This window comes from Amia ocellicauda, chromosome 2 (assembly GCF_036373705.1).
Source record: "Amia ocellicauda isolate fAmiCal2 chromosome 2, fAmiCal2.hap1, whole genome shotgun sequence".
NCBI classification, from domain to species: Eukaryota; Metazoa; Chordata; class Actinopteri; order Amiiformes; family Amiidae; genus Amia; species Amia ocellicauda.
In genome coordinates this window covers 10082760-10187320 of record NC_089851.1, presented here as the reverse complement: position 1 = coordinate 10187320, position 104561 = coordinate 10082760, and the positions used below count along the sequence as shown (strand labels likewise).

Here is a 104561-nt window from a genome sequence, read left to right as displayed (position 1 = left end):
AGCACAAGCATTACACTTATTTTAATAAGAGCCTGATTAATCTACCGGTTAATCAACTAATAGCCATTGATTAACTGATCATTGTTTTAATAGACTGACAGCCCTATATATATATATATAGTTTGTTTGTTTGCTTTATTGTATAATTATTTTTTTGAAACTTGACCAGTTGATTCCTGTACTAATCTAATTTCCCTTAATAAGAAATCAGCTGTGTTTGGTGCTCTTTTAATCCATGGTCATTCACAGACAGAGGTAAGAGGAGGAGGAGGTTTGAGCATTTGACAAGCAGTCCCCAGTCACTGAGTGCTTACACAAACACTTTCACAGAACATATCCTTCCCCTCAGACATTGTGTTCCTCTATCTTCCCTCCATACTTTCTGTCTTTCAAAACGTTAATTGCCCTCAACCACAAGTGGGGATAACATTAGAAAAGGAATTCAAATAATAAGTGAAACGGATTACAAAATAAACATTTCAAATGGAATATAGTTTCTCTAAACAAAGTGTCTTCAGAAAGTGTATACATACTGATATTCTAGCTTGTCTGATAACTTTAGTATTATTATGACCTCAAAACAATTCAAATGGTATTGAGAAATCTCCTTCCAGTCAAAATGTACTGCACTGTAAGTCACCTGTGAAAAAATACATGGATTACAAATGTTCCACGGTATTCAAAGTCAGTCGGAAAATAGAATAAAAGTGAAATATAATGTAATGCCAATATTTGGAACGATGCTACAGGACGTGGGCTTTGGAAATTGTTCTCCTTGTTACAAACTCAGATCTGTGCAGTGTGAATTTGAGTAACAGAAAGAGAATTGTCAGTATTAAATTCTATTGATCTCTCTCCATTGATATGAGTCACGAATCACAATAATTAATACACACTTCCCCATTACTTGCAAAAAGGAGGGGGGAGATTGTTCCCCCTGCAGATCCACCAGATCTGAACCTCCCATACTGACAGGGAGGCTAGCAGAGAAGGAGGGAAACACTGGACGCTCACTCGGGTTCAGTGTAAATACAACAGCGTTCCTTGAAAGCTTCCATTCGTACCAACAACACCAAAGCCATGGGGCTCGAGAGTTCACTGTACCTGTGTCATTTCCAGGTCCTGTTGATAGCGCCGGCATGGTTCCTGCCTGTGGAATATCACACAGGAATGTCAGAGTAACACTCTATAGCCAGAACGCAGGGATCAGATTCGGTTCAACCACACTCGGCCAAGTTGTCTTCAGGAAGATTTATGCCATTGGCAGACGCTCCCTAGAAAGAACAGAAATTGAATTAACAATACAGGACAACAGTGTTTCTACTGTATATTTTTAACAACAGCTACGATGTAGTCTTTAGAGAGAATATGCAATAATATATGCACTGGTTTGAAATTAGAAGATGACTTTGCAGAAAAATACTTGATAATCTGGGAACAATATTGGATGTAAAAGCTTACGTTCCTCCCTCTTCACAGTATTCACACTGGCATAGTGAAATTACCTACTTCTATGAATGGTCAAAGAAATCCTGGATGTGAAAATCCTTCTACATTGTTTTAAATAATTCCTTGATTAGATAAATAAATCTCAATTACAAAGCTTAAGAAAAAGGTCAGGATCTATTATTATTGTTATCATTAATAATAAATAAATGTCTTTCAGAACAACTTAAGCAGGGTGCTGAAACACTAGAAATAAAGGGTCTTCAAAGTTTGACCTTTGACCTCTGAATCTCAGCCAGCATCTGCAGGTGGTGCTACTGTATCATGGCTAATTTAGGACGTCTGTTCTACCACAGTCCAGAGAGGCCCAGCCCCGACTCCGAGTCACAGCACGGCCTTCACTCAAGCAGGCAGCTGTAACAGCAAACACTTTACTACTGTACTGAATCATCTTAATTTGAGGTAAACACCCTACAACACAATGTCATTCTGTTGTGAAATACTTCAGATGTTAAAGACAATCTTCATTACATTTCCTTTCATGAAAAGGACAACAGTTATGAGGTAAGTACAAATAGCTGCTTAATGAGCATAAATGATGCTTTAATTCAGCCAGAGCTGTAGAGTAAGAGGAAAGAATCGGAACATGAAAGAGGGACTAATTATATGCAATGGACTGTGCTCAATCTGCCAGTTCTAAACACATCTAAACACAAACTCACATCAGAATCCGAATCCCCTTAAACATATCCACTACTTTTTAAATCTAAATCACTTGACAACAGACATGCAATGTAGGGTTGAATGGACAGGAAAGGTATCAACATACAAAAACAATCCACAGCTGCAAAAAGGGTCAGTCGAAGCAGACGATGGGGAAGAAGCCTTTCAAAACTGCATCTCTCTGCTCTTCCTGCCGCTGACATGGCGAATTAGTTTCCACTTCAGACGTGCTTTTGTCAAAGTGTGAATCAAAGTGCTTCAGACAAGCTTGCACAGCCCCCCCACCGACGGCCCCCAGTGGCCTGCTGCTCATCACCGTCTCCACACAGCTGCTATGACTCGTACAGCGAGCGCTGCGTAGCCCCCCTCAGCCGCCACACTTCTCCCTCTGCCCCGCACGCCACTCCGCTCCCCGCACCGCCTCTCCCGCGGCTCCCCAGCACGCCGTCCATCACCCCCGTGCATCCGCCTGTCAGGACACATCGGCCCGTCCAAGACTCTCCTATCCATCAGCTGGAGCTACACTTCCAAGAATGCTTATCCATCTCAGCACATATATCGTGCGGCGCTCCGTGAGTGCCTGTCAAAATATAGCCCAGCTGTGGGATCCAAGAATAGCTATCAAGGAAAAGAGCTACTGTTCCAAACAGACCCACCTGTCAGACTGATCTCTCGCAAACCAGGGCTTTTTGAGGAAGAAAGTGTACGCACACGCACATGGACATACATACGCACATGCACGCACACACATGGTAACCTTTTTAAGAGACCTTTTGTAATTGACTTTCCTACAGTCTTATTAAAAATAGCTTATATGTTGAACTTGCATTCCTTTTCCCTTGAAAAGTGCAGTGCTTTTTAAATCCATACCAACAAAGAGTTTGGAGCCACAGGAAGTTGTTCAAGTCAGGCACAGTGCTGACATGTTCTCAGAAACCTCAATCTCATCTCAGATTCAAACCGATCCTCCAATTCAGTTCTAGGCTAGAGGTCTGGAAGGTGCCCAATTGTGTTGGATTTTAGACTAAATGTAAACTCAGTGAACCACAAGATGCCTTTTATTTGTCAGACCACAAGAAAGGTTCACGATTCCTGGTCTATTCTGTGATGGAGACTGGTTTTCTAAGGATTCCTTACCAATTGTCATTGTTAGAGTTCAATGTGTTGTCATCGTTAAGCCCTGTTACAATAAACAGCAATCGGAAAAAACAACTCAGCCTGGAAGAACCTGATAGACTTATTAATAACACAGCTTCTCATTACGGGCCTGTCATGGGATATTTCACACACTGAGCTCCAACGGCAGGCACTCCAGTGCAAACCAGGGACATCATGGGACCTTGTTATATAAGAGGAAACTGGTGTGCGGTCATCTGATTCAGTACGGCCCAAGGCAGTCTGCTTTTACTCAACCAGCCGATGGATTGCAGATGATGCGGTACACAATGTAAAACAATTGAAGACCCATAGTACAGGGAATCTAATTACATGTTGCATCTGGAAAGACAATACTACTAATAAAAAATAAAAAAAGTGCTGCTTGCCTAAATTAAATAAATATTTAACATCAAAACCAATCCCATAAAGCATAATCTGAACTCTACTAGAAACTGGCAGTTCAATACTTAAAAACATAATAAAAAAATGGAAGCACTAGCACTGGGAAATTAGCTGTTTAAGAGCAAATAATATATACATAAATACATATCTCTATCTTTCTGTATATTTATATCAGTTAACATTATTGCAGCAGTTGAGCTAGGCTGGACATGTGTCTGTCTTACCCATCATGCACCTGAGAATTCTCATAGAATGACAATTGAAAACTCTGCCTTCTCCATACAAAACTATTTAAAAAATACAAACTTATTAAAACCATTACAACTCAGCTCAGCAGTGTAAAGGGTGAGTAGAATATTTTCTTTCATCTGTTAGGATGTGGGGGGGGTCAGGTGTTTCTTATAAGGGAACGATAGCTATGGCAGAAGGTAGTATGGGATCAATTTGTTTTGAATGCAAGAATACCAGCTGCTACAACACATCCTGACAGGAATGACCAAATATTCTGAAACTGTATGCCAATCCATCTTTCCATAAAAAATCGAATATGAAGCCAGAAACCTCAGAGCAGTATCAAGTGCACCCAAGATGTCTACAATTCCCAATGGCCTCTAACAACTATCCTGAAAAAAATAAAAGTAAAAACCAGAATCTTTCTGAAATACTATTATTCCAGTTGTGCCTTACTTCTGTATATCACACACTATCATATTTTAGAGGAATTTGCCATGTGGAAAACTCGACAGCAATGAAAGGTATGTTTGAATTTCCACCAGGCCCTTAGTCACCTATTAGACTACCGTGGTACCAACGACATCTAGTGGATTCACACACAACTGCAGTGAAGGATTTCAAGCAGCTGTGTACAGACAAATAAAGATACATTAACATGTTGTGAAAAACACAGAAAATGTTTTGTCTGAATCAACGCAATACCATAGGAAAGTAATTATTTCAGAAAGAAAACAGACCGGCCAGACTAATATGAACCTTCTTTCCATTTTAAAAACAAGCCTGCCATGTGGGTGGAACTCACAGGATCCCAGCTGGTAGCCACCTATGGAGGAGCTATGGAAAATCAGGTCTTTCATCTGACATTGAAAGGAGCATACAGCTCCCTCGCATCCCTTAAAAGAAATGGGTCTCGTGAGCCTAATGAATTACAGCTAAAACGTTTAGCTCGGAGGCACCTAGATGCTCCCCATCCGGTGCAGTGAAGTGAACCTTACAGAGGACACCACACACTATAAAATTATAAGAAAAAGAAAAAGAAAAACATTAAACAGCCCTCTATCAACTTAATGTGCTTCACCGACAATAACTGTACTATAAAGCTGTAATTGATTGTGGACAAGGCTTCTCCTTCCATGAGATTTACTAATGATTTAGTGAGGATTTGATGTAGCGGACTACAGAATGAATACATTTCTCTGGAAAAGACAGGATTATTCTTGACATCCTGGCACTTCACCATTGTTCAGACATTTGAACAGGAAATATGTCACAGGACTGGCAGAGTTCAAAACTAGAGGGAGCCACTGATTTAATCCATCTCAACAACTGTGTAGTGTGTTCTGCACACAGGATATCGCCAAATGTAAATGCCCCATGCTTACAGTGGAGATGGCCGAAGCAATGCATGTCAAACTGCACTACTTGAAAGTCTCACATTGAACTTGATTTTTTTTTTATTTCATAATGAATTAATAATTAATGAATAGCTCTCTCTCAAACAAGAAATAGCAGCAACTGTAAAACACATGAGCACAATAAACATTATCATGTAAAAGTGCATTTTCCACCCTCCAAAATATTACATTCCCTTCTTTGAAAAAGGTAATAGAAACTGGTCTAAATATAGCAAGAAAGTAAAAACAAGTTATCACTGTTTTTCCACTAGGTGGCTCTATTACTGCACTGAAGTTATCAATTAGGTACAGAGTACATTTTGGTGTAAGTAGAAGACTAAAGGGGATGGGGACCAGGGCATTTATTTACCTATATCCATTAACTGTGTCTAAATAAGCCACCTGGGGTCTGTTCAGCATACACGGATAACTACGTTAGCCGACTAAGTTTCAGAGTAACTTGGCATAAAGACAGGAGTTGCACACTTCAGATTTGCTCAAATTTTCTACATCACCTACAGTGTAGAGGAACATACCACTGGCTCAGTAGTTAAGCCACACTGAGGGTCTGCAGGACAGTCTGTCAATGCATGATGTTAGGTCCTAATAAATCAACTAGATAAATCATCCCTTGCCGACTGAACCTGTACCGCTCAAATAAATAATCATCTGTAAGATTTAAAGAATATTTAATCTCTAAAAAAGCTTGCCTTATTAAGATTGCTGCAACATCTACTGGATCTGCTAGGAACGTGCATCATTGTTGGAGGTGTGTCAGCTGTCATTTCATTGAGCAGGATTAAATCCATTCAGACTCATAGGAAGCTAACTTCAAGTGAACGTGCCAGGGAGCAGGTTTGAGATGCTGGACATGTTACTCTGGTAACACAGCTGGTTGAACTTTAATCTCGCTCATTACAAGTTATGACATGTTTATGACAAGTTTTCCTGAAACTTAGCTGGCTAACACGGTTATCCACATACGAAGAACAGCCCCCTGATCTGTCTGTATGCAAAACCATATTTTTTTGTGTGTGTGTATGCACAGTATAGAAGGGAATGTGTATGCCTGGACTAATGTGCCATAAGCATGGGCTGTGTTTGTTAATAAATGTTTGTGACGATTCAAAATAGAAAATCAGTAATAAGAACTGCAAAACATTCATGTTTATGTTTGACATTTTCAGTATGATATAATATAAATAAATACATTTAAAACATTTTAAATTAAATGTCTATTAATAGTACGCAACTGTCTTTCAGGTAAATATTGTAGTGATCCTGGAACTGTACGGACTGCTGTATTGCTGTCCCTGCAGGGACTGTACATTATTGTCATTCCCTTTCAAATCAAAAGACAGCCATTACCTAATGGGAAGAGCCTTCTGACCTGGCAATCATTGAAAGCATGTACTAAAGCTGCCCAATAGGGGCCCTGCTGGCAGGAGGAAGACCCGCCCCCGGCGTCTGTGAAAAGTCTCCTCCTGACTGCAGCTGCCTGCCATTTAGTGTCATTCACATTAAAGTTTTGGGAAGTGTGCTCACCTGCTCTTCGGAGTTTGGAACAATTTTTTGGAGAACCTCTTCAGAGTGTCGTATTAAATTGTTTGCTTCTTTAGAGTTTTAGACTACAGGTCTTTAATGAATCATCCAACAGCTACCTGCAAAGCTGCAGGACCGTCCCTGAAGGGACACGGCCACCATCACCAACCCCACACCCCCAACAGACCGACCAGACTGCACCTGCACCCAGGACTCCTGGACCCACGGATATGGCCTCCAATTCCACTCTGCCCACCCCCCCTTTAAGGGGGTGCAGACCACTACTGTCGGATGTCCCAATAGGGCTCTGTCACAGGAGATCTCTGTGATGCGGTAAAAACAAGCGATACGACTAGTGGCCGACGAAGACTCTCGAGCAGGCTTCTACTCGGGGTACTTCCTGGTGCCAAAGAAGGACAGAGGCTTCAGGCCCATTCTCGATCTGAGGGGCCTCAACATGTTTCTGAAGAAAATACCTTTCTGCATGTTGACTGTGCAGTGTATCCTCCAGTCTGTCTGGCCAGGTTACTGGTTCACATCAATAGACCTCAGGGACGCCTACTTCCACATTCCCATCCTCCCAGCGCACAGGAAATACCTGTGCTTCACCTTCCAGGGCCGTTCGACCTTTCACTGGCTCCCCGCACATTCTCGAAGTACATGGACTACCTGGACGACTGGCTGGTGTGTGCAGACTCCAGGCTTCAGGCGGAGGAACATACAGCAGAGGTCATATGTCACGTGACTGCACTGGGTTTCACAGTTCACATAAAGAAAAGCTCAATCAAACCCGCTCAGAAGTTGGGCTTCTTGGGAATGAGGCTGGACTCTCTGAAAATGCTTGCCTACCTGTCCAGAGACAGAATCGAGTCGTTGAAGAAAGGCCTGGCGTCATTCAGAAGGGCATTGACACTCCAACTGGTCAAATTCCAAAATCTGTTGGGGCTGATAGCGGCCGCCTCGAATATTCTCCTTTCGCCATGGTCTGGCAGACAGACACATCCTGGTCCAGATGGACATGTCGGTGGTGGCCTACATCAACCACCAGGGAGGCCTATGCTCCCCCAGACTACATCGTGTGGCGTGCAGACTTCTCCTGTGGGCGCAAACAATCTCCGCTCCATACGGGCAATACACCTGCCAGGCGTGTCCAATACAGTGGCAGACATTCTCTCCAGGGGAGGTCCGGACAGCTTGGAGTGGAGATTGAAGCCTCATGTGGTGGAGCAGATCTGGAAAAGCTGTGACGAGCTCAGGTCAACCTCTTTGCTACACAGGAAACGACCTACTGTCCTCTCTGATTCTCCCTGGAGACGCGAGGTGGTCCCCTGGGCATGGACACCTTTGCTCACAAATGGCAGCAAGAACTGCTATATGCCTTCCCCCCACTGCCAACTTCTTTCACTGACACTGGAAAGGATTTGCCAGGAAGGAGCTCAAGTTTTCCTGATCGCCCGTTGGACAATTGTGGTTCGCGACACTGGCGCAGATGATCAGCACGGATCCATGGCAGCTTCCACTTCGACAGGACTTGCCGAGCCAAGCAGAGGGACTGCTGTAGCACCCCAACCCCGCACAACTGCAGTTGTGGATTTGGCACCTGAGAGGCACTGCCTGATGTCTCTGGGGCTGCGTGTGTGGGATGTGTGTCTGCCCGCACTATTAAAAAGGGGGGGGAGCTGTTAAAGTGTGTCTGCAGAGTGGGAAGGTCCTGTGAATCCCCCGGACGCCCTGTTCCTGAAGTGAGGCCAAGGGGACACAATGATTGGAGGGAGGGAATCATGTGGGAGGGGTTAAAAATAGCAATTTCGGGGTGAGAGGGGGGTTGGTGAAGGAGATGCTATACAAAGAGGATGATTTTCAAGTAGAAGCTATTACAAATAATTTGTGTTAGCAATGAGAGAAAGTTGGTTGGTTTCTGATATCAAGAGAAGTGTGAACGTGTAGTTCTAGGGGGTTTGTTGTTTTGGCATGGGCTTGGCTGACAAAGTCTGTGGTCTGTCAGAGAAAGGGAAATAAATCTAACCCTTTTATTTCAAGATCACTTTGTCACCTAGATTTATTTCTGTTATTGAAATTAAGGGGAAGGTAGATACTTAGCACACCCAAGTCGTTACGTTGGTGTTAGAAGTGTGTGAAACGTTCCCAACCACTACACATTCCTAAATAAGTGTCACGAACAGTGACAAATGCTCTTTACCACGTTTGAATTTATTATGTATTTTCTTTACTTTGGTTTTATTATCATAATTAATGTTATTTCCTTTTATTATTATTATTATTATTTTTGTTTTCAATCACTTGTGCACTGTTTGCTTTATTGTTCCGTTTCACTAATTATTATTTGATTGCTTAATCACATTCTTTTTTTACAGGAGCTGGAATGCCAATTAGGCGCACCTGTCGCAAATCTGTGAGAGTCGCTGAACCTGCAGCTCATGATCCGTCTTATCTGCACTCCCACTCTAACGAGACAGCTGGGGGGCTTAAAAATGCGAACACAGGAGATCCATAGTGGAGCAATAGCAGAGTAAAGAAGAAGCCACAAGCAGAATGAGCAGTCACATTAGTTATTCTCTGACAACTACCTAATTGTGATTTAGGCTACTATTTTTCTTTTATAACAGAAATCACTGTAGTTGAAACTATTTACAGCTATGCAGACATAGGAAGTATACACACTTGTTTTAAAATGGAAAACTCTTATTCTTAAAACATATAGATTTCTAATTTGTACTAGAAGATTGCATTGGTGGAGTAGTACTGAATAAAACCTTTCTTCATTCTGCCTACCATTGGCTTGCCAAAGTGACACCCTGTCTAATCCTATTATTCTGGTGATTTTGTACATAAGACAGATTAAAGTTTGTTTAACAAGGACATGCCAAAGGGCCAGAATTTGTATTTCAGTTTATACAGGATTGGTGTTCACAAATAAATCCACCAGGCAGATCTGTGTAATATTCAAATTTTGTGCTTATTGACATGAAATCAATGATCCTCAGACCACAAGTCCTGTATTGTGACTTTGCTATTAACTACATGTTAGTCTTACAGGTGCATTTATAAGACCACATCAAAATTACCTGTGTATTCTGTTTAGAATCCTAGAATCCTTAAATACCTGTCAATGATATCAAAGGAAGTTTCAGGTTTTATTTGTTTGTTTTAAATTGGAGAAAGGGGAAATCAAAAAAGTTTCCCAGTGATCTCTGTGTTGTAAGCATTTCATAGCACACATCCATCTACAGCTGGGACATCGGTCTCTCAACCAAGGCACACTCAACTTTTTAATCTTCATCTGAGTTGCAAATAAACCAAGCAAAACATATCCCAAGCCGGATTACAGAAGCTTGTCATACATTATGCCCTGTCAACTCTATATCCCATAAGCAATCGCTTCCCCTCCTTGCTTTGCCCCCCCTATGAAGACAGGTTTACTCAAAGGGACACTATTGTAGGAAGATTACAAGTTACAAGAAAAAATACATTGAGAATCTAAAAATATATTTATACAAGACCCATGCATACCACCAAAGTTCACTTGAAGCAATCAAAACAAAATGGTTATTAACTGGGTAGATGCAGAAAAGCACATTTTCAGTCAAGTTTATTATTTATTTATTTTTCACTGTCCAAGTTTCCACAGTTCCTCTAAGTGGCAGTATGGTACTGTTGTATTGTAAGGCTTTTTCATGTCATGATTTTTTGTTGATTTAATTAAACTGAGAAGAGTATTCCAGCTGCCACTGGGGTGGGAACCTGTTAGGAAAGCTAAGAGTGGAGGAAGCAACTTCAAAACATGCGAGGGAATCATTTGAAAAGCTCACTGACCATGTGCAGCAATAAGAGGCCTGTCCTGCTGTTATTGCTCAGGCTGCAGAAGTTAGAGAGGGCATGAACAACTCCTGCTAAATACTGATTTAGTCATTAAGGAATTTATTTTCAAATAGAGATGAAGGCAGGGCTAGAACTTAAGGATTGTTGGCACTAGCCAGCTGGCTAGTAGCCTGAAATTGTTGCTAGCCAAACAAAAAATGCACTAGCCCAAATTATTTTCACCACATTGTGACAAAAGCTTTGTAAAGTAGTACATTTGTCAAAGAAAGGTTTATTGAAAAATAGACCAATTTGAAACTGTGTGCTCTCCCATCATATCATAGCCAATCCTCCCTTTGTTTTTGCCAGGAAGCAAGGAAATTCCTGGTCCCTTTTTTGGATCACAATTGGGTTGACACACGTAGTGGTGGGCAAATACAAATTTTAACAAATAATTGCAAAATAATAGTCAGCAAATTCACAAATAAAAATGAGGGGTCTAGTCTCAATACTTTGCACTCTTCATTTGAAAAGTTACAATCCCTTACAAAGTTAATGATTCGCCTCAAACTAATTTGGTCACAAAAAAATATAGTAAATTTTTACCAAAAGTTATCAAATAGGCTCCAGTTTTTTTATTTTTTTTATTTTTGCAAGAAACACAGACATGTCCATGTTGTTTTATTTGTTTGTTTTGCTGGGTGTGTCTGGGACTTTAACATGATCTTAAAGTTTTCTTTATTTTAGGTTTTGGATAATTTAAAGACATTCATTTGCATTCCAGTTGTATAATCTTCAGGTATACTTAACCCAAATGCTAATAGTGCAGTGCTTCTGTTCTGCAACTATCGGTGCTATAACTGGACACTTCTTGTGCTGTGTGCTGCAGGTACATTAGTTGGTTTAATAACATGCAGAGAGTTAAACTACAGAAAACTAGTACAGTAGTTAGTGTTTAAATGTGTACGTATTTTCCTCACTGTTGCTGCTATTCTTTCAATAAAACGTGATGGTTTGCCTCACAAAATTCTTTGTTATTCCCAAATCAATGGAAATAATGTAAAGGAAAAAGATTAATACTTTTACAAACCCTGTTGTTTATCTTCAGCAAATCGGTCTTAATGTTGATCTGATAAATGTTTAAACAAAATAGATGTATTGCCTTCTTTTGCCTGAATTTCTTTTAGATATTTCTTCATTTTGGCTTTCCATTGTCAACAACTGTCACTGAACAAGAAACCAAAATAATCCCAAATCCCAAAGTAGCATTTTTTAAGAAGTTGAGGAACTCGGCCATGATGCTTCATGTTTTCAAGCTGCATGTGCAATGAATCATGGCAGGATCGTCTCGCAGCAGTACGGTGTTACCGGTGCTGGAAGTGCACAATATAATTTTAGGTATTGCGGTGCCCCACTGGTACCAGTACTACAACCGTCCACCACTGGAGTCACGTAATTTTTGGATTCTTTGTAGGTGGATTAGAGAGGCTTGGGGAAAAACAATGCATGTTTCATGATTTAGCTCATGTTAAATTTAACTTGGCTCACAAGCCGCACAAGAATACCTAGGAAGACTGGGTGAGTACTTCAGTCAAGGCACTGTGTAGAGTGAATGATGTACAAATAATTATCCGTGCCAAAAACCTTGGTGTGTGATAATATTATATACAGATCACACATTCTGTGCAGAATTTGCAATTCGACTTGTTTTAACAACTCACCTATTGATTTTGTGAGAACAGATGTGGGAAGCTTAAGGTGGACTCGCGTTAGTTTTGCATGAAACAAAAGATGCAACAGTCTAGCAAAACTCATGGTCATGGTTTTAAATTACCAGACATTGTTGCAATTACTTTCAAATTACAATGTATTACTGTTTTCAAGGTGAGTGAATTTGAATTGAAATGTCATATAGCCTTTTGTGATTTTATGCCTCATGAATCAATTGTATAAACACTAGACCTAGTCACTTGTTAATTCTGCTTTGAGATCCCGTTGAAACATATCTGAAGTGAAGTACCTGCTAAACAAAATTAATTTGTTGGACCTTTTATCTGACTGAACATGATCAAGAAATGTGGTGATTGGTCTGACGTCAGTACCCATGTTGACAGCCCACTGACTGGCAAGTTGGTGATCTTTTGGGAAAGGGAATAATTTGACTTACTCCTCGTTGTCTTGATTATCATCTTTGATAAAACTTGATCTAGAAATCAAAATGTTAAAGTTAAAAATGGCAAAATTAAAGGAGAATATTATTGTAATTATTAAGAGTTGTTGGTTGTTAATACATTTGTCATTCTTTATAATAGATACTAGATAATAGATGTTTTGCAATTTGTATTGAACTGCAATAGTTAATCTAGACATACATTTTGATTAATTTAATTAAACATTTCAGTATCAAATTAGTAACTACAGTTAGTCCTGTAGAGCCGTATTAATGTTTGATATAAACTGTATTATGTTTTATATTAGAAATAATAATATGCAGACTGAGCAAAGTAGATTTGTCAAGCTAGCAACAGGCAGTTGTCCAGGGGATATGCTCTGGACATTGTTCTCTCCACTTTGACTTCTGTTCATTATGATAAGACGAACACCCAAACAGATAAATAGCCCACAGATACCTCTGTTTAGTGTTTGTTGGGGGTTTCCTGTTCTTCTCTCAAGGCTGAAGATGCTACATTATAGTGACTGATTACCTCATTGTTCATTGTTAAAGAAAACTTTGAGATGCACTCTATCAGATTGGGAAGAGAGATATTCGTCTCTCCATTCACTGTTTCGACAATGAAGCCATGGGCTCTCCTTCCTGTAGCATCAACAGTGCCTGCATAGGTTGTCAAGATGTATGGAACTGCTATTGACGAAGATCTCAAAGAATTCTGTTCTGGCAAGTGAAACATTGCTTTGGTCATCCAAGATCACATACATCTTCTTGCTCATTTGGCGACAGCCAACAGGATAAACGTTTACAAGACATATTTTCGAACATGACTTCCTGCTGAGGCCATCCCCACAAATCTGGGAGCACATACAGTGAGGGAAAAAAGTATTTGATCCCCTGCTGATTTTGTACGTTTGCCCACTGACAAAGAAATTATCCAAAACACACGGCCAAGGCAACAAAGGAGTGGCTCAAGAAGAAGCACATTAAGGTCCTGGAGTGGCCTAGCCAGTCTCCAGACCTTAATCCCATAGAAAATCTGTGGAGGGAGCTGAAGGTTCGAGTTGCCAAACGTCAGCCTCAAAACCTTAATGACTTGGAGAGGATCTGCAAAGAGGAGTGGGACAAAATCCCTCCTGAGATGTGTGCAAACCTGGTGGCCAACTACAAGACACGTCTGACCTCTGTGATTGCCAACAAGGGTTTTGCCACCAAGTACTATGTTGAAGGGGTCAAATACTTATTTCCCTCATTAACATGCAAATCAATGTTTAACTTTTTTGAAATGCGTTTTTTCTGGACTTTTTTGTTGTTATTCTGTCTCTCACTGTTAAAATACACCTACCATTAAAATTATAGACTGATCATTTGTTTGTCAGTGGGCAAACATACAAAATCAGCAGGGGATCAAATACTTTTTTCCCTCACTGTAGGTGTGACATCTGAGCTGGGTGCCTTTTTGGGGGGCATGTTCTTCCTCCCCGCCATGCTCTTTGGTGGGAGCTGGGGGCCTAGTTTAATTTGATAGGTGTCACATTCCTGTACTCCTTATAGGGGTGGTTTCCCGGACCCCGATTAAGACTAATCTTAGACTAAATTGCACTTTTAAACTGGACTAACTGAAACAGCATTTCTCAGACATGGGGCAGGATTACATCAAAAATGTTCACAAGGTGCGAGCACGAAAAGTTGCAAAAGAGTCACAGGAGGGAATCTCGCAACTCAGCTCCTCGCTGAATTAAATAAAAAAATATGAGGACCTGCGAACAGGGAGCAGACGTGTTTTGCTGGCGTGGCTTCCGAGATGGGCGGGCAGAGCGAGAGGCACCGTGAACCAATCACAGTGTCTGAAATTGAAGAAAAACCGGAGGGTGGAAGAGCAGGTTGGTCCTGCGAGAAGCAGCAATGGGTCAATAAAGCATTTAAACACAGCGATCTGGCGTTCCGTGCTGTGAATCCATAGCTTTAATCTCCCCGCTGACACAAAACTACAAGACTATACTTCGTAGCAGTTACAATTATGAGTAGAAGAAAAAATAATAAAATAAAAATCGAAGCCGCCATTGGTGAAAGCTGTGTAGTTATTATTATTATTATTATTATTGGCTTACGTATTATTATTATTGGCTTACGTTGCTACAACATTGTGGCAACATTGTGTGTTAGCTGGGTTGTGTGTAGTGGTGCAGATTAAAAACAAACTGTGATGCACCGGCTACAAAACACATTTATCATTGGAAGAAACTAGCAACTAAAAATAAGCCACAACTGATCATTGGAAATCAGCTGTTACCGCCGCTGATGTAGGAATTTATATGTGAATGCAAGTCTATTGTTGTGATGCCCTTATCTCTCCAAAGACTATGTGAACTGTGGCCACACTGACAAAATATGTAATGAAGAAACTAGTGTTGAATGTGTAAATATACATGTTAAATATATGAAAGTGTTACACAGATATATTTACACTTTTACCATTGTCTAAATTGCATTTCCATACATAAATACTCTTTACACTACACCTTGTAATATGTCCGGCTGTGTGTATGTGTGTGTGTGTGTGTCTGTGAGTGTGCGATCTGACCGCCCACCAAGCCTGCTTCGTTTACTGTGTGTTTACTGTGTGTGTGCCAATGTAACATAGTTATCACTTCCACTTAGTATAATGTGCCTGGGATAAAGGCAAAACGTTGACCACCCCCTAGAAGATTATCTGTTCAGATAGTTATTATTTTTCAAAGATTATATTTGTTTCCAATCCTAAATGTATCCGCTACATTGTGCAAGCTTGCCTTTAAAGGATTATTTATGTATGTATTTATTTTTTTAATCCACCCATGTGGATGTGCAGTGCACAAACCTCATACACTGGTTGTGTACTGGCTTGCAAGTTATGCAACCATATATGCCTGTAACAATGTTCCATAAATATCATCCAGACGTCTTTATGCTTTATCTATTTGTGTAAATGTTAATAATTGCAATTAAACTGTATGTTTGCACTACAGCTGCTTTGACAGCAGTGTCACTCAATGAAGTGTTCATCACCTTCAATCCATACAGTGATGCATGAATTATTAAAAACCTGATATGTCCAAACATTGATTACAAAATGCTTACATTAGATACACATTCAATCGGCGGTGAGTGCGTTACTGCACGTAGTTCTACGGTACAGACACACTGTAAGAAAGGATACTTAAATGGATTTCTAGGCTGTATCTGGATGTGAGTGACCGTGAATGATCAACTTGTGAGCTGGCTGATATACTTTAACAATATGTATGCTAACCTAATATAAATGGATACTGGCGGTCATTACCTTTGCCCTTCTGTTGGATATACCCATCTGGAATAAGCTGTTTCTCACTGGTGAGTGCATTTTCTCATTTTAAAATTGAAAGGAACACAGCCCACCTTTCTGTTACGTGTAAAACTTTAAACTAATGCCAAATGTATTATGCATGGAAACACCCCCCTTATTTATGAAATTGGCTCAATTTACATAACTTGGTAGTGAGTATGAGTGAGGATTAATATTTACTCCATAGTAGGCACTACTTCCATGAAAGATGTGTTAAGAAGGAAACCATTTTGAATACATCAAAGTTTTTAGAACAACGAACAAAGCAACAGCAGAATAAACTAACAAGTGAATTAAACACATAAGTCATGAAGAAATATGTAAAAACATAACCCAAATGAACACTGACACATTGTTGAACAAAATATAATATAAAATTCAATTCATAACATAACATTCAATAGCAACATATTTTCTCTCTGTGCACGAACACTAGGCAACATTTCGGCACATTATCTAATTTGTTACAAACACTGTACACCTGTATTGTAGTTACTGTAGCAATAATCAGTTGTTTCCACTGGACACACAGAGCCACGGAGGCTGTGAATAAACCCATGAAGCAGCGCCTGTGCCATAACCGCGAGAGGCTTTAGACAACTTTGAAGTTGTCAAAAACTAGAGGAGCTGTGAGAGCATTTTCAGGCTGTTTTCTCACAGATATTTTCTTGATTTAATACAGCAAAAATGAGACCACTCCCACTGTATTGTTGGGTGGGATTAAATACAACTTTACAAATCGTGTTAGATTTAATACCATGATAGTTTAGCAGCATGATATCAATTCGCAGATATACAGCTAATTCTTCTGTGAGCAACTCGCAGCACGAACATTTTTTATTTAATCCAGCCCATGGTTTAAACTAATCTCAGACTTGCCCTAGTCTTGATTTAAAGAGTCTGGTGTCCAGAAGGAAGATTAGAGCTAATCTAGACCTAAGTAAAGGCTTACATTAAACCTGACCAGAGGCAGGTTTAACCTCAGATTAATTGATGTTTGCCTCCAGGTTGACCTTGGCAATAGAGGAAAATTGATTACCTGGACTATTTCAATGAAGATGAAAGAGCACCACCAAGACCAAACAGAAGGGTATTTATAGAGAGGAGCAACCCTGAAGAACACAATCTTGATGCACAGATGATAACATGTATTTATTTAACATGCCAGGCATGGAAGGGCCCAACATGGAAGCACTCTACCTCAGCAGAGATTTATCAAAAAAGTGGACAGCTTTTATACAATGCATGACATGTGGGTCTGTGGGCAGAGACAGTCACAGATTTCTCAGAGTGTTGTCTTGAGATCAGGTTTCTGAATGTTTGTGGTGGTCTTCCTGAGGAGGGGGTCATCATGGAAGCAGGTGTTCCTGTTGCGGCATACAAACTGCCCAATCTCACAGTTTTAACAATGGACAATGAGGTAATCAATCACTAAGCAAACTGGTATCTGTGGGGTATTGATCTGTTTGGGTCTTCCTCTTATCATAATGAACAGAAGTCAAAGTGGAGAGAACAATGTCCAGAGCATATCCTGTTGCTAGCTTGACAAATCTAATTTGCTCAGTCTGCACATTATTATTTCTAATATAAAACATAATACAGTTTATATAAAACATTAATATCGGCCCTTCAGTCCCACCTGTTGACAATAGAGCGAAGCGGAAAGAAGCCAAAAGAATCGTGTTTATCAGTTACAATAATTTCTTCCACCTGAGGGGCAGGTGGGATGGTGCTGCATTTTCAGCTCCCATCCATCCCAGTCTGCCACCTACGAGGTGTGTATATATGTACAGCGAGTTATTCAGATAATTAGGGGATAGGAATGTCTTTTTCTTTGCCTGGTCAGGCAGACAATGATGTCATAACTAGACCTTATTGAATATTGAGCTCTCTTATGGAAATTGCAGTGGCCACCTACAATTTCCTGGAGCTTTACAGTGCATCTCAAATTATGTTTCATCCTGCCCCCGGTCATAAAGGTCAATCCCTAGTTACTACCTACAGAATACATACATTTTGTTGCTTCTAAGAGAATACAAAAGTCAGAAAAATGTTATTTTTACAAATTCAGTTAACATATATTTCTGTTGGATTTTGATTTATAAACATCTCCACCAAAAGTACATTTATAAATTAAACTATCAATACAAGAATATATGCTACTGCGGACATCATTTCACAATGTTTTGTAGATTCCTATAATCTGGAAAGCCTTTAATTTCAGTATTTTAACTTATTTCTCCATTAAGTCAACCATCACTTCAGCGTTGTGGACCTCAACATCGGTCTGTTCAAGATGCCGTGTGGCTGTCTTTAAAGAACACAAGTGTCTTCTCCATATGCACCTTTGGCACTATGGGTCAAACATCGGTTCCATCAGGACATGATTCATAATGTGCATATCTGCCATGTGGAATAAATCTATGCATCTGAAGACACAATGTGTGGTTCGCACAACATCAGAGATCCTCCTTATAAAAGGCATCTCTATCCTACGTACATTTGCACAATCTATATAAGGTTTCCAGTATAGGGACAATTCAAAATAATAATAATATTGATCCAATTTATCACAAATTATTTCAGTATAGCACTCAGCTGTCGTCAGCAGCATCATATCTCCTGTGTTTTACTGAATCAACTTTACTTCCTAGTGTAAATACTATTTTGTGTGGACCTGTCAAACTTTCAAAACAATGTGCTTATCACTTTCCTTTTTTTTCTAACTTAAATATGTGAGACCATTGTAATAATTATTACAGCAGCTCCTTCAACAACATAGTTAATAGTCGCAGTTCTTTGTTTCTCAATTCATTTTTTTACCAATAAACCACCATTTAAAATTATTTCCATAGTTTAATTAGGAACAACTCCTATTATTCCTATTTTCATGATTATTAGTTATTTCTCTAATATTTCCTTCCAACATTGCCATTGTCTTGATTTGTAAGTTACACATTAATGGACATTCATTGTCTCTCTCTCTCTCTCTCTCTCTCTCTCTCTCCCTCTATATATATATATATATATATATATATATATATATATATATACAGTGAGGGAAAAAAGTATTTGATCCTCTGCTGATTTTGTACGTTTGCCCACTGACAAAGAAATGATCAGTCTATAATTTTAATGGTAGGTGTATTTTAACAGTGATTTGCATGTTAATGAGTGAAATATGTATTTGACCCCTTCGACTTAGTACTTGGTGGCAAAACCCTTGTTGGCAATCACAGAGGTCAGACGTTTCTTGTAGTTGGCCACCAGGTTTGCACACATCTCAGGAGGGATTTTGTCCCACTCCTCTTTGCAGATCTTCTCCAAGTCATTAAGGTTTCGAGGCTGACGTTTGGCAACTCGAACCTTCAGCTTCCTCCACAGATTTTCTATGGGATTAAGGTCTGGAGACTGGCTAGGCCACTCCAGGACCTTAATGTGCTTCTTCTTGAGCCACTCCTTTGTTGCCTTGGCTGTGTGTTTTGGGTCATTGTCATGCTGGAATACCCATCCATGACCTGGCCCTGGCTGCCCTGGCTGTAGACATATGGTCTACATCAGATCTTGATGAACGCAATATATTAAAGATCAAAATCTTTACTGTACATTGTGTAATTCGTTGAGAACAAAATGACATAACAACGGTCAATGGAAACCAAAATCACCAACCGATTGAGGGCTGGATTCAAACTCACACCGAAAATCAAAGTAAACAATTGAAATCACAGGCTGTTCCAACTAGTGTGAATTTCATCACGGCAATTCATAATGTGACTCAGTAGTGTGTATGGCCCCCACGTGCCTGTATGCACTCCCGACAACGTCTGGGCATGCTCCTGATGTGACAGAGAATGGTGTCCTGGGGGATCTCCTCCCAGACCTGATCAGGGCATCAGTGAGCTCCTGGACAGTTTGTGGCGCTACTTGGTGGCGATACATGCACCGATACATAACGTCCCAAAGGTTCTCAATTGGATTCAGGTCTGGGGAACGTGAGGGCCAGTCAATGGCATCAATGCCTTCGTCATCCAGGAACTGCCTACATCACTGCAGGCATTGTCCTGCACCAGGAGGAACCCAGGGCCCACTGCACCAGCGTAAGGTCTGATGATGGGTCTGAGGATTTCATCCCGGTACCTAACAGCAGTCAGGGTACCGTTGGCTAGCACGTGGAGGTCTCTGCGACCCTCCAAGGATATGCCTCCCCAGACCATCACTGACCCACCGCCAAACCGGTCTTGCTGGATGATGTTGCAATCAGCATAACGTTCACCATGGCGTCTCCATACTCTTTCACGTCTGTCACACGTGCTCAGTGTGTGAGCACAGGTCCCACTAGAGGACGTCGGGCCCTCATGCCACCCTCATGGAGTCTGTTTCTGAGTTTGGTTACAAACATGCACACCAGTAGCCTGCTGGAGGTCATTTTGTAGGGCTCTGGCAGTGCTCCTTCTGTTCCTCCTCGCACAAAGGAGCAGAGACCGGTCCTGCTGCTGGGTTGATGCCCTTCTACGGCCCTGTCCAGCTCTCCTCGTGTAACGGCCTGTCTCTTGGTATCTCCTCCATGCTCTTGAGACACTGGGAGACACTGTACTGGGAGACACAGCAAACCTTCTTGAGACGGCACATATGGGTGTGCCATCCTGGAGGAGCTGGACTACCTGTGCAACCTGAATGGGCTTGTCTGTGGCCACCATTTTCAAAACCATTCCCTTTTTGACCTGTTGTCACTTTCATTTGCACCAAAACAGGTGACATTGATTCACAATCCTTAGGCTTCCTAACTGGACAGATTGATATCCCTGAAGTTTAATTGACTTGGTGTGATGATTACGTGTTCCCTTAATTTTTTGAGCAGTGTATTTAGGTCCCACTGTGTTGTTACACAAGAAAATAAACATTTCAAAGTGACTTGTAAAAGTGATTTGTTAAAGTGGGCCAACAATAAATACAGTATCTTACCTGAAGTTGTTGGAGTGTCCTTTTGCTTACTTTTTCATTTGAGTTTAATTAATTACAAATGGTAGTCCAGAGATTCTTTTTCTTGTTTTCTGTGGATGAATCATACTGTTTGTCCTCAATAATTGGGTGGTTTGACACAATTTGTGTCAAGAGGTTTTTTCAAAGTCACTGAAATTCTTTGAACGTTTTCTTGTACCTTTGTCCATTGTTCGGTTGGGTGATTTACTCCAGTTCCACACAATGCTTATGTTTCTTAGGGCTCCATCCCTGGTATTTGAAACATCCTCATCAAGTGCACATCATTAATCTAATCAGGCTTCACAATGATTAGCTGGTTAGTCCTTATTTACCTTAGTCTGTGACTCCCTAGTCTGGAACTAATTAATCCCAAATTATGCAATGTCTCAGAAAGATAGGGGGTGAACAAGTCTAGTCCTGATTTAATTTAAACTCTGAGAATTTACTTTTATTATTTCCTTTTTATTCTCTATATATTATTAATGGTTTCATGTTGCTAATTCAGTCTGGTCTATAAAGCAATCATTAGTTTGTATTTACTGTGTTCTGGGGGCTACTTTAATTATTAGTTCTAAATGCATTTCTGTCAGAGGAGTTACTTCAATCAAGAATTGTCTTTTCATGATTTCATTCAGCCACTGTCATCTAGCATATTCAATCAGCTGAAACAGTTAAACAGTATAAAGGTTGTGTGTTTTGGGGCAAGACTTACAACAATGTCTTTGATAAACATCTGCTGCCTAAGATGCTGACCATCACCAATCAACACTTCAACAACAGTAACAAACTTAGGTCTGTATTATTATATATGTGGTAAACTATTTTGTACAACTGTATTTTAATGAGATGTGATCACGTCTGATAGAGAAGACTGTAACCCATTGTCTATCTGAAGATACAAAAAGGCTATCCTCAGTTCTTTTCTTCACTTCATGTGAGAGGAGAGCTCCGGGTTAACCTGTGTTTATGTTTTCTGTAATAAACTTGTTACTTCCTCATCGTTGTATCCTGGGATTTACTAAAATCACTGCAGTCTGGGAAACCGCTGTCCAACCAGGCGAAAATGAGTGTAAAGTGATATGGAACCTCTTGAATGGACATCAACTTGATGTTTCAGATTTTACATCACACTATATCAGTGGATCTACAGTAAAATCAAGAGATATAGGCAAAGATGGGAATCACCTGCCTCACCTTTCTTCGTCATCCATAGCAGTGTCGAGCTTTAGTCAGCTTTCCAAAGTCATACAGATAGCACAGGATAAGAAGGCGAAGGGGAGAAAAGGGTGTTCATGTCTGTTGAATACACATCAGACTATGAATTTTTAAATGACTGATGTACGCCAAGTGCATGGAGAAATGTGCTACCTTTTTATCAAACCATGTTACACAGAACCCTTGTACATTACGTGTAGTAGAATGGGAGTATTTCTTAATGGGGCAAGAAAAGGATGATGGGGAAACTGATTATGAAAGAAAAAGTGACGTATATCTTGTAACACTGCTGATAAACAAGTCCCAACATTTTGAAGAAAATATAAAGCAGGATTTAAACAAATTATAAAGAATCTGCATCGACTGAAAACACGGCACATGTGGAATTGGTTGATGCAGAGGAACAAGGCCAAAACCAGAGGTATTACGAGCATCGAGAGAAGAATGTGCATGAGAAGGCAAGACAACAGCCTGTTCAGAACAAGCCAAGCAACAAGAAGAAATTAGAAATTAAAATGGAGGAACTTTGGTTTAACATAAATTTGGAAATAAACTATAATATAAATAACTAAAAAGTGGGAAATCTGAAAAACCTAAGCAAACACAGGAAGACGTCTCTCCTCATAATAAAAAAAGAGCCAATTTATCCTCTTCTTCTCTAGCTGGGCGATACTCATCATACAAAACTAAGATTCCTGGAGGAGGACCTGGGGCTTCGGAGTTCAGTGAGAGCTCCACAGAAAGTGAGGAAGATGAGCAACACTGACCTGCCTTCTGGCAGATTCAAAAGCTGGTCAAGTACCTCAAGGGTGGCAACCAGACAGCAACTGTGATTGCTTTGTGCTTAATGAGGGACTTTAATTTGACACAGTAGACATGTCAATTGACGATCATGGACATATGTGGCTTTGCAGCTCTCATTAACTTGCCAGATACAGAAGAGATTAAATGCAATATTGGTTCCCTGAAAATCAGGAAATCAATCGAAATGCAAAGATCCCGTGAGCTATTGCTAACATTGGTGGTACAAACCATGGTGAAAATATTAGATTCCACTGATAAGGATGTGGAAGAAACTCAGTCTTCAATCAGGTTGGAATGTTCGTTGCAATGCCTTTAATACACGTGACGTGGAGAACAACAGTGAATCAAGTAGATTCCAAAGTTGCTCTGCTTCCATGTTAAAAGTCAGAGCTTTTTATAGACAGAAAACAAAGATCTGGTTACAATTAATAAGTCATTACTATGTTATCTAAAAACAATAGCTAAGCAGAATATATTATTAGAGGACAGAGTCCATGGGTCAATACAAGGATTAAGGAGCAGACACTCAAATCATTGTTTGTCATTGTCTCCAAGATGCTCATCGAAAATAACAAACAGGGTTCAAATGACCTTCTCGCCTGGCTGTTGACTTGACCTTATCTTTCTTAATTATAAAAGTATAATGTAGTAAAATATTTCTGAGAGGAATTTCTAACTTTACTTCCACAATCCCCCATTTTGTCCTGTGAAGGACAATCATTTATATACACACAGCCTCCATGAGACCCTGGAAACCTTAACCACAGAGAAATAGTGGACATCATTCAATGTAATTAGGTTATATTCATAAAATCCATTATATCACTGCGTTCTTGCAGCATTTTCTCATACATTACTTTAACAGACTCCTTTATTTCAAAAGGAGTAAAGCTTTTCTGCATTTATTTAGCCGTGCATGCACAGCAACACTTGATCAGTACAAAACAAATATAGAGAAGAATGAGTATCCCAAGGATAAAAAGCAGACTCTGGGCTATAGTAGCACCAATTCTTCCTAGTGAGCCACTTATCCAGCTCCCCAGAGACCACTCCGAGGTCTGGTGGATTTTAGTAACTTCTTTACGAAGTTCAGTGTTGTCAGAAATGTAGGTACAATATTCTTTACCAATGAGAGCACACACACCCCCCTTTTACTGCCAGAGAGAAATCTAGGGCTAAGCGATTCTGCAGAACTGTAGTACATATAGCAGCCATCTCTATTGTTATGTCATCTATAGATTCTGCAGTTTTATTACTAACCTCCTCTAAGATTGAGGCCAGTATCTGAACCTCCTGTACAGAGTACCCAACACCATATGGGGAGATCAATATGGAAAAGAAAAGCTCAGTTTCAGAGATATCTCTTAGATTACACCAATGGCCCTTAGGAGGTTTTGAAAGAGATCTCATGGCGGGGGTGATGAAGCCAATATAGCAGGAACCTGACGAATTGTCAGGGAGCCAAGGATAAGCACGATTTCCACAGATCAGATATGTACCTTCAAGTGTGGCAATTCCCGCATTTGAAACCCCCATCCCACCATATCCCACGAGCTATTGCAGGAGCTGTTTCCTACAAACATATTTCCTTTACCATGCTGACAGGCTGGTCCAGGGACAGCGTCTGCCAAGAGGATAGAAGGCGGCCTCTGGGAGGTACTATATGGGTGGAAATAGGGCATTTGTCCAGTCAACTTTGAGGCAGATGCATTAACAGTATGGCAAATACTCATATCTATTCTATAATGTTTCCATATAGCACATTTATCTTCCGCAGTCAAGGGAACTGAGATCATGGGAATGTCTCCCTCAGCGTTATGGGGCAGATGTGAACACACGCAGCACCTTGACAGATTCAAGTCTTTTGTAAACTGATAAGACAGTTGGAGGTAGGATTTTCCTCTGGTCAGGTGTCTGTCTCGTCACTGTCGAATCCTCAGTTGTATTTTATCAGTGTACATGTTAGTGTTTGTGGTGTCAATATGTGAAAGGGGAGAGGTTACTAGCACATCACCCAGTATTTGTGGACCCATGCGTCCTGTTGCTCCTTTTGGGCCACTGCTCCGGCCCTGTGCTGTTAGCTGGAGGGTGATGCCAATGTCAGCTTCTTCTGGACTGGTTTCCCCAGTCAGCGATGATCCTGTCAGCTTGGAGTCAAAAGTACTCTCTTCCCAGACTGCTATGGTGCAGACGATGGACCCGCAGGCGATGAGGAAGAGGATCCAAGCGAAGGTGGAACATCCCTTTGGTCTCCACCAGGGTTGTGCTGATCGCTTCGATTGGCAAGTTTGCAATGGGAGGAGTGGATCCATGTCGTCTTTCCTTGGCACTTCACAGCGGTGTGGGTGGTCAGTAGCACTTGGTAGGGCCCCATCCACCTGGGCTGTAGGGAGGATTTTCTTTTGTGTACTTTGATATATACGTAGTCACCTGGCTGGAAGGGGTGGCAATCCTGCTGGGCTGGTTCAGTCTGGGCTGCTTTCACCTGAAAATGAACCGCTTTGATTGCTCGTGTTAATTCCATACAAATAGACAACATAGTAGTGGATGTCCATCTCTCTTACTGACAAAGGAGGAGAGGCAGGAAGCCTCATGGGTCGTCCCATAATAATCTCATGCGGAGAAAGGCCAGTTTTCCGATTTGCTGACAATCTCATTGTCATTAGGGCTATAGGAAGGGCATCTGGCCATTTGAGCCCTGTTTGTTCGCATATTTTAGCCAGTTTATTCTTTAATATCCCCTTTTGTCTCTCCACTGCTCCTGCTGACTGAGGATGATAGGGGCAATGACAATGTCCTATACTATTTTCCCAGTGAAGTTAGTGCTCCTGTCACTTGAAATTTTCCCTGGAATGCCAAATCTACATATGACATCTCTTAACAGTATTTTTGCAACTGTTACTGCATCAACCTTTCTACAGGGATAGGTTTCAACCCATTTAGAAAACATTTCCTCTATTACATAACCACAACATTTAGGCATTTGAACGAAATCTATTTGCTATGTACAAAAGGACCCCATGATGGAGGATGTGCAACTAATGTGGTTTTATCTCCTTTTCCAGGATTGTAAGCTTGAAATATATGGCAATTTCTACAATATTGTTGAGCTATTATTGTAAAACCTGGGGCATACCAATTTACAAGAACTGCTGCACACATCCCCCCTTTGCCCGTGTGGCCAACACCATGTGCCAGACGGGCAAGCCAGGGTAGGAGTGCCTCTGGAGCAACCACGTGGCCGTCGTGAGATTTCCACAAAGCACTCTGCTGGTCAAATTTACAACCTGCTGATTCTTGCTCACTCTGATTAACAGCTGTTTGAAGGGCAGCTACATCATTAAGAGAAGGAGCGTTGGAGTCAGAAGTAGAAGAAGGATTTTGTGAGAACAAGAGAGATTTAAGGGAAGTGGCTGCTGCTTTAGCTGCTAGATCAGCCGAAGCATTTCCCTTAGAAACATCATCAGAGAGACCAGTATGGGCCTCGCATTTTATCACTGCAAGTTGGGCTGGAAGAACAGCTTTAAGCAAATTATCAATCAAATAGCCATTTTTTATAGGAGTATCTGAAGACATAATAAACCCTCTTTCATGCCAGAGGGCCCAAAAATCATGTACAACACCATAGGCATAGCGAGAGTCAGTGTTAATGCAATGCAGCATGCACGAGTCAGTGCAAAAAGCTCAGCCTGCTGGGTGAGCAATCTTGGGGCAATTTAGCACTTTCTAGTACGGCTGAGGATGAGCAGACCCCATAGCCAGCTAGCAGTGAATGGGCCCTGGAAGAAGAGCCATCTACAAACAAAACAAATTCTGCATTTGGTATAGGTGTATCAAGTAAATAAGGTTGAGGAGTTAGAATTTGACTAACTACTAATTCACAATCATGTGGATCTCCGTCGTCAGCTACTGGCGAAGCTGGATTGAGTGGAGGGCAGCACTGTATAGTGATATTGTTAGCTGCAAGGAGAACTTATTCATAAGTGGTTGCACGAGAAGCAGAAAGTGTGCTGTGTTTTAGATCGTAATAATAAAGTGGTAACTGCATGTGGTACAAGAAGGAAAAGAAGTGAGCCTAAAACTATAGGCTCAGTAGCTTGTACTGCATAAGAGGCTGCAGCTACCGCTCTGAGACAAGTTGGAAATCCAGCAGCAACTGGATCAAGTTTAGTGCTATGATAGGCTATAGGTCGCATTTGCCCTCCGTGTTTCTGAGTCAGGACAGCCTGAGCAAAACCTCTAATCTCATGGGAATAAAGATAAAAAGGTTTGTGGTAATCAGGGAGGCCCAAGGCTGGTGCATTCGCCAGACTCTGTTTCAATGCTACAAAGGCCGTCTCTGCTTCCCCCATCCATACCAAGGGCTCTGGGCTGGAAGGAAGGCTAATATCAAGGAGGGGGTGAGTAAGAAGAGCGTAATCTAAAATCCACTGCCTACAATACCCCGTAGATCCCAAAAAATATGTAATGTGTTTAATGGTGGTAGGTTCAGGCAAAGCTAAAATTGTTTGGACTCTGTCTGGAGATAACAGTCTTGTGTCATCCTCCAGGAGATGACCCAGATACTTCACCCGTGTCTGGCAAAATTCTAGCTTATCTTTAGAGGCCTTGTGACCTTTGTTTGCTAATGCAGTAAGTAAGGTTATATTATCCAGTTCACAAGCTGCTTTAGTGGGAGAGGCAATCAACAAATCATCCACATATTGAATGAGTGTGGAGCCACCAGGCAGGATGACATCACTAAGGTCCTCCTGCAGGGCACGAGAAATCAAAGTGGGGCTTTCTGTGTAGCCTTGAGGAAGAACAGTCCATGTGTACTGCTGACCCTGATAGGTAAAAGCAAAAAGATATTGAGAATCAGGGTGAATAGGAACAGATAAAAAAGCAGAACACAGATCAATGACAGAGTAGCACTGTGTACCGGTGGGAATACTAGAAAAAATAGTAGCAGGGTTGGGAACAACAGGGTAAGCAGGAATTAACATTTCTAATTGATTTCTCAAATGTCATGAATCATGAACTCCAAACTGTTAAACTTATCTGAACTTCGTCGCAGAGAGGCCTCTCTGGCTTCGGGCTCAGATAACCGCACACGGCACGAGGTCCGTGTGGTTTGGAACAAAGGCAGTCCGGTTCGGCTTTGTCCAAGAACTTCCACTCAGTCGATGCACCTGGAAGTTGGGGTTTCACGAATGTAGAGTCTTTTCCAAACAGATTTTCCACTGGTTTGAAGCCTCCAAGGTTGTGCACAAAATCTTCTTTGTAAGCAGGGTTCCACCGTAGTTACCTGAAGACAAAGTCTTTGAGGAAAGCAGGGCCCTGTTTGTTCCAAGGGTCAAGTTTCTTAAGACTCAATAGCTATTTAAATGACTGAACACTTTCATATACAGTCGACTTAGTCAATTGTCCAGCTGTAAAACTCCACTGATCAGGTGGGCACAGGCGGGCAGCGCAGTCTGTAAAGTTCTTTATTTAATAAAGTCCTTTAAAAGAATTCTTCGTATGGCTCAATCTCCTTTTCCCAGTTTAACTCTTCTGTTGCCGGCAAAGACTTGGTTGGTTTCTGATTCCGGTTCGGGCAACAGAGCTACAGGTTGAGCTGTAGCAGTGAGTTTCTGGTTCAGGTGTGAGAGAGAGAGAGAGAAAAAGGCCATGCGCTGTTCCTTATAGTCTGTCAGATCAATAGGTGATTGGTTCTTGAATTTTTGAGATTGGATTTCGGTTTCAGCCCCCAGTGTCCTATTGGAGGGGGGCTTGATTTATGACTGATGTCAATCCATGCCATCTTTTGGAAATGCCGGTTGGCCCGGGTTCGTAGCTCTATGTCGGGATTTCGGCTCTCGTACACTTCAAAGAGTTTTTATCACCTACAGGCCCCTTCCTCCAGACATCTCACAGCAGGACTCCAAACCATTCGGCCCATTCTCGGTGCCATCCTCCCCAAAACTGTCACTTTGATGCAAACCAGTTTCAAGCTGATGAGTTAAGGAAATCTGATAACTTTGGGGGGGAGAGGTCTTCTCTAGATCAGTGCTTCAGCTCAGAGCTAAAATGCTCTTATCAAAATACACCCAAAATAACGCTACAGGCATTTGGTTTAAACCAGATTGGATTTTGCCTTTTTCTCTTTTTCTCTCTGTTTTAAGCAACAAGTTTTGATTTCTCATTTCGTAATTTACATTCATCATTCCACATCATATATATTTTCCAGTTTACCTTTCCTGGCTTTGTATCCCTAGATTCCAAAACCGTTTTTAGATGCTCAAGTCTATCCGAATCAAAAGTCCCATCTTCTGGAAACCTTAACTTTCTGTCTCCTATTGTCCACTCAAACCACTTGTGCACATCACACACCGCTTCACTTCCATACTTATCATACATATAACTTACATGTGTACGTTTAGGTGGCGGGTTGCCCGCTTGACTGGAGCTGTTCCCACCCATGATCAAATTTATCGTATTTTACATAATAACCAAGGCGTGCTAGCCAACAACAAATAAGAACAATAATACGACAGGGGAGAAAAATAAATAAATAAAAATAAAATAAAATAAACATCTTGTTAAGGCCACGATACACTATGAGATTTCCATGAAATCCGATTGTATGCAATCTGAGTGCAGCCCACGATTTCCTCGAAATTTAATCTACATTTTACCATGAAATTTCATCAGATTTCAAGCAATAGAGCAGAGTACTATTTTCACGAAATCGTATGAACTCCCCCTAGACAAGTATCCAATCAGAGAGCAAGAAGGAGTCACATGATAATATCAGCAATGTCACTGGGAACTGTGAAAAAATAGACGGATCAGGCGACCAAAGATGGTGGAGAGCAGAGTTTATCACCAAAAAAAAATTCAAGTTTATTAATTCAAAGAGTCCACCTGAGCAATCTGGTCTGTGCAATAACATCAGGATGTGAAGTACAAAAACAGGAACTTTGCACATATAAACAGAAAACAAACAAAAAAACTTGCCAGTAAAACTAGGCTTTAAGTAAACAAAACAAAAAAAAAACAGACAAAGAATACAGCTAACTCCAGGCTTACGCCATTAAGACAGTCAAACAACTAACATAAGCTTGCTTTGCATATTCGATGCACTGGCTGTGAGCAGCCATTACCTTACACAGGCTTCAACAAAACAGAACTGACTACAGGTTGAGGTAAGCCTATTTTATCCCCTTCCTGTAGCTCCTCCCCTGATTGGACCGGTCCACTAAATGTTCTATAACCTTAATTCTTATGCATAAGCTTTTAGTTCCAGAGTAGTAAATTACAAAACAAACATTTCTGCATGACATGACAAGAAAAATAAACAAACTATTGTCATACATCTGCATATGAATGGCTGCAAGAAATTGCCATTACACTCGATGCCCCCTGCTTCTGCATGTATGGTCCAGAACACTGTCTGAAAGTAACCACTAGGTGTTGCTCCCGGGTCCTAGGAGCGAACACAGCAAAACTCAAACCGGGAAGCAATGAGCCAAGCTGTAACACTATAGCATTTACCTTTCCTAAACAGACAAGAAAATGAAAAGGCATTACAAAAAGACAGGGAGCTTAAAAGATTCATAAAGCGCAAGGTAAGGATCTTGAGTGGTTTATCTTATCATTAATCACAATTCTGCAGGAATGTCTTTAGCATTAAGTGATGGTGTGGGTTTAATATAATGTATTGCCATCGGTGTGCACTTGTGGTCATTCAAAACACTGTTCGTGATGAGGTCGGGACAAACGCATCATCACAGGAACCTTAAACGGCAGATTGGAAGGGGATAGGAGGGGAAGGGAGAGCCAGAGAAGCGCCAGTTTTCCCACTGTTTACAGCTACTGTCCCATACACATAAAACTGTGGTAAACTGGCAAAAGCCATTCATTAAATATTAAATAAACATTAAATACATATGTTCCTTTCAGTCTCATACTTCTTACTTCCCATTTCATTTTCCTCAAATCATAGTCGTGTATCTCATACATGGGGTTGGTCTTTTTCACAGATCTTTCTACTGTTTTGATGTTACTGTGTTAAATATTTGCCCAGTACTTACATGAAAAGTTATACATTTATATTTATAAAAAATATTTTGTATACTGGTAAGTTAGCCTTGATTAGTCTTTGTGCATGTTTTTTTTTTTTAAGATGGCAAAAACGAAATATTCAATATCTCCGTTTTGGATAGCATACAGTTGCTAATAATAGTAATACAAACCATACATTTCATTACAATAACACACACACAAATATACACCGATCAGCCATAATGACCACAGGTGAAGTGAATAACACTGATAATCTCGTTATCATGGCACCTGTCAGTGGGTGGGATATATTAGGCAGCAAGTGAACATTTTGTCCTCAAAGTTGATGTGTTAGAAGCAGGAAAAATGCACAAGCATAAGGATCTGAGCGACTTTGACAAGGGCCAAATTGTGATGGCTAGACGACTGGGTCAGAGCATCTCCAAAACTGCAGCTCTTGTGGGGTGTTCCCAGTCTGCAGTGGTCAGTACCTATCAAAAGTTGTCCAAGGAAGGGAAAGCGATGAACCAGTGACAAGGTCATGGGCGGCCAAGGCTCACTGATGCATGTGGGGAGCAAAGGCTGGTCCGTCTGGTCCGATCCAACAGACGAGCTACTGTAGCTCAAATTGCTGAAAAAGTGAATGCTGGTTCTGATAGAAAGGTGTCAGAACACAGTGCATCGCAGTTTGTTGCGTATGGGGCTGCGTAGCCGCAGACCAGTCAGGGTGCCCATGCTGACTCCTGTCCACTGCCGAAAGCGCCTACAATGGGCACATGAGCATCAGAACTGGACCACGGAGCAATGGAAGAAGGTTGCCTGGTCTGATGAATCATGAGTTCAAGGTGTTGACTTGGCCTCCAAATTCCCCAGATCTCAATCCAATCGAGCATCTGTGGGATGTGCTGGACAAACAAGTCCGATCCATGGAGGCCCCACCTCGCAACTTACAGGACTTAAAGGATCTGCTGCTAACGTCTTGGTGCCAGATACCACAGCACACCTTCAGAGGTCTAGTGGAGTCCATGCCTCGACGGGTCAGGGCTGTTTCGTACTGTAGTTCTTGTGATGTGATCTCTTGCATGATTCACCTTTATAATAGAACACAATAGCAGCAGGGCTGGTCAGTTTGACCGATTTAATTTGAATTACTCTGTGTTCCTGAATACATTGCGCATACCTGTTTGTGACATTTCCTAAATATATGTTGTTGAACCCTTTTTTAATGAAGCAGTCTCAGTATAGAGGATAATATATTTATTTAACATGCACGGCATGGAAGTCCCTGACATGGAAGCTCCCCAACCTCAGTTGAGTCTCTCTGAACAACAAAATGTAACAGCACTTATAGAAAGCATAACATGTGGTGCTGTGAGCAGGGTCCAGTCACGTGCAAGCAGTGGTCTGTTTGTGATCTGTCTTCCCGGCGGATCTGGAAACCAAATGGCTTCCTTTGATGTACCCCGAGAAGTCCGGTCCCACGGTCATCCTTAACAACTGTCAATCAATCACTATGATGTGACATCTTCAGCCTGTATGGAAAAACAATTAAGTCAACAAACAGATTCTAACAAACAAGCAACTGTGGGCTATCTATCCACTGTGTGGTCCTTTTATCATAATAAACATAAGTCAAAGTGGAGAGAGGAATTTCTAGAGGGTATGGCCTGAAAAACCACCTTGTTAGCTTTTGCTAGCTTGATAAATGTAATTTGCTTCATCTGTATACATGCTATTATTTATAATGCTAGTATTAATATAAAACATTACGCAGTTACATATGAAACAATTATACAGGTTCTTTACATGTATCATCATAAAATATGCCTAAAGCATTTTAGCTGTATAAACGCAAATCAAGTTTGCGATCTCTACTTCACCTGTCTACAGTCTTTCATGTGCTTGAAAAACACACACATTGTATAGCATTACAAATGTCTTCTTACAACTGTAGTCAGACTGAGTGGACAATGAGAGTGATTACCCCTTCATCTGTTTTGACTGTGCAGTGACGCGTTTAGGAAGAAAAAGCACACTGATGTCATTTATACCAATATTTTTTGTTTTATATTCAAATTTCCATTTAAATACCCTACTCCATTTGTGCTAGTTTTATTAGAGCATTTGACTATCATTATTATACTACAGTTTCATCTCTTGTAGGTGGTTCAAAATGTCGGCACTTCTAGTGTTAACTGTATAATCACCAGTCATTATTGATTGTTTCAATTTTTTTTATTAAATAGAGAAAACAATTATTGAGCAAACTTGCTCAAGATGTTAGTTGACAAAGTGACAAGATTTAAGGCTTGTCACTATATTATTTTTATACAAACTAATTGATAAATGATCTTTTAAGAAATATATTGTGACAACTTTGGTGTCATTTATATTGTTGTACCATACCTTTACATACTGTGTGCCTTCCAGATTTATGTATATCCCTGATTCAATGTAACAAAAACAGTTTTAGCAAAAAAAATTTACAATGTTGTTTTTTGTTTGTTTTAGTTTTGTATAAATACATGCACACATGAAACAATATAAGACTATCAGTGTTAGATATCACAAAAAGATTGAAGTCCATATTTCGAACAAATATGTTGGACAAATATATTTTTGCAAAATCCAGTACTGAAACTAGTATTGTTTTCATTAATTTCTGCAACAAACACTGAGTGTACACTTGCATAGACTTCAGTGAAGCTGTCTTCTTTTTGCCACAACTAAATATGCATATACAGATAGTATTTACACTCCCGATCTTCTTTCTTGCTTTTCTCTTTCAAAACTCCAAACTTCACCACATAGTTTTGCTCCCAAACTCCCTTTATATAGCGTGTGATTGCATGACAATTTAATCTGATTTCACCCAATGAACTCGTGTGATTTCAGGTATTTGGATTTCATGAAATCCAACAAAATCAAACACATTCGGATTGCATGCAATTGGATTTCATGGAAATGTATGGAATGTATCGTGGCCTTTATGATTCTTGCTGAAGAATCCAAATACAGATGTTTAAGACAGGGCCGCATGGGCACTCTCTCCGTGTATCGAAACACAAAGGATGCAGGAGAAATGGTGCATTCCTTTGTGGGTGGATTGGAATGTACTGAATATTGAACTTAATATTTCTTATAATAGAATATAGCAAACCTGATGTAAAATAGCACAAACATACACATATACATAGTTATTTTTGATTTCTTGGACTGTTTTGTTAATTTGGAAATAATTTGGACTATTGTATTGGATTTAAGTAAATAATGCATTTTTGTATCAAAATACATTTAGTTGGATTACTTTTCCTGGACATTGGCTGGGATTAAATCAAGACTTTGACCCACCTGCTAATAGAAAACTACAGAACTGTACTCTTCTAATCAGAAATGTAACCGCTATGATGTACAGGTTTGTAGTTTGCTATTAGCAGGTGGGTCAAAGTTTTGATTTAATCCGGCCCATTGTGCGCATCTCAAACAATGCTAGATACTACCTTACACAGTTTACGTGCTTGAATCTCATTCTTTTTCTTAGTTTCTTAGCCAATTCATTTGTACAACTTCTCAACCACACATGACACATCAGTGTCAATATCTGCCTTTTTCATTCTTAATTCGCAGATCCACACTTCAATTATTAAATTCCAACATTGCATTAGCAATAACACATCAATTCAGCAAACAATAATTCCAAGTGATTCCTTTAATCACTATATATATATATATATATATATATATATATATATATATATATATATAGTATACATGTCTGCACAGATTAAGTAATTATTTGTATTATTATTAGTAGTATTTATTTATTAGCAGATGCCCTTGTCCAAAATATTGTGTAGAAAAGGATGTTTCTAACAGCCATTTATTGACTGAATGGCAATACATACATACATACATACATACATACATACATAGGAATACAGTTAATAGCATGCAGTGTGTCTGTGGACATTTGGACAGTAATTCTGTACTGTACACCTGGCAACAGCAGCCCTGACAAAGATATGGTCTAATTGCCTCACATATACACATTTATTATTATATATTAGTAAGTATTATATTAAAACATTATTAAGTTACATTATATAATATATATTTTTTATAAAATGTAATATATCAAATTATATATTATACAATATGTAACATGTTTATATTTTATATAATGTATGAAATGTAACTTAATAATTGTATTATATAATACTTTTTAATATATATTATATAATACTATATATGACATATTGTAACATTATTGTTAAATTTTATACATTATATATATTAAAATGTATGAAATATTTGATAATACTTTTTAATATATATTAAATATATTATAAAATTAAGTTACATTTTATGAATATATATATATATATTTATGAATATATATTATAAATATAAAATACATGTTTTTAGATTGTATATATTTATAAAATGTAACTTAATAATTGTATAATATAATACTTGTATTTTAATAAGTATTAGACAATTAGTGTAAAATTGTATGCATATAGAATATATATATATATATTAATATTATAAACTAACTTAATATATTATATATTGAGCATTATATTATATTATATATCATAAAGTTATAAATAATACCATATTATAAACTTATTAAGTATTATATTATAAAATACTTAATACAAGTTTATATTATATATAACTTATGTAACTTAATAATTGTATTATATAATTATATATCAATTATTATACAATTATTAAGCTACTTATATTAATGAGAATTATGATACAATTATTAAGTTTCATTTTTAATAATATTATAATATTATATTGTATAGTATAATAGGTAACTTAATAATTGTATAATAGAATACTTAATATATTATATATTAATATGTATTATATGATAAACATATATACATATATAAATAAGTATATTATTAAATTTAACTAAATATTTATATAAATAATAAAAAGTATATCATAAATACATAATATGTATTTTTATATTATATATTTATAACATACTTTGTATTGTATTATATAATAATTAAGGTATTATATTAATATATTCATATTATCAAAGTTATATTTTATAAATATATATATATATATATATATATATATATTTATAAAATATAACTTAATTTGATAATATGAATATATTAATATAATACCTTAATTATTATATAATACAATTCTGTACCATCTGTATGACTTCTCACATGCAAACATTTTTTATTTAATCAGGCCCAATATATACAATATAACTTAATAAGTGCATATAATGCAATACGTATATATATATATATATATATATATATATATATATATATATATATATACACTTTAAAAACATATATGATGTAACTTATTGGGCCCAATTAAATGTTTGCATGTGAAAAGTTTAATCAGTTTTTCAAAGCCATACAGATGGTACAGAATAAGAAACTGAAGGAAGTCAGAGCGTGTCTTGAAGCTAACAGAGATCCTGTTGCAAAAATTCTTGGGCTGAGCTTTGCTACCATAGTAGAAGACACAGTGTTGAGACTCCTGAAGAAAGTGAAACAGGATGATAAGGACAAAGAGTCTGAAGTCAACATGTAAGTCTTCCTCCTTATCCAACAATTGGACATGCAGCTGCTAAATATCAAGAGGTCTGACTCTTTCCAGCTGCAGAAAAGAATTATGTGGAATTGCTGAAATGCTTCTGTGGTGAAGGGGGGAAAAGGGTTTTCAAGTCTGTTGAATACACATCAGACTATGAATTTTCAAATGATTGATGTACGTCAAGTGCATGGAGAAATAGGCTACCTTTTTATCAAACTATGTGACACAGAACCCTTGAGCAGGATTCAATGAAAATTGTTCACAAGGTGCGAACGCGAAAAGTTGTGGAAGAGTCACAAGAGGGAATCTCGCAGCTCAGCTCCTCACTGAATTATATCTAAAATATGAGGACCTGCGAGCGGGGAGATGTGTTTTGCTGGCGTGGCTTCCGGGATGGGCGGGCAGTGCGAGAGGCACCGTGAGCCAACCACAGTGTCTGATATTGAAGAGAAACCGAAGGGCGGAAGAGCATGGCAGTCCTGCGAGAAGCAGCGATAGGTCAATAAACCATTTAAACACAGCGATCTGGCACTCCCTGCTGCGAATCTCCCCACTGACACAAAACTACAAGCCTATACTTCGTAGCGGTTATAAATATGAGTAGAAGAAAAAACAATTAAATAACAACCGAAGCCGTCATTGGTGAAAGCTGTGTAGTTATTATTGTTATTATTATTTTTATTGGCAGATGCCCTTACCTAGGCGTTATCTATTAGCGGGTGGATCAGTGGTGTGTTGGGTGAATAACAGATCAATGTAACTCTTTTATTCAGTGTTCACTTCCCAGCTAACACACAACTTTGCCACATTGTTGTGAAAACGTGAATTACGTTGCTACAAAGGTGTGGCAACATTGTGTGTTATCTGGGTTATGTGTAGTGGTGCAGATTAAAAACAAACTGTGACGCACTGGCTACAAAACTCACAGTGGTTACATTTATCACTGGAAGAAAACTAGCAACTAAAAATAAGCCGCAACTGGTAATTGGAAATCAGCTGTTGGAAATCCACCACTATGTTGGAGTTTCTATGTGAATGCAAGTCTCCTGTTGTGATGCCCAAATTCAACAATAACATCAACAGTAGTTTGAGGTTATTATGTAAAGGTACGCAAGCCCATAAAGTCTTTCTTCTGTCATAGTGGAGCGTAAATATATTTTGAGTAGTTTTAGCACACCGAATATAACTTGTACCGTAAGCATGTTACAAGTGACATAACCCTCTGAATAAATAAGTATAGTTTTAAGCCACCTGCTTCAGCATATCTACCCGATTGTCCTAGTGAGTGTAACACAGTACTGAGGTTCTCTGAGGTGAGTAGTTTGAATCCCAAGCGGGGAGCTCTGTCCGTGTTTATCTTTTCAAAATTGCCCCCCCCCAAATCAGCCACTGATGGACACGGTGTTGTGATATAAATGCCTATAGTAAATTTTATTAACATCACTTTAAAATTAACAGTGATATGTACATTTATACAAAGTACACCATTTTAATATCACTCAATGCCTTCTACTGTAAGAGGCAATAAGTACAAACTTTATGCTTGGTGTCTCAAGCTGCAGTACTGACAGTAGACCCTGCACCATATCTCTCCAAAGACTGTGTGAACTATGGCCACACTGACAAAATATGTAATGAAGAAACCAGTGTTCAATGTTTAAACATACATGATAAATATATGATCGTGTTACATATTTACACTTGTACCATTTCCATTAGTGATGGGCAGTTCGATTCTTTTTAGACTCAATTCATTTGATTCAGTTCAGTTTGGTGAATGGATTCATTTCGTTCATTGTGTTCACTGATTCAGTGACTCGCACCAATGCAGCCCGAATCAGGATTGGTTAGATTGAATCGGAAAGAACAAGTCGTTCACTGCACACCACGGAAGCTAGTAAAAGTCTATATTTGACTGGGTTAAATTAAATACAGTTGTGACAAATATATATTTAAAATCCCGGAGATAACAACAGTTTGAAGCATTAACATTATTTAGCCAACACGATTAATCTAATTAAATGTAATATATTGTTTGGACAAGGGCGTCTGTTAAGAAATAATAATAATAATAATAATAATAATAATAATAATATTGTTACATAAATTACTTACACATAGGTGTATCTCAATTATTATTAATATTAATAATTATTGTTATAGGTCATTTTGTTGATTTACCTCAAGATGACTTGCAAGTATTAATAATTTGTGCAAAATGTTTTATGTGTATAAAACATTACAAAAACAGACCTCATAGCGATTTATTATATATTTTTGTTTTGTTTGGCAGATGTACCCATAGAATACGGACTGTAATACACACACATTATGTACAGTATATAATATTGCATAAACATCTAATTTCAGTTTCTGACAGTAGTCTATACTCTGTCTGGATTATGTAACTGACGCCATTTTGGCTCATACATATTTCTTTTTTATGCACTAAGCAAGAGGGAATTTAGACACGGCACATATGGTCTTCAGTTTCATAGCACTCAATGACTCATCAGGACGAACGAATCCGCCAGACTGAGAGTCAGCAAGTCATTGAACGAGAGTCGATAGGCGGATCACCGGCTCCTGAGCGCCGCTGTTGCTCACAGTGAATCAAAAGAGCTGATTCAATGCGTCATTGATCCGATTCACATCGGTCACCAAAATTATTTGTTGAAGAAGAACTAATCGTTCGCGAACTGCACATCACTAATTTCCATACATGTATACACTTTACAATACACCTTGTAATACGTCCAGTTGTGTGTGTGTGTCTCTGTGTGTACGATCCGACCACCTGAAGAGCCGGTATTAATGTTTTGTATAAACTTTATAATGTTTTATATTAATGTTAGAAATACTAATATGTCAACAGAGCCAATTGTATTAATTGTCAAGCAAGCAAATGTTAGCAAGACTGTTTTTACGAGTGCTGACGCTGCAGAAGTCCCTCCCAGCATTTGCTTCAAGGTTTTCTGTGGCTTATCTTATGGCTGGAGAGGTCACATCATGGTTATTGATTAACAGTTATTAAGGATGTCCATGGGACAGGACTTCTCCCAGTATATCAAAGGAAGACAACCACGAACATTAAGGGCCAGAGACCTGACCTCGAGGCAACACTTCTTGGAAACATGCGACTGACCCTGCCCACATAACCACATGTCATGCTTCTTATCAAAGCTGTTAACTTTTGCTGTTCAGAGAGACTCCACTCAGGTGGAGAGCTTCCATGTCAGGGCTTTCCAGGCTGGGCATGTTAAATAAATACATTATCCTCTGTGCTTTACCTGGGTTCTACACTGCCCACAGAGCCTGCTTCATTTACTGTGTGTGTGTGTCAATGTAACACTTCGTATACTGTGCCTGGGATAAAGGCAAAACGTTGACCACCCCTACAAGATTATCTGTTCAGATAGTTCTTATTTTTATATTTATATATAGTTATATTTTTTTCCAATCCTAAATGTATGTGCTATGGTGTGCAAATTTGCCTTTAATGGATTATGTATTTATGTGTTTTTTTATTTAATCCTCCCAATGTGCAGTGCACAAATCTCATACACTGGATGTGTTGGCTTGCAAGTTACGCATCCATACATGCCTGTAACAATATTCCACAAATAACATCCAGATGTCTCCATGCTTTAACTATTTGTGTAAATATGAATAATAGCAATTATACTGTGTGTTTACGCTATAGCCACTTTGACAGCAGTGTCTCTCAATGCAGTGTTCGTCTCTTAAAATTTGATTATTGAAAACCTGACCCGAACTTCAGTTACAAAATACATACATTTGAATACACATTCAATCTGTGGTGAGTGTGTTACTTTACATGGTTCTAGGGTAGGCCTACAGATATACTGTAAGAAAGTATACTTACACATGGATTTCTAGGCGGTATCTGAATGTGACAACAGTGAATGCGCAACTCGAGAACTGCTGTTATGCCGATATATTTTAAGGATATGACTGTTTACTTTGGAGCTAAAACTAATGCATAGAGCTTTTTTCAATACTACAACAGCAAGAGGTCAATAAAGGAGGAAGTAAAACAGATAAAGGGCAAAAATTGAAGTATCTTGCAAAACAAATAAGATGTGGCAAATGTTCTAAATGAGTATTTCACAGAGGTTTTTACAAAAGAAAAAACAGATGACATGCCACAGGTTAACAATCAGTCCAGTCAAACCCTAAGAGAGATTAGGATAAATGAGGAGGAGGTACAAAACGGACTAGCAGACTTAAAAACAAACAAATAACCTGGCCCAGATGGTACATTTCCAACAGTACTTAAAGAAATTAGGGAAATTATTTATAGGCCACTAACTCAAATATTCCAAAAGACCCTTAGAACGGGATGTACCAACTGACTGGAAGATGGTAAATGTCATACCAATCCACAAGAAAGGAGACAAAACAGCCTGGAAATTACAGACCGATCAGTCTCACCTGCATTACTTGTAAAATGTTGGAAAAAATTATTAGACAGAAAATAGAGGAGCAACTTAATGAAAACCATATTCTTGGAGATAGTCAACATGGGTTTAGACGAGGCAGATCATGTCTTACTAATTTATTGGAGTTTTTTGAACATGCAACTGCAGCTGTAGATCATGTGAAAGCATATGATATGATATACTTTTGATAAGGTTCCACACCAAAGATTGATCCTCAGATTGGAAGCTGTAGGCATTCAGGGTAATGTAAGTAGATGAATTATGAACTGGTTGATGTAAAGGAAACAGGGGGTGTCGATTAGAGGAGTTGTTTCTAACTGGATTGAGGTTGTTAGTGGAGTTCCACAGGGATCAGTACTAGGGCCTGTGCTTTTTCTAATCTATATTAATGATTTGGACTCTGGGATAGTTAGCAAACTTGTCAAATTTGGAGATTATATTAAAATAGGTGGCCCAGCAGATACAATCAGTTGTGGGCCGACATATGATACTGCATTTCTGAGCTTTCCATTGTATAGATCTCCACCGTGTTCCTGACCTTGCTTTGTTTACTCATTGCTGACTTTGGATTTTACCTTGTAGCCCAGTTCGCCTGATCAATTGACCTCTCGCTACCCTTTGACTACGATTTCTGGATTATCCCGTCAAACCTGTTTGCTTGTGTGTTGCCTTCCTCCTGTTCTATCTCTTCTCCTCTCACCCCTGCACCTGGATTTGCCTTTGAATATGACTGCCCCACACTTTGCATTGTTTCTTTCTATTTCCCTCTTTGCTTTCCTGATCTGTTTCTTAAGATCTCTTTGCAGTTCAACATATTCTTTGTATTTTGCTTAATCTCTATCCGTTTTGTATGCGCTATACAACATTTTCTTTCTTTTGATTATTTTTCCATACTTTAAGTAGCTTTTGTCTACCTGCCACCATTTCACACCTAACTGGCTCCACCTGGAACAGAATTCCTGCTAGTCCTTGACTAAATCACCTTTCTACAACATGTTGACTTTCACCAACTCAGCAGCTGAACTGAATTGACTTCAATTAACGCAAACTACCACCAGTGTTAACTTCAATTAAGGCAAAGTTAAAACAAAATGAGGAATGCTAAGACTGGTCTGAAACTAGGAAAACAACAAGATGGCTGCCTCTCACCTGTACTCTCCTGTCTGTGGCAACTTGTAAATACTTCTGACATGTAAAGATTTGTAAGGACATCCTCACGCATCAGTCGTCCTCAAGTCAAGTATCAAGCATCACCCACTCAAGTCTCTGGTATCAGGATCGTTACTCGCCACTCCATCAGTCAACCGTCACACCTCCTCCTCAAGTCTCTTGCTCACACATCACTATTCATTTTTTTGAAGACAAGAAACTGAAATAAATTAGTTTCTTTTTGAGAACTGTGTTTCTGGTCCTACTTGTTCCCTGCATCATAACATCTGACCCTGGGTCCGCACTATTTTTGGTGATTAGTTATTAATGGACACCAAACGAGCACAATGGGTCGAATGGTTTCCTCTCGTTTGTAAACTTTCTTATGTTCCTAATATTGTCGCTAATCATGTATTTTGGGATATTTTAATTATTATGTTGAACTGACTGATTGGACAATTAAATTGTATTTTGTATGTATAATTAACTGCCATTTTACCACCAATCATTTTAAATGGCACAAGAAACAGCATGCATTTCTGTTGCATTTTATATCAATGGAAAGTAAACTAGTTTACTCATACTATAAAACATATTTTAAGTTCTTACATTTTACTGTTGATTTTGTATCTGTATTTTTGTTGTTATTGTTGTTTATCCTAGGACAGGAGTTCCCAATCCTAGTCCTGGAGGACCCCCTACTCTGCTGGTTTTTGTTCCAACTCTAGTGGAAAAATGTACTTTAATTTACTTTATATTTTAATCTTATTAATTGTTTCAGTTTTGTCTATGAAACAGTCATTTGTTTGTATTTAACCTCTTTGTGGGAACTACTTTAATTATTATTTTGCTAAATACTTAATCAACGACTATACTAGTATGCATGTGTTAACTAATTCAACTGGATTGAACTCCTCCAACTGGATCAAAAACAAAAATCAAAAAACAGTTTTGAAACAATACAAATAATTTAACATGATTATTTTATTTGGGAGGCTGCCGTGTAGTCTACGGCACATGTAGCCTACACGTAAAATGTGTAAAATAATAGCAACAGTTCTGGGTGGTGAAAACAACTACAAACCAATGATTCTTTTGGAAAAATAGGGTGATGGAGCTATCGAACGTGCATACAATTTTATTTTTAATGATTTTTGTGACTTTTCTGATTCCCCCATAGACTTCCAGCAAAGCAGCTCCAGAGTTAGCACCCCCGTGACGTATGGCATATTTTTCGGTCTTTGATTTCTGGTACATAGAATGAGATGGACATGAAAAACTCACTCCACAGAATATGTTTCTATTTATTGTCATGTCAGTCATCCTGGGAAGGAGCTGTAGTGTGAATCCAGGTACAGGGTGATCAGTGAAGAAGGGAAAAACAGGAACAGGGACAGGAATTTTGCAATGGAGAGATCCAGAAACCGTAATAAGGGAGGCAGGCTAGAGGTTGATCAATCAGAGAAACAGAGCCACGTAGGGAATCCAATAAACCAAGTCAAATAGCCAGGCAAGGTAAAAAAACAGGAATAGCTAACACAGTGGAATGCTCAGAAAAGTAATCACAAGAGAACTAGACTTCGCAACAAGTGTTTGGTGATGGGGGTTTAAATACAAGGGCTAAAGAGGAAGGAGATATGGGTCAGGTGATGTGATTTGATTGAATGATTGAGAGAATCAGGAAAACTGAAAAGCTGGAGCGTGGGAGACATGTAGTGGTAAGGTTGAAAGCTGCAGGCCTGACACTTATAGAAAAACCTGAGGAATTATGGATTTTTGGTGAAGTTCCTCTTTAATTGAAGTAACTTCAGTGAAATTAAATGGTTCCTTATGCCTTATTCCTAATTAAAAAAAAAAAGTAATGGTTACTTATTTCTTATTCCTTATTTTTTCAGAAAATAAGTAATGGTTACTTATTATATTGTAACAGTTTTGGGATGTTACCACCCTGCTGGGTCCCAAACAAGGAGTCAGACATCGACATGAGGCACCCCCCTTAGTGCTCTTTATTGGTACTGCCTTTACAATGGCAGCACTAGCCATGAAAAGAACTGGGCTGGGGCTATTCAGAGCACGATCACCCAAACACGGGGAGAACCAAAACATAAAACACACATGCAGAACAGAAGGGAACAAACAAAACAACTACACAACAACACAGAACTTAATAAACTTACACTAATTATTAATAATTAACTAATTTACACAGGACCACCTCCCAGCAGCCCTAGCTGTGATGCGCTTGGGTGGCTCTCCATTACAATATTACTTATTTCTGATTTCTCAAAATAAGTAATGATTACATATTATTTTTGTCACTGTTTCACTGTGTCTCAATACATTAACAATGGATACTTATTTCTTGTTACTGTTTTCAGTTTTTCTGCAAAATAAGTTGTTTACTTAATTCCTTTTTCTGTTTTTTTTTTTAAAAAGTAATGATTACTTATTTTTATATTTTTCCTTGTTTTACAAGTCATAAGTAATGGTTACTCATTCCTTATTTTTGTTTCCCTGTTTTTAATTAATTAATGGTTACTTTTTACTTATTTCTTATTTGCTGTTTCCAAATTTTAGGATATAAAGGACAACACCATTACAAACACATCAATACAATAACTTATGACAATACCTCACGGACTGACAGAGACACAATGTAACGTGGTTTTCAATGAGTGATACTTACTTAATCTTTAATTTTAATTTCCCAGTATAAGGACACTTATCTCTACTAATAAAAAGTAAGATAAAGCATTGTTTACTTCAGTAGTTCAGGCAGCCCCCTATAAAAGTCAGTGATTGAAGTAATGGCAGTATTTTGGCCTGGACCTGGAGGGAATGACAGCCTGGCCATGGACACTCCTCTCCCCACTCCCTTCAGCGGGAGGCAGCGGCGCTATGGCACTATGGAGCATCCAGTGCAGGGAAGGAACTTGTTGTGTTGTATCTCTGATGGTGTGTGTTTTTCAAGGTTTTTCTATATTGTACTTTCTGTATTAGACCCCTGGCGCTTTTTGTCACTGTTATTTTGTATTGTTTTGCATTGCATTTGTAGCTGATGTGGGATCCCCGCCCGGGATTCGAACCACCGGCGCCCCTCCGAGTGCTCCGCACTACAGCGGCTCCAGCGCAGTACAGTGTTAAGCTAAAAGGCCGGGCCTCCTACCATGGGAGGCTTAACACTGTACTACTTTTACTGAGGGGTTACGTCACTTTGTAACAGGCTCATTACGGCACGAATGAGCCCTGTTACACATTCATGATAAAAATAAAGTGAAAAACTCTCTGAAGGTGTTCATCTCATTGTGCTATATACAAATATATAATAATAATAATTATTATAAATTGTGGTGCCCCCTGACTATGCAAAGACTGTACTGCTTTACAGATTGCATGGGATGGGTTTAATTAATCGTGGTTCAGTGGAAAACTCAAATGATGTTTTTGTTGTTGTCTTTGCATAGTCAAGGGGTGCCACAATTTATGATGATAATAATAATAATAATAATAATAATAATAATAATAATAATAATAATAGTTATTATTATTATTATTATTATTATATACTGGCCAGCGATGGACTGGCGTCCCATCCTGGGTGTATTCCTGCCTTGCGCCCTATGCTTGCCGGGATCGGCTCCGGCTTCCCCATGACCTTCACCAGGATAAGCGGTTTTGAAGATGGAAGGATGGATGGATTATTATATATTTGTGTGTAGATGCATATATATAATCGATTAAAAAACACAAAATTGTGTTACTGATTACTTATTTCTTGAGAACCGGGGAAACATACTCTTGCTACACATCAATGTGGCAGTTATGTGTTCTGCAAAGAATAACGGTTTAAAGAATAAGTTATGACAAATGTTATCATTCCTATTGTATCCAAGGCTAAAGAATAAGTAATGGCATGTACTGTGTTTTTATCAGTGGCATACCTTCCTCACACGTGTTGGATGGGGGTCGGTGGTAAATTACACTTACAGCTTAATATACTTTAACCTGTAAATAACATGTATGCTTCTAGTAAATGTATTAAAAACAACCGTGAAACATAAATAAGTAGGCCTAATCACTACTTATTTTTTACAAACCAGGACACAGAAATAAGTTATGATTTCTTATTGTTTGTCAACATTTTACTTTTTATAGTATCCCAAATGCTATTTTATCGATGTATGAAAAAGAAGTAATGAGTAATGAATGTACTCAGTCGCACACTCATAGATTTTTCATTTTATTTTTTTATGAATGCAATGTAAAACAATACAATTCAGAATAACAGTGACAAAAAGCACCAGGGGTCTATGACAACACGGAGATACCATGCAACAAGTTCCTTCCCTGTGCTGGTGGCTCCATAGCACCACAGCTATTGGAATAATCCAATAACCAAGAGGCAGTTTTCGTGGGAAACATTTGACACAGTCACAGATATATTGAGATTGTGTGCTTCATTACGCATGTACTGTTTGTATGTCAGTTATGTTAATAAGCTGTCTTAATACTTATTCTCATTATTTCAGACTAAAAACAAGGACATATTTCAAATACATTAATTAATAATTTTAAATATTTAGAACTGAGAAAGATGGGATTGAAAAAAAGGCATAGCCGCCCCGTTCTGGCTCCACTACACCTCTGTGTCCAAGATATTTCCAGAGGAACTGCAAACTAATTCGAATGGCAGTAATGTCTGCACATTTGTCCTCCTTGGCTTTTAAATAACAGTCCCAGCAAAACACTTTTACAACAAGCAACTCAAATAAGTATATCATAAAAATTATATAATGTCCCTATTACAGGTGATATACACTCACCTAAAGGATTATTAGGAACACCTGTTCAATTTCTCATTAATGCAATTATCTAACCAACCAATCACATGGCAGTTGCTTCAATGCATTTAGGGGTGTGGTCCTGGTCAAGACAATCTCCTGAACTCCAAACTGAATGTCTGAATGGGAAAGAAAGGTGATTTAAGCAATTTTGAGCGTGGCATGGTTGTTGGTGCCAGACGGGCCGGTCTGAGTATTTCACAATCTGCTCAGTTACTGGAATTTTCACGCACAACCATTTCTAGGGTTTACAAAGAATGGTGTGAAAAGGGAAAAACATCCAGTATGCGGCAGTCCTGTGGGCGAAAATGCCTTGTTGATGCTAGAGGTCAGAGGAGAATGGGCCGACTGATTCAAGCTGATAGAAGAGCAACTTTGACTGAAATAACCACTCGTTACAACCGAGTGTGAAGCCACAACACTTACAACCTTGAGGCGGATGGGCTACAACAGCAGAAGACCCCACCGGGTACCACTCATCTCCACTACAAATAGGAAAAAGAGGCTACAATTTGCACAAGCTCACCAAAATTGGACAGTTGAAGACTGGAAAAATGTTGCCTGGTCTGATGAGTCTCGATTTCTGTTGAGACATTCAGATGGTAGAGTCAGAATTTGGCGTAAACAGAATGAGAACATGGATCCATCATGCCTTGTTACCACTGTGCAGGCTGGTGGTGGTGGTGTAATGGTGTGGGGGATGTTTTCTTGGCACACGTTTGGCCCCTTAGTGCCAATTGGGCATTGTTTAAATGCCACGGCCTACCTGAGCATTGTTTCTGACCATGTCCATCCCTTTATGACCACCATGTACCCATCCTCTGATGGCTACTTCCAGCAGGATAATGCACCATGTCACAAAGGTCGAATCATTTCAAATTGGTTTCTTGAACATGACAATGAGTTCACTGTACTAAACTGGCCCCCACAGTCACCAGATCTCAACCCAATAGAGCATCTTTGGGATGTGGTGGAACGGGAGCTTCGTGCCCTGGATGTGCATCCCACAAATCTCCATCAACTGCAAGATGCTATCCTATCAATATGGGCCAACATTTCTAAAGAATGCTTTCAGCACCTTGTTGAATCACTGCCACGTAGAATTAAGGCAGTTCTGAAGGTGAAAGGGGGTCAAACACAGTATTAGTATGGTGTTCCTAATAATCCTTTAGGTGAGTGTATGTGATAGCATATCTTTAACATTTTATTGATATAAATTGAATGAACAAAATGCAAATTCAGTAAAATCTTATTCTATTTATAGCATTCTTGTCCAAGAGTATTTAATATTAAGGAGCTCTCACTTTTAATAAATTTTACCGGGTGATGCAAAAGCTTATTTTCCTGAATAGAAGATGTTACTGTCAGGTGTCAGTTTCATGTTATATACACATCATATGGACATTACAAATAGCCTAATGAATAAAAAATAATAATTCATAAAAATGTTCATGTTTGTTTTGTGTGTTTTTTCCAGTTTTAAAATGGAAAAGAATATCATACGGTAGCTTTAAGTATGAAAAAGGACAATTATATATAGGCGTACACATATCGATCAGCAAAATCTTGAAATCCATTCTAGAAAGCAGAACTACACTGAAACTAATTGTTGCACATTTTAGTGACTTTAGTAGCTAACAAATCACAACGTCACTTTCTCAGATTCATTCCAATTTATTAATTATATTTTACAAATGTTTGGATTTAATTACTTAATTCAACACAATGTCAACTAATATATAACAATACATTTTAAATCAATGTCCTTATATCTCATATACATGTCATTCAATCTGTTCTAGTGAAATTATATAATATTGCTTCTTATGATTTCTGGGCTTAAATTCCTAACAGTAACTGATAGTCTTTGAACTACCAAATACAAAATAAAATACAGATTGGCAAATTATACTGAATGCTATTATATTGCATCCAAGAAAATAGAAAAGTGTAGATGTCTGTAATTATACATGCTGTTAAAATGTCCAAAGATTTTACTTTTTTTTAAGCTTTTGTTGGTTTACATTTCAAAGTCATATTTAATTCAGTTATAGACAGGTGGTGTGCTAAACAAAGTTATTATACAAACCACATAGATCACCAGTATTTCCTTATTGAAAAAAACAGAAAAACACACACACGGCCACTTTGCTACTTTGCCTCTCAATCAGTTCACAATGGGCAGTTTCAATGCTCCCTCGACAGTTTGTCTTAATGTCAAATACATTACACACTGACAGTAAACAGAAAATGCACATTGGCAAAATAAAAATAAAATACAAAAATAAAATGATTAGGAGTCATTTTAAAATTTAGAATCAGAACTAGAACTCTGTATACTCATTTTGTTTCTGAGTCTCACTGTTGCTCAAGAAGATGTCCACTGTCTGAGATGCTCCCTGTCTGGCTTCCTGAACCACCGATGCTAAAAAAGATACTGTTGCATTTGGGTCCAGTAATTTAACAACGGGAACATCCACTTTTCTTTCCTGAAAGATGCGGTTCTGTAGAGTCATTGCTAACATGGAGTCGATGCCTAATGTAGAAAGTGCTGTGTCATCTCTTAAATCATCAATATCTGCATTGCTTACTTCACAGAGCAGAGACCTAACATACTCATCGACCGAGGAGATGGAGGTGGTCTGTTCAGCCTGAGATTCGATTACTTTTTGATTACTAACTTTGACCATGTCTTTCACCACAGGGTACAACCGTATTTTTAGTGAGGTGTTTTGAGAATAAATATGATTGGATAAATTGTTGAAGTTAAATTTGCACACAACCTGCTGGGGATTATTGATCATCAGACACTGTTTAAGACCTTCAAGAATCTCTGTCAGCGCCATGAGCATCATTCCCTTTGCCTCAAGAAATCGTTGCAAATGCTCCTTGTTCAGAAGGAGCCCCAGATTCAAAGCCCCCCAATTAATGGACTGCCCAGCAAGCCCAAGGTTTCTACGGTAATGGCAAAACAAATCCAGAAATGAATTTGCTGCTGCATAGTTTGTTTGCGCAGAATTTCCAATAAAAGACGCAATAGATGAGAAGCAAACAAAGTAGTCTAGTTTACAGTTCCTAGTTGCGTAATGCAGGTTCAAGGCACCATTAACTTTAGGTTTCAGGACTTTCTCAAAGTGTGATCTGTCTAGAGTTTGAATTAACCCATCATGTAAAACGACTGCACTGTGGAAAACCCCTCTGATGGGAAAAGAAGGAAATGTCTGACCAATAACATGGATTGCTTTCATAACATGCTCAGGAACTGAAATGTCACACTGCAAGCTAATAACAGAGGCTCCAGCATCTTCCTGTAGATTATTAATCTCCAGCTGCATCTCAGGTGAAGGAGCACGTCTAGAAAGAATGACAATGCAGCCCCCTCCTCGCACAGCAATGAACTTCACTGTCTCAAACCCCAAACCTGAGAGCCCTCCTGTCACTATATACACAGCATGTTTGTGGAAAAGCTGTTTCTCTGTCTCCAGTAGTGGAATGTCAGAAAGCTTGCCTTGTGATGTCTTGTCCAGCACAATTACAGGTATGGTCTTGGAGCTGAAATACGACTCAGACTCTTCAAGAGGCAGAAAGTCAAAACTTCCAAATGTTGGACATTGGAAGATGGTACTTTGGAGATCTAGAGATCTCTTGTCCAAGTGCATTGATTTAATCCAGTGATAGATTTGTTTTTTCTGTTTCTTGAGATAAGCCTTTTGGAAAACATTGGCTACTTGAAGGGTCTGAATGCAGGCATTTTCATTTTGAAATAAGTTTTGAGAGAGTGCCAGTCGCAACTGGCTGTCACACACTACAATTATATGTTTGGCACTGGAAACACTGCATGCTTTTGCAACTGAGGATGCATCAAATGGAGGCAAAAGAACAAATGCATCACACTTATTTACATTGGTTGAAGCAACCCATCCTGATTGATTTGCAGCAAGTATCAGAACCCTCTGCAGACATGACTCTGATACAGTGGAGATAATACCCAACTTTTTCTCTTGATTAATTTTGGGTAATGCTCGATTTATGATTTCCCAGGCCAGTATAAAGAAGGATAGGCAAGGAACATCCATTAGAATGGGCACCTTCGTTGCATTATAACATATGGCTTCAGGAATTCTGACCTTGGATAATGCTGTAATAGGGTAACATGCAACAATGGGATCTCCAACTTTCAACTTCTTGACATTACAGTCCACAGTTGTAACTGTACCACTAAAGTCAAGTGCTAAAAGTTTGTGGCTTTCGGATGCATGTTTACTCCAATATATTGTCTGACCGTATTTCAAAGCAGACAGGCTGACAGGAAAGTAATCTGATGAATGAACACATATTTTGTTAATCTGAACCTCTACTGTTTGTGTCATAGCATGCTTCTCAGCGTCAGAGGAAGGACTTGCACACAAGCTTGTCATGCTGTATGGATCAGCAGTTTGCAGGGTGAAACATACTGAATCTGAAGGCAGAGCTTTACTCTGAGTGCTGCCTGTGTTTTTTGGGGGAGTACGTGTCATTTCATTTTTGTAGACCTGACCTTTGCTCATGGTAATTTCTGGATATATGTGGAAGTTGTATGAATTAACAATTTGAGCCAACATGATTATATTCTCACTGGTTACAGAATCAATATCAATCCACTGAAAAGAAAGACTTGGAATTTCTGCAGCACATGCCTTTGTCAGGCCAGAGAGCACAAACCCTGGACTAATGTGATCAACCACTTTCTCTGACGATCGGTAGGTGATAGTCCTGATGACACATGAGGAGTTTTCCTCCCTTAGTTTGTTGACAATCAGACAGTAAACCTCACAACAGCTGAGCAAGTGCTCCAGAACCTTCTCAGTTTTCAAATCAGAGAGGTTTTGAATCCCCCACAAGAACAAAACCTCTTCATAATCCCTGTCAACCTTTAATTTGGAAAATAATTCATGAACCTCATGGGTTAACATTTTCTCAGAATCTTTGTAAAAAATGTATTCAGACTTTGGGTGTAGATGCTGCTGTAGGGCTTTGGCTAGTCCTAACTGGTCTGCAAAGACTAAGAATTTGGGTTTACGACCACGGTTTAAATCCTCTGACAATGTCTTTAATTCATTGTGAAAAAAGAACTCTTCAACCACAGATAAACTGTTTCCTACATATTTAATCCTTACATTGGTAAGCTCCACTAAAACAAGGCCTTCTTTGCTTGCCATGCAGCCACACACCTCAAAGTACTCTGGTGTATCTTTGGTTCTTCTCAAATAAAGCACCATTTCCTCCTTTAATGGCCCTGAGACTGTCAAACTACCCATGGCCGAAGGAAACCTGTCTCCTCCAATCAATGCTTCTGGTTCTACAAGACCTACCACCTGCATAAAATAATCCAGCACAACAGGATGAATGCAATAGTCATGCAATTGGCTCCGAATTTCTTCTGGGACCTTAACAGTAGTCACAGCTTCGATTAATTCTTTTCCAAAGTGGACATCTCCAACTTGTTTGAAAACTGAGGTGTGCTGGAACCCTGCCTGACAAAGTTTTACATAGAGCTCTTCTGATTGTATGAGCGAAGTACATCTCTTGTACACAGAGTCCAGTAAGATATAGTATCCTTCAGGTGCATTTTCGTTTCTACACTCAACAGTTCCAGATGCATAAGTTGCTAAAGGAGACGTTATTTTAAATAAAGTCTCATTCTCTGCTGGTTCAAGCTGCACTTTCAATTTTGGCGACTTCTGGTTTACAATGAATGGGCTCTGGAAACGAATTGTTAGTTGCAATGAGTTGAGAGGCACCCTTGGTCTCATACTGGCCATGACAGATGACAATGCCAAGTCAACATAAAAGGCAGCAGGGAGTATGACTACACCATGGCTTTTATGTTCGTAAATATAAGCTACTGTATCAGATGAAAGGTTGCAGCTGAATTCTTTACTGTTTATGCTTGTTTGGCGTAGGACAGGGTGATAAGATCCTGATACACTTTCATTGTCTTGCTCTTCTGTTTCAACATTTAGCTCTGTCATGAGACAGTCAAATTGATACTTTGGGAAAGGAGTTGGCACTGTATCATGTCCAGAGTAAATTTGCTCCCAGTTGATTTTAAAGCCCAATGCAAAGAGATCTGACACAACAGTAAGCAGTGATTTATGGTCTCCATCTGGCTGTACAGATGGCAGGACCCTAGTGTCATTCCCTAGAGATTCCATTATATTTCTTTGCAGTGACATTCTTGGACCTATTTCTACAAATACTACATTCTTCTCCTCTTTGGCTGTAGCTTTCACTGCCTGCTGAAATTCAACAGGTTTTCGAACATTTCTGGCCCAGTATTCACCTGTTATAAAATCCCCTGAGGAACACACCTTCCCTGTTACTGTGGAAAATAACTCCACTTCCATTTCTTTCTGTTCTAAGAGACCTATGCTTTGTTCTAGCGTGTTCAAAATGGGATCCATCATGTGGCTGTGGTATGCAGTTGGGACATCCAAAACATGGAGGAACAAATTCTTGGTTTGGAATGAGGTTTTCAGTATCTGATGTAGACTTTCTATAGCATCTGCATCCCCTGAGAAGGTACATGAATGAGGGCTGTTAAAGGCAGCAAGGCAAAGTTTTCCTGAATAGTCAGGGAGCAACTTTAAAACCTCTGGCACTGCTATATTGCTCACAACAAGCATTTTCCCTCCAGTCACCTTAGCCTGCAAAGTACTACGGAAGAAAATTACTTTAACTGCGTCCTCAAGGGAAAGTAATCCTGAACAATGGGCCGCAGCAATCTCTCCCACAGAGTGCCCAAGTATTGCATCTGGTTTGATACCCCAGTGCTTTAACAGGCTGGCAATAGCAACTTGAATGGCAAAGAGGAGCGGCTGGACAACATCTGGTTTAGAAAAATCATCGTTATCATAATCATTCTCTAACTTTTCTAAGAGGTTCATGGGTTTGAAATTCTTGAAAATGTTTTCTACCTCTTTCACCTTTTCTCTGAAAACATGCTCCTCTTTTAACAGTTGCTTGCACATGCCTCTGTAGCTCACCCCATTCCCACAAAACACAAAAACTAGTCGGGGATCTGCTTTTGATGGAACAATCTTTTTCTTTGTTGCAGAATTAAGTTGCTCAGTTAAATTACTGAGAGAAGATGCAACAAAGGCTTTTCTGTATTTGAGTCTTGAGTGACTTCTCCTACATGCAGATGTATAGGACAGATTTGGAAGGTTCACTCTGTTGTCTTTGCTGATTCTTTGGACTGTGTCTTCCAACATCATTTTCAAAGACTTTTCTGAGGCTGCAGACAGCACAAATAATTTAGGAGAATTGTGAACCTCTGCCTTAACAGCATGGTTTTGTCTGTACTGTCTCACAACAGCATGTGCATTGGTGCCTCCAAACCCAAAGTTATTGATACCTGCAGCCCTTCCCAGTGGCCCACTATTTTCCCACTTCACTGCTGTGGTGGGCACTCTGAGGTTCAGGACTTTGGCATCGATGCTTGCATTGTCTTCAGAATAAAACAGTGAGGGGACAATGGTTTCATGGTGCATCATCAACAGTACCTTGATGAGCCCTGCTACGCCTGCTGCAGCCTCAGTGTGCCCAATGTTACCTTTCACAGAGCCGATGCAAAGAGCTGGTGATCCTTGGGGTCGGGCTTTGGCAATGATGCTGGAGATGCTGCCTGCTTCTGCAGGATCCCCTACAGGGGTTCCTGTCCCATGAGCCTCTACATATTGGATATGTGAAGGGTCAATCTGTGCACAGTAAATGGTTTTCAGCAGCTCTTCCTGCTGGATGACGGAGGGCTTGGTGATTGGAGTGACTGTGCGGCCATCTTGATTAATGGCAGTGCTGCTTATGATGCCCCACACATGGTCAAAATCCTTCTGAGCCTGTTTACAGAGGAGGTGAATCACTTTGTGTATGTGTCCATTACTCTTTTTAAAGATAAATACATTAAAATTACATCTGAAAAAAGGTGCTTGGAATATTTGTCAGCTTAAATCAGCATTTCTTTATATACAATGTATGCAGATCTTACAGTATAAATAACTGACCAGAACAATATTAGTTTTACTTACAAAAGTTGTTTCTTTTATATTTAAATATGCATTAAAAACATTATGCAACCTATCATAAGAGTATTTTCAACTGAGTCCCCCATATACACTCACCTAAAGGATTATTAGGAACACCATACTAATACTGTGTTTGACCCCCTTTCGCCTTCAGAACTGCCTTAATTCTACGTGGCATTGATTCAACAAGGTGCTGAAAGCATTCTTTAGAAATGTTGGCCCATATTGATAGGATAGCATCTTGCAGTTGATGGAGATTTGTGGGATGCACATCCAGGGCACGAAGCTCCCGTTCCACCACATCCCAAAGATGCTCTATTGGGTTGAGATCTGGTGACTGTGGGGGCCAGTTTAGTACAGTGAACTCATTGTCATGTTCAAGAAACCAATTTGAAATGATTCGACCTTTGTGACATGGTGCATTATCCTGCTGGAAGTAGCCATCAGAGGATGGGTACATGGTGGTCATAAAGGGATGGACATGGTCAGAAACAATGCTCAGGTAGGCCGTGGCATTTAAACGATGCCCAATTGGCACTAAGGGGCCTAAAGTGTGCCAAGAAAACATCCCCCACACCATTACACCACCACCACCAGCCTGCACAGTGGTAACAAGGCATGATGGATCCATGTTCTCATTCTGTTTATGCCAAATTCTGACTCTACCATCTGAATGTCTCAACAGAAATCGAGACTCATCAGACCAGGCAACATTTTTCCAGTCTTCAACTGTCCAATTTTGGTGAGCTTGTGCAAATTGTAGCCTCTTTTTCCTATTTGTAGTGGAGATGAGTGGTACCCGGTGGGGTCTTCTGCTGTTGTAGCCCATCCGCCTCAAGGTTGTACGTGTTGTGGCTTCACAAATGCTTTGCTGCATACCTCGGTTGTAACGAGTGGTTATTTCAGTCAAAGTTGCTCTTCTATCAGCTTGAATCAGTCGGCCCATTCTCCTCTGACCTCTAGCATCAACAAGGCATTTTCGCCCACAGGACTGCCGCATACTGGATGTTTTTCCCTTTTCACACCATTCTTTGTAAACCCTAGAAATGGTTGTGCGTGAAAATCCCAGTAACTGAGCAGATTGTGAAATACTCAGACCAGCCCGTCTGGCACCAACAACCATGCCACGCTCAAAATTGCTTAAATCACCTTTCTTTCCCATTCAGACATTCAGTTTGGAGTTCAGGAGATTGTCTTGACCAGGACCACACCCCTAAATGCATTGAAGCAACTGCCATGTGATTGGTTGGTTAGATAATTGCATTAATGAGAAATTGAACAGGTGTTCCTAATAATCCTTTAGGTGAGTGTATATCTCAATTATTAAAAAATCAAGATTTTTGTTTTCTTTACAAAACAATTGCATGATTGCAATTTCATAAACGAGATGTATGTCCCTAAAACACTACTTCATTCATACTAACATTCATTTTCTAACTTGATTATTCAGCACATAGCTGCATACAACAGTAGATTTTAAACATTAATTAAACTTAAATGTAATTTGTTGTAAACTTTACCTTTCCCAGTGGCTTAAGTAGGACAACCCCACAGCCTTCCCCTCTTCCATAACCATCTGCTTTTCTGGAGAAGGGTTTGCTGGTGCCATCAGGCGAGATAATTTTGGCTTTGCTGAGAGCGACAAAAACTCGAGGCTCAATGATGCAATTGACACCTCCACAAATTGCCATTTCACAGTCCCCTGGAAATACACAGCAATATATATTAAATGTATGTTATCGGGGAAAGTATACATACCCCAATATGAATGCATCTACTATATTTTTATTATAAATAAGTGCAAATCTTTTTTTTTGCAAAAGTTTAGTGTTTGTGGATAAGGTAAAAACACATCACAAACAGTTATATGTTATTTCATGTTATTTCATAAAAAATGCTATTGAATAATAGAATAATAGCCAGGAATATATTGACAAATATATTTAATTTAATTGAATTAGGTGCAAGTGTGACTGAGGTTTATATTTATGGAGGGTGATTTTAACACTTCCTAAGGCCCTAAGTTACCAACATTTTTAAATTCCCTTGAGCCGTGAATACCTGCCAGGTACAATAATATCTTTAACAGGAACATGCAGAGACACTGTGGGTGGAAGTCACTAAAAAAAAGGAACACTGTTCGTCAGCTAGTATTAATACAGTGGGTTAAAGTGTACAGCTCTCATGCTGGTTTTGCAGGAACGTGCTAGAAAGGGAGTTGTACATGTGTGAGAACAATAGACGGATTATCATTTGACGTTACACGTGTGTCATCAGTGAGTGCATGCACAATCCAGTTGTAAAACATTCGGTATTCTGCCTTTGAATATAGTGTCAGCTCACCTTGAGCCAATCAAAAAATGAAAATAAAATGAAAATGGGCCCTATTAATGAAAGTGTCGATTTAAAAAACCCTTATTATGGATTAAGAATGGTTTAGAAACTGTTTGTGATTAATCAAATGTGGATTTCGTCTTTCCTGACAACTGAGTGATGTCATGGCATGTCAAATAGTGACCGTTTTCCACAATCTGACAAATCCTAAAAATAAAATGAGTTTGCATGTCATTGCCTATACAAGTAGTGATTCATCAAACATTTCAGGTGCAAAAAGTTAACACCATGCAGCTTTTCTTAACACAAACAAAACATGGACAGGGCTGTGTCATTGACAGAAAATGGGAGTGCAAATGCATTTTCAATTGTAGCCCTATCAGCATATTACCTCAGCGACTGGACCTACCAAGTTCCTCATCCACCCCCCAACCTCTCCTCACAGGCGTACCCCAAGGCTCCGTCCTGGGCCCCCTCCTGTTCTCTCTCTACACCCGCTCCCTGAGTCCCCTCATCGCACATCCTCGCATCTCTTCCTGTTTATCTGTTATCTCCGCCTGGATGCACTCGCACCACCTCAAGCTCAACCTCTCCAAATCGGATCTCCTGTTTTTCCCCCACTCTTCCTCACCTTCTGCTGATCTCTCCATCTCAAGCCCCTTGGAATCCATGCAAAAAGTTTGTTTGATTCAGAACTAATACAGGGCAATGTCTGCAGAGCTTGACTGAACAATTACACTAAGGACTGCAAAATATCATATGAAGTTAATATAGTTTTGGAAAAGATAATACAAAATAAAGCTATTTACAGTTTGTAAATGTTGAATACTGTTGTTTACATATCAGTCAAATAAAGAGTGTTGTTACCTTGTCGTATGGCCTGGCAGGCAGTGTGAAGAGCAACAAGGGAGGAGGAGCAGGCGCTGTCTAAGGCATAGGAGGGCCCAGTGAAGTTGAAGGTGTAGGAGATCCTGTTGGCTGTGATGCTCATTGCTGTCCCTGTGCCTGTGTAGTGGTTGATTGTGCTGGGACTGTTGTTTATCATACCTAAATAATCTCTGTTCATGAGACCTGCAAGAAAATTGTATTTATGGGAAATTAACAAGCTTAGTGAATAGGCCTATATTAATCCATCCTTTAGAACAGTGGAAAGTAACCTAAATTAATCAGTGGGCTGCAAGTCTGGCTGTCAAATAACATACCCCTTTTACCACAATCAAAAGCCTCAAATGCTACATTTTAATTTAAAAAGAGCAATATAATGCAGTTATATATATATATCAACAATGTATTAAGAGATTAATGCATTGATACAAAATAAAAAGCAGTTGTCATAAATATACTACTTTATTTATTTATTTATTTATTTATTATTTTGGAGGGTGATGGTTAGGTGGTCATGGGGTGCAAGCCTACCACTGCCTTAGAGTATGCTGAGTATACTGGATTTCTATCTCTTATTAGTGGCTTCACTACTCTGAGGCCATATGATGAGGCAGTTTTGTTTGAATTCTATGTGCTAGATATTCGTATGGTTTGCATATGGCACAGAGGTATGTGCGAGGCGCAAATGACTATCATGCAAAAATGCACATTTGCATGGCACAATCCATTCTGCGCCGTTCACCCTTTAATTGTATGCAAGGCACAAAATGGGTTGAGTGGCTGATAGTATGTGTGATTCCCGCTATATTCGTAGCACACACAGAAAACAGGTTTGCGATGCACAAAATAACACTTTGAAAAGGATGGCATTAACTCTGTGCATAGCACTATTTCAGTGGACAACTCCTGGACAACAACATTTCAGCAGACAGTCAACAATGGGAAGTGTGGGGCTGGCTCTGGTTTTATATATGGTTGTATATGTGCTGCACCAGAACAAGTTCCAAACACTCTTTTTTGACTGAATGGCATATTCATACATACATACTTACATAGGAAACACAGTTAGTAGCATCCAGCCTGTCCGTGCATATTTCAACAGTAATGCTGCACTGTACACTTGGCAACAGTAACCCTGACATAGGTGAAGATGCACTTATCATAGAGTCATAGGACATACACACACACATATTTTACTATTTCCTAATTTATACATTTATTTGTGACTAATTACAGTAATTGAGTCATATACAACTAATCAGTACAGGGTATAATTATTTTTTGCTGTGTTTTTTCCCCTTTTCTAAATTATATATATATATATATACAGTGAGGGAAAAAAGTATTTGATCCCCTGCTGATATTGTGCATTTGCCAACTGACAAAGAAATGATCAGTCTATAATTTTAATGGTAGGTGTATTTTAACAGTGAGAGACAGAATAACAACAAAAAAATCCAGAAAAACGCATTTCAAAAAAGTTATAAATTGATTTGCATGTTAATGAGAGAAATAAGTACTTTTTTCCCTCACTGTATATATATATATATATATATATATATATATATATATATATATATATATATATATATATATATTTAAGTTAAACGGTATCAGAGTAGAACGAACAATTATAAGGCGATCGATAAGGCTTTTACACAACTTCTCTTAATTACAACTGTGTTTCAATAACATGGTTCAGGGACTGTGAATTCTTAGCAGATGTATGACATTGCAAGGAAAATTCACTGATTGATATCCAGTTAGAGTGGATCATTAATTGAATTCAGCCAAACAAAATTAATAAAATTATTATTATTATTATTATTAATAATAATAATAATAATAATAATAATAATAATAATAATAGGGCATCCAAATATGCACTGAATTTAAAAACGCTTAAGTAAAATAAATAAATAAATCATCCATTAGCTTTGTCAGAAGCACACTGTAAGCACTATTTTCAAAAGATAAAAATAAACAGATTAAGCTAATGAATAGCTTACTTATGTAAATCACCAAGGATATTGTGGCTACACAGCACTGCAGTAATGAACATAATTGCATTATGTTTGATTCTGTAATGACCTACATACAGTGAGGGGAAAAAAGTGTTTGATCCCCTGCTGATTTTGTACGTTTGCCCACTGACAAAGAAATGATCAGTCTATAATTTTAATGGTAGGTGTATTTTAACAGTGAGAGACAGAATAACAGCAAAAAAATCCAGAAAAACGCATTTCAAAAAAGTTATAAATTGATTTGCATTTTAATGAGGGAAATAAGTATTTGATCCCCTATCAATCAACAAGATTTCTGGCTCCCAGGTGTCTTTTATACAGGTAATGAGCTGAGATTAGGAGCACTCTCTTAAAGGGAGTGCTCATAATCTCAGCTCGTTACCTGTATAAAAGACACCTGTCCACAGAAGCAATCAATCAATCAGATTCCAAACTCTCCACCATGGCCAAGACCAAAGAGCTGTCCAAGGATGTCAGGGACAAGATTGTAGACCTACACAAGGCTGGAATGGGCTACAAGACCATTGCCAAGCAGCTTGGTGAGAAGGTGACAACAGTTGGTGCGATTATTCGCAAATGGAAGAAACACAAAATAACTGTCAGTCTCCCTTGGTCTGGGGCTCCATGCAAGATCTCACCTCGTGGAGTTTCAATGATCATGAGAACAGTGAGGAATCAGCCCAGATCTACACGGGAGGATCTTGTTAATGATCTCAAGGCAGCTGGGACCATAGTCACCAAGAAAACAATTGGTAACACACTACGCCGTGAAGGATTGAAATCCTGCAGCGCCCGCAAGGTCCCCCTGCTCAAGAAAGCCAACGAACATCTGAATGATTCAGAGGACAACTGGGTGAAAGTGGTCTCAGATGAGACCAAAATCAAGCTCTTTGGCATCAACTCAACTCGCCGTGTTTGGAGGAGGAGGAATGACCCCAAGAACACCATCCCCACCGTCAAACATGGAGGTGGAAACATTATGCTTTGGGGGTGTTTTTCTGCTAAGGGGACAGGACAACTGCACTGCATCAAAGGGACGATGGACGGGCCCATGTACCATCAAATCTTGGGTGAGAACCTCCTTCCCTCAGCCAGGGCATTGAAAATGGGTCGTGGATGGGTATTCCAGCATGACAATGACCCAAAACACACAGCCAAGGCAACAAAGGAGTGGCTCAAGAAGAAGCACATTAAGGTCCTGGAGTGGCCTAGCCAGTCTCCAGACCTTAATCCCATAGAAAATCTGTGGAGGGAGCTGTAGGTTCGAGTTACCAAACGTCAGCCTCGAAACCTTAATGACTTGGAGAGGATCTGCAAAGAGGAGTGGGATAAAATCCCTCCTGAGATGTGTGCAAACCTGGTGGCCAACTACAAGAAACGTCTGACCTCTGTGATTGCCAACAAGGGTTTTGCCACCAAGTACTAAGTCCAAGGGGTCAAATACTTATTTCACTCATTAACATGCAAATCAATTTATAACTTTTTTGAAATGCGTTTTTCTGGATTTTTTTGTTGTTATTCTGTCTCTCACTGTTAAAATACACCTACCATTAAAATTATAGACTGATCATTTCTTTGTCAGTGGGCAAACGTACAAAATCAGCAGGGGATCAAATACTTTTTCCCCCACTGTACATACAGACAATTATGGGTATTGTGTAATATTTATTAGTACTACGTCCACAATATTGTGTTTGTACTGCAATACTACCTCGTTGTATGCCCTGTCAGGAGAATGGCATAGAGGTGTACACTATTTTACTAAAGAGGTGTGCATTAGGGATGTGTCCAGACTCAAATGTACTGCACAGTCTGGACTGATGCCAGATATACACAACGTGAGCCCCCCTACATGGATGTGTGTGTGTGTGTGTGTGTGTGTGTGTGTGATGTAAGATTGAAGTGCACATGTAATTGCTAAAGCCATTCTCTCATATACACTCACCTAAAGGATTATTAGGAACACCTGTTCAATTTCTCATTAATGCAATTTTCTAATCAACCAATCACATGGCAGTTGCTTCAATGCATTTAGGGGTGTTGTCCTGGTCAAGACAATCTCCTGAACTCCAAACTGAATGTCTGAATGGGAAAGAAAGGTGATTTAAGCAATTTTGAGCGTGGCATGGTTGTTGGTGCCAGACGGGCCGGTCTGAGTATTTCACAATCTGCTCAGTTACTGGGATTTTCACGCACAACCATTTCTAGGGTTTACAAAGAATGGTGTGAAAAGGGAAAAACATCCAGTATGCGGCAGTCCTGTGGGCGAAAATGCCTTGTTGATGCTAGAGGTCAGAGGAGAATGGGCCGACTGATTCAAGCTGATAGAAGAGCAACTTTGACTGAAATAACCACTCGTTACAACCGAGGTATGCAGCAAAGCATTTGTGAAGCCACAACACGTACAACCTTGAGGCGGATGGGCTACAACAGCAGAAGACCCCACCGGGTACCACTCATCTCCACTACAAATAGGAAAAACAGGCTACAATTTGCACAAGCTCACCAAAATTGGACAGTCTCGATTTCTGTTGAGACATTCAGATGGTAGAGTCAGAATTTGGCGTAAACAGAATGAGAACATGGATCCATCATGCCTTGTTACCACTGTGCAGGCTGGTGGTGGTGGTGTAATGGTGTGGGGGATGTTTTCTTGGCACACTTTAGGCCCCTTAGTGCCAATCGGGCATCGTTTAAATGCCACGGCCTACCTGAGCATTGTTTCTGACCATGTTCATCCCTTTATGACCACCATGTACCCATCCTCTGATGGCTACTTCCAGCAGGATAATGCACCATGTCACAAAGGTCGAATCATTTCAAATTGGTTTCTTGAACATGACAATGAGTTCACTGTACTAAACTGGCCCCCACAGTCACCAGATCTCAACCCAATAGAGCATCTTTGGGATGTGGTGGAACGGGAGCTTCGTGCCCTGGATGTGCATCCCACAAATCTCCATCAACTGCAAGATGCTATCCTATCAATATGGGCCAACATTTCTAAAGAATGCTTTCAGCACCTTGTTGAATCAATGCCACGTAGAATTAAGGCAGTTCTGAAGGCGAAAGGGGGTCAAACACAGTATTAGTATGGCGTTCCTAATAATCCTTTAGGTGAGTGTATATGAATGTACAAATAATAGAATGCTTAAAACGTAACAAACGAGTGCAGAAACATGGCACCCACCTCTGTCCAGCACACTGCCTTCATTCATCCACCTGCAGAGTCCTGTTCCTTTAATACTGTGACCCTATTAGCATATGGTAATGATTCTATAATTGATAATATGAGATGCAAATGTATTTTTTAGACGACATTAAACATGAGCATAGTGCAATCGAATTTGATTTGCGTAAAAGCCCTAATTAGAGTGAATATACAAATGAGCATTATTTGCAGCGCGCATTTATCCAATAAATGCTCAAAGCTGCTCAAACTGTGGGAATAACACTGGAATGGTGAAGGTGGGTTTGCGTGGCTCAAACAGATTTGCACGACACAGGAAAAAAGCCAATGTCGCGCAAAGATTTGCACCATGTTTGAATATCTCTCACAAGTCACATTTATCTTGCGCAGCACACATTTTGCGCAGAAATTGCGAAGTTTGAATATTGGGCCCTATGAGTCTAGCAGTGAGTGTATCAGTCAGCCACAGAAGTGGGATAGAGAACAATATAATAGTTATTGGGCAAAAAGTATAGGAGCCTAATTTTTGTGCATATAGTATATTAGCTTATTATTTTACCACTTTACATGGTTTGTGTGTGTATGTTTGTCAGTGTCTCTGTGTTGGTCCTTCACTGTGCGTGTGTACTGGTGCTGTAGCAGGAGATATAGTTGAGCATAAACATGACTTACTGGTGGGAATATACTGGTGGGTATGTTATTCTATATTAAAACACTGCCATTTGCAACTATTAGTTGTCAGTTGTCAATACTTTGTCATATTGCTTTGTACCTTCAAGGTACTGCTGAGTGTAAATACATGTAATGAACATTAGTATTGATTGCATTTCATTATGTTGTATTTAGGAGTTCAAAATTTTAAATTCTGTTTATCTGTACTGCTGAACACTGTCTTGGATCTCTAAAAAAAACAAAAATGTATTCTTTGTTGTTGTTTTTTAAGATCAGGAATCAAGTTCATACCATCGAAGTATATTTGAGGACAGTATCATAAAAGTATACTAAAAGTGTTAATTTTGAATAATAGTTCATATGAAGCATACTTAGTGTACTTTAATAGAATTTAATAATATATATTTTTTTAAGAGTAGGTTATACCAAATCGCCTCAACTCTTTGTGTAAAGAAGTGCCTCCGGTTTTCAATCTTGGATTTTCCTAAACTTACTTTGCACTTGTAACGATAGGTTGCTGATTCAACCCCGGTTATCTGAGTAAGAGGATACTACCGAAAGGGGGATGGGACATTATCATGGGAATAAAGTGACAGGGAACCAGCAGGGACCCGAACACCAGCAATCAGCACACAGGAGCAGGGCCACAAGGACATGCTCTCCTGAATGAGGACAAACTGAAAAGGGGGGGCAGGAGCAACAGAGACCTGCACACCACCACAGGAGTGGGTCAAAGTTCACACTCATAATGGAATGAAAACAATCAAATAAGGGAGGCAGGGGTCAGCAGGCACCAGCACAGCCCTAGTCAATAACATCAGGAGCAGGGCTGTCAGGCCAGGCTGTACTGGAAAATACAGTAACAACTGAAAGTGGATGGGCAGGGAGTGTGGGCTCTGAGTCGTCATCTTTTGGTATGATCAGGAAAGGACCTCCTTTTGTAGCAGGGATCAAGCGGGAGTCCAGGGACTCACTGAGGCCTTGTGATCCGCCGTTCCCAGGATTTCAATAATGTGTAAGATAGAACTAATGTAATGATAGATACATTAAATCACCATCAACATTAAATTAAGAAAATGAGATACATACCAATGTAAACCCCTGTTCTGGTTCCACTGGCCTTCTCCATTGGCATCCCAGCATCCTCCAGTGCTCTGAAGGTACACTCCAAGAGAAGCATCTGTTGAGGGTCCATGGAACCAGCCTCGGCTTCACTAATGCCAAAGAACTTGTGGTCAAATGCGTTCAACCTGGAACATGGGAACAAGTCAACAAACATTTTAGTGAAAATATTATAGAAAAAAATATGTACTTAATTGAACTTCAAATACATTAAAATACCAGTATACGTGAGAGCCTGTTTATATGAGCATTTCAGGAAGATCTACCACAATACACACAATACATACCAGATATATAAGATTAAGTTATTGTGAGAATTTCTAGTATTGATCACCAACTATATTGGACTTATCCAGATTAATGAATGTTGTCTTATACAATAACTGTGTGTATCTGCCTTTCTTTCTGTGTCTTGAGAAGTCTGTAGCAGACAGAGACACTCAGTTCTGAAAACATGCCTTGACACTTTCATGGTTACATTGATAACAGTTAGAAAAAAGATTAAACACACGCACATCTAAATATCTTATCTAAATAGCCAATGATTAAGAGGTTTTTAGCAACATTCTGATCTACCAGAGATCCATATCCTGAAGAATTTCTGTGGTAGATCGAAACATTGCTAAAAACCTGTGAAGCATGGGCTAAATAAATACTTTTTATTTTATGGAGCTGTAGTAAGTGTGCAGGTATTTTTTATTTTTTATTCTACATTGATAACAAACCTTCCTGCTGTCTCTGAGAGTTGTCTGCAAGGTCACGGAAGTGGTGAGGTGGAAATGTACTAATTTATTTTGCTCGGGGCTCAGAACCATTGCTGGGATCCTCTGCATCTCCTCTATCTCTGTATTATTTTATTACCATTATGTAATAAACATCATATTGATTCACTGTGAACCTGTGGATTCCTTACACTATGATATGAATAGTTCATTAATAGCCTCCCTTACCCATCAATAAAAGCAGCTCTGGCAGTCCGGGATTTCCCAGGCTTGTTGTCATCAGGATCATACCAGGCAGCGCTGTTGAACCTCTCATTGGGAATCTCCACAGCACAGTTCTTTCCTTCCAAGAGGACTTTCCAGAAATTGTCTATTCCTTCACCTTAAAATAACAAAATGAGTTTGAAAAAAATTATAATAATTACATTTGATAGTAACTACATTTGTATTACACAGTATAGTTAACACATGATTTATCTTTCATGAATACATTGAACTCTACAAATTACAAATAAGATAGTTTTAACACTGGTATATGTGTTCCTGTATTTGAAAGATAAATGTCGATTTATGCATTGGTGGATGAGGTGTGGAGTCTGTGGGGAGGGGTTGTCAGAAAATTTTGAACCAAAACCTGACAGTCCATTCAGGTAACTAAGATCTTTATATGGAAATAACACTTTCCCAGGAAATATCAAGGCAAACCTGTCAGGTGTGTAATTTGAATGTAATTTCACACATTCCAAAATTTCTACGCTGACTTTGATCTGCACCACATTAGGAATCCATTCTCCTCCATCTGTTTTTGCCAATTTTTTAAACATATGTGAAGGAGCTGAAATCATCTTTTCTTCACATTGAACAGCACTCCTCCATCACTTTAAACAACCAAAAAAACAATCCACTAAATGACTATTGCACTATGCACAAACCATTTTCCCAGTAACCACATACCGCTAAGCCTGTTACAAATGCAAATTTGTTATATTTCTGTCATTTAAGAAAATACTATTGTATTGTTTACAATGCAAGAGAAAAGACATGTACATGTTCTTACCTGATTTTATAAGGAAATATTCACCGATCAGCCATAACATTATGACCACCTGCCTAATATTGTGTAGGTCCCCCTTTTGCCGCCAAAACAGCCCTGACGCGTCAAGGCATGGACTCCACTAGATCTCTGAAGGTGTGCTGTGATATCTGGCACCAAGACTTTAGCAGCAGATCATTTAAGTCATGTAAGTTGCGAGGTGGGGCCTCCATGGATAGGACTTGTTTGTCCAATACATCCCACAGATGCTCGATTGGATTGAGATCTGGGGAATTTGGAGGCCAAGTCAACACCTTGAACTCGTGATTCATCAGACCAGGCCACCTTCTTCCATTGCTCCGTGGTCCAGTTCTGATGTTCACGTGCCCATTGTAGGTGCTTTCGACAGTGGACAGGGCTCAGCATGGGCATCCTGACTGGTCTGCGGCTACGCAGCCCCATACGCAACAAACTGTGATGCACTGTGTGTTCTGACACCTTTCTATCAGAACCAGCATTCACTTTTTCAGCAATTTGAGCTACAGTAGCTCATCTGTTGGATCGGACCACACGGGCCAGCCTTCGCTCCCCACATGCATCAATGAGCCTTTGCCGCCCATGACCCTGTTGCCGGTTCACCACTTTTTCTTCCTTGGACCACTTTTGATAGGTACTGACCACTGCAGACCGGGAACACCCCACAAGAGCTGCAGTTTTGGAGATGCTCTGACCCAGTCGTCTAGCCATCACAATTTGGCCCTTGTCAAAGTTGCTCAGATCCTTACGCTTGCCCATTTTTCCTGCTTCTAACACATCAACTTTGAGGACAAAATGTTCACTTGCTGACTAATATATCCCACCCACTGACAGGTGCCATGATAATGAGATTATCAGTGTTATTCACTTCACCAGTCAGTGGTCATAATGTTATGGCTGATCAGTGTAAGCCATCGCATACAGGGCGCACACTGTGTGACATGGGGCATATTTTAATCTTGGAAAATGACAACGGTTGCGTGAAAGTATGTCTTGGAAAGACAAGCGATGTGTATTGAAAGGGGGAGTCGGTAATAATGTATCCGTAAAAAGTAAACATGAAATGTATATCTACCATTTTACTCCTTGCCCTTAATTTGTTTAGAATAGACTGACATGTACCTATACAAAATCCTGTTATCTGTAATAGTGTTCCTGAGCGTTTTTTACTGTGAATAACATGTATCCCTGTTAGATAATGTTATGGTCTAGTGGGAGGGGTGTACCAATTATATAAAAGGGTTCAGTTTTCCAGGAGCAGGAGATTGTTAGAAGTCAGAGCGAGTGGATGGGCTCTGGGAGGATCTGCTTAAAAAAAAAGAAATTCTAGCTTGTTTTGTTTGTATTTCCACTCTCAATATATTGAGTGTGTATTTATTTTGTTATTCAAGTTATTATTTTTGTTTTGTTTTATTTTGCCATTTTTCTTGTTTTGTTCCTGTGTACCTGTAGTCTGAGTCTTGCTGACATAAAACATCTTAGATTTCCTGACATTTGTGCTCCAGTTGCCCCTTCAGTAATAAGACACAAGGCTCCACGTTTACAACATTTAAATTATAAATTATGTGTGTGTATAAAAGTATGGTTATGAATTGCATCTTTGATTCATGATTTGTATTTACTTATGGAGAGCAGTACTGTATAACTCACATTGTAAGTTGCCCTGAATAAGAAATACAATAATAATAATAATCATCATAATAATCTTAATCATAATAATAACAACAACCCTGTTAAAAACTGGGGGTGGTATTGCTGAGTTGCTGCATTTTGCATTCAACACATTATGATGTAAACTAAATGTCTTAGTTTGTATCAACTCATATTGTATATCACAGATAGAAAAGTTTTACTATCTTATTTTTGATTGGTGAAATGACTAAAGCATAGGTTAATTATCAACAATAAGTACAGTATGCATATTCATTTTTGAACAGTATTTTATTTTCTTACCTAGCTGATATTAGAGCTAGAAAATAATGCAGATGTTAACTTCTGAATTGCAAGAAGCACTGAACAATTGTATGATAGAATATTCAAGACAGGATTCTGTACCATTTACTCATTAAATTACATAGCACTTTCAAATACATAGGATTACCAATGTTATTTTCATTCCAATACATTAATTGATTTGTATCTAAAACACAATGTCTTTACTAATATTCAAAACTCATTACAGACATATTTAATGTAATGATGCTTTAGTGCTTACCTCCTGGAAAATTGCATCCAATGCCTACTACTGCAATATCACCAGTATCTTCCATTTTTATTTCATCACATAACAGAACCTAAAATAATTTAGTCAGTCAGTTTTCCTCTTTGAATATAAAAAAATACAGAAGAGAAGAATTAACAAAGAAACAGAAGAATTAGCAATCAGCAGATACAATCAGACTAAAATGTCAATCTTGCATTCTGAGTGGGACCTGTTAGCAACTGAATCACTGACATCCCAGGGTCACATCTTAATTAACGAGAAACAATAATACGTTATTGATGTTTTCCAACTAATTACAGTGGTGTAGCTATCAGCTCAATGTAGTGCAGCTACTGCAGTGTTCTCATTCCAGGTATATCTTACTCTGTGACATATGAAAGAATATGCCACTACCATTGTAATACATTTCTCCAAACCATGGGTAATGAAGGTAGAAGTACATTTTTTTTTTTTTTGATCATGACCTGAAATTTAATAATTGTCTAATTTTGCACTGTGAAAGACAAAATTTATACACAGTGGTCTAACAAATAAAATATATAAAAAAATGTTTCTCCTCATGTTAATATCATGAATAAGATTGATGCCAATGAAGTGGCATGCATACATATATGTGTGTGTGTGTGTGTGTGTGTGTGTGTGTGTGTGTGTGTGTATATATATATCCTTGAAAAAAAATGAATTCATTACCTTCATACCTTCATAGCATAGGGTACAATGTTTTGTAACAGGACACAGACAACTCATCCCACCACACAATGTTATTAATTTACTGTTATGGGCAACACAGGATGCTACTATACCCTGCTGCCTACTTTTGGATTTTCATCAAACCATCTGTAGTTTACAACAATACATGAGTTGTGTGAATTCTGGGCCTCTGGATGAAATAAAACAATGAAATGAAGTGTGCCAAGGAGTCACGAGCTGGCAAGTCATTGGTCCTGAACCTCATAGAGTATTTGTGGATCGTACAATATTTATTATAAACAATTTAATAACAATAAAAATAATAACATTATTTATATAGCACTTATCAAGCACAAAGCTCTGCACAATCAATATTTACTCTGCAACTTACTGTATATATTTACTGTATAGGTAGAATATATATTGTAGAAAGTACCCTCATTTTATATCTTAAACCTAAAACACAAATACATGGATTGCAGACTAAAACATATTTAAAATACACCACATTTTAAATATACACAAAAGGGTCCAACTTCGGCATATGAAAAATATAAGGATCACACATTTCTACACTATTGATATATATGTTTGTGTCTTATGGGATCTGTGATGAAGACTTGCTGTCTATCAGGCATCTTTAGTACATATGACTGCTCTTGATGTGCTGAGGACATGTGAAAGGCTGGGGTTTCTTTTGTGGGCACAGGGACATCCTTGGATATTTGTCCACCCATCTTTTCTCAATTTCCTCCGGGACACTCACACAGGAAAATAGAGATGGACAACAGACGCTTACAGACCTTTCATTAACTATCATCAGGAGATCAACTATTCGTCGAGCCTACTTGCTTTTGAAACTGAAGTCTCAGGGCTTCTTGACTCAATTTTCATGTCTTTCCCCTAACCCCACAAACCTTTACAGTTCCCTGTCGACACACAACCGGCAATTGTTAAAGCATATTGACAAACCTTGGATACATGGATGCTGTAGCCTACATTACCTTTTACCAGCCCTGGCAGGCAGTCCCTCTGTGATTAACTCTATATCGAGAATTCAAAAGATCTCTTACCTTTTCCTTATGAATGAGAGAGAGACTGTCCACCTGAGAGGCTTCAAGGAGAGATTTTAGGCATCCGGGTCTTGGCACCAAGTAATTTTTGAAGAAACAAAGCTTCACTTTTGTTTATGCTTCAAAGCAGTCAATAAGCATAATTCATGCAGCTGCAGGAGAGAAAACAAATGATCTGCACACAAGCAGAGCCAATCAGTTTTTATAGGTAGTAGTTTAAATGAGCATGAATCTATACACTTCCCAATATAGTTAGTTCCTTATTCTTGCACAGTACAAAATTGCAACATATACACTGTAGTTAGTAAACAAAGCTGAATAATAATTAAGTGATTACACTTTTAAAGATTAATTGTAATTCTAAGAATCTTGATTACTCCGCTTGCACAAACATCACATTTTGCACGTAAACCACGTTCTGTTACATACTTTGTCCAGCAACAAGCCTTACTTTTATTTCAACATAACATTCATACAATTGTCATTCAATTCATTTTCAAATATAACAAAAACATGTAATAAGCTCTTCTCAATTGTCTTTGTTTTTTCACTCAACATTATAATAAAATGTGTGAAATACTGAAGCAAACAGGAAGACAGACATATTTTTACATTTGGTGATAGGTTGGCAATGGAACAGTGATACATAAACAGCCAACAGAGAAAATGCGTACTTTCAACTGACTATTCAAAACTGAACATACAAATCATAATCTTATGAACAAATCGATTCCCTTGGAAGCAATCATTCACTATGGCAAATTATACTAAACAGAGAGATTACAGGCTATTATTGGTACCTATTTTCTCTACTAAAAGTGACAGCCTTCCAACTCATTATTGAGCTTATTATTCAATGCAATTATGAATATGAGCAGCATAACATTCATAAAATACCATCGCAGGATGTCCAATATTCAAAAGCAGAATGCTTTAAAAATGTATTTATCAGCCTTTCTTTTTTTTTTTTTTTCAGAAGCTTACATTTTTTTGTGTTTCTTTTATTTGGAATATGCTTGTTTGGGCTTTAAATATTATTAGCATACATTTGACATTTTGACATTTGACATCTAAAGGTTATCTATAAGGTTCCACACCAAAGACTGATCTTCAAATTGGAAGCTGTAGGCATTCAGAGATCAGTACTAGGGCCTTTGCTTTTTCTAATCTATATTAATGATCTGGACTCTGGGATAGTTAGCAAACTTGTCAAAATTGCAGATTATACTAAAATAGGTGGCTCAGCAGAACTAGAACTAGATGAAGTAACGCATGAGAAAGACCTAGGAGTCTATGTGGACTCCTCACTTTCTCCATCCAAACAATGTGGGGAAGCAATAAAAAAGGCAAACAGGATGTTAGGGTATATTGTCAAAAGTGTAGAATTGAGAACAAGGGCAGTAATGTTCAGACTGTACAATGCGCTAGTTAGAGCTCATCTGGATACTGTGGGCAGTTCTGGGCTCCACACGTCAAGAAAGATATCGCTGCTCTAGAGGCAGTTCAGAGGAGAGCAACCAGACGTATTCCAGGTCTGAAGGGAATGTCCTACTGAGAGATTGAGGACCTGAACCTTTTCACCCTGGAACAGAGGAGACTACATGGGGACTTCATCCAAGTCTTCTAAATCATGAAGGGCATCGACCACATCAAACCAGAGGAGCTTCTCCAGATCACCAGGGACACAAATGGAAATTGGGCTTCAAGGCATTCATCACAGAAAACAGGAGACACGTCTTCACACAGAGAGTTGTCACAATCTGGAACACACTCCCCAGTGATGTGGTTGAAGCTGATAATTCGGGAACATTAGACTAGATAGGATCCTTGGATCACTTAGTTATTAATGGACACCAAACGAGCACCAAAAAGCATTATGTATATAACAAACAATAAAAGCAGGGAAATTATTCAGGTGTAGTACCAAGGGTATTATTATTATTATTATTATTATTATTATTATTATTATTATTATTATTATTATTATTATTATTATTATTATATTATAAATCTAAGAGTTGGTCCATGTTTCTAAATATGAAATCTCAAAACATTTTTTTTATATACTTGCATTTCCAAATGTATGAAAAACATTTTTTTTTAGTTTTCTTGTAAGTTTTTGTTTTAATTTTTTTCATCTACTTATCATTTGTTCTCCTCCTCATGAGCTTTATTTACATTTGTAATGTACTTTCCATGCATTTTGTTCTTTTTTATCCTTGTATTTCCTTGTGTATCCTTGTTTTAACTATTGTTGTTTTGTATTGATTGTGCAGCAATCTTGATGATCACATTAACAAGAAGTTACTGAAAGTTGCTCACTTCAATGTAACTGAAATAAAATAGTCAGCAGCTTAAAAATAGTGTTGTTCTCCCAGTGCAGATTCAGAAGATTCTCAGAAAACCACTGGCTAAATCGATTGGTTTGCACATAATATCAAAAGTCTGTGTGTCATAAACACCCTATATCATAGCCATCTGTCAATTGCAACAAACTTGCAGAGTTAGTACAGAACTGTGCACTAACCATGGGATCATCCCCAGTTAGTGCACTGCTTTCAGTTCGTTGCAATTTACCGTAAATGTTCAATAAATTATTTAGCAAATTAAGTGATTATCAAAGCAAAGAATAATCAAACAGGTTGGGCACCAGCTTCACTGTGGATAGGCAATGCCCCCCGGTGCCCCCCCCATAGCGCCGACCCTGTGTCAAACTCACCTTAGTCTACGCTTTAATGCTTTTGCTGTTATAACTCATTTTAGTGGCCAATTTAAGCTAATATTTAACATTACTACTTCAACACATTTGGCTATGTACAAATTAGTTAAATGCCTGCTTTATTAGGGAAAACGTTATTGCAGGAAGAAAAGGTGCTTGCCCATTGAGTCTATTATTCTGCAGTACACTTCCTGTTGTTATTGTCTTTTTCCCATTCATTTACTTGAAAATCTTAATTCATGTGAAACTCTATACATACGTTCAGTCTCCTGAAATGTGATAAGCCACAGCATGTTCAGGTTCCCCATTGAAAGGCAGCAGCTACAGACTGTGAGCTATTGTCAGAAATGACAAAGAAATTTAAATCAATACCATACAAACACTTTCTGAAGAATCTTGATGATCATATTAACACACAGTTACTGAAAGTTGTTCCACTTCAATGTACCTGGAATAAAATAATCAACAGCTAAAAACTAAGTGTTGTTCTCCCAGTGAAAGAGATCAATCCGTACCTCCTGCCAAGATAATTCTGGAACAGGCATTGTCAACAAACGTGTCCAATGCCTTTTCCTATGTTTTCAACTGGCTTAAGAGGTTTCTACATTCTGGTGAATTAGGAAAAATGGCCAAGACCAACAGGATTGCAAGACATCATTCAGATTGGTGATAGTTATGTATATAACGGGGATCAGCAGGGATCACAATTCACAATTCTTTGTCCATCAAATCACCTGACCAGAAATGTGCAAAATCCTGAGGTAGTCTTGGGGGGGGGGTCCAGAGGAATAAAGGGGAGTCCCACCACTCACGTTAAACCCTGCAACTTCGCCATCCCCCATAATTATAATGAGGAGGGGGACCTCAACCATTCTCGAAATGTATACTCTCCCTAGGCAGGTTCGACACTTCGCACACCCAGCACACAGACACAAAAGAGTAAAGTGAACAGATTTTATTGGTGACAACTTATCTCTAAATGATGCAATTGTATACATGGCTACATTGATTATGCAAATTAAATAAGCCTTTAATTCACTAGGACGTAAAACTAATACTAAAATTATAAAGCTTCCCCCTTCTAATGCTTGTTCAAACCTCCTCTCACAAAAAAAAAAATATTATTATTATTATTATTATTATTATTATTATTATTATTATTAGTAGTAGTAGTAGTAGTAGTAGTAGTAGTAGTAGTAGTGCAAAAATACAGTGCAGTTCAAGGCATAAAACATTACAAATTCCAATGTACATAATACTGTGCAATTCAAAGCATGATACATTTTGCAAATTCCAATTGACACAAGTTTCTACAATATATGAGGTCTTACATCCTGGATTGTAAAAGCTGAGTGCAGGCAAGATGTTAAGTCACAGTCAAGGGCCAAGGGAAAGGGAGCATAGGGGATATTCAAATAACAATACGAGTACTAGTAACAAGGTAAGTAGTATGATAAAACATTGTAAAGTGCTATCTTACAGGAGACTAAATTACTAAATTACAAGTACTGTCTGAAAAGATGTGTCTTGAGTAAGCGCCGGAAGGAGGTACTTTTTAAAATAAATTGGCCTATGTAACATTAAAATATCATACGTAATTAATTATGATATTGTAAAAAGTGTCATGCCTCATTATTTGGAACTGCTCGAGCACTCCTCCTCGAGACTGCATTCATTGTAATGGAAATTGCATTCAGTCTGGAAAGTACAGGGAAAACAGGATGACTTTTCCAGAAATAAATTCCATCGAAAGAAATTATGATAATTTTAAGCAAAGGCTTAATGAAGAACATCAATTTGGTCCTTCTCCTTTCCACGCAACATCGATAGGAATGGTATGCCAGTTTCCCCTAGATTATATGCATTTGGTGTGCTTGGGTGTAGTGCACTGTTTGTTACTTTTTTGGATCGAAGGATCACTCAAATACAGGCTTCCAGCTTTTTTTTAGGAACACTGACCATTAAATTGATTAACCTAAGAAAATAAATCCCTATTGAGTTTTCAAGGGGGGTGGGGGGGCAATAGCGCAGGGGCTATTCGTTTAAAAAAATATCTTGAAATTATCATATTATCAAAACGTTATCATAAAAATACTAAATAATCTGACAAACCTAAAATAGCGTACAATGATAAAAATAGGATCTGTCTAATGAGCTACAAGGAGTAAAACTTAGAATGACACTTTATTCACACAGCACTTGCTCATGGACAACCGTAATCACACATCTCAATTAGTGTATTTGACAGAAAAAGCTTTACCCATACGTTTTATATATTTTTCAATGTTGAAAAATAAAAAATAACCCCATGTAGTTTCTTAACTGTCTGCAGGTGATACTCTTGCAGTGAGGTTTGTTCAGAGACAGTTGCTATGGAAATGTATTGATGCTACATCTGTGTGTACCATGCACTCCTGACAATTATTAAACCCAGTCTGATTGCCGCTAAGAAAGTTGCCTTGTTTTTCTCTTCAACCTTCAAGCACAGCCTCGATTTATGCAGATTTTCTCGCCGGAGAAAAATACATCAATAAATATAAAACATGTAATGTCATTAAAAAACAATACATTGTCATATACATGACTTAAATCCCCTGGCGGCTGCGCTATAATAATCTACTTACATTACCCTGTGAGAAAAACACATTTCCCATTGCAACAGGTTGTGCGAATTTTCATATTTTTTCTTTTTCTTTTAAATATACTTTTATTATAAAGTCATCTACTACAAAGAGATGGAATGATCTAACATTTGTGCAAATCTAGGTATGTAAATACAATTTACTATAAAAACACTGAACTCCAATAATTTACAACAAGCAGGTTTTGCTTTTTTGTGATAGGTGAATATGCATTTGTTTAACAAAGTATGTGTAAAAAGTATAAGAACACTCCTGCACTGTATTTACTGTATTTTGTAAAGCACATTTAATTTTCCACAAAAACGTTTTGGTATTTCGGCTTTTGCAAGGGGTCTGAGTGTTAGCATTTCTGTGGATTAATTAAAAGGGTGACTGTTAAATACCATATGGGAGTGTTCTTTTTTTTTCCAACTAACATTTACATGATCCTACACACTTCTGACAAGACTAGTCAGGAGAGCAGGTGTTTATATACTTATTTCAACACATTTATAACACCTTTTGTCTTATTTTTGGCATTACATCATATTTCTAATTGTTTCATTTTTAAAAGACCATGACATGGCAGTGGTCCCTAACAACTGGGTACAAGGGGATGTGTGTATGTGGCCTCCATAGAGAGCGCAACACATGATCAACAGGGCTGTTCAAAATAAGGAACCACCAACACTTTCTTGGCAATACTACAATATTAGAATGTTGAAAGTCAGGTAAACTGTGTAGAATTGTCTTTAATATAAACATGTAAATATCAATGCTAAACATATAATTGGTCATGGTAATTTCTAATGCTTGTCAGATTTTACCCAAAGTCAAAATACCTATTTTAAAAGTTATAGTTATTGTAGGTTATTATTATAATATATGACCCTCTAATTACCCCATTAATACAAATGATAATTCTCATGTTCTTTTTAAGAATCTTACAGCAAAGCAATAGAAAATCTACCACATGAACAACAGTCTGACCTTCAGACAGATGGTGAAAATGAGGCACCCATAGACAGATGCAAGGGACTGTCTTCTTTTTAAATATTAAATACTCTTTCATCTTACCAAGTGTTGAATTTAAAGTGCCAAGTTTCTTCCCTTCAATATATGCAGCTTCTCCACTTAAAAGAGATTGATTCATCTACCCAAAGGTTTTTAACTGGATTCCACTCAATGACCAAACAGTTCTTCCTTTTTCTCCCTAGATTTTGGCAGATTCAGCAGTTTAGTTTGATAGTTCTATTCCATTAGTCATTAGGCATTTAAGTGAAAAACTGTCTGCCTCTCCAGATTTCATAGATGTCTCAGTCCTGCACAGTGTTGCCACAGATGCATTACTGACTTGACTCCCCATCTGTTCTTCAGCAGGTAGTAAGACAACCAGCCTCCTGATGTCCTTGTGAAGGACAGTGGCTTGGATCTTCTCATCTTTTCCATTAGAGGTTGGATGGCTTGTGTTTGCTTTCAAAGCTTTTGTCACAGGAAAACGGTAGCTTGGGAAGATCCTAACATAGACATCCCTTACGACGCCTTTGCTGTCTGGATTGGTACTGATGACTCTGCCAAGCTTGAATTGTCCCCTCAATGCATTTTGGTCCCCTAACCAGACAATGTCTCCCGTAGTGACATTTCTCTGGGTAGTGTGGCCAGTGCTTTATTTGTAAATACGAAGGTGCCAGAACGCAAAGTGTATATGAGAGCGGTGGGGTGACAAGGCAGGCGCTGGTCCCGGAACAGTGCAGCATGTTCGAACAGGTGACGGCGACGGGGTGGTGCGGGTGGTGGCGACGGTCCAAAACCATGAGAGCGGGTGGTGGGGGGAGGGGTGGTGACAGTCCCAAACCATGAGAGCGGGGTGGGGTGGCGACTACATTCGAAGGTATAGGATCCGGATCCAAATTAAGCCCTGAGTGTGGCACTTACTCCTCAAAAAAAAGTTGGGACCAGCGAGTTGGCTCCAGCACCTCCAAAACTTGGTCACCTCTGACTGCATTGCTCTGAGTGTTTTGTAGGGGTAGCTGGAAAAGTCGAAGGTTTTGAAATCCCCGCTTTGAGTTGCTCAACCGAGTAGGAGAGTATTGGGAGTAACATATTGAATACAGTCTTCCCGGCTCTGTACCCTAGCGTCAATTGGCCATTCATTTGCAAGTTTAGCTGCTATGTGAACTTTTTGGGCAATTCTCCTCCCCCTTATGACCCACACCTTCCTTCTCATCTTGAGCAAGGTTCCGGCCACCCTATCATGACTCTCATTGTGGGCCTCCCAAGCTAACAATGTGGACACCCAGGCATCATAGGGCAAGATGGGGACACCAACTTGGATCTTCTTTGAAGATTTGCACTCGGCCACCACAAACCAGCAGCCCAGAGTCTTGGTCTTTGTACCAGACTATCTGTAGTGGTGCTTGGGAAGGTTGTCTCTTAAGGCAGAGGTTCCCAAACTGGCGTCCACCAACCACTACAAACAAACAACCCCCCCCCTCGCTCTTGCACGTTTTTACCGTCAGCATAACCCCCCCCACCGATCTCACACATTTTTACCATCAAATCCCCCCCCCAGCTCACACACATTTGTACCATCAGCACACCCTGTATTATGTTTTATATTAATAATAATATGCAGACCAAGCAAAATAAATGTATTAAGCTAGCAACAACCACTTTGCAAGTTGTTCAGGGCATATCCTCTAGACATTCCGGTCAATAATAAAATGATCAAACTGCAGAGAGAGAGAGGGCCCACAGCTGTTTGTTAAAAGTCTGTTTGTGGACTTAAATTGCTTCCCCAGATTGGCAGGAACTGTCTTTGTTAATGATTGATACACAGCTGTTAAAATAAGATTTGTGGGATCGGACCTTTCCCAGTATATCAAAGGAAGACATCTGTTCTTTGGATCCCACACCTCTCCCGAGGAAGACTACCATGAACATTACAAGGGTCAGAAATCTGACCTCAAGATAACACTCTGGGAAACCAGTGACTGCCCACAGACCCACATGTCATGCAATGTATAAAAGCTGTCCACTTCTGTTGTTCAAAGAGTCTCTGCTGGAGAGCTTCCATGTTGGGCCCTCACAGGCCTGTCATGTTAAATAAATAAATGTTATCTGTGCATCAAGACTGGGTTCTTCAGCAGCCTTAACTGTTCTTTTGTTGTTTGGCAAGGTAGCTGGATCTTCTCTCCAAGGATATCTGGCATGCCAATATGGTTCCTTGCTGTAGCTGTGATCTGTGGCATAAGTGAGGCCTTCTCTTACTACTTTGAGTTCCCTCTCTTCAGCAAGAGTAATTTCTTTGCCGCCCGGCTGGCAGTTTTCGCAGCAGCAACCCCCGCATTTTGGCTTGCATGCTGCACTGATACTATTCCACCTCCACCACTATAGGAAGTCTTGCAATCCACTTTCCACTAGAAGGCCCGGCTGATCTTTTACAGTAAGGCCCTTGATGCAGTGTTTGAAAATGCATCTCGACATTGTTTTGCCAATTGTGGTGAAAGTTTGTTGAAGAACTCCTCATGCTGCTCTGTATATTTCTTCCTGCCTTTATCTTCCTCTGGACCAAATCTGCCCTTTTTCTGACCTGCACTGCTTTTCTTCTCAGCATTGGGGCACAGACAGAAATGATGTTCAGGAACTTGCTTACCTTTGCAGTCTTGGTTTTTACACAGATAGGCAGGATTGCAATATGAACCTCAAGACACCTCCTGCAAGTCCCCAACTTCCTTACTGCAGCCTTTTGCTCTGCTAAGTTTAGTGCTCGAAACTGCTTGCAAAAGTAGAGCTTCTCCTTGTGCTTTCCATCACCACCACTTAAACACAATGTTTTCTATTTTATGCCCAAATATGGAGACATTTGTAGCCATTTCGTTATTTATATTCCACACGTATCTAACGCATGTCTAGATAGACAAAGGGGGGTTGTGTGCCCACTTCCCCATCTTCTTGTGGTTTTACTAGAATGTACGTTCTGTACTAAATTTGTATTGTGTGTCTGCAGAGGGATGCATCTGATACAGACCGGTAGAAGCTGGTCTCATTATGTGCTCTTTGGTAACCTCATGTACGGGTGAGGTATTTGGGGCCTCTTCATCGCCATCGGTGTTCGTCTTTCAGTTTCCTCCTTTATCCTCGCCTGTATGAAGTCGGCCTTTCTGGAAATCAACTGTGCACTGTGAAGTTTGAGCCCCTTTGGGTGATTCTGAAGGTCCTTCTGTTCGTCTGATGGGACCCATAGTTTCCACCGACCGTGCACCTCCTTTGCGGTCTTTGCCAGCCCTTGCAGGTGGTTGAGCATGAAGTCATACACCTCCAGGTTGCCACTGGGTTGTATGGCAGCGGCACGTTCACCCTCAGTCTCTGATGCCTGTAGTGCTATGGACAATTAAATAGCTCTCTTGACTCTCTTGACCTCCTTTAATTTCAACTCACACTCATTCACAGTCTTTGTCGGGTTGACTTCTTGCTATTCAGTTAACACAGCTACTTCACCTGTGTCCAGCTCCACCTCCAAATCTGCAATGAATCTGTCCTCCACATCGTCATTAGCTTCCATGACTTTCTCTGCTCCTATTGTGAGTTTATTGAAACTGTCTCTGAGCTCTTCTTCAGACTTGTCCTTATAGGTCCTGGTAATACTGTTGAACAGACGAGAGAATAACCTTTTTGCCATCGTTCTCTCCACCTTGAGTTGCTCAACTGACTTCCCAATAGCTTGATCTATTTATGTAATATCTCCTCCCTCTAGGTCTCAATAGTTCCTACAAAACGCCAGTTTGACTTGACAAAAAGTTAGTTTTTTTTTTTTTAAACTATGATAATTGCCCTTTAAGACATTGGTAAATAATGTTAAAACTGTACAGTTGTAATGATGGGGATCGCCAGGTGTGGTGATCTTAGGGGCAGAGAACACTAGACAAGTCAGATTGGGCGAGGGGTCAATAGCCGGCAACAAGGGCAAAGCAGAACTCAAGGCCAAGGGAACTAGCAGGTGGTCAAGAGATCGGGCGTACAGGCTGGTCTGGAGAATCCAAGGGTCGGGGACGAAGGACAAAATCAGGAGACTGGTACACAAGAAGTTTGATGCGGTCGATGCCTTTCATGATTTAGAAGACTTGGATCAAGTCCCCATGTAGTCTCCTCTGTTCCAGGGTGAAAAGGTTCAGTTCCTCAGTCTCTCAGTAGGACATTCCCTTCAGACCTGGAATAAGTCTGGTTGCTCTCCTCTGAACTGCCTCTAGAGCAGCGATATCTTTCTTGAAGTGTGGAGCCCAGAACTGTCCACAGTATCCAGATGAGCTCTAACTAGTGCATTGTACAGTCTGAACATCACTGCCCTTGTTCTCAGTTCTACACTTTTGACAATATACCCTAACATCCTGTTTGCCTTTTTTATTGCTTCCCCATATTGTTTGGATGGAGAAAGTGAGAAAACTCGCTATCTAGCCACCAGTATTAGTCAGTAGGGTGTATATCTTTTAATCGGAATCGAAGATTGATCGACACGAGCGTATCATTTTGACCATCGAATTGAAAGACCGGGTCGCGCTTTATTTATCTGGCTTCGCCAAACCATAATTAATTCAAGTATCAGCAAAAACAAAACTACAGCAGACAGTAAATATCTCTGTGTATATGAATTTCTCCCGCTTATCCATTCTTCTATGTTACTAAATATTTGAATTAAATACCGATACTACTTTTCAGCTGTGAAATCCTCAAATGTAATAATTATTATAAACACTTTCTACTCCAACCGCGGGACCTGCAGTTTATGTGGTAGGATATACTGAATACAATATAGCCGACAATCTGGGTTTTGTAATAACAATTAGTTGTGAAAGGGTTATAATTGTGTTGATTCCTGAAACATGATTTTCTACAAGTATAGTCATATATTATTGTCATTATTTATTGTATTAGCAGATTTGCACCTGCTATAGAGCTCGTCTGTCTGTCCTGTGATCGGCTCAGCAAGTTTGTAACTTTCCTTTGGAACACCAAAACAAAAATAAATTGCAATATATAAGTCTTTGAGCTGACTAAACATTAGGCAGACCACTGACAGCCTACAAAGATTAAAAAAAAAAAACACCAGTAATATGTGGCATGTACACCTTTAACCTGAACAATAGGTTTCTTATTGCATGGATCTAAGTTCTTGGCCCTTTGTCTCCAACTCCTTATCAATTAGTTGTAATTCATTTATTTTTTCTTTATATCGCTTCCTCAGTGTGTTGAATTTTGTAATGAGTTGTGCCATCAAGGTGCCAGCTTTTCCTTCAGCTTCTTCTGCAAGCCAATCAGCATCCTTTTGCAGGCTGATGGATACCTGGACCAGAATTTTCTTTTTCTTTTTCAGGTCCTCTATGTTTTCCTCTATTGCTTTGCGTTTCTGTGCCTGGACATCAGTCATTTTTTAACTCTTCTGCTGATCAAGGTGCATTCGATATCTAGACCTAGCTGATGCGGCAGAGGCCAGCAGCTCCTTAGAGATAGGGACATTGAGGAGCCCTCCACAGATATTGACATAATCACATATTAGTCTATGGCATATAATTGTCTCCTCCTGCATATTGCAGGTCTCCACCTCTTTGTTTATGGAGAACCCTCTCTCCACTGTTGCCTGCCCATGAGACAGGAGAAGCAGTTTTTTGCAGAAGCCCCAAAGCTCAATATAGCGTTGGCCCAAAACACCATGCAGGAAAACATCTAGACTGGTCTCTGTGGGTTGGTATGAAAGGAAGGTCTCATTTCCAACAGACAAGAAATCATTAAACTGCTGGATTATCAGATCACCTGCAGAAAATAACAGTAAGGAAAAATAATATTTAAGTAGTAACAAATTAATTATGCATATAAATTGATGCATAATATTTACACAAGTTGATATATATTTCTTTACATTTAGAAGCATATTTCATAAGTTGAATAAATACACTTTGATAGAACTGCACTATTCTTTCCTACCAGCAGAGACACCTCCTGACAACTGTTGGACTTGCAATAACTTCTGCACCAGTTTTGTCATATTGCTTTTGCACCAGTCAAGGTCAGACGACATTATGTTGGGGTCCAAACAAGCCACCTGCCTCACTACAGGATATTTTAATGGGCTCTTGTCCTGTACTTTCTGGATGATGGTGTGCATCACCTTGGCGCAGTCTTTCCTAAACTCCAGGAATGTGAGTTCACCTATATTTTGCTGTTTTTGTAGTTCCTGATGAGGGAAGGTAAACAACCTATTATAACCTATTTTGATCTATTATAAAAGCAAGCTTTTAACTGAACCCATCAAAATTACAATTTTGTAGGTGAACAATACCTTAAGGAGTGTATCTGCACCCAGGCCTATGATAAATTCCTTTGGGTTTACCCAGCTCTGCTTGTCACTGACATCCAGCCTCACCAACTACAGTGGAGTGATATCCTTGAGTAACTCTTTCTTAACAAAACGCCTCAGCATACTCTTCCAAAAAGAATGTTACCCAAATATTACATTTGAATTCAATTTAATTAATCGACATTCAATAGAAAAATACTATCAAGTATTCTTCTTTGTGTTTGCTTCATACCCTTGTCTCTTAACCTATCCATGCAATTAATAGTAAATCACCCATAACAAGATCTGCACTGTACTAGAATTACAATACCTTCATCAGTTCAGCCAAGTCTTTGGCAAGGAACGGAATCACAGGTACATCTGTTTGATAGAAGGCTAGGAAAGGACTGAAGGTCCTGGTGATAGCCATGTAGAAATGCATCTTTGCCCGAATAAGAGGGTCTTTTTCAGCAACTTCAAGAGTGTCATAAGATGCTGTTCCAGGATTTGGTAACTGTTTTTTTCTGACTGCATCCAGGTACATAGTAACCGATGGCCAGACCTCCAAAGCTCTCTCCACGGCTGGTAGATTTTCAAGCCACCTGTGTCCACAGAACAGTAGTGGAAATTTTGTGCACTTGGTTAGAGCAGTGAAATCCTCCCTCCTAGCTGGCACATTGTGGAAGAGAATGTGCAAGGCCCTCAGAACCTTCTCCAGCTGCCACACGGAGAAGCCATATTTACTGGTGTTATGTAGGGTATGGAGGCCACAGCTCCCCACCACAGTCAGCTGTGAGCCACCAAACTGCTCAATTGCAGCAGCTCTAAAAACCTCCAATTGACATTCGGTCCATACATAGAAACAGATAGAAACTTTTGCAAGTCCAGCTGCATTGCACATTCCTGTAAAAAATAATTAATTAATTATATAGAATTGTATAATTAATTATATTATGCATTTATATAAAAACTATATAGAAATTATATATAGAATTATATATAAAACTGTATACTGTAGGGCTGTGTAACATGATTGAAATTATAGAATTAGGTTAGGTACTTTATCAGTTTAGCTCATGTGATACACATAAATGCAGGGCAATGTCATATGTAAAATGTAAAATATTTTCTGATAGTATTTTTTTCAATACTTAAGTTATTATTGCTAGCTATAATATGTAGAAATATTTGGGTTGCTACTTACTTTGAAATGGTGAAGCAAATCCTGAGCTGTCCCATGTCCCATGAATTGCGACCCTAGGTATCTTGACTGAATGTGATCTTCTCCCCAATATCGGACATGCAGGTCCAATTGCTTCTTTTTGGACATCTCATTAAGGCTCTCGTCAAACATTAAAACAAACATTTCCTTGCTGACATCCGTGATGAGGAGCTTGGTTATGTAAGGGGCCAGTCCAAATCTAGCAATGTAGGCAGTCTTGTCCTTACCGCATGCAAATGTACGAGCAATTTCAGAGTCAGGAAACATAGCTTGGAAAATGTCCCCGACAGACTCATTGGCGGTATAAGACTGGTGCTTTGTAACCGTGTGGAGACACCAGAGTACCTCAGCTCTAAGTGTTGCGGTGGAGCCACACGTTGTTCGGATGTCTGTTGGACCTGAGGCCACGGTGCTTGATGCTGAAGCTGATACTGCTGCACGGCATGTAGTAGTGCTCTTTGGTACTGAGGTGGGCGCGACGAACTGAGCAATGCCGGGCATTTTCTGACAGGATTCCACAGCCGCTTTGTGTTTTTCGCACTGGAAATGGGTCTGCAAAGCTTTGATCCCCATCGTTCAGAGTTTTAAAACTTTCTTGCAAAATTTACACCGGAACTCATACACACTGCCACTAATTTGTTCTAACCAAGGCGCAAAACTAGAATATTGTAACCAGTTTTCATTAAATTTGCACTTCCCCATTGTTGAAGCGCACATTTTTCTCCACTTACTAATGTCCGGTTCGCGCACCTAGCGACCCCCCACAAACATGTAACTGTTGTTGGTTCCCCTTATTTCAGTCTTCGTTATAAACAGGAACACATTTTTGTAACATGATTTCAAAAAGAAACGAGCCAAAATAAAATGAAATCTTCTTTACGGTATCAGTTCAGTTGCATTTTTAAGACCTTTGAAACGTGAATTTAAGACATTTTAATGCTAATTAAGGCCTTATTTTTACATTACAGTATTTAAGACATTTTAAGACTTTTTAAGGATCCACGGATACCCTGTTTTATTGACCTCTTACTGTATTGTATTGCTAGTATTGAAAAAAGCTCTTTGCATTAGTTTTAGCTCCAAGACCTATGTTTTTATTTCCCTCTTTGCTTTCCTGATCCCTTCCTTAAGATCTCTTTGCAGTTCAACATATTCTTTGTATTTTGTTTTGTCTCTATCCCTTTTGTATGTGCTATACAACATTTTCTTTCTCTTTATATTTTTTTGCATACTTCTGTTAAACCATATTGGCCAATGTTTTTTGGTCCTCAATTTTCTAAGTTTTGGTAAAAATTTCTCCTGAGCCTCAAGTAGTATATTCTTAAAATATAACCATCCATTTTCAACTGAATCTGTATCCAGTGTGCTCCAGTTTAACTCTTCTAAGTGCCGCCTAATACCTTCAAGGTTTGCTTTTCTAAAATTGTAGACCATTGTTTTAGACTTGGTCCTTGTTTTTTGAAAGAATGCCTCAAAGTAGAGGTCTGCATTTCCGCGGCTCTCCCGTGGGAACTGCGGTACCTGTTCAGATTTCTTGTGTTGCGGGATTAAATTTCTGAATTTCTGACTGTATTATGCCGTGCTGCGCGCACGGACAAGTGCTTTCTGCGTCATATGTTACATCTGCACTCAACCACGTGTTAAACTTTCTAATATCAGCCTGTCTCCCTGGCCATGCACATGGTACCAGAAGTATTTCAGAGAAAACTACTGTGGAGGTTCTGCTCTTTAGTTTTGTTCCTAACTGTTTAAATGTGTCTTGCAGAACCTCTGCCCTACCTTTTCCTATGTCATTGGTTCCAATGTGGACCATGACCAGTGGATTCCCCCCAGCTTTGGCCAGTAGCCCATTTCCTAGTTTAGGGAGATCTGCAACCTGAGCACCAGGCAGGCAAGACAACATGTGGGTCTCCTTATCACTAGAACACACTGTCTGGTCTACACCTCTAAGGATTGAATCTTCTACTATAACTACCTCCCTCTTCTGGGAGAGAAGAATGAACGAATGCTGCATTCAACAATGTAAACCTTCATGTGAGAATTCTGCATTGTAGTGATAGTGAATTAATGTGGGGGAAAACACAACATTTAGAATGCTTTTCCAGTAGGAATTGACTGAATCATAAGTGCTCTTATGCAATAATAATACAAGAACACGACTGGAGAGAAGCTCACATGCGTGTGAACCAGGAAAATGTTCAGCGGGGGAGCCGGTCAGTGTTTGCACCAGAGATCTCTAACGAAACACCAAGGCTCAGGCCGGGCAGCCGGGCCTCGGATTTTACTGCCGCTGCCAGTGCTCTTGCTGTGGAGGAAAAAGCCCTGTGGACAAAAAACCAACACAGCAAGCAGTTTGATATATGTAAGGCACTATATAAACATGACTATTATTTTTAAAAGTGCTCTATTTGAAAAATTAAACTAAAACCGACAACGCAGACAGAACAGAATCAGATTATCTTTCAAAATAACTAATACAATACAAGACAAAGAGTTTTGGGAAACTGGATTGGGAAACAAACTAATTTGACTTTTCTCTTACATAGTCAACTGAATGTGACAAAGTGTGGTTCACTGATTGACAGGTTAATTGGACCAATATGGAACCTGTAGCAGCTGTTTCTTGAAAGCCATGGATGAGGAGGGCCTAGCATTAAGACGCACACAATATTCCAAAGAATAATCAGATTAAACGAAATACGATTTGATGTAAAAATTGAAAAACTTAATTTATTTGAAATCCAAAAGTATAATCCAACAGACTTTCCAAACAAACAAAAAAGTCAAAGAAAACAAAAAACAATATGTACAGTACTGTGCAAAAGTTTTAGGCAGGTGTGAAAAAATGCTGTAAAGTAAGAATGCTTTCATAAATAGACATGTTAATTGATTATATTTATCAATTAACTAAATGCAAAGTGAGTGAACAGCAGAAAAATCTACATTAAATCCATATTTGGTGTGACAGTTTTTGAAGGAACTCGGCAGGTAGGTTGGCCCAAACATCTTGGAGAACTAACCACAGTTCTTCTGTGGATTTAGGCAGCCTCAGTTGCTTCTCTCTCTTCATGTAATCCCAGACAGACTCGATGTTGAGATCAGGGTTCTGTGGGGGCCATACCATCACTTCCAGGACTTCTTGTTCTTCTTTACGCTGATGATAGTTCTTAATGACTGTCGCTGTATGTTTGGGGTCGTTGTCATGCTGCAGAACACATTTGGGGCCAATCAGATGCCTCCCTGATGGTATTGCATGATGGATAAGTATCTGCCTATATTTCTCAGCATTGAGGAGACCAATCATTCTGACCAAATCCCCAACTCCATTTACAGAAATGCAGCCCCAAACTTACAAGGAACTTCCACCATGCTTCACTGTTGCCTGCAGACACTCCAGCCCTTCGGCGAACAAACTGCTTTCTACTACAGACAAATATTTCAAATTTTGACTCATTAGTCCAGCGCACCTGCTGCCATTTTTCTGCACCCCAGTTCCTGTGTATTCGTGCATAATTGTGTTGCTTCGCCTTGTTGCCATGTCGGAGGTATGGCTTTTTGGCTGCAAGTCTTCCATGAAGGCCACTTCTGACCAGACTTCTCAGGACAGTAGATGGGTGTACCAGGATCCCACTGTGTTCTGCCAATTCTGAGCTGATGGCACTTCTGGACATCTTCTGATTGTGAAGGGAAGTAAGCATGATGTGTCTTTCATCTGTTGCAGTAAGTTTCCATGGCCGACCACTGCATCTACGCTCTTCAACGTTGCCCGTATCTTTGTCCTTCTCCAAAAGAGATTGGACAGCACATCTGGAAACCCCTGTCTGCCTTAAAATTTCTGCCTGGGAGAGACCTTGCTGATGCAGTATAACTACCTTGTGTCTTGTTGCTGTGCTCAGTCTTGCCATGGTGTATGAGTTTCAGCAACCTCACTTTGTTAGCTGAGTTTGGCTGTTCCTCAGCCAGTTTTATTCCTCCTACACAGCTGTATCTGTTTCAGTTAATGATTGTGTTTCAACCTACATACAGTGAGGGGAAAAAAAGTATTTGATCCCATGCTGATTCTGTACGTTTGCCCACTGACAAAGAAATGATCAGTCTGTAATTTTAATGGTAGGTGTATTTTAACAGTGAGAGACAGAATAACAACAAAAAAATCCAGAAAAACTCATTTCAAAAAAGTTATACATTGATTTGCATTTTAATGAGGGAAATAAGTATTTGATTCCCCTAACAACAGCAAGATTTCTGGCTCCCAGGTGTCTTTTATACAGGTAACGAGCTGAGATTAGGAGCACTCTCTTAAAGGGAGTGCTCCTAATCTCAGCTCGTTACCTGTATAAAAGACACCTGTCCACAGAAGCAATCAATCAATCAGATTCCAAACTCTCCACCATGGCCAAGACCAAAGAGCTGTCCAAGGATGTCAGGGACAAGATTGTAGACCTACACAAGGCTGGAATGGGCTACAAGACCATCGCCAAGCAGCTTGGTGAGAAGGTGACAACAGTTGGTGCGATTATTCGTAAATGGAAGAAACACAAAATAACTGTCAGACTCCCTCAGTCTGGGGCTCCATGCAAGATCTCACCACGTGGAGTTTCAATGATCATGAGAACAGTGAGGAATCAGCGCAGAACTACACGGGAGGATCTTGTTAATGATCTCAAGGCAGCTGGGACCATAGTCACCAAGAAAACAATTGGTAACACACTACGCCGTGAAGGACTGAAATCCTGCAGCGCCCGCAAGGTCCACCTGCTCAAGAAAGCACATGTACAGGCCCATCTGAAGTTTGCCAATGAACATCTGAATGATTCAGAGGAGAACTGGGTGAAAGTGTTGTGGTCAGATGAGACCAAAATCAAGCTCTTTGGCATTAACTCAACTCGCCGTGTTTGGAGGAGGAGGAATGACAACAAGAACACCATCCCCACTGTCAAACATGGAGGTGGAAACATTATGCTTTGGGGGTGTTTTTCTGCTAAGGGGACAGGACAACTGCACCGCATCAAAGGGACGATGGACGGGGCCATGTACCGTCAAATCTTGGGTGAGAACCTCCTTCCCTCAGCCAGGGCATTGATAATGGGTCGTGGATGGGTATTCCAGCATGACAATGACCAAAAACACACAGCCAAGGCAACAAAGGAGTGGCTCAGGAAGAAGCACATTAAGGACCTGGAGTGGCCTAGCCAGTCTCCAGACCTTAATCCCATAGAAAATCTGTGGAGGGAGCTGAAGGTTCGAGTTGTCAAACATCAGCCTCGAAACCTTAATGACTTGGAGAGGATCTGCAAAGAGGAGTGGGACAAAATCCCTCCTGAGATGTGTGCAAACCTGGTGGCCAACTACAAGAAAGTCTGACCTCTGTGATTGCCAACAAGGGTTTTGCCACGAAGTACTAAGTCGAAGGGGTCAAATACTTATTTCCCTCATTAACATGCAAATCAATTTATAACTTTTTTGAAATGCGTTTTTCTGGATTTTTTTGTTATTCTCTCTCTTACTGTTAAAATACACCTACCATTAAAATTATAGACTGATCATTTCTTTGTCAGTGGGCAAACATACAAAATCAGCAGGGGATCAAATACTTTTTTCCCTCACTGTATTGAATTGCACCTGTTTGGTATAATTGTTTAATCATACACCTGACTATATGCCTACAAAATCACTGACTTTGTGCAAGTGTACCTAGAAGAAATCCAAACGTTCTAAATCTTTCCTGCCCCACCCCTCAATCACTGATGGACTGTATGGACTGAACTATTTTAGGGGTACTCATGACACACGTGTCTCTGAACACTCCCTTGTTTGAGATGGATCCCCCCTTTCCTACATTAGTCATGTTTACTGTAGCAACAATGCAAGAAAAATAGCCCAAAAGAATAGAAAGGAACAATGTTTCAGTGTTTATTTAATGCCATGCCCTTGGCTTTGCCCATGCCCTTAGCAATATGAAAACATAGCAAGAGAAAACGTCAAAGGGAAATCAAGGCCATAGCAGCAGTGTCCTCAAGCAACACATTACTGAATGACTTAACCATGTCATATTTTTTTAATAAGAACATAAGAAAGTGTACAATCAAGAGGAGGCAATTCGACCCATTGTGCTCGTTTGGTGTCCATTAATAACTAAGTGATCAAAGGATCTTATCCAGTCTATTTCTGAATGTTCCCAAATTGTCTCTTCAACCACATCGCTGGTTCCAGATGTTCCAGATTGTGACAACTCTCTGTGTGAAGAAGTGTCTCCAGTTTTCTGCCTGAGCAAGACATTACTTACCGATTACTTTGTAACTACTGATACACTGTGTCCATGGTTGACACATGGGACGCCATTTGTGTCACACAATACACATTTCACAACAGAATGACCATTTTATGCACATACATCGATCAGCCATAACATAATGACCACTGACAGGTGAAGTGAATAACACTGATAATCTCATGTTCATGGCACTTGTCAGTGGGTGGGATATATTAGGCAGCAAGTCCTCAAATTTGATGTGTTAGAAGCAGGAAAAATGGGCAAGCGTAAGGATCTGAGTGACTTTGACAAGGGCCAAATTGTGATGGCTAGACGACTGGGTCAGAGCATCTCCAAAACTGCAGCTCTTGTGGGGTGTTCCCTGTCTGCAGTGGTCAGTACCTATCAAAAGAGGTCCAAGGAAGGAAAAGCGGTGAACTGGCGACAGGGTCATGGGCGGCCAAGGCTCATGATGCACGTGGGGAGCGAAGGCTGGCCCGTGCGGTCCGATCCAACAAACGAGCTACTGTAGCTCAAATTGCTGAAAAAGTGAATGCTGGTTCTGATAGAAAGGTGTCAGAACACACAGTGCATCACAATTTGTCGCATATCGGGCTGCGTAGCTGCAGACCAGTCAGGGTGCCCATGCTGACCCCTGTCCACTGCCGAAAGCACCTACAATGGGCACGTGGGCATCAGAACTGGACCACGGAGCAATGGAAGAAGGTGGCCTGGTCTGATGAATCACGAGTTCAAGGTGTTGACTTGGCCTCCAAATTCCCCAGATCTCAATCCAATCGAGCATATGTGGGATGTGCTGGACAAACAAGTCCGATCCATGGAGGCCCCACCTCTCAACTTACAGGACTTAAAGGATCTGCTGCTAACGTCTTGGTGCCAGATACCACAGCACACCTTCAGAGGTCTAGTGGAGTCCATGCCTCGACGGGTCAGGGCTGTTTTGGTGGCAAAAGGGGGACCTACACAATATTAGGCAGGTTGTCATAATGTTTTGGCTGATCGGTGTAATTTGCATTTAATCCCACATAACCATTATGTGCATGTCATTCACATTTTGTCCCACAAAATGCAAAATTATGTCCATAAAATGGTTGTGTGCATAAAATTGTCATTTTGTGGGATTAAATGCAAACGCTATGCACATCATTCACATTTCGTCCCACCAAATGCAAACGCTATGCACAACATTCGCATTTCGTCCCACCAAATGCAAACGCTATGCGCATCATTCGCATTTCGTCCCACCAAATGCAAACACTATGTACAACATTTGCATTTCTTCCCACAAAATGACCATTTATGCACACATAATTCACATTTAGTCCCACCAAATGCAAACACTATGCGCATCATTCGCATTTCATCCCATCAAATGCAAACGCTATGCGCATCATTCGCATTTCGTCCCACCAAATGCAAACGCTATGCACAACATTCGCATTTCTTCCCACAAAATGACCATTTATGCACACATCATTCACATTTCGTCCCACCAAATGCAAACGCTATGCACAACATTCAAATTTCGTCCCACCAAATGCAAACGCTATGCGCATCATTCGCATTTCGTCCCACCAAATGCAAACACTATGTACAACATTCGCATTTCTTCCCACAAAATGACCATTTATGCACACATAATTCACATTTAGTCCCACCAAATGCAAACACTATGCGCATCATTCGCATTTCATCCCATCAAATGCAAACGCTATGCGCATCATTCGCATTTCGTCCCACCAAATGCAAACGCTATGCACAACATTCGCATTTCTTCCCACAAAATGACCATTTATGCACACATAATTCGCATTTTGTCCCACCAAATGCAAACGCTATGCACAAAATTCGCATTTCATCCACAAAATGACAATTTATGCACACATAATTCACATTTACCCCACCAAATGCAAACACTATGCACAACATTCGCATTTCGTCCCACCAAATGCAAACGCTATGCACATAATTCGCATTTTGCCCCACCAAATGCAAACGCTATGCACAACATTTGCATTTCGTCCCACCAAATGCAAACGCTATGCACACATAATTCACATTTAGTCCCACAAAATGACAATTTTAAGCACATAATAACCATTATGTGCACATAATTCACATTTAGGTCCACCAAATGCAAAAGTTATGCACATAATTCACATTTTGTCCTACTAAATAACCATTATGTGCACATAATAACCATTTCATCCCATGTGTTTAGCGCACAAAATTATGTATGACACATAAGTGTCAAACGAATATTAAGCAGTTTAACCATATCTGGCCTTTTCATTAGCCAGAGCAAGCCTGCGGATGTTGGCCACACAACCAGCAGATGCCTCCTGCAGAACTTCATCAGTTGAGCTGACCATGTCCAGGAGAAGCTGTTTGGGCAACAAGGGGGGAGATGAAGGATAAACTCATTATATTACATTATTTGTCATTTAGCAGACATTCTTATCCAGGGCAACTTACATTTGTACCTATTTATACAGCTGGGCATTTTACTGGAGCAATCTAAGTGAAGTACATTGCTCAAGAGTATAACAGCACTGCCCCAACCCAGGACTTGAACCCACAACCTTCCAGTTATGAGTCCTGAGTCCAGAGCCCTAACCACAACTTCACAGTCCTGCCTTTAGTATTATAATACAAAAAGTAACACAAATTAAATCGAAAAATACATAAATAAACTGGTTTGATCTGTACAATTATATGAATAACTGAAACAGTAAAAGCAAAAATCAAATCAACAAAACAAAAAGACTGAACCTTAACCAGTATCTGCAGCATATTTCAACAAACACACTATACATATATTCAACATAAAAGAAACCTAGAGCCACCTCAGAAACTCAAAAACTTAAATTAATATTCTCATTTGTGAAGTCGGGTTGATATATGCCAACTAAAAATAAAAATGGATAAAAACAAATATGTACTTTCAAAAGTGACACTAAAGTATTATGGACTGATGAATTCAATGTAAGCTTTGGATTAAAGCATTACCTATTCTAACTTATTAGAAGGTATTAGGTATGAGTTACTGCTGTAAGCACATGCGTCTTGAACCTTGATGAGATGTGCTTTAATGTCTTGCATTAAACAAACAAACATGGACTACAGTACTCTTCCACTGCCCCAGATTCAGAGTTGTTGTTATGCAGGGCTGTAAAATCTGACTGTAGAACTTTTTTTTTTTTTTTTCTCAGCTCACACAACACCTTTAGATAAGTAATGCATAAAATACAAAAGTCAAATTCAATTAAATGCATGTTACTGTGTATGAAGTCACTAAAAGTTTACATTATTAAAAAAATAAAATAAAATGTATGCACAGATGAAATAGAGAGGAAAATTGATAAATGAAGTCTGTGGTGAGCTGTGGTCTTGAATTTAAATAAATACACATTTGGGCTCATGCACTCTGGCCCTGAAACTATTCTAAATGTGTTCAGTGTGTGCATTTTTTACATCAAAATGGGTTATTATTAATAGCGTCCAAACAACCCTGTGAGATGAGAGGGAACATCAGAGGTCAAGCAGTGGGTCTTCAAGATCCAACACAGTCTTCCAGTAACAAGACCAGATGAAGTGTTATTACACCAGTAAGATTCAAGACACCAAGGAAGGAAGAAGCATCACCTGCATCTTAGGCAGGAGCCACAATACACAGAGACAGGTAGGCTGTCTGTTTGGCATGCAAAAAAGATGGCAGCCATGTTAGGCCTCAATTAACACTTGTTTGTGACTAAGAATTACATCTGCATTATATTACATAATAAAAGGAATGTAGTTTAAGATTATTTTTATTAAAAAGGTCACAGCCGGTAACTTACCTTCACGACTCCATTTTCATGCATGGTGATGCAGTTATTGGGGTCCTTTGAAAGCTGAAACAAGGCTTGTGCCGTTTCCCTTTGGACTGCAATGTCTCTGGATTTGAGGTAGCGCACTAGAGGGGCAACAGCCCCAGCCTCCCCAAAGGAAACTCTGCCGCTGCTCTGCCTACAGCAGGTAGCAACAGCCTCTGCCAAGTGACGGCGCAGTTTGTCATCAGTCTGCACAATTTAAGACAACAAAGAACAAATACACAAGCTTTAAAAAATATATATTGATTGATTGCTGATAAAATGTACACACAAACACAGATACTGATTTAAATGCAAGCGTTTTAGATATCTAGGTGTCACTGCAAAACAAACTTTCTTCAAATTATGTAGATTGTTTTTAGGGGAAACAATCCTAAAATTATTTCCTGAGTATTTCCTGAGTATTTTGAACAGGAAGAAATCAGGAAGATCTAAGCACTAAAATCTATGTAGTTGACCCCAATTAAACAGGTTTGAACCATGAACTCCACAGCATTTCCAGGATGCCCTTATCCAAGGATGCTTTTTTTTCTTTTCTTTTTTTTTACAATTTAAGGAAATTATATTGTCACTTATAAAGGAATTCCTTATTATTATTATTATTATTATTATTATTGTAATAATATATAGCGTAAGTGGAACAATACTGTGTAAATTTTCTTAGTTCTAATTTACATCAAATACTATTTATAGTTTACCAAATTATTATTAAGTTTGGTTTGACTATGCTATTTAAAAAATACAATTAATTTGTTTCCTGATATGTAATACAGCTAAAGAATAATTCTAAACCAGTTTGTGAAGGTGAAACTGAGTATGTACAATGCAACCATCACTAATCTTTATGCAATACTATGTAGTATTATGTAGCTGTTACTTACTGTTTTTGTCAGCTCTGTCAACATGGTCACAATCCCATAGTCTGTTAAAATTGCCATATTTGCTTCGTTTTTGGCTATTTTTGCAATAGCAGCACATCCACTTGCCAGAACTTCGTCATTTGTGGATTTCAACAACTTCAAAATAAGTTCCAATCCACCCACAAAGGAATACACAATTTCTCCTGCATCCTAATATAAAGTAAAAAAAAGAAAAAAAATCATTAGCACATTATGCCTTCAGTGCATGGAATTCAAGAAACTCAAAAGAATATTATCAGATTTTAGATTACAGTCAAACTATCTGAGCTGATGTAATGAGCTGGTAAGTATGTACAAATATACAAAATAAAAATATCCAAGATATGCCACTTTAACAAACTGAAAATTGAATACTGGAGTTCTGCCAAGTATGAAGACATACAAATGGAAATATTATTGGCCTCCATGAGTTTTGTGTACACCTTGAGTCCCTGAGTTTGGGGAATCCAAAAGATAACCCATGGTTACTCACTCTGTTTGATGTATAACATGTAGGATAAGGGGATCTCTAATGAAAATAATCTTGGCTGTTTACATCATAAAATCTCCAGTAGCTTCATGATGAAAATGAACATTAAATTGTTGCTTTAGAGAACAAACTAACAAATTAAGAACCTTATTACAGTGAGTAATCGTCACATATTACCTTTGTGTTTCCGATAAAAACACACAATGCCATTGTGGCACTGGCTTGAACATCTGGATTTGGATTCTTCAGCAAGGACCAAAGCAAGCGAATCCCATCCAAGCGATCAATTATCCTGTAATGTGTAAAAGACACAGCATGTTATAACGTGCAGAATATACTGATGGCATATTTACTGGTTTATGTATCTCATTTGCCACAATATAAACAATTTTCTTGGCAAATGTTTTTCAGATTATTATTTTTTTACCTTGAGTATATTGCATTGTGTATGCCTTTAAGTACTTGCACTTGTTCCTTTCTTAGGATTCAATGATAATTCTCTCTCAATCAAATAATTGTTGAAGAAACACTTGCCTGAGAATTTCAGCTAGAGTTGAATTTACTTACTTTAAATTTACCTTAATGGGCTGCTGAGTAATTCTAGATTGCTTATTCTATTCTTACTTAATTAAAAAAAAAACAGTTCTGACCATCCTGTTTGGAAGCAGGAAAAAAATCTAATTAGGACTATACAAATAATTCATCAAATTAATATAAACTATAATATACACTAATACAACATAACATGGCCACAAGACAGATAAAAGACAAAACCACTAGAAGCAATACAATATTTATCTCCATAACTAAGCATAAACTCATAATATATGCTGAAATTACATTCCCTTAGAAAGTATGAACGTATGACCACTGTGTTTGGCTATAATGCCTTTGTTTGATGTGGGAACTCTTAAGCAGCCACAAACTAATTTGTTTTAATGTTTTAAGGCAATAATACTCAAGAAATCGCATAACTGAAGATTGTTTTACATGATTATAAAGTATTAATATATTATCATTTAAAGGACTATAGGACTATAGTTTATATTATTTTTAATTATTATTTCATATTAACATTTTTAATTCCTGTGTCAGAACAAGCTTAATTGAAGTCTAAGAGCAAGACATTGTAATGATATACTGCCTGAACATAACAGCATTTGGTCTTTAGACATAAAAGCTCCAAGAATATAGTATAGTAATACAGAAAACCATAAGATCAAAACCCAATTACTGTGTATTGTGAAGCAGAAAATAGAGATAAAAAATGTTCCAAGTCTGCAGTTAGCTCTTTGCTCATATAATGGTGTTCAACATGATTTCAACCTGCATCAGCATGTAATTATGGGGTTCACTTCTGTACATGCCAAGGCATCTTTCACTGTTGCAAGATCTCAATAAGTATTTGAAGCCACCTCAGACGGAGGGATAACAACTTTACAAAAGTATAAAGACATTGACTTACGCCATATTTTCAGGCTCAGTAGCACATGCGCCAACAGCCCTGGTAACATTGACAAGTAGTGCCTGATTGGTTCCAGTAAGCAGGTTGACCAGTGGCTGAATGCCACCACACTTTCGAATGACCGCTCGATTGACTGGTTCTTGGGCACACTCTCCCAAAGCCCCCACAACATTGACAAGGACTTCTTCAGGCTGGTCAGTCAGCAGGCCAACCAGGGTTTCGATGGCTTTGTACTCCTGAAACCTAAAGACATAAGAAGGAGAGTTTAAATGTTGATATTAGCCAAAGTATATAATGTGGTTTGAGAAAGCCTCAACAAACCTCTGATATATAGTTGAGTTATACGATTCTGTTTTTATATACACAGGGAAACATTTCTGTAACCATTATGTGTTAAGATTATAAAGTAGATTCGTGTGATACAATTTCTCATTTTTTCACTCATATTATTAAGTATAAGAGAGCAACAATTTAAAATTTTGAAGTACGATAATGAAGTGTTTTGGATTGGGGTTTCAGGGATAACTTACATACTATTACTATTATTACTATATTCATATTTTTTTCTGCATAGCAACAGTGTTATGAATAATTACCAATGAAGCATGAAGTCTATATTGGAAGTAAGTATACAAAGTGCAATATTACTTAATATTGCCAGTTCAGCTAACATTTTTATCACATGCCTGACTGTTTGAAAAACAGACAGTCTTTGCCACTACTGTATAACCTTAATTTAACAACTTGACTATGATTAACATGACTGCTCCGTTGTGTACAAAACTGGTTTTGTGTGCAAATTCGCGATTAAATGGCCTTAAAATAAGGTCCACTTCAAATCAAAAGCTTCATCTTCCTGCCAATCAAAACATTACTGGCAACTTTCTGGTAGACAGGGATCTCTTCCTATTAAGAAAAAAAGTCACCAAGAAAGCTTCAAAACGTGTCACTGTCCTATGTCTATCTTCTTGTGTCTCCTTCCAAAGCTTTTCAGATGCAGCTCATATAACGTATAAGGTTCTTCTTTAATAGGAGGCAATATAGGCTATCTATACGTCTATCTGTTTTGTATAATTATTAAAAAAAAAAAAAAAAGTTCTCTTTTATCATGTTAGGTCAGTGATTTTCACGGTTTGTTATTTTAAAATACAATTTACGATTCACTGGTAAGTCAAGGTTTTGATTTTGTTTAGGCCTAGACGTTGGGCTGAAAAAGGGGGTACTGTTTGCATACTGCATATTCTTGGCAGCTTTTCTGACAATGGTGTTAATGCAGATTCCTAATTTAATACATACTTCACAACATTCTCCATGCTGATGGAACATTTCCAGATAGCTCCAGTTGTAGCAGCTAAGAGTTGCTTGTTCTCAGACATGTTCAGAAGAGAAACCAAAGGCTGAAGCCCCTCATACTGTCTGACAAGGTCACGTGTTTTCTTGTCTTCTGCGCACTAAGAAATAAGTCAATAAAAACATTGCATTTCCTTAAGTTCACACTTAAATGAATGACATTCACTTCACATTTGTAATTCCTCTTACTTAAGGGTCTTTTTATTCCTATAAAAAATACAACTTAATATGCTCATCACTTAAATTTGCCTATATCCTTCTAACACATTAAACATTTGTTGAATTTTCAATTATTTACAGATAATCAACAACCAAAGTGTGTGAAACTTGTATTAGATTTTTTATTAACAAAACATTCCACTTTCCTTTATTCTAGGTATCACACAGTATATTCTCATTAGCAGTAATAATACCCTTTCTTGTTTAAACCTTTTTAGAAGAAGACAATTAAGCATGACCATGAATGTAAATTATTATTAAAAATAATTCTAGAATTCCTGACAAAAAAAATCCTTTGATAGTAGTTATCGTTATTTCAATAGTAACTTAAATGGATTTCAGTATTTTTTTTTCATTCAAAAGTTTACATCATATTAAAGAGTTGCAAATGAATTAATACCTTAAAGATAACCCTGGCGCAAAGCATTTGAAGTTCCTGGTTATCACACTTAAGATTTTTCACCAGGTTTTCGATCGTTGTCTCGGTCTGAATCGCAACCCTGTATCTTTGCTGTAAATAAGACAAAGAAAGAAAAAAAAGGTTACACAGTTTGAAGGTTAACAATGAAGTTAAAAAAGTGGAGAAAGTACTTATTGTTCCTTTTGACATTGCTTTGTTGCACTGAAGAGTTTATAAAGTCTATGGTATTGTTCAAAACCACACTTCTCCAAATTAATACTTTCTCCAGGGATAATTAAAAGTTTTGAAATGCATTACCTCAGAAGCACATTCCTGCAGTGTACCGACTACTGGGATCAGCATGTTTTCATGAGGTGATTTCAGGAGCCGAGCTAGCAGTGGAATGCCCCCCGCTTTGCGAATGGCTTCTCTGTTCTTGCGTCTCTTACTGCAGTTCCACAATGCCAGGGCACCACACCGCGCCACCTCGATGTCTTTCTCCTGCTCAGGAGTCAGGGTGGCAGAGTCTTCGGGGACACGGTCCAGCAGTTCCACCTGAAAACGTTAGATGTGTCATGACTCAAATTTGATGACTGTAAAAGATATGACTGCAGATGGGTCTATCACCAAACAAATACAAAAAAAAGTTCCTTGAAAAAAGTGGAAAGTAATATGGTTTAAGTTTTTACTCACAAGTTTCTTTATTCCTCCATGCTGTCTTACTGTCCTTCTTGCACTTCTCAATTTGGTCACATTAGCAATTGTCTCTGCAGCTAGACATTGAAGGTCCTTATCTGGGGAATTGAGTACTTTCACCAAGGTTTGTGAACCACCAAGGTCAGCAATGGCTCTCTGGATCTGTGCGTTGCCGCTGATTTCCTTTAAGATTTTCAGGGAAGCCATCTAATTGGAAATGAGAACCAATCCTTTTAATTGTGCACAATTCTTAATACACTTAATCTGAAGAACACAATAGCACTAAGGTGATAACTTTGCTTTAAAAGTACCTTAAAGATCACCATACATTTCAATGCTGTTAGACAATTGTTTATAAAAATGGAGGAACTGATAATGTATTTAAAGCTTCACTATAAACATTTGATCTGAAAAACATAACAATTGTTACCCTACATCTTTAAACATTAGCATTTGTTATGCTGACTAAGAGAGCTCTGTACTAAATACATACATACAATATAATGGCATTTATCTACAGGCATAAAGGTTCTTTGGCAGGACTACTGACCTTGCATTTAATCGATTCTGAATCCTGCAAGTTGAGGAGAACTTCAAGGATACCTGTATCCCTGATGGCCAATTGGCATGTCTCCTGTGCTAAATTTAAGTCCTTCAATGAGCACAAAGCAATCACAGTTGCTGTCTGGTTGCCTCCCTGAAATAATCATTCAAAGCATTAATTAATTAAATGGTTGGCATAAGAAGATTTAAGAATTGAATGTGCATACTTTACTTTTTACTTAATAAACTTTATATATAAAGTTAAACATGTTATGTGTATCTACATTATCAACATTTTCAGATCATTGATTGTATTTATTTAAATGGAAAAAACTAGGAATATCCTGCATTCAAAACTACACTTATTCTCTTTTGGACTCATGGAACAGGGTATTGCAAGCTGATAAAATATGAAAGCCCCAACAGAACACCTTTAATTCCATAAGAACCAAACATTTGGTAATGTTTATCAGAGAAAACTAAAACAAATGCGGCACACAGACAGATAAATGAGGAGACTAAAATTCTCTCACGCCAGCAGAGGGTGGACACCTCTTATAAGGGTTAAATCACACTGAGTAATTATGAGATCTGCAAAGAATAATAATGCCCTGTGTCAAGCAAACAAACACATTCTTAAATCAAATATCTCTAATTGCTACTCCCACACTCTCCTTAAATACATTAACAAAGAAATAGGTGACTTTAATATCAGATATTAAATGTCTCTCTCTGTAAGATAACAATAATTTTAATAGTTATTCACTAACTTGTTGCTAATTTCAGTCTTGCAACAAACCACTCGGTATAAAAGGAAACAGGGCTCCAGCACCTTAGAGATTGCATGATAGGCAGTGGCAGCTCAACAAACCTTCTATATATTAATACAGCTAAAATTTCACCAGAAAGAATATCAAGTAACCTAATTCGAAAGTAGTCCAAATGACTAGCTGATTAGGCAATTTAGTTTCTGCTTGTAAAACAAATATCCTGTGGTTACCTAAATATCAATGCCAATTATTTATTATGGAAACTGTACTGCTTGATCCTTGACCATTTAACCAATAAATCAATACACTTAAGGTGTGCTATATACCATAGTCTCTTGTTTAAAATATATAGCCTATGTGCTTCAAACAGGCTATGTTTTGCTTTTAATTGAATATCACAAAATTATAAACTATTTTATACTTAAAAAAATCCAGGAAAATAGATCAATAAAGAACAAAACTGATCAGTAAACTTTGGAAGTCTCTCTTTTTTTAAAAGACAACTGCCTGCATATAGGCTATACTGGAAACAAAAATAAAATAAAGCAGATATTTAACTTGGCTCAGGGCAAATTTTAGCTTCTGATGGTAATGATATTATAAAATAACTACTGGACAAACCCCCATAAATAACTTCACAGCATGGTTTCCAGACATACTGAATGCTGGGAAGTGCATGTTACAAATGCATCCTGTTGAAGTACAATCATTTAAAATACATTGCTAAATCAGTTCTCAGAATTCCACGTATCCAAGAAGACAACAACAGACATCTGATTCTAATAAGCCAGAATGTTAAAAGCATTGATTCAACAACAACTGTTTCAGCTTTTGTCATCTGCCATCAACTGTTGCATGTGTTTTTCTTCTGGGATAGAGCTGTAGGTTCCCTAAGAGGAATTTAAATTGATTATATTGAGTTTCATTACCTACCTATCACTGAACTCAGTACAAAATATTCAAAACAATTCACCCACTGGATGCTGTCACTAAATAATGTATACTTATCTATAGTTAACTTGTTAAAAATACATTTAAAAGTAGTTATTATGCACTGTCACATATTCAGTATTCTGTACTCTGGGGTATGGTGAAAGTGCATACAGTTTCTGACACTTTTCGTGAATGCATATGTATTGAGTACCATCTCAAAAGCAATAAACAATGTGATGTTGAAAATCACATAATCCCACTTTCACTAATCACATCATAACTAATCATATAGTTATTTATTATACCAATTACACTATTTTGAAATTATTTTGTTTGTTTCTAAAATTGCAGGACATTTTTGCTCCAAACATCACTAAGTGATTATTAGTACAAGGCCCCATTTTGGACATTAAACTTTTCAAAAGAAAATACAAAAATGTACCTTAACTACATGGCATCAATTCTATGGAGCCAAACAAATTTCACACATGGAAATATGTCATGTGGCTTTCATTATTCAACCAATGTATCTTCAAATAATTTACTAAAAGCTAAATGCAAAATTCCTATGCTGAATATATATGCCAGAATTATCAGTGAAAGTTTACTTTACTCCAATATAAAATGCAAATAAAAATACAAACATCAGCTATTCAAATAAATAAACACAAAAAGCCAAGTGATAATATGACATGCTTGACATGATATATACTGTAGGTCCAGGGCTAATCTCACCCAAAAGCTTCTCAGGATCTCAAAAGTAAAGAAAGATCTGTATTTATGAAGAATAAATTGAAAGATTAAATCATATAAGAAAATGAACACACACTAACAAAGACTATGCTGATTCACATGGCAACAATATCAGTATTCCATACATCCACTGTATTGAAGCTTTATATTGGATAAATGCTGATATCCTGAAACATGGACTGGAATATCCTGTCAAACAGTTTCATATTTTCAAATAGGTACCAACAAATATATGAGATTAAAATGTGAACTATGTGCAATATTAATTATAAATGCCATGAATGCAGATATATTTTACTCACTCACACCTGTTAATGTGCCTTCAATCATACATTTTAAAAAGACAATGAATGCAGGCTATATTTCACCCCATAACCAAATTATTAAAATGTATTCTAATGTGGTGTTAGCAATAAAAATGATATAACAAGAATAGGGGTAAAGAACTGCTTAATATTGTAATTGTTCTGTGTAACTAATAAGACAGATCTTCAAAATGTTTTACCTTGAGGATGTTGGCCAGCTTTTCAATCTGAGCGCACTCAGCAGGCAGGTCTGAGGTGCTCTGCTGTAGGAGCTTCGGCCTATTGTTGTTTTCATTGTCATCCTCATCTGT

At 38.8% G+C, this 104561-nt stretch overlaps 2 protein-coding genes across 2 annotated transcripts; both read right to left on the bottom strand.

The window, feature by feature from the left end:
• Positions 1 to 49089: 49089 nt before the first annotated feature.
• LOC136764059 (mycocerosic acid synthase-like polyketide synthase) lies at positions 49090 to 69718 on the bottom strand. The gene is made up of 6 exons (XM_066717890.1): positions 69618 to 69718; positions 66562 to 66715; positions 65579 to 65739; positions 58586 to 58789; positions 56905 to 57086; positions 49090 to 55198 (listed from the first exon to the last, which is right to left on the bottom strand). Exons 1-6 carry the CDS (start codon positions 69670 to 69672, stop codon positions 49646 to 49648), a joined length of 6309 nt encoding a protein of 2102 aa, XP_066573987.1. The 5' UTR covers positions 69673 to 69718; the 3' UTR covers positions 49090 to 49645.
• A 21454-nt stretch (positions 69719 to 91172) lies between these two features.
• Positions 91173 to 101581, bottom strand: LOC136764049 (outer dynein arm-docking complex subunit 2). The gene is made up of 10 exons (XM_066717881.1): positions 101497 to 101581; positions 100944 to 101153; positions 100569 to 100805; positions 100251 to 100361; positions 99578 to 99732; positions 98282 to 98524; positions 96994 to 97108; positions 96309 to 96497; positions 95395 to 95616; positions 91173 to 93939 (listed from the first exon to the last, which is right to left on the bottom strand). Exons 2-10 carry the CDS (start codon positions 101151 to 101153, stop codon positions 93826 to 93828), a joined length of 1596 nt encoding a protein of 531 aa, XP_066573978.1. The 5' UTR covers positions 101497 to 101581; the 3' UTR covers positions 91173 to 93825.
• Positions 101582 to 104561: the final 2980 nt, after the last annotated feature.

What these genes read in the sequence shown, in the direction of transcription:
- LOC136764049 (XM_066717881.1), bottom strand. Translation starts at nt 101,153, where the DNA reads ATGGCTTCCCTGAAAATCTTAAAGGAAATCAGCGGCAACGCACAGATC. An exon ending in ATGGAGGAATAAAGAAACTT is followed by an intron (nt 100,806 to 100,943) that starts GTGAGTAAAAAC and finishes TAACGTTTTCAG; the next exon opens with GTGGAACTGCTGGACCGTGT. An exon ending in GCGCCAGGGTTATCTTTAAG is followed by an intron (nt 99,733 to 100,250) that starts GTATTAATTCAT and finishes CTTATTTCTTAG; the next exon opens with TGCGCAGAAGACAAGAAAAC.
- LOC136764059 (XM_066717890.1), bottom strand. Translation starts at nt 69,672, where the DNA reads ATGGAAGATACTGGTGATATTGCAGTAGTAGGCATTGGATGCAATTTT. An exon ending in AGAGCTGCTTTTATTGATGG is followed by an intron (nt 65,740 to 66,561) that starts GTAAGGGAGGCT and finishes CCCATGTTCCAG; the next exon opens with GTTGAACGCATTTGACCACA. An exon ending in CTGCCAGGCCATACGACAAG is followed by an intron (nt 57,087 to 58,585) that starts GTAACAACACTC and finishes GTGTATTTCCAG; the next exon opens with GGGACTGTGAAATGGCAATT.